The 127896-nt window shown below is 27.5% G+C and overlaps 9 protein-coding genes across 16 annotated transcripts in view; 6 read left to right on the top strand and 3 right to left on the bottom strand.

The window, feature by feature from the left end:
* Positions 1-6243, top strand: part of LOC111041532 (ras-related protein Rab-5C) — an 8703-nt gene extending 2460 nt beyond the window's left edge. For all 3 annotated transcript variants that reach the window (XM_022325815.1, XM_022325818.1, XM_022325816.1), the window contains exons 2-5: positions 4337-4512; positions 4618-4769; positions 4844-5060; positions 5125-6243. In XM_022325815.1, coding sequence (XP_022181507.1) covers positions 4350-4512; positions 4618-4769; positions 4844-5060; positions 5125-5228 — 636 coding nt within the window. In that variant the 5' untranslated portion in view covers positions 4337-4349 and the 3' untranslated portion in view covers positions 5229-6243. The remainder of the gene's footprint in view (positions 1-4336; positions 4513-4617; positions 4770-4843; positions 5061-5124) is intronic.
* Positions 6244-10309: 4066 nt separating this feature from the next.
* Positions 10310-22155, bottom strand: LOC111041536 (adapter molecule Crk). The gene is made up of 7 exons (XM_022325825.1): positions 21684-22155; positions 16755-16913; positions 16566-16688; positions 15555-15759; positions 15360-15488; positions 13325-13414; positions 10310-11721 (listed from the first exon to the last, which is right to left on the bottom strand). Exons 2-7 carry the CDS (start codon positions 16790-16792, stop codon positions 11503-11505), a joined length of 804 nt encoding a protein of 267 aa, XP_022181517.1. The 5' UTR covers positions 16793-16913; positions 21684-22155; the 3' UTR covers positions 10310-11502.
* Positions 17266-19400, bottom strand: LOC111041535. The gene has a single exon (XM_022325824.1). It carries the CDS (start codon positions 18999-19001, stop codon positions 17295-17297), a length of 1707 nt encoding a protein of 568 aa, XP_022181516.1. The 5' UTR covers positions 19002-19400; the 3' UTR covers positions 17266-17294.
* A 12582-nt stretch (positions 22156-34737) lies between the features above and the next one.
* LOC111041549 (DEP domain-containing protein 1A-like) lies at positions 34738-41890 on the bottom strand. Its single transcript, XM_022325847.1, has 9 exons — positions 41287-41890; positions 40959-41227; positions 39523-39744; positions 38706-38863; positions 37157-37957; positions 36795-36928; positions 35912-36097; positions 35238-35387; positions 34738-35072 (listed from the first exon to the last, which is right to left on the bottom strand). The coding sequence occupies exons 1-9, from the start codon at positions 41347-41349 to the stop codon at positions 34989-34991; spliced, it is 2067 nt and encodes a 688-aa protein (XP_022181539.1). The 5' UTR covers positions 41350-41890; the 3' UTR covers positions 34738-34988.
* Positions 41891-46521: 4631 nt separating this feature from the next.
* On the top strand, positions 46522-90470 carry LOC111041523 (acetyl-CoA carboxylase). 5 transcript variants are annotated; one of them, XM_022325803.1, is made up of 37 exons: positions 46522-46939; positions 63274-63553; positions 77499-77613; positions 77756-77885; positions 78067-78185; positions 78270-78450; positions 78980-79182; positions 79254-79463; positions 79524-79857; positions 80085-80247; positions 80315-80411; positions 80488-80645; positions 81008-81174; positions 81259-81470; positions 81570-81923; positions 81990-82129; positions 82212-82381; positions 82467-82705; positions 82873-83076; positions 83165-83283; positions 83354-83660; positions 83729-83883; positions 84657-84837; positions 84899-85135; positions 85203-85406; positions 86035-86236; positions 86309-86406; positions 86471-86740; positions 86844-86964; positions 87042-87250; positions 87312-87576; positions 87646-87833; positions 87897-88032; positions 88159-88336; positions 89183-89612; positions 89774-89929; positions 90025-90153. In XM_022325803.1, the coding sequence occupies exons 2-37, from the start codon at positions 63324-63326 to the stop codon at positions 90151-90153; spliced, it is 7011 nt and encodes a 2336-aa protein (XP_022181495.1). In that variant the 5' UTR covers positions 46522-46939; positions 63274-63323. The 5 variants fall into 5 exon arrangements, with proteins under 5 accessions (XP_022181495.1, XP_022181494.1, XP_022181497.1 ...); XM_022325802.1 differs by lacking the exon at positions 46522-46939 and adding an exon at positions 53335-53484; XM_022325805.1 differs by lacking the exon at positions 46522-46939 and adding an exon at positions 58473-58496.
* Positions 90471-102727: 12257 nt separating this feature from the next.
* LOC111041527 (leucine-rich repeat-containing protein 51-like) lies at positions 102728-103318 on the top strand. Its single transcript, XM_022325809.1, has one exon. The coding sequence runs from the start codon at positions 102728-102730 to the stop codon at positions 103316-103318; it is 591 nt and encodes a 196-aa protein (XP_022181501.1).
* Positions 103319-104501: 1183 nt separating this feature from the next.
* On the top strand, positions 104502-114017 carry LOC111041542. Its single transcript, XM_022325836.1, has 6 exons — positions 104502-104748; positions 110398-110503; positions 110601-110773; positions 111767-111885; positions 112050-112172; positions 113985-114017. The coding sequence occupies exons 3-4, from the start codon at positions 110611-110613 to the stop codon at positions 111865-111867; spliced, it is 264 nt and encodes an 87-aa protein (XP_022181528.1). The 5' UTR covers positions 104502-104748; positions 110398-110503; positions 110601-110610; the 3' UTR covers positions 111868-111885; positions 112050-112172; positions 113985-114017.
* A 2957-nt stretch (positions 114018-116974) lies between these two features.
* LOC111041551 (histone deacetylase 8-like) lies at positions 116975-120334 on the top strand. Of its 2 annotated transcripts, XM_022325850.1 has the most exons (10): positions 116975-117122; positions 117218-117321; positions 117673-117856; positions 118572-118713; positions 118807-118913; positions 119009-119201; positions 119275-119447; positions 119757-119857; positions 120041-120146; positions 120215-120334. In XM_022325850.1, exons 2-10 carry the CDS (start codon positions 117244-117246, stop codon positions 120259-120261), a joined length of 1131 nt encoding a protein of 376 aa, XP_022181542.1. In that variant the 5' UTR covers positions 116975-117122; positions 117218-117243; the 3' UTR covers positions 120262-120334. The 2 variants fall into 2 exon arrangements, with proteins under 2 accessions (XP_022181542.1, XP_022181541.1); XM_022325849.1 differs by having other exon boundaries at positions 116975-117321.
* Positions 120335-122611: 2277 nt separating this feature from the next.
* The window catches only part of LOC111041547 (receptor expression-enhancing protein 1-like), a 5302-nt gene continuing 17 nt past the window's right edge, over positions 122612-127896 (top strand). Inside the window, 7 exon segments of the mRNA XM_022325845.1 lie at positions 122612-123507; positions 123615-123687; positions 125958-126037; positions 126101-126221; positions 126294-126404; positions 127552-127791; positions 127793-127896. The exon segment at positions 127793-127896 is cut by the window's right edge and continues 17 nt beyond it. Of these exon segments, the coding sequence (XP_022181537.1) occupies positions 123476-123507; positions 123615-123687; positions 125958-126037; positions 126101-126221; positions 126294-126404; positions 127552-127791; positions 127793-127879 (744 nt within the window). The 5' untranslated portion in view covers positions 122612-123475 and the 3' untranslated portion in view covers positions 127880-127896.

The raw sequence follows: 127896 nt of genomic DNA, 5'->3' as shown, positions 1-127896 counted from the left end.
ATAACTACCACTACAGCTTGCATGGTTTTATCCTGCTGAAAACAGTTTTTGCTATGTCTGTACATAGCTACTTACATTTGTAAGATGGAGACAACATATGCAAGTGTAGCATCCTCTTAACTTATAAGTAAATGTATTATAAATTGTTGAATATAATTTAAGAATAGAAAATATTTTGACTTTGGTTCAAACAATATATATACATGTTTTGTGAAATAATATTAATTAATTATTTTGTATCTCAATTTCATTTTTAAAAATTATCCTTACATTAGATCTTATATCTAAGTCATAGAACCTTCATAACTTGTAACATATCTCACCTATAATTGTTTTTGGTTATTTATTAAATTAATTTTAAGTTCAATTCTAACCTCACCTATATTTTCTTTTACCTAAGATATTTAAAAGATCAAATATACTTAATAGGTATTTATTTAGTTAATTTATAGTATTATAGATAATATTTTATTAAATCACATTAACTGCTGATTTATTTGTATAGTTGATAAACAATTATTTGAAAAAAAAAACAATCATTTAGTAGTTAATATTATAATTAATTTAAATAATGTAGGATAATAACTACTTAATAATGTATAGTTGTTTATTGAAAATCATTATCTTTGCAAATTGATTATCATATCCAATTAATTTGGATAATTAATAAATGTTCAAATGTACTTAGATTAAATCAATTGTATTAAATTACTAATATTATGATTAAAAATCAATAATTTTTTAGTACCTAACTATTAACCACCAAAATATAAATTAGAAATAATGATTTTTAATAGAAATGTAATATCTTAATTTGAATGACATTTGGTTAAATTATAATTTAAGTTATAGTAACAGATTTTAGGTTCTTATCTGCTTTTTAAAAATAATGTAAATTGTATTGTGTTATGGGTTTTTTATTTTATTCAAATCCAAATAGAAGTTTGTGTTTATGCAGTATATAATTAATTTCCTGTACCTAAGTATGTTGTGATGTTTGTAGTTAATAATATTACTTATAAGTTATAAGTCTTAATAATAATTATATAATAGCCAAGAGAAACAAAAATACTTATCCTTGGTTATTTTTTTCTTATCAAAAAATAATTTTATTTTTAACATTCAAATAACATTTTAGGTATTATGAAAAAACTTGTACATTTTAGGAATTGTAATGCAAGACCTTCTATAGCTTGACACTAGAATAAATTTAAAAATTGTATATTTTCTTTATATTGTATTGTAGAAAATGCTGGCAAACAATACATATTGTTTTAATCATGTTAAACAATTTACCTAGTTCAATTACCTACTAATTACCTATTAATTGTTTATCTAGTTTATATACCTATATGTAGGTTTGTAGGAATTTTAAATAGCTCATTTTGTCATATGCTCTTAATATTATTAAACTATTAGACATATAGTCTATGCATAAACTAAATTATGCAATATATTTGTAAAATTGCAAAAATAAAAATTTTAAATATAAAACAATATATTTCAATATGTTAATGGCTAATGACCACAAATTATTTCATATAATTGTATTAGGTATTAACTTATAAGTCAATAGTGATGTAGCGTTGAACGTTGAGAAAAGGTTCTTAGTGTAAATACTTTAAAATTAATCTACAGGACTTCGCTTAATCTGAACAGCCGTTTATCACGCTAGTTCATGATGTAGTTTAAAATAAACATGAAAACGAGTTCAATTATACAACTATGTACTATTTTTTAGGTTTAATATTGTTAGATATATTTATTAGATAGACTTAAGTATTGTAAGTATAGTAAAATATCCAATACAATTTTTTTAAATTTATAATTTACGATTCTTGGTTATTTTGTTTAATCCGGACTTTCATTAATTCGGACTACCTAGAACCCCAATTAGTTTTGAAATAATTGTGTAAAGTAAATAATAATTCACTGGTTTTAGTGGTTAAATGTTTCAATTCTTTAGAAATTATATTTTTGTATTACAGTTAAATAGACTAAAATCATGGTTTCTCCCTTCAATTTTTCCGTCATGTGAACTTACAATTTTATACATTTTTTTTTGTATTGACCATATATTTTAAACTCCATAAAAAAATGTACCTTTTTGTAATTTTGACGCATTTAAAAAAAATATATGAACTTATAACACTTATGAAAAGAAATGTGACTATTTTTGATATTTCTGTAATAAAAGTCTTATGAGGAACTTTTTATTACATTCTGAAGCTTTTTAGTAAGAAATAAAATATTAACAACACGAATCAAAAAACAACTTAAATAGTACAAACAGAGCCAAATAAAATGTTTGAAATTTCATATCTTGTCAAGATAGTAATATAAATATTTGTTGAAATTTTCAAAGACTACATTTAGTTATTTCTTTATAAGTTACAAGATTTGGTACCTACTTAAAATTAAACAACATATATTTTGATGTTGAAATATTTTTGTTGCTCCAAATTATAAAAATCATTGCAAGCTTTGATTTGTTCAGAATCTATGAAGTCTCAAAATAAGTAAAATCTTAAGTAAAATCTAAAGTAAAATCTTTTAATCTTAACTTATACCTTATTATTTAGAAATATGTTTAAAATATGTGTCTTACAAATTCTCTCCTCATGTATATTTAACACTTTAATATATATTAAATCCTAAGCTTAGTTCATTATCATAAAAATAATTATTTTGTATAAACTATAAGTACAGTTTATTGGCAATATTTACAAATTACAATCTACATGTTATTGTGTCATAAATAGTATTTAAATCTTAAGTTTTTCTACTTAAATGATTGTTCAAAATGAAAAGTAATTGTTAGGTAATTGCTGAAATAACTGTTATATTATTATGTGTTTGGAAAACACTGAGAATATTACAGAATATTAATTATACTCATACCTACTCTTAAATAATTAACTAAAATTAGTATTCTTTTGTCTCAACACAAATCATATTGATATAATATTTAAGTCATTTATTTTATAAATTATTCTTACTTTCAAGTACATATTCTTCTTATTTAGTAACATTTAGTTGTACATCATAGTTTATTTATTGTGAGTTATGACTGATGTCTTGATGTCTGGCTTTCATATGTTACCTAATTTGTGATGGGATTTTTTTTTAAATTGTATGGTTTATTATACATTATTTGTATGTATACCTATTACACTTATTTGCTATAAACTATTCTTACTTAAATATTTATAAAATAAAAACAACAAAATTCAAAATTTAATGAAAATGTATTTATTGGTTATCCTTCTGCCACAAGTTGGTATACAATTTTTGGGTTTATTATCTTAACTCTGCTATTATAAATGATTATTGGGGTTATATAAATTACCAAAAAACAATAGATAAATGCTTAAAAAAAGCTCTTGAGCAAACAAACACACAAACTATACAACATAAACATGATTCCATTTTAACACCAACTTACTAGTATTATCTCTATAAATATTACTTATTTTACATAATTTTATTCATAATTGTCTATCACTGACTGTTATTACAATAATGCAAACGACAAGTTTTATCTGTCATATGGCGCTCATTATTTATAATTAATCTATAATCTAGCATAGTATTATAAAATATTGTATTGCAAATCTTCCAGCAATTATACAATATTTTGTGCTTTAAATTCAACATGCTTCTATGTAAATCCACAGTAATATATACAAATATTGTTCGAGTTGTTTGTTAGGTTGTTTAATTTAGTGATTAACGCTGCTGAGTTGTGGTATTATTGAAGTGTTGTTAATTGGTAACCTTTCATGATTTTATACGATAAAATAGAGATAATTCAAGAGTAGGGCAAGCTACAAAGCACAAGTCATACTTGTATTGCAATATAAAATTCAAAATCAATGTTGAATCATTTTGCAAGACTTAATTGAAATCACCAATTCTTCAGTTTTCCAATACTTTTTTCTTATTTGTATCATGCTTAGTTATATGACCTAGCTACCTCAAATACTAACTATGAGTAGTCTTAGCTCTCCATTACATTAATGCCTCTTGAAACTACCTAAGCACACCTTCTCTCAGAATAAAAGTAATTTATTGTAAAATAAATGCACATAATATGACTAGTTTGGAAAAATGAATTTCTTGCTCTGCTTCTCTGTTTAAATTATATATAATGTACGATTCGATTTTAATAACACTACATTTGGATATTACCTTGTATGTGGACCAGTGTTTTTACAATTATATAATTAAATACATGTGGTGTTATTAATATATATTTTTCATTTTTATTACTAGGTATAAAATAAAATCTAATTAATACTTAGTTATAATTTAAAATATATTTTTCTCTTTGCAGTAACAAATATATAATGGCCAACAGAGCTGTACCGCAGAGACCTAATGGCCAAACACCAGGAAAAATATGTCAGTTCAAGTTGGTTCTTTTAGGTGAATCATCAGTTGGAAAATCTAGTTTAGTGCTTAGATTTGTAAAAGGCCAGTTTCATGAATACCAAGAGAGTACCATTGGTGGTATGTATTTTTTAATTGCCTACTTCTATTTTAGACTCTTAATTTTATTATAAGAATAATAATTTAAATATTTAATGATTCTCATACTATGATTTATTTCTTTAGCTGCTTTCCTCACGCAAACAATTCATTTAAATGATGTAGCTGTAAAATTTGAAATTTGGGATACAGCTGGTCAAGAGCGTTACCATAGTTTAGCACCAATGTATTATAGGGGTGCTCAAGCAGCTATTGTAGTTTATGATATTACTAATCAAGTAATAATAGATTTATTCTTTTTATAACTTTAGATATTTTAATATATTAATGAACACAATTTTTCTTTACAAAGGATACCTTTGAAAGAGCTAAAAATTGGGTGAAGGAACTACAAAGACAAGCAACACCCGGTATTGTAATAGCCTTAGCTGGAAACAAGTTAGATTTAAATACAATGAGAAGTGTTCAGACTGATGAATCACAAACGTATGCCTATGAGAATGGACTGCTGTTTATGGAAACATCAGCAAAAACAAGTGCTAATGTGACCGAAATTTTTAAGGCAATTGGTTCGTAATTAAAAACAAAAATGTGTCAAAACCTTATTTTATTTTTACAATTAAATTTATTTAGCTGAAAAACTTCCTAAGAATGAAACAACTAATACAGCAGGACAGGGCCGACGTCTAGTTGAATCTGAAGGAGCTAATAAGAGCCTTAGCAGCTGTTGTAAGTGATACAATAAATCAAGTCAGTTTTCGTATGGATTATTGACATTTAATCATCTAATAAACTATATAGCTTTGTAAAATTATTAAGCCTCAGAATTATATTTATCAATTTGCATTTAATATATGTATCAATATATTATCTAATAATATATACAAAATGTTTTGTTTATTTCCATTATGCTTCTATAAACATAATGTGAGTGTATTGAGCCAACAAAATGTCAATATTGGCAGATGTTGGCCATGTTCATTAATAGTTAATACTTTTTTTCATTCATTCATCTTTTTTTATTAGCAATAAAATATTGTTTATATTTAAGGTTTTTTTTTTACTCAATCAAGTTTTACTATCAATTTTGAAATAAATAAAATATTGTACCATAGCAAGTCTAATAGATTTTGAATCTAATTAGTTATTCTAAACCTAAAAGTATACATTTCAATTAAATATTTTCCCAGTTACCTATTTATTGAAAATAAATTAGTTTAATGCAAAAACTATTGTACCTACAGCCTATCACAGTCATAGGCTACTGCCGAAGTGATAAGAAATTTAAACATTTTTTTTGTGATGTTTTTACCTGAACGGCGATTAGAATGGTGAAATCTATGCATTGTTAATACCGATTACATTGTTTGGTTACTTCTAAACATTTATGATAATTGTGATTAGTAAATTTTTGATGGAATCAGCCCTCAATAAAATTTTATTTATAGAATAATATAACTTGTATATTGTATTCTGTGTTACTAAAATTTAATCACATTTTATATTATATATTATTTTAACACCATTAAAATGTAAACTATTAAGTCTATATATATATACATACATATTTATGTACTAGCTATTTGTTTAATGGTATCTAAGAATTCTATTGTTATACATTTTATCCAAAAATATTAGAATTATATTGTAATCTACTATGTATATTTCTTAATTTTAGTTGCAGTTTAGTAACTAGGTTTGTGTAAATGGTGGAAGAATATAAAACAAATATTGTATTTGATCATTACAAAATCATATTTATTTCATTTCAGTTTATTATTATTATTATTATTATTACTTTTTTTTGAAGTGTTTTGTTGCTTTGATAAATTATTTTATTTTAATTATGATGGTATTTAGAAAAAATTTTTTGTATGAACAAAATTCCATTGAATATATGATTACAATATATAAATTTATATTAAAGTTAAAATGTATAAAAAATAATAATAATAATAATATGAATAACAGATACAATTGAAATGTATTGACCAATGAAATTAATGTATATTTTTTTAATAAAATGTTTACTACCCTTAACTACCCTATAAGTAGTTATATTTTATTTTATTTATTAAATGCACGAAATATTATTATTATTATTATTTTTATAATATATATTTATTATACAACTTAAATAATTAACAATCCATGTTATCATAATCACATTTATTTCTTTTTAATTAATTTGGTGTTTGCCAAATAAAACTGTAACAACTGTATCTATTTTAATAACTATGTTGATGTTCATCAGTAATAATAATTATATTATAAATAAACAGTAGTATATAATGCCACTAAAATGTACATATGATACAAAATTAATTAGTAATGCCAATGATCTATAATAATATAAAACATGAACATAGTAAAATAAATAAAGTTGAGCTACTAATAGGCAATAATTTTGCATGTGAGTTGTATACTATAGGTATAGTATAGTAGCGCATTAAGTCCAAAATTATATATATATTGTAATAGTAACTTAGCTTACAAACATCAAATATCTATGAAATGTTTATGATTTCTCATTTAGTATGGCATTATGTCATTTACCTTTCAGACAAATTAAATGTATTATTATTCATATGGTTTCTCACCATTTAGCATTAAAATTTTGATTGAATGTAAAAATTTATTTGACAAATTGTATTTATATATAATATAAACTTATGCGATACTAGTTATGGAACTATTATAGGGCCACATGGGTTTATATGAAAAATGGTTATGGTTGTTGACATATTTGGTAGATGAAATTAAACCTCAAATATTTAATTAAACATTTTCTCTATTCATGTACACAGTAACCGCACAATATATAGTAAAGTGCTTAGATTTTCAAAATTAAAGTATGAAATAGGAGAGAGTAGTTAATTTTTTTAAACTACTAATAATCACAAATGGATAATATCATTTATTTTTGTTTTTATTAAACCATAAACAATATAAATAAATACATGCGACAAAATTACAAAAATAATAATAATAATAATTATCATCATCAACATGTACCCCAATGTATTCTATTAAAATATTTTAATTTATTTATTTTGTATAAAACTAATTTAAAATTGTTAAAAATGTAAAATAAAAATATTAGCAAAAAATGTAATTTTAATTTGTTCTTTTAATACTCCTTGTGAAATCCCCACTAGTCATGACTCATTACTACCTGTCATTAGTAATAATAATAAAAGTTTTATTTATTTAAGAATATTCATGAAAAACAAATCTTTGTTATTCAGTTTTAGACTGTGCTTGAAACAAATATTTTCTACAAGTTTATGTTTACAGGGGGTAAATGAACATAAATTATATTTGGTAAAATATGTATAATCGGCAATAGGCATATCATTGAGTAGTAAACAAGATAAAACCAATTGTTTTCAGACTTACGTATGTACTTAATCTTTGTTTTCATTTATGAATGTATTGTAATATAGTGAATTGGTACATGTATCTAGATTCTAAGAACTATTACTAATTATGGGATATTTCTTATATTTTAAAACTATTTCAGGAACAATTCAAATAAAGGTTCCTACCTTCATTAGACATTGGCAGAGTCTTAAGATTAGTCAAATTATTGTTTTTTAAACATACTTACAAAAAAAAATATTTTGTTTGAAAATATAATTTGTTAACTATCCCATTGTTCATTCAGATGTAGGTACCTAAAAGTGTTATACGTAGAATGTAGATTGTAGATGTATATGTTACCGGCAATGTGGATAATCCAGTATTTTGCGAAATACCTAGGCATTATATAAAATGCCAAAAATCACTCGGAAATATACTTAATACGAGTTTTGCCTAGGTATATGTATAATACTCAATGTGGAGTAGGGATTATGACAAAAATAAACAAAATTGCAGGGTATCGCTTATTACCAACGACTTAACTTATAGTTTATTGTAAATGCACATATCGTGTCCGTGTGTGCACGATTTGATGCAATAAGGATTAAAATTCTGAAGTTCTGAAGCGGCTATATGCCAGAAGTCAGTTCACAGTATGTCAGAAAAAGCTACAAAGCTATTACAAATTTACATGGTTCCAACAGACACAGAAGTGGCGTTACGAACAGTTGACAGGAACTATTACTGGCCAATGATTTTTTAAATGTGTTTGTAGGACCAAGTGTCAAAATGAAAAGTGCATTTTCCCTAAAAATAATGTTTTGTGCAATTCAAAATGCTATTTTCTACAACATGTTGTAATAAGTAGCTAGTACTTTAAGTTAATGCATACATAATAGTATTTAATATAACAATAATATTAATAATATGGCAATACCTATGTGTAAAAACATAATAATAGATGTACATTAAATAATACATTTTGTAATGTGAGTAATAATATATAATAATTATAAGAATCTTAATATCATTATTATAATATGATAAATTGTTTTTTACTTTGCCTAAAAAAATTGGTATTTTACATAACGCCCAGGTATTTTATAAAATACCTAGGTTATACATAAAATAATATTGAAAATCATGTTTTATTTACATTGCCTAAAATACGTTGGCAATATACATAATGCCTAGGCATTTTTCAAAATACCTGAATTATCCATATTGCCAGTGACATATATACTACACACGAACGAGCAGTGGTGTTGTGAACATAAATAAACCATGATACTCAGCATATATTTCAGTACCTATCCACTCTATCCCTTAAATATAATAATACTCATAATAATTATTATGTGTCTGTAAATATTATAATTTTTGTTTTATGTTGTTGCTTACCACAATGAAGTATCCAACCCCCCCTCCCTCTAAACCAAAAAAAAAATGTCCACCATGGGATTTTAAAGTCAATAAGTATATTATCAAGGACAGGCTATAGAGACTATAACAGCACCTTATATTAAGTATGAGGTTTCAAGAGAGCTTTTTGAATTGTTCATAAAATCGGATGAAAACAAGTGCATTAAGTAAAATCCTCCCGAGAAAGGTGATTACGTGACAAGAAATATTTTGAGTGTAATAATCTGAATTTTGTGTCCTGAATGACAAAATAGAAATACCTTCCAATATAACTTGCTGCATATAATATTCTTAGTAAACCCTCACAATATATTTTCACTAGCGACTATAATTTTATTTTTTAACAAAAACTTAAGAATACAGGAGGAATGTAAGAATAATTGTCTCAATACTTTTGTATAAAAAAGTCTAGCCTGTTGGTTTTTTAAATTTTATTTCAATTGGCAAAACATAAAAAAAATGATAAATTATTATTCAATTTATAATAATTACAATCATAGACAAAAAAAAAAGATTTTTCAGTATTCTGTTGAAAGCTCTCAAACTAGACACTACACAACAGCTTTGATCATATTTTTTAATAACTCAAAACCAGATAAATTATTGTAAACCATATAAATGAATAATACAAAATATAATATACTGTAAATGTGAACTAGTGTAAGTTAAAGTATATGTAAAGAAAAAGCTAATGGCTATGGATGCCTAGGCTAAAAAATAAAAATAATTACAATTGCCAAACATACAAATTTTAATACAATAATTATTTATAGTTAAAATATTGGATGTTATTTTTTATAAAAATCGTTAGGAGTATATTTATAAATCTATGTCAGAAAGTAGATCAGATTAATAAGCTTTAATGCGGTATGCCATAACTACTTATAATTTTATTTTTGTTGGATTGTGTAATTGAATATCATCATATCAATGATAATGATTGGTATTAAAAATGAAACTTAACAATGCGGAAAGTGATTACCAAATTTGGTCAAGTAATTAAATGGTCATATTATTTGTTTTTATGTTGTTGTTTTTAAATTGTACCAAACATTGACAAGCTTATCCAACATGATCAGTACCTCAGGTATTTTAGTCGTTTGTTTAACATTTGTATCATTTAAGATATTATTTCCTATAACATTGGCTACTCTTACAAGAAAAGTTAAAAATAATATATAATAAATATCATACGTTTGGAAAAATATAGTTGGAGATAGAAATAATCGATAATTTCTCAAAATGATATTACCAAACAAACAACAATAATATTAATAAATATTTAGAATTTGAAACAAAGATTTACGCATTATTTTAAATTTGTGTCATTTACAATTATAACATGCATAAATATTAGATGTTAAAAAAATAAACTTTTTAACAAGTGAAAAAAAAATAAAGCCTTCATATTTACAGTTTATACTAAAATTAGTATGTCATGTTAGTGTTGTTGGTCAAATGTTATGTTATCATTTATGTCTTATGACCGATATATAATAGGTTTTTTTTTAAACTAATTAACATTTGAGATTTATGGCATAAAGACTAATGACTAATAAACAATAATTTATGAATTTTCAATTATTGGACCATTTGTATATAAATGTAAAAAAATTTTAATAATTAATATTGTTAATTAATTTGAATAAAAATAAAATATATTTTCAGTTTTCACTAGTAAATATTTTAATTTAATTAACTATTAATTATATTTATTTGTTGGTCTCAAGTTAAATATGAAGAGACATTTATTTGTTAGTCATTAATTGACTAATTTGTTTGATTAGTTGGTTGGTCATATAAACTAATAATCTATCTAATTATTGATCAGTTATTTTTCCTAACGACTAATAGTCAATATTATTGATTAATCAGTTGTACTGGTACTAATTATATATAAATATTTTCAATTTTAATAAACTTTTAATTTTGATATGTTTGGCTTGCTGATGCTTTATTGAACAATTTATGCAATACAGTATATTTTACATATTAAAAATACAGTTAAAAATCTCTTTACATTACAAAATTGTCGGGTACATGTCTATTTGTTTTCTTTTAATTAAGTAGATAAAACTCTATTTTAATGAATTAACATACAATGATTCATTATAATAAAATATATATCTATATTAGCCTATCTAGTTAGTTGCCATTTACAAAATATATTTAAAAAATAATTAAATAATAACTAGGACAACTGAGAAGCTATAGAAATTGTTAAAATTAACTGTCACTTATACAATCATTCATTTCAGAATCCACAAATTCCACATGAGTAAATGGAAAATGTCCAGTTTTACCATTAAGCTCTCCTTCCCACTGACCATTAATATTAGTTTTTGTCACTTTGATTATATCTCCAATTTCAAGTTTTAAAGCTGTCTTATCATAGGCGTTTGGTACACGGACTTGTTTAACTCTAGCTAGAGCTGGTAATTTTTTCTGTAAAGAAAAATAAACAATTAATAAATAAATACTTTACTTTTGTAATGCAAATTTATCAAAATAATTAACGTTAAAATATATTGATGATTTAAAAAAAAAAACTATTATTCATAAACAACTAAGACCTCATGCCCTTTTTAAATTAACAGGTTCACTGGTCCAATACAGAGTTTTTCTTTCTTCTAAGTTTGGGGCTAAAATATGCTTCAAAAGCTTGGTCATTATAATAATTAAGTGGTAAGTTTTTTGCACCTGATAAGTTAACTGGTTTATTTTTATTTAACCCTAGACATGTTATTTTTTTTCCACTAAGGCTTTTATTCAGACATACTCAGTTACTCCGATACTAAAATCAAGGGATGCTTCACAAGTCCCTTATTATAGGCTTATTTCGATTCTATCCCATATTACAAAATTAATTGAATCTATTGTAGTTAAAAAAATTCAACTAAGTGTCAACCGTGTGTTAATGTAGGAGCAACATGAATTCTGACCATGTTGTTCAACCACAAATCTAATGTAGTCTTTTGTAATTATATATTTGAAGCGTTTTACACTCATTCTCTAGTTAAAATGCATGATGTCACTTCATATATACTCCCCACTATTTCTGGTACCCCCCAAGCTTAAACAATGTTTGACTTCTAGTGTACATGGATGATGTAAAAATGTATTATTGTATCAATACCCTTAACTTAACTTAACCCTTAACTTTTTCTTTGAGATGAATAAACTGTTGTTCTCTAGGCTAAAAAGCTGGGATTGGATTTCAACGTTGCTAAATGCCATTTTATGACTTACACATCTTAAGTTCCTGGTTAAATTTAAATATGCAATGGAACAACTATCATCTTTTGATAAATTTATCACGGATCTAGGTTTGGTCCTTTGTCCCAGGCTTAGCCTTAATTAATATATTGAGAAAGTCTCTTTTAATATTAGGTTTTGTTAATGAGTTTAAATTAGTATCTCCCCTCAAGGTTACACTCTCACTTGTTAGACCAATTTTAGAATATGGCTCCATCGTTTGGGACCCTAATACTGCACATAACGCAATGCTTGAGCAAATACAAAATAAGTTTTTGAGATATGCTCAAAATTGTATGTCAACATAATTATTCACCGGCACTCATTCATCTCAACCGGGATATATTAGCAGATCATAGATGTTCTGCTAACCTTAAATCTCTAACAAAATTATAAAACTGGCAGATTGACTCACCAAAACACACTTTCTTTAATTCCTTTGCACTTTACTTTGCCATACAACTTTTACTCTACATATCTCTTCAACTAACTATGGTTACAAATTTTAAATGAATCTCTTTGTTGTTTTTTCTCTATTGCCAATTCAGACCCCTCTTTTTCTATCCCACATATTTAAGCAATTATTTATTTATGATATTCTTCTTTTTAACACTGTCTCATGTAAATGTGTATGGTTCTAAATATATTAATTGAAAAAGGGCACATGCCAGCATTGTATTGTTAAAATTAAAAAAGAGAAATAATAATAAATAAACATTACACATATGATTTCAAAATAAATTAAGAATAGAGTTAATAAACAATATTTTATTAAACAATACGATTAACTTACTTGAAGACTAGACCTCCTTAATGTTGATTCATTATTAGATCCAGGAATTTGATTACTGTCTTTGATTGGTAATGGTGGATTTCCATCATACTAACATAAAAACATCAATGTTTAACACAGATTTGAGATATATATTTTTTTACTTTTTTACATTATCAATACTTATACATTATTCATATTTATGTTTCATAAATATAATTTAATGCTTCAGTCAAATAATGTGTTCAATTATAATAAATTATCCTCTAACCTTTTAATATAATTTAACAATAGGCAGTTATCGATGGCAACCTTATATCGGGAAATTTCTATGCGCGCTCACTCTAGTTTTTGATCAAATTAGGCATTTATTCGAATTCTAATTGTTGGAATTTTGAAGTTTAGTTAAAGACAATATTATTGAAAACTTAGATTTTTCACAGCATTTATGCAGTATCCTGTGATAATATTGGTTTTTCAAATTAGAACCTTCGCCTTAATGCAAAATTGTGAATCAGGTGATTTTTTTGAAAATGTTGGAGTGTTGTATATAATGAAAAGTTTGTAAGTAATTCTACTTCAAAAGTAAGTATAAAAATCAATTAAATACTTTACAAGTAGAAAAGAGCTTGGTTGTTATAATTAGGTATGCAATTTAAAATATTGTTTTATAATTACTACTAAATCAAATATACTCAAATAAATTTTTTGTATTACAAAATTCTTATGGGCAAGTATTGCACTCAATCATTTTTGAAACAAATATAAATAATATCCTTTTAATAGACTATTATTCTTAGGTTTTTAAGTGAAATAACTCAGAAACTTTTTTTTCAAAATTAGATAACAATACGGCAACAATCAACATTTTCAGAAAAATTCTCTGATTCACAATTTGCATTAAAACAAGTATGGTTTCATTTTATGTAGGTATTTTCACAAGATACTACTTAAATGTTAGACAATCAAAATTTAAATTATGTAGAAATTAAATATAAAAAAGGGGCAAGTATATTTAAAAAACCACTTAGTCCATAAACAAAACAATATTCAATTTTCATGAGCATTAACGAAATCCATGTGTAGGCCACCTATGGCAACTTTTAGGTATTGAAAACTATAGGCTATAAATACTCTCAAAATATCAAGGAATGTGGTTTAAGATTTGTAGTCAATTAGTCTAGTAGTTTCTGAGATAACCAAGTGCTAATAAAAACAGAATCATCATTATATATTATTCCCAGTCGTTTAATAAAATATATTATATGCAGACCTTAAATAATAGTTTTGATTTTTCTTCTATTTATTTATTGTTACTGCCATGTGTAAGTGATAACCAAATACTACTTATTCATAATTCAAAACAATTGCTACGGAAACTATAGACAAAAACCATAGAGTGCTACTCGATATTTTTCCTATGCAAAAATCCTAAATGAATCATAAACATGTTTTTGTTTATTAAGTAACCATGATAAAAAATATCTTACAAAAAATCGGCCAGAAACAAAAAACATTTTTATGTTAAAACCATTTGACAACAAACATCTATTTTACAATGGCAACATTGCAAGAATTTACACTTACAGTTTTAGCTGAAAAGATATAGACTCAGGTAATCTTTGGAGGGGTAAAGAGACGGGCATATCAAGTACAAGACTCTTATAGTATAGTGTAATAAATAGATAGATAGATAAGAGCGCACATGAAAATATGCATATTCTGTATAGAATCTAATTATACCCACAATTATTTATCTTATTATAGTTTTTTAATTGATAAATCCAAGGTCTAAGAAATAGATTTGCAAATAACAGTCTCATGAAACAAACATTTAAATATTAAGCAAAGTTAAAATTTTGTTTTTTAGTTTAATGACCAATAGTTGCCTATATTGTCCAAACAGAATATCTATAATAGTAACAATTTTTTTTACTAATGGACTGTTGGTTTTTAAAATTTCAGATTGTAATTATATATCTTTTCAAGATATTAGTAATATATTATCTAGAAAACTATTATTTATTATAATATATCAAAATATTATATAGCTCACTTTTTGTACATATGGAACTGGAATAGAACCCATTTGACCCATTATATTCTTAGCTGTCCACCATTGTTCTTCGTCTTTTACAAGAATTGTCAAAATATCTCCTTTTCTAAATGGCAGATCATCTTGATCCTAAAGAAAATTTAAAAATGCATTTTAATATTGTATGTATTTTAAATAATTGAAATAAAATCTTACATTTCCAACGAAGTCATACTTGGCAACAACTTTTTCTATTGGTTTAACAGCAGGTTTCAAGAGAGGAGTAGTGTCAAGGTAGTGTAATTTATAAAATGCTAATAAACTTGGCAAATCAGCAAACATCTGATCACCAATTCGATATTTTGTTTCATTATTTTCTTGTATTTTATTGATAATATAGTGACTCACTTTGCTGTCTTCCCTGTAACATAAATATATTACTTATTAATTCAATAAAATCATTGTATAAACAAAGTTATGATCTTAATAAAATTAAAGTCCCAATAAATTATTTTATTTATATTGAGGACAACTGATCATCATTTCCATATACATTAAATAAATAAATAATTAATACTTCATTAATTTTATAATAATTTCATCAAAGAAAACTAAATTGTTTATAGTAATTAAATAGAATATGTATAAAATATTATAAAAGTTTATACAGCTTGATGACAACATTCATAAAGGAAAAAAATAATTGAAAAAACATTTCATTACTATTTTGGATCAGCTTAAGTTGCCTGATTGAGTAAATTCATTTTGTTTTATTAATTATATAGTTATATATGTTTATAATATTTACTGTATGTTTAGCAGCTTAGATATATGTAGCTATTATAATAAAATTCTTTTCATGTCTTAAAATAGGGATACAGGTCTTTAAGACTAGATTATTTTGAATATTTTTGTTTAAACAAATTGTAAATTATGTTGCATTAAACCAATTTTTGGAATTTTAATTTTAAGTAGCATAAAAATATAAAAAAAATAAAAATACTGAAAAATTATTGTTTTTAATATTAATAACAAGATAACGAGAAACATGATTTTCAAAATCTATGCTTCACAAGACCATGTAATTTTACTTTAGGTACTGTTTAAATTAAAAATATTATTCTGTAAAAATTGGTGATTTTTTATAAGCTATATAATTTTTTCAAGAATATTTTGAGCAGCATGGAATTGGCACTAGCTATCTTAAATAATTTATAAAGTACATACCTCACACATAACACATAGTCTCCTTGAATACTGAGACTGTCTCTAATTAAAAAAGTTCCACATTCTCGTTCACCCATTAATAGATCAGAAGCTTCAATACGTGACATTTGTCCAAAATACCAACTACAAAATAATCAATATAAATGTTTATAAAAAAATTTAAATGTTGGTACAACTTTCCAAATGTACCTGGCTTTGTTGTTTGGATCAAAACAATGTGCCGCCATATTAAAATTATTTTTCACTGATTACTACACAAATAAAGTTTGAAACAAAATAAAAGTAAAATCATAGTATTGTTTTTGATCAGCTTATATTTTATATTTGCATGGCTATTGAAATTCAAATCTGAAAAACAAACAAAATTATTTTAAAGAACATTATTTTTGGTAACAAGTGTATTATTATTTCTAATACTTATTATTAATAGGTATATTAATTGCTATGCCTTATTATTTTTCATTATTTATTTTTAAATTATTTATTTATGTACTATAAATATTAAATGCAATTATAGCAGACTTTCGGTAGTATTTTATTTTTATTTTTTTGTTATTATAAATTTTGTTGTCTTAAAAGCATTATTCGACATGAAAAAAAACACCAAAAACAAATTGATAATCTTTTTAAACCTGTCCAATCAAAACATTTATTCACAGTTTGTAATNTTAAATGAAAAAATTAAATAAATAATAATAATATAAATAAATGAAAAATATAATAATTTTATTAATATTCTGAATAATCTGAATTATCTGATGAATGTTGTGCGTCTTCGCAACATTTCTGGCAATACGTTACGGTATGTTCCTTACATATATAATTTTCACAGTTTTTACATTGCGTTTTTGTTTTTCTATTTTTTTTTCGATCACAGTAGTAACATCTTCCTTCACGAGCTGGTCCAGCGTTAGATTGTTCTATGTATTTTTCGCCCAAAATTGAAGCAATTTTTCGTTTTACATCTATTGGTAATGTCTTGATATTTGTACGTTGTTGTAAGTAGCCCATTGTAAGTTGCTTACCTAGTGTTTGTAAGAACTCACGTCTATTTATATTACAATTATTGTTCGCTTTGTATATAAGTTGGCTATTAATTCCTGCGATATTCAAAAGACTGTAAAAAATTGTAAGAGGCCAACGACGGCTTGTTCTAGCAACTGAATAGTTTCCTTTTAGCTCATCAACTACATCTACACCACCTTTTGTCATGTTATAAAATGTAATAATTTCAGGTTTATTATTGGAATCTATGGCATTATCATGGTGCATCGTAGACAGCAATAACACAATTTTATTTTTTTTTGGCACGTGTGAAACTAGTGTCATGTCTTTAGTAAATCCAAACATATTCGACTGTATAATTTTACCACGTGTATGACAAAAATTTGGAGGTATTTCCCTTTTGTTTTTTCTTATGGTCCCTACCATGGTTATTCTGTGTTTTTCCAGTAATTCAGTAGCTAGTGGTACTGAAGTAAACCAATTATCACATGTGACATTTCTCCCTGTTTTTGAAATTGGTTTTATGAGTCGCAATACAATTTCTTTCCCACTATTTACAACTTTATATGGTCCTTCTTCCTGCTGTCCACAATAAATTTCCATATTTAGGTTATAAAAAGTACGACTATCAACTAACGAGAATATTTTTATACCATATTTCGCTGGTTTATTTGCAATATATTGACGAAATCTACATTTTCCTCTGAACGACTCGAGCATTTCATCAACTGTTACATATTCACTAACTGTATAATATTTTTGACAACGATCAACAAATCCATCGAAAATGTTTCTTACAGGAGCTAATCTATCGGTTTTTATCCGAGTATTTCTAGAATTAACGTCATCAAATCTCAAACATTGTAATATAAACCGAAATCTTCTTATATTCATAGTCGCGTGAAAATAATCGACACCTAAGCCATCAGTCCTCCACAAATCACATAAATTTTGATGGGACGATCGTAAAGAACCAGATAAATATAGTAAACCTATTATTGCTTTCATCTCTATAATATCGGTATCTTTAGCATCTCTAACTCGTGCAAAATTTTCTCTTACTTTTTGAATTTTTACGTTTGTAAAATTGACTATTTCTGATATTACCTCATCAGGAAAAAATAACTGCCAAGAATCTATTATAGTTTTCGAATTTTTTGCAACACCTTTGACACCTGGTAAATGAGTTACCAAATTATGTGACCTAGTTCTACTATTTGAAGGCGGCATTTGTGCTTTCCACTTAGTCCCATCCTTTCCTAAATAATTCTGATCGCTAGATTCATTTTCATCAGACGATAATCCAGACTCCTCGGTACATGTATCATGTTCACTTTCCACGACAATATCAGAATCTAAGTCACTGTTACTAAAATCATCATCTGATAATATTTCCTCGTCTAAAGCATCAATTATAAATTGTTGATCCATATTACAATCAATAAAAAATTACAAATATTTTGAGTATGTAAAAAAATATGTAATACGCACTAGAAAACCACATGTATCGTGTGTCACGTCCAACTCATAAAAGAAAAATATAAACCATACGTCTGTGTATGAACTAAAACTGATACTTTTGATAAGATAAATAAAAGCCCGAAAATTATTTCTACCTTCATAATCAGTCTGGCAATGTTAGTCGTAATAATAACCTAACCGGCAATGTTAGTTGTAATAATAAAGATAATAACATCATTAGTCGCGATTTGGTCGAAATGACCGCAATTTATGATATCTCACTTTTATCTTAGTTTAATTTATGTATACGGAATTAAATGTACTTAGAATATTATTATATTATTTTTAATAACATTATTGAAAGGTATACTGAGTATCAATGGTTGAAATATAAAATATAAATGTTTTATTAAGCATGGAAAAAAAGTGCGGTCATTTTGACCATAGCGCGACTAACGCCGGGTTAAAAGCATTATTCGACATGAAAAAAAACACCAAAAACAAATTGATAATCTTTTTAAACCTGTCCAATCAAAACATTTATTCACAGTTTGTAATACATTGGTATGTATGCATTATTTATATGATTTAATAAAATAAATTTAAGTTTTTCAATAAGTAAAAATAAATTAATCCAGCGATTTTGTTAATCCTCTGGTCTGATATTTATCAAATTATCAAGTCTGCTGTGATATAATATGATATATATAACATTTCAAAGAAATATTCATATTCTTTGTCTTATTGACCAAAATAAATCGTAATTTGTTTTAAATATATTTAAAATACAAAACCAATTACATACATAACCTTGGGTATAACCTTTTATTATTGATTAAATAATGTATGCGATGCCCTATATTTTGATTAATATAATAAGTAGTTTGTCATTTCTTATTCAAAAACATAATCTATTGGTGATGCAGAATGATATCGTATAAGTATGTAGATTGTGTTAAATTGTTATGCATGGATGCTAGTTGGTATTTCAATATTAGATATTTGTCTATTTTTGTTATAGTATTATATCTCTATGTATTTTGTTTTAAAAGTAGATGTGTGAAAACTTTTTTTATAAGAGTAAAAAATCACCAATCAATTTATTTTGTACACAGTTATTGTTTATTATTTGATATCAATATGAACTGCATCATTAGTAACTATTAAGGTGAGAACACTTCTATAAAAATAGTCTACATTTAATATGTTTGTACGAAAAAAATCAATGTTCATTGTGAATATGTTTTATAACAATACAAAAAAACATGTATCCTTGAATATATCCAAACCTTTTTTGTAGCACCACTTTCTAAAATGTCTCAAAAAAAAAAATCCTTACCAATTACCTACTAATTCAAAAGAAATAAGTAATTCACACTGCTCACATTAACTTTTTTTTATACAGGAACACATTTGTTCACATTCAAGGAAAAAACAAACACTCATCCGGTTATATATTTTATAAATCTTTAGTTAAGACTTTGACAACCTTCCTATATATAATTTTCAAAAAAGTTTTTTTTATACGTACGTATTATTTAATTACATACATATACCTAATTAGATTAACAATAATAATAACATGAAATATATTAATCTAAATCCAATTAGTTTAATCACAGGGATACCAAATTTGTTACAATCCCCGTTAAAAACAAAACAGACAAATATGATGAAAAAAAATATTTAAAAAAATATTTGTTAGGTAAGTTATAGTTTGAAATTTGAATTGCCTTTTTTCCATAGTTATTAATCTGTATAACAATTAATAATCATAAAAAATTGGACTAGTATGGACCACTTTGCTATACAGTAGATTACGAGCATACATCACATTGAGTAAATCCCTGTAACGGATATATTAAATTTGAATAAAATGATAAAGCAGTACATACAAAAAACGATTCCGACCAGCCAAGCACAGATGGTATACCAATAATGACAAGAATATTTTATGGTATATTTATATTGCTATAAGGTCCTTGCTAATTTATTTAATTTACTATTAGTAATATAGCACCTAGGTTAAATAAATTGTTACCAATAACATTGTATGTATTATAATATAAATATTTAATTATTATACCTATCAGTAGTAAATTATGTAAATTATAATATATTATTGTTATTCAATACTGACTTACTGTTGAACGGTGAGAAATGGTTTGTGGTGTAAATCAACAATAGCTTATAATTAATCCAAATAGTTTGGAAATTTCAATGTATACAAAATATAATCATTTACATACGTAGCTAAGTAAAAGATTGAATTTCTTACAAATAATATTTTGGAATAATTAAAAATTTGCTCGTTACTTTTCATTTCAATATATTAACAAATACCTTGGGAAAATGTTTGAATAAAATAAACAAACTAATGTTGTTATTTTGGACGGGTTATAAAAACATTTTCTCCACTATTACCACTAATCACTATAAATTTAACTAGAAAAAATTGTCTTATTAAACAGACGATTAAGTACCTAGTAATGAAATAACAATATTTCAATTGATCGTCAACTGCATGTATAATTTGTATCCTTTGATAATAACCCATTCAAGTAATTTATTGGGTTACATTCATAGAGTAATAATATATTTTACATGTTACATTAGGACTATGATTTATTAGTATTACAATGTTAAGCTTACCGGCCAACGTGAATCTTCCTGGAACAATATGATACACAGTCATGCCATGGCAGATAACTCGGGCGTAGAACGGATTTTAGACAACGACAGACTATGGTTTGATAACTCTGATTTCGTCTAAGGTACGTAGTGAAGAAGAAAGAAATCAAAAACCTTGAGTACCCACCGAAAACGCACCTAACCCAACAGCGATCGACGCACACTATGTGCGAAGTAAACAACGCCGATTTAGTGTTCAAAATGACGATAGAGCGGCGGAAGTTCTGTTGTTAAAAATCGAATAGTTAGATATAACATAGATAGTTATGATGTATAATATGCACGTATTCTGTTTTTGAACACCGTCGTCGCTCGTTCAACACAGTTTTTAAATAAAATACAATAATACAGTCACGAAAACGAAACGCATAAACGCCGCATTAGTTGTAGCCTGTACGTACCTACGATTCCAAAGTCTGCTGTACTATCATCGCGCAATATAATAATAACAATCATCTGTCGGTGTTGTACGAGGTACACAAGGTCTACCTCCTCCTCTATCACCACCAGGTCATCACCCTGCTACTACTACACCATCGCCGACAATCGTTAAACTTAGTTTATCGCAAAGATAACAGCAGCACGAGTGTTATCGACGTCTTTTCATCGTCGTCCTCACTGACAAAACCGGGAAAACAAAATAATTAAAAATAATGGTGTTATGTAGGCACTTATTTGAGATGTAGGTATACGATTTTAGATTGTAAGCGGAGCGATTAATGTGTTAATTTTACAATGCTCGTTTTTTTGCGTCTGTCATCAAATTTTTGGACAGTAAAAATGCGTCGAATTCCTTCAACAGAACCTTTTCTGATAGGAAAATCTAGTTGCTACTTGGTACCGCTAGAAAAAAATCCAATTTTATTCAAAAGAGCCAGAAAAATCATAAAAATTGTTGTTTTTAAGAAAATCGATTTTTTTTTTTTTTGGGTCACTATAAAAAAAATTACCGCAGATACATGACATTTTTACTGAATGTTAATAATAAAATTTCCTATAGACCTATACGCTATACAATATACAATTTTCAAAATATTCTGAATCATGTTGAGATTTTTATAGGCAAATTAAATTTTCGATAATAATTTTAGATTCTGAGTGGAGCGATGGATGTATTGATTTTACAATGATGTGTGTTTTTATATTTATTTACTTATTTTTTGTTTTTGTATCTGTCATCACGGTTTCTTGAAGTAAAAGTGCTTCGATTTTCTTCAACAGCAACTTTTCTGGTAGGAAAGTGAATGAAGTTGGTGTATTTGGGATGTAAAAATTTTAAGTTCCCAATAGTTTTCAAAAATGTCAGGAAAAACAAACAAAAAATTAAGTAAAAAACTGAAAATTTTACTCAAAACCAGTTTTTGAAAATACCGATTTTGGCGTTTAGTGTAATAGTCTAACAATCAACAAAAATGACAGTAGATACATGAAATTTTCACTGAACATTTGTGTTAGCATTTTCTATACACCATACAATTTTCAAAATATTTTGACTTGTGTTGAACTATTTATAGCCGTATGCAATGTTCGACTATTATTTGTTTTTTTAAACTAATGTCAATTAAAAATTTTCGCTCGTTGCAAAAACTTGTAAATATAACACAAAGTTCTTCGTAAGTTGCTGTTAGTGCGAACTAAAAAAAAAGTTGATCGTAAATCCACAATAATTTTTTATGAGCGTTTAAACTTTTTACGAAAATTAGCAAATTATATTTAGTTAGAAATTCATAGAAATTTTTCTTTTTGCATACAAGATTTAAAATGTAATACAAGATTCATAATAAGTTTGTATACCATTATTAAAATTTTTTGTTATTTTTTACAGACATTTTAAGTTCAAATTTGGATAAAATTGCATAATAACACAAAGAATAACGTTTATCATTTTGATGTAATTCGGTTTCAAAACAGCCCATTTTTGCATAGGTATATTTAATATTTTTCCAGCATCACTGATTATTTAATAATCATATTAATTCAACTTACCGACTACCATATTAATAAAAAGTAGATAATAACAATATAAAATATCCTAAACTGATATACCGTCTCCGGTCAGAATCGTTTTTCGTATGCATTGATTTGACAACATTGAATTCAACTGTAATACCAATTACCATCCATTACAGCGACCTCTTAGACTCCTAATGTACAGCAGAGCGATATCCACGAACACCCTTTTTAAAAAATTAATGATGACAAAAAAATGTTCTCTCTATTAAAAACTTGGAAATATAAATTATAATAAGTACAAGGTTGTTGTTAGTGGAATGAAAATAATTTGAGCGTAAATTCACACATTTTTTGTGAGCGTCAGGAATTATATAATATAAAATTCAAAAATTTTCTTTTTATATCTAATGTTATTATTAGTCGTGGTAATTTCACCGTTCTGATATATTAATCGCCAGCGGCATATGCAACTATCGGGAAACAAAAAACGTTGTCTATGATAACTGACTTAATGGGTTAACTTTATCGGCATGTCACCGGACGGCGATCGATACAAATCATGCCAGGTGAGGTTATCGATAAACGGAGCATAAAAAAAATAATAAAAATCTGGATTAGCATTGTAACTTTTCTTTTTGTTTGTCGTATTAAACACGAAATTGACGCTGATATGAATTTAAAAAAATGTAATTAGGTACTATACAATTTGTGTTAATTCTTATTACGCCTTGATCTAACTACAATAGGTAACAATTTTGGGAATTTTAAAAATATATATTATATATATGTACTTATCTGTAGGTTTATTATTATATATTTTACTCGATATCACTTCGATATCGATCTGTAACAATAAAATGATGATTTATATTATTTTGCTATTAGTATTCAATAATCAAACACTTTTTCTTTCATATCCCGACATCCAGTTACATTGGCGTTGGACGATCTGAAAGTTAATGTCATAATATAGCTGTACCTATTGGATTATTGGATAAACCTTGAGTAGTTGGTACACCAATTCTAATTGTTGACTTAACCTTTGTCCACTTTTAAATATTTAGAAAAACCATTTTTGTCAATATAAATTCAAAACCCATTAGCCCAGGGGCATCATGGGGGGGGGGGCAAGAGTATGCATTTGCTCAACCCTAGATTTTAAAGTAGCCAAATGGGCCGGTGGCCCACGGTGGTCTAAGCGGGCCGGGTTTTCTATAATCAATATAATCTTAAATCTACTGACTGTGCAGCTAGAATATACTACATAATATAAAAATAGAAATTTGTGGTATATCCATAGACCTTATACTAATACAAATATATTAATTAATACGTTATTATTATTATTATTCTATTCTATGGAACTACATTCGTTAATAACGATTGTTGAATTTTTCATTTTGAATTTGATTTGACTTAGGTTAGGTTAGGTTAGTGTGTACTGTGTTTGACTAATAATTAATTTTTTAAGTAGGTACCTAGTGTCTTATAGAGCCCTGCCCGGGCCGTGCTTGGTGTCACCGAAATCGGGTTCGGGATGGCTTGGCCCTTCACTTCAGTATTAGTTGTTCGGGCAGGTCTTCCTTTATATTTTATAATATTAATTGATAAATGATTTCATTTAAATTTAATTTATCATTTGATTTCTATTGACAAAACAAATTACCGATAACCAGAAATTCGGAAATACGTATTTTACAGTAATCTATTTATAACTGTAGGAATACTATTCTTCTTCGAAGGTAGTCCGTATTCTATAATCTATACTCAGATATTACTTTACACAATTTAAGTACTAGATAATACTTGGTAGGTAATAATTATATTGTTATTTTTACAAGACTATCAAAAGGAAAAGTGAAGAATTTTTATTAGTAAAATTGTATTTTGGATTTGCTTGGACTTCAAAAGTTAGGCCCGTGCAGGCTCTAGTGTCTTAGTGAAACAGTTGTGGTACTTTAATGCACATTTCATTGGGAAACTATCATTAATATTATACAAATATTATTAATTATTTGGTTTTCAGAGTAAACTACATTGAAGATTATAATAATATGTTAATATGAGTTATGATTAGGTATTTATGTTTTAATAAGTAATATGTTAACAAAATCGGCTACAGTTTGTGTTATATAAATTATAAAGTATAAAAATAATATTTGAAATAAAAATTGGGCTAGGTAGCGAGAGGAGCGAGCTCCTTTTTTCATATATACTTAAAAGTGTTAAAGTTATAGGGCCAGTCATTATTGTGCCCTACCCTATCAAATATTGAAATGACGCCCCTGCATTAGCCTTCCTATAATTATACACAATTATGATAAAATAAGCTAAAAGAAAATAAGAATATTAGTTATTTCAGGTAATCTTTTTCATGTTAATCCATGAGCTGTATTACTCACTATTATATCTATTTCGTTTACAACCTAATCCTTGCATTACTCCTTTTCTTACGTACGTTATGTAGTTTAAGGTCATAAATACAAAGTGTTAACCAAAGAAAAGAGATTAAGCCGTATCTATTAAAAATAATCTTAAGATCGTGAAAAAAAGTGAAAACTAGCCGGCCAAAAGGTAGACAATACCCTATAGCAGCTGATAGAACGCTTTTGCTGATACAGCGCATATACTATATGACAGTCAATTAAAAAAATGTTTAAATCATTTGTAGCTTTTATAGAAGGTATCACTAAATATCTACAGATAAACCATAGAGTATAGACGATAGGTAGTTAAATATTGAATGGATGAACATAACAAAATATGTTATGTATAAATAATAAAATATCTTGATAATAATAATTATTAATTATTATTATTAATAAATTAATAACAAAACTGAATTAACTACAAAAAAAATACATAAAAAATGGGGTATTTATGAAAACCCTTTATCCGACTCGGCCTAAGTCCACCAATCTCGAAACCATTGTTTGAATTAGTACCCAGCAGCCTCAGCTGCCCAGAAAGCACTTTATACAATCTCAACGAGAGTCAGGATCTCCCCCAAATTTTGTAGAAGAATCTCAACGTGTTTTCTCCTCCCCTCAATTACGACTCCTCTCTCCAAAAGGTCTTCAAAGATATTTCCTCGCCGAATATCCAAAATATCTTAGACAGCAGGAGGGTGACAAAAGCGTTCTCAGAACTCTGCACGGAGTCCGTCACAGTTCTGGCAGTTAAAGAGCGAGCCCGACCTTTAGGGGCAATGCATGCACCATGGGGTGGCAGCTCTGCCCATGTGGTGTAGCTAATGTTGGAAACACTCATGGCCCGTTAGCACCTGAGTCATGTGATAGGTCTACGGGACCTTTGAAGACATCTCATTTTACCATCTTACAATGATCGGAAAGAGACGGTGAGTCCAAGAAGCCTTGGTGGAGAGAATTCACCCCCTATTTGATTGAGGTTTTCCTCTTTTCCTTCTTCATTTTGGGGACAAAGGATCGCCTGGTGGCCTCGATCCTGTCTTCCTCTGCAGCGATGAGGTAGACAAGTGGTTCTCCAGCTAGGAGAAAAGCGGCTTCATCGGATACCGGCCTGTAGGCCCTGATGGTCCTTAAGGTGACGACTCTTGGATACTTCTGGATATTCTTTCTGGCTTTCACCGAGGCGTTGACGGTGGATGACCATACCGGGGCATTTTTATTCACCTTTTTATTGACAGAGTCCACTGATGTTGGGTATCAGCCTCGCCAGGTCGATGCAAATGCCCTTCTGGTAACTGTCTGAAAGCGTTTCACGAAGGACCTCTGAGTGTCAAGGATGGCTCCTAGATATCTAATGTGATTGCCTTAGGGCTGTTGGAAGGCATTGCTGTCAGTCTTGTGATGTGCCAGCTAAAGCCCACGGCTGATAATCCACTTGTCTATGTTCTCGTGGACAGGGTTGAACAAATTCTCCCAGGGTTCCCCCGTTTTTACTACCTTGACTACAACCAGGTCGTCCAGAAATATAAATCAGATGCATCACAGGAGACATAATCATCTTAAGCAGATACGCGACGTTTCAAAGGGTTGGTCTTAGTACCGAGCCCTGAGAAACGGTTTACGTGGCGGGTTCACCTAGCATAACCCTTTGGTCCCCAACGAAAAGCTCTCTGTCAATGAAAACGAATGCAACAAAATTCGTTAATTTCAATAGTTCATTGGGGTAATATATATCTAGAAAATAAAGATTTAATAAAGCAACAAAAATCAATTATTTCAATGGAGGATCATTTCGTGTGCATGAGGCAGAGACCGGATTGATTTTTTTGCTTGAAGACATGAGAGGAGACATCGCGCCTGTCACTTGATGTTTGTCTGGGAAGCAGCATTTGAACAATTTTCATCCATTTCGGATTACACGTAAAGGTAATAAATAGATCTGGTTGAACATAATGAACATATGTCATTGCATCTTGCGCATATTCATGCATTCATTCTCGACATGTAAGCACATACCGTGTGTTTCCACGTTTTCATCAACAATCAGGGTTGCAACTTCATCTATTGTTGGAGCGTTAAATCTGGGTTCGTATGTTCCAGTTGGTTGTTTATCCACTCTGATCACGACTTTGTGGTCATCATTTGGCATGTGGTTTTGAACGGCCTGACCAATGCATGATTTTCATGAAGTAGTAGCCGGAGATCATAATGAATTACTCTTTAGTATCCAAAAATTACAGACCTCAACTATTTGAATTTCAAGATACTGCTATTGACTGGCTTCCCGCTTTAAGCCTTGGTAGAGATAATTACAGGTTAATGCTATAGACACTAACGTCACGCATTAAAGGTAATTACGGGGTAACAACAGCCGTATAGACCATGTACAGGTTATACACAATATATGAGGGATGCGACACGTTTAAAGATAATAAGCTACTATCGGTTAGATATTTTAACGGCGCATAATAATCTCGAATACCACATAACAGATATTCGACTATACACATTGCGTCGCCCAGGATGCGCACTCAGGAAAGTCGTATCGGGGAGTGGGCCGTTAGTATTTCCCGGAACGATAGCCGGCGGACACAGTATCCGTGGGAATGATACTCGTATCAAGAGGATTAGGAGAAGTCTAGGGTAGGTCAACATAAGAGACCCCCGAACAGCCCATATTCAGATGTGATTCGACCAGACGAGCCACAGGTCACAGCACCTTCACGCCAGTCAGTTTTTTGATTGTATTATTTTGGACTTAGAATAATTTTTAAACAGTTAATTATTTGGACTTAGAAAATATTCGATTCAAACTGATATTTTCTAAACACTCTGAATAATTCTTTGTGGCGAATATTGTAGCACAGATTATTCAATCCACAGTTAAAATTACATTTGTTTTTATTAAATAATAATAAACTATACTGCATTATACATCAGCGTTGCAAAATTAAATCAAAATACACCTCATCCTATTTGTCTCAACGATATCTGTAGTCGCCAGACCACTGCAATACATAAGTTGTTTCCTGTCACATTGGTGTCATACAAATCAATCGATACAGATTGCTATGAAAACGGAGCTGTAAATTATACAATAGGGTTTTTGAACTTATTGAATTAGCCAAACGTGCCACCACATTATCTACAACTGAAAGTAAGATCTCCAATATTTTACTGCGGAATTTGAATCCTCCAAAGATGTGCAATAGCACGCAATTAGGTGTTAAAAATTAATCAAAGGAAAATATGTAAGCCATAATTTTGAATTCCGAATTCTGAGGTGAAAATCTATTAAATAGATCTTATGTAAGTTTTAGAGTTGAATAATTTAGAATGAATTGATAAAGTACAAAACGTTTATACGTGAGAAAAGAGAGTACTTAGGAATTAGTTTTGTTAGCTGCGTAAAAGATTGCGTCGTTCGTGAATAAGGCTAATTTGACTCTTGGTACTATTGGCATGTCATTGACGTAAACAGAGAACGAGTTGGAGGAGAAACAGGAACCCCAGAGAACCCCAACTATTATGTGCTTGGATGTTGATTTAAAGTCGCCAATTTGTATGCAGAATAGTCGGTCTTTGAGGAAGGAATTAATAATGGAGACCATTTGATTTCACTTTGCATCACCAAAAGTTTGAATAAGAGGCCCTCGTGCCATACCTTATCAAAAACTTTTTCTGTGTCTAGCAGTCACAGCAGTTTTTGGTATTATGTTCAAGTTGTATATGATATTGTCAATGGATTTGACTAGGTGGATTGTTCTAATGCGTGGGGGTGAAACTCGAACTGTTTGGCTCTGATTTGTGTATTATGTATTATGTGTCTGGAGAGAAGAAGATTTTCAAAAAGTTTTTCTTATAATGTTGAGAAGGGATATACTATATAGGCCAATGGTTTGTTTGGATTTTTGGATCTTTTTTTCGGTTTTGGTATCATAATAATATCTTCGATTTTCTACCGGTTGGGTTAAGAATTCAAGTTCGGTACGTGCAACATAAATTCTGCACAGAATTATGCAAGTTTTTTCCTTCCGATAAGTTTCCGATAAATCGGTCGCCATCGGCTGTACAGTTTTGTGTGGTGTTTAAATCTTCTGATAAGTTATATAAGATTACATTTTGAGCTCTTGATTAGCTATCATCATCTAATTTGTTTAATATATTTAACTCACACATTTGAGAAGTCAAGGTAGTTTTTTGATTTGTATTAATTTATTTTCAAGTTTAGAAACTTTTGTTTTTGAACTGTTTGCCGCTAATAAGTTTTGCTCTGGACTCTCCAAGTTGCGGACATTATACATGAGCAAGCTTGTCCCTCCGTTTTCCGATGACAATTCGTCAGCCGGTGGTGCCAAGCCGCCAGCCGTCATGTCGGTATACATCTTTAGACTGTCTTTTCTCAACGGTTGATCCGAACCCAACGTCGCGTTCGATCACCTTTCCCATACGTGCAGCATTGAATACCTCTCGTTGCTGTGATCAACTGCCCGCCTTCAATCCAATACGTGGCAATTTATAATGATATTATGGAACGCAACTCCTCTTCAGTCACCGTCTGTGAGTGATGCCGCATAAGCTTCGTGTGCTCACGATCGAGTACATCTCGATGAATTAATATCGATGTATCTTAATAATCGGTGTTTTGGCAGCCGTTACCGAATACACTCATTCTGTCGTCACCAGGTCATACCTTACGTTTATTCTCAGCCTGTGCTCAGTGACCATCTCTATACTGTATATTAATATTCGTAGGGCGCCCACATATATTATCTAGAGTGTGGGCAAACGCCCAAAAGAGCTTAAAGGATTGTTAGCAGACTGTTGCTGACGATATATCACTTAAGTAATTTTCAGGAAAAGTGGCCCTCAATGGTGGCACGCCCGATGGATGTTTTAACGCAGTGGCTTTAATACTCGTTCCAAAAAACGTATTGCAAATTTAAATTAATATTTCGTAGAGCTACCGGTCAACGTTGAGCACCACTGTTTTTCTGAAATATCGTCACCAGTCGAGCCGCCATCGAGGGCCACTTTTCCTGGAAACTACTGTGGCGGCCGTCGCCATCTATCTTCGGCCGATCCATTTATCCCCCGACCACGAACGCTTGTCCATGTTCTGGATGGTAGCAAGGGCATAGTATCGGATAAAGCGGGAGTGAGTACCAGTATGTAGACCACCAAAATTAAAATGGTTGGTAAAAAAATGCCAAGTGTGCTTTAAAATTCCAGGTGCCGAATCCGAAGTAACGGCTATCTTTAATATGTGGTAGTAAAACCACTGGCAAGCTGAATGTCAGAAAAGTGAGTTATCTTTCAGATAAAAATGTCGTAGACAGCGTTTCAAGTATTGTAGAACAAGATAAGTTAACACAGCATTTGTCCGGTCACAGACGAAGATTTTTCCGAGGAGTTAATTCTTTATCCACGAGAAAAGTGTAAGAGGAGAGATTTAGGTACAGACTCAATGTTTGAGTTGCGACAACCCTTTTTGGATTTGTAGACCGGAGCGTTGGAGTCTCTTGGAGAATCACTTCACAATTGGTACAATAGAGGTTGCATAATCCATTATGTATTCATGTATCCATTATATCCAAATTATTTAAAGTGAAATTGAGTATTTAGGTCATATTATTTCAGCAGTAGGGTTAAGTAAATGTAAAAATAAAATTGAAGCCATTGTAGATATGCTAGAGTCTCGTAATATAACGCAAGTTGAATTATGAAAAATTATTCTAAATTTTTGCCGAACGTTTCGATACTCATGACTCATGAGACCTATTTAAAAATTATAATTTATTAACGAAAAAAAAAACAATTTTGCTGGATTCGGAACTGTCATATAGCATTCGATAAAATTATGGAATTAGTTATTTCAGATTAAGTTTTAAAACATTTTAACTCAAATTTCAAAATTATTCTGTCGACGGACTGGTCGATAGGGCCTGGAATTATATGCACTAAAAACGTATGAAATATGCATGCATTTATGCATTGATTTTCATTAAAATATGCACTTAAAATATGCAAAAATAGGTAAACCAAAATTCATGTTAATTACATTAATTTAGTGTAAAAATTAGTAAAATTCATTAAATAATTAATATGGCAAAAAAAATGTATTAAATGCCAAGTTGGAATAATTTAACTGTATTTTGTACAATGTATGTTGCATTTTGAACATTTATTCATCTGAATAAAAATTCATGAACAAATATCAATTCAAATAAATGTAGGATGTTTTTATAACATTTCTTAGTTACCATAAGAGTTACAGTTGATAACTAAAGACTTGGATAAATTTTCAAATAAAAATGCACGTCGGTTTTCAGAAAATATATTCTTGAATCAAGAAAAACTTTACATTCGCGGGATTTACGTAGAACATATTATCATTAATAACTTAATACTATTTTTTAATCGTAAATATGCATTAGGTATATTTTAGAAAAATGCTAAAATATGCAAAAAAATGGAACATTTAATTTTGCATACCAACACATAACCTTAAGATTCAAATTTGTAGCTTATCTAGGGTCTATGGATCTTCACAGGAAAAAATTTTTTGTATCCGTATATAATATTGCCTACATTTAGCCCCTTTTTTGCAGTCATCAAAATGTGATATTAACTATAATAATTATAATTAAAATAGTTAAATACATTAATAGTTAAAAAAAAAACACAATATCGTAATTTAAAATTTAAAAATACACAATTCATTGAGAATGCAGTATAAATGTACAATCTATTTACATGGAACATTATTTTAAATTTTCAATCTTTAGCTATAAAAATTATATTATATAATAAAATTTTAAATTTGATAAATATTTTCAAAATTCGAACTAATACCCAGATAGCAATTGTGTAATAATATTATTATTATTATAGTACACAAATATTGTTTAAAAAATAATTGAACTTTTATACCTAAAGATTGAAAATTTAAAATAATGTTCCACGTAAGTAGATTGTACATTTATACTGTATTCTCAATGAATTGTGTAATTTTAAATTTTAAATTATGATATTGTGTTTTTTAATAACTTATTAACTATTAATGTATTTAACTATTTTAATTATAATTAATATAATAAAATATAATATTATAATTTAAAATGAAAATGATGTTATCGGTTTATCAATGTTATCACATTTTGATGACTGCAAAAAAGGGGCTAAATGTAGGCAATATTATATACTGACACAAAAAATTTTTTCCTGGAAGATCGTTACTTTTTTGACTATTAAAACAAAACAGGGAAAGCATATAATTCCGGGCCCTGTTTATCGCATAAAATGCCGGATTGCAGTGAACGACGAACGACCAATTAATTTTATTTCAAGAACATTTGAGCCTGTGGAAAATAATTATTCCGTCACGGATAAAGAAGCTTTAGCAATCCACTGGTCACTTAATTATTTCAATATTTACAGCACAAAATGTTTAATATTAGAAATGATCATTAACCACTCATTGGGATTTTAAGCGAAAATAAAAATATACCGACTATGACCGGCAAGATTTTAGAGATTTCTTTGTGGGATTTCAGTACAAACTTCAGTGTATGAAAGTTAATCTTATATCTACTGATTTACTTTCAAGATTGTCAATCAAGGGAAAATATGAAGTTTCGGTTGACCGTAAACCCCTAATCACTTAAATTGTATTTATAGAATCCGAATATTCTACATCGTGGTCTATGCTTAGTAAAATATTAATTAGTAAACACCGAATTGCCAACAGAAACTATAAAATGATGACTATTGACCGTAGACAACAAATTACATTATGAAATATTATTATGTGTTTGGTTTTTGTCTTGGCGAATTATATAGCTCCATCAGCATTTTTAAAAATTAAAAATTAGCCTTATTTACATCAAATATTTTTTTTGTGTCTATGAGAGGTCTATAGCTTTGACCATGCCACCATGATAATACAACACATATTATACTAATAAATATTAAAATTTTGTCTGACAATAAATTTGTTAATAATAGTTATACAATAGACAATCTGACTAAATATATGGGGGTTCATTCTTTTTTTTATTTAATAATTTAAATTTATTGCTTATTTCAAAAAGATGTAATGCGGTATGCTTTTAAAATTATTTTTTGGGCTTTGAAATTTGAGCCCTACACTAATTTATAATTTTAAAATGAATTACTTTTAATAGTTATATCATAAAATAAACTTAGTAATTCATAAGTTTATATATATTTAAATTCAAATTTATGTTCATTACAGAGACCTACAAGACACTTTAATGTACAGCAGATTGATACTCACTTGCCCACTTTTTTTATTTGATTAGTTTATTATATCTAAAGTTGGAAAAGATATTGTTAATTTTAAAATGCATATTATTTTCAAAAATAATAGGTCACTGACTTAATTGAGAAGGGGTAAGTAATTGGGGTATAAAATTGACCGGTATTACTCTCCTTGAGATTTTTTTTGTTAACCTGTAAATTTAACCACTTGATTGAACAACATTTGGTTCTTGTTACACCACTGACCCTTATCTGTATAAATCAATGGCATGTTTCACTCCTACAAAAGATTTGGTGCCACCACTGTACATTACAATAACTAACTGGTGTATGGTTAAAAACTTCAAATATTCTGCAAACACATGAGCACCGCTTTAATATAAAACATAGAAAAAAGTACAAAAAGTAGATCCTACATAAGAACCAGCTCAATTAAAATAATGTTATAATTTCTTTTTGAATATAAGTAAGATCTATACTTAAAAAACTATTCACATAATAAAAAATAATTTTTAAACATTAAAAATAATAGTAATAATATAAGGTAATATATTTTAATTTCTCAATTAACTATTTGAATTCATAGATTTTTAGTTTTAAGTTAATTTAATACAGGATTCCGTTTTTTATGTTGTTCTAGGAGTGTAGATCTTCTTTCATAAACATCAGGGTACATCTTTTGGAACTAAAAAGGTAATAACAATAAATAAGTATTTTTGATTAACATTAAAATATAATAGTCTATTTCAAATGATAATTATAGGACAATATTTATAAAAAAAATATGATTTTCTTCGAGTTACATTATAGTTCAAACTTCAAATTGTTTAAGATTAATATCATAACTTACTAATTTTATACGTTTACTCTTTTCTTTATTAGACATTGATGTACTACTTATGATTTGATCCAACAATTCAATAAGGGCTTCTTTAGATTCAGTACTTCTTTGTTTTTCAAATTCTTTATCTGATATTCTAAGGCAATAGTGCATACTACCCTAAAATATAGAATATCATATATTTTAAATTTATAATATATTGTGTTATTATTATTATTGTGGCGACAAAGCTTAATTTAGTGAAATGTGTACATAGAAAATTTATAAAATGATGTTTTTTTTTGTTAGAAAAGTTGATAAAACATATATTTTTTTTAAGCATCAACTTGTTCCTAAAGGATGCATCATTATTATGCATATTTAATATTGTAAAAGTCAAATTTTATGATGCTTCACTTAGAAACACACTCTTGCAAAAAGATAAGACTCAAAAATAATGCAGCTGGTGCATTTTTCTCAGATTCAGTGGTTCTCAAATATGGAAAACTAAACCAACAGTGGTGGTACGCATAATGTACCACTAAGATAATTAAAAAAAAAAAACTTAAATGTTAAAAACATATACTAATCAACTTTCCACACATTTTAGAGCTGGTTTTGGAAACCTTGATGAACAATTTTAGAATCAAATATTGAATCACGTTTCTAGTGAAATATATTGTATATTTTTAACAAATACTAACCTTAAACAGTTGCTCATCATTACTAAAAGAATTGAACTTTTCTGATAAAATTGAATCAGTTTTAATAGGTAAAAATATTAATTTTTGACTGTGTATCAAAAATTTAACAACATCAGTAGCTAAACAATCATATTCAAATTGATTAACATTTTGTCTCAACACTGCACAACATAATTTATCTGTAATCTGAAAAAATCACAAATAAAAATAATGTTGTGAACATCAAAATATTGTATATTATTATTTGCGTATTTTCCAAATAATGGATTTATAATTTGTAAAAATAAAACATTAAAAAAAACAAATGAATCCCATATTTATTTTAACTAATACAATTTTGAAATTTTAAATGTGACTATTGCAATTTATAGGATAACGATTCATTTAGTTTATTATAAGTTTTCGGATTAATAAAAGTGATCAAATGTTGTTAAATGTCTAAATTATATTATTAAGAGATTTATGATATATCAGCATTAAATCAAACATTACATAAATTCAATAAAAACACTTATGTCCTAGTCATTTGCAAATTAGTATTTATAATAATAATACATAATATTTGTAATTGTAACAAACAACATTAAAACTTTTAATATTATCCATTAAAAACTAATTCTAAATCAGATTTTTAAATATCAAAATCCCATGCAAGGTTAAAATTATTATTTCCAGAATATCTGAAATTAGTATTCTCAAATCAAAATGGCAAGCTTTAATAATTGTGCCTCTGAATATACATTCATAGCCATATGAAACCTAATTTAAATATAGTGAAAATATTTAAATATATATGATATGAGCATTGTGAATAGTATACTAAAATTTCATAATCAATTTTGGTGTATAATATAGATAAATAAACATTAGTAAGATACAATACCTTAGTGTAAGTCGAAGATAGATGAGAAACAAACTTTAAAAATACTTGTAACTTTGCTCTATTCAATGGTGGAAGACATAGACTTAATAATTGATATAAAAGAATACCCAAATGTAACGATTTTTCATTTAAACCTAAAAATAATAAATTATGGTTTATTTATAACATCTTTCAAGGTAAATCAAATTTTGTATGTTATAAAAAGATATATAATTAACTAAAAATTGAATGAAACTTTTTCAAGTTCATTATGTTTTACAAGTTATAACTTCTAAGCAAGTGAATTTACATATAATATTAATCTCAAGCATAATACTTCAGGACTTTTATATTAATATGCAATTTCAATATTTTAATCATACCATTAAATGATTGGTGTTTAAGGATTTGAGTATGGTCCATTTGTGTTATATCGATTAGTTTATGTAGAGTAGAAATTGCCATATCTAAATCAAATCCATCGGCATCATCGTTGTTAATGTTTTCAGATTGAAAAAGTCCAAAATTAACATATCCAGAAGTAGATGGACAAACAAATTTATCATTTTCTAATGATTTATTTTTAAAACCATACTCGTCTGAATAGAAGCTCTCATTATGTTCATTTAAATTTTTTGGATTAATTGAATTATTAGATATGGTGCGACCAATTTTCCTTTTCCTTATTTTTTCCATATTTTTATGATAATATGATTGTGATTTTACAGATATTTCTGGTGAACTGATTGTTCGAGTTAATTTCGGCTTTGAATATTTATGTGAAATATTTAATGGTTTATGTTCCATTTTACTTTGTTCTATTTCACAAGATTCAAAAAATGATGAACTGCTACAACTACTGACAGAAGATCTGGAAAGTGATGATACTTGTTGTCCGGAAATATCAAAACACTTATTAACAATGCACGTTTTTGAGTGATCCGTAGAAAATTCAGTTTCCCAGCACATGTTTGATGATAATTGGGTTGAATTATTATTTTCTGTCTGTTTAACATTTTTATTACACATATGATCATATCTTTCAACTACAACCAAAATAGAAATAAATATTTCATAAAAAGATATTGGAATCAGTGGTTCCTCTGAGTTTAAAAAATAATCCTTGATTACAGAATAAACATCGGCTTTAAATCCAGGATAAGTACATTCATTCATTTCCATATCTAAACAATAAAAATAACAAATAAGTAAAAAATTACCAAATAATTATGATTTAATTCTACTTTTGATACAGATTATATTTTAAGTTTGTACCACAAATTCAAAATATACTTTTTTGTTACTAAAATGTTTAGAATACTTGTTTTTTAAAATGTATGCAATAAATACAATATATAGTTGAGTAATACCAAGCGTTCTAGAAGTCTAAAAACACTTTAAATAGTTTCTGTACATTTATAATATTGCAGTTTTACTCAGAATTATAAACAATTAATTTTCAATTAAAATTACTTTAACTTACTTACTAATAAATAATAATATAGCATCCAATTTTAATAGCTTAATAGCTTTTAATTTTAGGATTGTAAGTATTTGACTATAAATATAAAGGTACAATTTTGAAATCAGGTATAAAATAAACACCAAATAGTTACTTATTGTAGATTATAGTGCCGACTAGAATATATAAGGAAATAGAACAGATGGTCATAAAAAGTTAATAGCACATTATTAATTTAGCCTTTGTAAAGTGATACACATTGGTACATAATATTATCTTGTATGGAAAACATTCATCAAAAATTTTTTATTGGTTCCAGATTTGTTGGTATATTAGGTACATAATAACTATAGTATGTGAATTATAATTTTAATTCATATTGCAAATTTAAATTTGCAAAAGTTTTGATCGAATTAAAACAAAAACTAAAATGTACGTATAATTATTATATAATATAATATTATTGTTACCAGATGTTAAACTATCCATTGCAGACTTCACCCAATGAGGAAATAAACCATCAACATTATAATCTTGATTATAAATATTCATGATTATCCACTGTTTATTTAAATTTTCAGTATTTAGAAAATCATCCATATTAAAACTTTTCAGAATATTCCGCAAACTATAAATCAACAAAAACATATTCTCTATAGTTATTTTTTAGTTATAAAATAAATTTATGTAGAATTCTAATTATTCTTTCTTAAAACCTTAAGTATTTAGGTATTCAGTAGACCAGGGGTCAGCAATCAAATACTAAGAGGGTCTGGATAATTTGAAAAATTAATTTTAAGGTCTAGAACACCTTAAGACAAATGATGAAAAGAAAAAATCAGCATTAAAGCAATACAATTTTAGCGGTTTATTCGTATCATGTCATAGTCATGGCATTGCTGACCTCTGCAATACACTTTTCATTATATTTAGTATCTCATACAATAATTGTATTTTTATATATAGCCATTTACTTATATTATATGTATAATATTATATAATATATAGATATTTTATTTATATAAACAATTAAATAGTTAAACTTGATTTTAGAGTAGAAACCAGATTTTGTTTAAATAAAAAGTTAACATTTCAACTATAGGCATAGTTGTTTTGATGAATTTGTAATTTAAAGTATCAACCATCAATACAGTAACCAATTTTTAATACATTTATATATAAAAAAAAATGTATAGTATGATTGATTAAAAAATTAAGAACTGTATACCTATACTCCGACCCTACATTAACCTAAATGCATTGTAAGAATAATTGATAAATATTTACTTTTGTATAATGAAATTAGCAATTTTATGATTTTCATTTAAATATGTGTTCATTGCAACATTTTCCATCGAATAAGACTTCATTCTATGACTACTAATAACTTTTTCACTTCTTTTGGGTTGAGGAGACAACGATTGAGGTTTATTCATAAGGAATACATTTAATGATGACAATACAGATCCTTTACTGATTGTTTTATTCATATTCTTTGGTAATGCAAATCTGAAATGGTAAAATGTAATGTTATTAGGTTATGGTTAATAGAAACCACAAAATAAATATATAATTTGATTTAAGTTTTTAGAATTAGTACAGTCAGTGGCGCCGGATCCCCAAAATAAAGGTGTGACAACATTTCATCATAACACCCACCCACCTATAGGTATATTTAGGCGAGTGTTCAAGACCCCCCCCCCCCCCCGAAAAAAAAAATTGTTAGCCCCAAAAAATTCAGAGCACGTCAATCTAAAATGTAGTATAGGCCTTACAGGTTAAAAATTGCAACCTCCCAACTTCAAAACTCAAATTGCTTATAAAGTCATAACTGTTGAATTTAAATTAATTTTAAATTGTAATTAGGTTATATTTCACTTATATAATTAATAGTTATATATTATAATATATTATAATTTAATATTGTATATTATAATAGAAAAATAAAATTGCTAATGCACAACACGTCACCGAGACCGTCTTGCATAGTTGCATGACCATTTATTTATTTATTTATATTATAGCTTATTTGCTTATTGTATTACTAATAGAATACAGACATATTATACTAACTGTTTACAAGATATCTTAATTTGTGGCTATACTACTGTTAATTAATTTATTAGCTATAGTGCTATACCATTTTAATATATGCAATGACACAATGTTAATAAACTATTAAGTATTACTATTTTTGTATTGCATAGGTGACACCTAACAGTAGTATGGTACCACCTACCCACCCACGACCCACCCCTTAAAAAGGTGTGACTGGCGTCATACCTTTATACCGTGTTCAGCGCCACTGAGTACAGTTCATGTTATTTAAAATGTATAATAAAGCTAACTTTAAACTATTTTACATTAAAATGTAATTTAAAAAAAAAAAAATGGGTAACTTATAACGTATGCCTAATGAAAATGTCTAAGAAAAATATGAACGATAGAAAAATTCAAAAATTTAAGAACATCGTAAGTAATAACAGTTGTCACTTATCACAAATTATTTTCTTGTCCTGGGTTATATATTAAGTTATACTTAAGTTAAACAAGTATACAACTCAAAAAATCAATAACTTGATTTACATTTATCTCCCCGTAGATTCAAGTTATTGAAGTATGTAATAGTAATTTTAGTGTATTATCAAAAAATAAAAAAGCCAATCTTTATAAACTTGATTTTTGCTTAGCTTGAAGAACAGTTTAAAAACTAAAACACTTACTCATATAATTCTGACTTATCCTTAAATTTTGTTGAGGTTGTACTGACAGCTTTAAAAATGTCAGCTTCATAAAATTTATTCATTAAGGCTACTATTTGTTGACGTGTAACTCCTTTATTGAACAAATATTGTAATTTTCCAGAAGACGCTTCATTAAACATCCAATCAACTGCTTCAAATCCCGTGAAACAGTTGTCTCTAAACCAAAGTTGGTACCGATGTGATTTTAATGGCATACCACTTCTGAAATGGTCAACTAATGCTTGCCACTTAACAAAATAATTAAGTCATTAGGTTACAATAAACACGGTAGACAAGTTAAACTTACAGTTTCCGTTGCTCGGAATTGAGAATATGTTGGCAAGTTTGGAATATTTGAATAATTCGACATTTTAAAACGTAGCTATGAATCAAGGTACCTATTTCAATTATTTGATATCATTTAAGCTGCAAGCCTACACAATGTATAATATTATCCTTACTACAGAATAGCACCGTAAACGTCAATTAATCTTATCACAAATCAAATGAATTTAAAAAACATGCTCCGGACGTTTCGGTAGAGTAATTATGAAAACAACACATACAAATTTACAAAACCTACAAATATTTTATTTTTTAAAAAAAACGTTACACTTGTCGTACAATCGTATACCCGTTGTCTTGGTGTTGTTAACAATAACAGTGATAATGATAAGCGGGCGTACTGCGCATGCCCAAACAGCTGGTGGCGAATGTGAAGGTAGAACACTTGAACCACAGAATAAAACTAAATATTGAGCGTCTGGCTTAGTTCGTTGTTAGAAACAATACAAAATTCTACAACATTTGTTTTGGGTATTGAGACAGATAGCGCTCAAAGTACCTCACTAGCACTATGCCTTTGATTTTATATCTTGTACCACGACTACAAATTTATTTTAGTTTCATGTGATTTAGGTCCGAGTAAATTAAATTAATTACATTTAGATATTTATTATTTTACTATTTGACTCTATCCGGCTGCAATGACCATTAATTAATATAGGTATGATATTTCCATCATAAATATTCATTATGTAAACTATATTTTGAGAACCTACCAGTTGTAACAGAGTTTATTATCATTACCATATATTAATTTATATTAATGTGAGTATTGTGATTTGTGACAACTACTAACTAGATATATATATACATAACCTGCTGGCTACTTGTTACGTGCTATAACACGTACCGAATTATGTTAAAATAATTATAAACTTGCTCTACAAAGTTAATAAACATGCAGATCGTGTTTATTCGTATTTATAAAATGTACTCGTATAGACGTATATACGAGGCGGTCAACCGAGTGGCGAGCATTTATTGAGTAAATTGTCGGTCACAAACTCACAACCTATTAACAAGTAACAACGTACTCTCTTGAAATTTTTAACACTACAAATATTGTTATGTACACAATAATAGATAGCTGTGGCGTCATTTCAGTTATTAATAGAGGAGGGCAACGGTTTTGACCAGCCCAAATGAGTAACAAAAAAACTTTTGTTTCGCTCTCAAGAAAATATCTTGGTTCTTACATCTTATGAAATCACCATTACCACTTTACTTATTTTATAATTTAAATATTTTTTTCTCTCATTGTTACAACCTTTTTTCACTAGGTAACAACATCATTTGCAAATATAAGTAAGCAGATATTTTATAAAAATAATTGTATACCTAGGTGCGTATACCAATTAAAGCTCTGTAAACTATTTTGACTGTACGATAAATTTACAAATGTATATTATTTTAATTTATTTTATTTTTTTAAATTTTTATTGCTAACTTACTGATTCAAGTTTCATTTGTTTATTGAATACATCAAAAATTGTTTTCGATCCATGAGCGATTTGCAGTAATTATATTTTTTTTAGCTCGTCGTTTTTAGAAGCACTCAAGCACCACCCATTTCTTTTTTATAAAAATACACTTTGTCCATATTAAAATATTAATGTGAAAATAAGTTTAAAGATAAGTCAAGATAAATTTAATTTAAATATATTTAAAATAAGATACTCAACTAAATTTACAAAATATAGAATAGTTTACGATTTTTCAATACACGACTATCTCAAGTTAACTGAAGTCTGAGGTTAGGTGTTTTTAGAATTTGTACTAATTTTATATTTTAGAAATAAAACTATACGGGATTATGACATTAATTATTATTATTGTTGTGCATGCGACACTATTATGTTATTTTCCTTCACAAAACACACACACGCACAGAAACTTACATACATACATGCTCGTCCTTGCGTGTGTCTAAATATAAATATATACAAACTATCAATTTTTAATTAAAAATGTATCATTGTGACACGGTTAAATATTTTCTGAAAATATTATAAAAATAAGGATGTTTTTGTTCTAATAAACTATAATAATAATTAAACGCCAACAGCCCGTCACCTGCCCATCGGACTGCTTTTAAAATCAGACGGGAAAATGCCCACCTTGCCCCTCTCAAATGACGCCACTAGTGTATAGATTTGAGATTCCAAGCTCGACGAAAGCGGATGTATAAGTTTTCCAATGTTGTACCTATATTGTATTTGGTAAACGGATGTTCCGTCTTATGTCCCCGTAAAAAAACCAGTCCACGGAAATTTCATACCTGTCAATTATTAAGATAGGACATATTATGGTCCTCAGGAGTTATAAGACGTTATTTAACAGGGCTTACCTAGCTTACTTATATTATTTAAAAATTAAATTTGTCTGTTGAAAATTATATTGTATAGGTAATAATTATATTGTATTACTTACTATGAATTATAAATACTGACATTTTACGTTTTATATACAGAATTGAAATTTTAAATGAAATTAAAAATAGTAATTTAATTTTAGTGATTTAAAATGCCTAGCAACCAAACGTCTTATCTAATTGACGGGGACGATACTTCTGCGGTTCTTTGTGTTTGTATAAAAAATGTACTTGTATTTTGACATTATTATAGTAAAAAATTGAACTTTTGATTTCAAAAAAAAATGTTCAATTTATATAGGTAAGTCTAGAAAAACGTAATACAAGCGGTTCCTCGTAAATTTGTCTTACTGCAACTTGTATACATGTATACAAATTTTATAGACCATCAACGATTACCTATAGTTTTTAGTTATTTTGTAGTATAATTTAAGAATATAATACTTAAGGACTTGAAACTATTTTCACCACTACGTTTATTGTTATTTATCATACTCTGTACACACTATTTGAATTAAATGTAGTAGGTAATTGCAATAATTTACATCTCATGTATTTACATTTAAAACCCTAGTCCAAAGACCTAATATTAATATAGGTATAGTGGAAGGTAGCTAAACTAAGTTAGCATACAATTGTAGAATATCAATATATGTTGTATTAATAATATTATTATTATTATTAATTTAAAGAAAGAATTGTTGTTGTAGATCTAATTCTAATATAACATTATCCCAGTGAATACACACCAAGATCATGTTCTAGCTAGCGGTCAATTGTATTGCTGTTTTGACCTTATAATCTTATCAGATCTATAATAAAATACAAATTTTAAAAATCAACATTTCTAATTAATAACATTAGATAAAATAATTAATCATAACCTATTGAAATTTCACATTCGTACTACCTATATAAATAAGTCAGTAAAAATTAATAAATAACTTGCTATCCTTATATTTTTATACAGTGGATGACATAGTGGCGTAAACTAGCGGTGCGAAAGGTTAAACCCCCCGACATTAATTGAAAGCTTACCTATTATGGAATAGGGATGCGAAGAAGGCTTTACATTTTTACAACTCCATGAGACATGAGTGTAGGTATACATTATATGTGTTACATGCATAGATAATAAAGATATGGATAGGACATATTGGTCTTATCAGCGGTCTTCGAGGGGAACAATTGAGGCCAAATAAAGTATACCTATATTGAGTATCGACTATCAATATAAAGGAGCCTCAATTGCCTTCTCCTCCGGGAACGCGGCCTCAAATGTATTTAACATAGGCGTGGCCTATCCATATCTTTATTATCTATGGTTACATGAAATGAAAATAAAATACATATTACTATTTGAGTAGATACCTATGCTTGGACAAATTATTTTGCATTAGTATTCAGTAAGAAAAACAATCAAATATAATATTTGAAAATATAATATGTAGGTATGGGTGAGTATAAATCTTATGCTATGAATAAATTTTATCTACCTACTACGATGTATTACCGACGTATTATTATGTTTATCATTAGATGTAGACGTCGGTTGGCATACTAATTTTTACTAATTTAGATAGTTATGGCCAAGTACCAATTTCAATGGATAGATACCTACCTAAATAATACTAATAGATAATACAAAAAAATTAAACATTTGTTTCTCAGAAACTTAAAAATAAAATAAAACTAGGTGGGTTTATTATTAGAATCGCCGACCTATTTCAGTCACTATACCTATTTGTTATAAATTTAAAGTGTCAATACCATATTAAAATTATTTACAATAAAATTACTTATTCTTTTTCAAAAATAAAAGTGTCAGTATATTTATTAAAATTTAAATTCATTGCTTATTTCTAACATTACTATTATTTTGTAAGGTTATTATTTTTTTCATAAAATATATTATATTTATTAGTTGTCAAATAAAGTATTACGTATAAAATATAATAGGTAATTATTTGATTTTTAGCTAAAACATTTTTTTAGGCATGTCCACGAATTAAGATATACCATAATAGTTAATGGCTTAGTATATATCTTAATTCGTGGGCATGTCCCTGTAGTATGTACCAACAAGAGCCTATCTACAAATAAAATCTAGTGATGTCTGTAACGTAACCACCCGAGAGGAGCGATACATTAAAAAAAATCTTTGCATTACTTATAATATTGATTAGAACTCGAGCCACTTTCCCCCTCGAAAAATTAAAAATACTTAGTGATTGTGACTATGTAGAGAATGAAATAAGAAATAATTAAAATTAAAATATTATACACCCATGTGGGTATTGGCCATTAGGCATCAGCTCCTGCCTTCTATAGACTATAATCTTTATGAAATGCGCTGCATAGAACATCGAGCTTAATGCAATTATAATAAAAACAATTATTACATTTAGCACTATAAAAATTCGTCCAATTCGATTTTGCGGCGTAGTTTGCTCTATTATCATGGCACATTACACACTTGAAGCAGTAATACGACTCTCGGCGTTAATAATAATAAAACGTAATCGTCGCAACTCGGAGTCGCAGTTGTCGAAAGACGTCATGATTCCACGTAATTTTGCCCGTTTTTGTGGGCCATTTATCGTGTCGATGTCCTTGCACAGCGGTTGCGCGCGCATTCCACCAGCCATCTTCGCCATAGCCGAGTTCAGGATCGTCCGGTGACGACGAATTCCAGCCGCCGCCGCCGCCGACAAGCGACCGTTGGACCCGGCCAACCACCACCGTTCGGCGGGCAGCTGACGCTCCTCGCGTGTTATCATACTCATTAGGTATCACAATTCACAATTGCTGCGTTGTAGCGGAGAGCCGCCGCCGCCGCCACTGATTGATTAGAGGTTATGAACTTTTCGTGTGTAGAGAATATTATTATTCGACTTTTGTAGTATTATTATTACTGTTTTTTAAACACATTATTATATTATATCGATATTATTTTTGTTGTTTAAATGTTTGACCATTCACATCTCCCGTAGGAATGTTGTCTAGTTCATATTATGGTTTTTAAAACTTTTTTTTAATTATGATTAAATCGTTGATTTCATTCCGTACGTTCGGTTAAGAAGGCGCTTATTCTCACATCATCATCGTCCGTTCATCAAATGTAGTTTGTTATCATCGCAGTAAACGACATGTAAAACGTTGATTTTCCGTTTTAGCAGAACCCGCAATTATTGTAAACCGTCCTAAGTTTACACGAGTCAAGAGTAAGAGCACGATTGCACAGGTTGGTACCTATATAATATAGTTTCGATTTTCATTATAATTTACGCAATTTCACAGTGAATTTCGCTTCGTGTATTTACTTGGTCGGGATTTTGAGTTCATGTTGAATCATTAGCAATTTACGCTATGTCAACGCACTTATGTTTAGCTTCAATTTGACACTGTCAAAGATTATAAATTAAATGTTTGAGCATAATCATGTTGGAACTGAAATAAAATATGCTGTATCTAGATTTTACATTTAACAAATATGTCAGTATTTTGAATATTATACTCTTAAATAAATAGTTTAGTATCTGCATTTTAACATAATATTTTTGTTGTACTCTCCTATCTGCCAATCCAATAATTTAATAATGTGTGTTTTTGATATACCAAATGATCAATATTTTATAAATTAAAAATGTAATGAATAACTTTTATTTTATAGAGTATGTTGATAGTTTGCTGGATTATAACGCTTTAATACTGAATGATATAGTCAATGAATATCAACAGTATTCTAATATAATGAAATATGTAGAATTCTCTGATATTGGTAGATATTTACGAGTTAGAACCCAAAAACAATATTCAAGCATAAATCTATAGAGTAGGTACCTACTCATCTAAATAAAACAATGTTTGACATGCATTACTTAATGTCTTTGTAAGTACAATACCTAATAAATACTTAATACAATAATTTGGAATTAATATGATCAGTGTTAAACTTGTAGCTATATGTGTACTATCTTGTTCCATTATTTAAAATCTAGTTTTTTCTTTCAGTTTATGTATATGTAATATGTATATTAAAAAAAGTGGGCAAGTAGGTGCCGCTTTGCTCTACTGTAAGTGTTGAGTGGGTCATTACTCATTATAATGGAGTAGTACAAAAATATTTTAAACTATTAAAATATTATAATCAACTTTAACTTTATAATTTTATAATTTATGGCATTCATAGTATTAAATCCAAACAAATTGATCGACTTATAGGTACACTCTTCTACTAGAAAAAGTGACTTAGGTCACAAAAAAATCCACACATCATAGTAAAATAAATAAGTTCATTGCTATTCTCAGAATCTCTCACGAGTATATTATATATGTATGGGCCCCCACACGATCATGTTCGGTGACCATTATGTTTTTGAAGAATAAATAAAAATAAATATACCATATATCATGGTATTTTGAAACTATAATATTGAAGATCTTCCATAACTTCACATAGGTGACTAATAAATTAAAGTATTCAATAGTATTGTATCAATAGTTGATAATACCTTGTTCTTATAAGAGTATTAATAATGTATATTATGCATATATTTAGTTTAAAACTTATGAAGTAAATAATTTTTTGATTGACTTTAAATTATATTATATTTTTTATACAAGAAAATATTAGTGTAATAGTAATACGCCATGATGAAATTATTTTTCGTAGATTTATATCCGGAATTATAGGAATATTCATCCATCTGTTTTAAAAGTTTGTTTTTTTTTTTTTATTGTAATTATCAATGGTAAAAAAATATTTAACTATTATTTTTTTAGTGTATTTATAATATTGTATAATCACGGCTTATAGTTTTTACTATAGGTACATATAGCTAAAGTCGATAGCTATAACTTATGTTTAGCAAAATAAAAATATTCATATTTTAAATGGGTATTATATCATAATCTAACCTTAAAATTAAGAAATTATGTGTTCCTTTGTTTCTATTTCTATTAGATATCTAGCCTAACATAATCTATTTTAAATGTTAAGTTTTTTTCTCTTCTATAATAAATTAAAATCTGAATACTGACAAAAATGTGTATGTATTGGACATTAGTATTTTACTATAATTATTATTGAAACGTAATACCTACCTAGCAAATTTACAAATATTTAACATAAAGCGAATGTTACGTGTCTTCCGTCAATAATATTTATTGTTCAATTTGTTATACACTTTAATCAAGATTTTAATAAAAAAAATCAGAAAAAATAATCTAAAATAAATTAAAAGTAAAGAAGTAAATAAAATAATTCAGAGGACCCTACACTGGAGATTGTTGTCTCCATTTTAGAAGTGCGTAACACACTCAGCAGCTTGTATTTAGCATCGCTAGTTTAAAAATTTGAGTAAATCGACCTATTATGAAACTTAATGGTAAGAAAATTATCCGTGTGTTTATGAGAGCTTTTTACAATAGTTCAATAATTTAGCAACTTTTGTGTGTATTTTATAGCATAAGTTAAAAATGCTTATAACTCACTTAAAAACCGAATCATCATAAAAAAGCCCCCCTACAAACGCAGATAATTTTCTAACCAATAAGTTTCAAATAGGTCGATTCACCCTAATTTATAAGCTATTGAAGTTAAACAACAAGCTAAGCATGATCTACTTAGCATAAATTTGCTATGTTACTCACTTGTAAGACGGAGGTAACTAAAGTCTGTGTAGTGTCCTCTTAATAAAGTCTAATAGCCTTCTGATTATTTTATATTTCAACTACACATTTGTCTATCACAGATTCATCCATTTAATACTTTGGATGTTATTAACTTAAATAAGTTATCTAATCTATAATATTTTGACATTACTCCACCAGCCACCAGTCATAAATAAAAAGAAAGCATTGAACTCCTTTTGATTCTAATGACTCTAATGGTAATTTCTTAATTTCTTTAAATCATCTTTTACTCGGTCCATCCACTGTTGTAGTGGTCTTCCCACTGATTGTTTTTTATTTGGCTTGTCAATCCACCCTCTGGGTGCTATATGTAACCATCCCCCCACCTATCACTCTCACCTTTATGACTTCAGATAATCTTGTAAATTTTGTGCATTATATGGTCTGCTCAATCTTATTTTAGTTTATTTTAAGGCCCATATTTTTATTTGTCACTATGAGCTTTCTTATATGTTTCTATTCTATAAATTTATCATGTAAAGTAGACAATCTGGGCATTGTAAACAATGCCGAATTATTTTGGGAAATGTAAAATTGATCATTTAAAAGTGCTAATTTTATATTTCTCATATTGTCCTGAAATAATATTCATGTCTTAACCCTAATCATATATGCAAGTTCCTTGTGTATGTGTATTATATTATATACATTTCTATTTGATACAAAACTATTTAGTTATGAAAACTTAATTTAATTTAATGGCATAATATATATTTTAGGGTGTGTACACTAGTGACTTCTACCATATAACCAAATGTTTTGAGTGACTTCCTTGGTTTTTAAAATTTAAGTACTAACTACTAATACAAAAAAAACATGATTAATGGTGTTTGACATTTTTTAGAATTGTTTTATTTAATTTTCCCAATGAAACCTATTAAACCATTATGATTTAGACCATTGGTGATCTAATTAATGTACCTATGTTAACAAAATGGGTTTTATTTAAAAAGACTGCAATACTAATTGAAATGTTTGAAAAAATCTGTGGCATTACTTCTTATATTATAATAATTAGATACTTTTGTTGCATTGAATTATCTGGTATTTGTTTAATCACAAGTCAAACTCTTAATAACATATTAATCTATGGAATAATGTTATACTTATAAAAATATTTATTTTATTTGAAATTAGTTCAAACTGATTAAACTATACTGTTTATTTTTATAATTAGTTGTTTTTAGAACTGACTTATTAAAAATAAACTTTTTTATTCAATGTCAATTAAAGTTAGTATTGTAGGTTGTAATTTGACATCGTTCAATTTTAATCGGAAATGTTATTATAGGATAATTAAGACGTACAATTATTTCTCTAAAAATATAATGTTCCCTTGTTGTGAGTATGCAGCTTTTCCCACATTTGTTATGTTTGTTTGTCATGTGTATCATGAATCATGATAAATTGAACATCAGTCTTGTTAGATTTATTAATTCTAGAAAATATTTACATACATTTTAATCATTGAATAATTTATCCCTCGTAGTTTTCATTAATTTTTTAGTTTTATAATAGTTTATTCGTTTAAATTAATTATTTAACTACTTGCAGATTTTATGTGCAATATTGTAAATTATAACACTTTTCACCCATTTCAAAATTAAAATATAACCAAAAAATGAGCTTAAACTGTATGAAAAAATTGTATTACAAGGTATTAATGCTGAAAAAAATAATTTAATATTCACAATACATAAGAATGCATATTTTTAACAGTCAATAATTATGAGGTTTTAGTTATTACTTATTATATATCATATTTTATAGTAATTGTTGTTTATTTTCTTATCAAATAATCAATGAAGTATGAAATACCTATCATTAATAAATATTATTTATAATAATACTTATTCCATACCATCGTGCTAAATGTTTATTTAATTGTTATAGAACACAGATATTAGTTTTGATGCTTAAAAAACTTTTATTTTATTTTGAGATTTAACTGAATTATCATTTAAATTATATCAATTTGCAGTGTTGTTATAAAGTAAAATTAATATGGTTGGCATTCATATACAATTCATACAGTTAAATATCCACAAATTGTGTTCTTATTTAATTATCATTACTGTCACGGTTATAAAACAAAATTGAAATTCATGTTTCATGTGTCAAATATTAGGTAGGTAAGTAGGTGACTTTTTATGTTTTGATTACAAAATAGAGAAGTTACCTACATGTACTTAAAAACTGTATAATCTACTTAATTGTTTAAATTGTAATACATGAAATTATAAATTAATTTTGATGATTAAGTATGCGAAGGATGTAATACAGCTATTTGTACCTTAAACCTATTCCCATCATTTTATGGTACATTTAAATTGAGTTAAAAGTTTATGACAGCTAGTTATATTATATGAAATAATATTATTAAGGTTATTGTGTATTCTATGCAATTTGTTTCTTGACAAAAAATGTGTTTAACCAATAATGTGTCTAATAAAATAAATAAATTACTAACAACAATTTAGATATGTAATAATAAAATAGCATCAAAAATATAGGCTGGCAGACAGTCTGCACAGAATTTTATTTGAATTTTGTATTTATTGATTTATCATTAAATTCAAAATTCAAATTATTTAACATATCTGTGATGGAATGCCTGTCCAAATTTTAAGTTGTTTGTTTTTGTAAATGTTCTGAAATACCTACACAATAATACAATATTAATTTCTATTTTATAAATGACTTGCATTAATAGTACTTAAAAATTATATTCCTATTAATATGGTTTTAACATTGCAATTTTCAAATACATATAATTTTAAAAATTACGAATTAATTGATATAAAACCAACTATAAATTATTTAAAACTGGTGTAAGTTATGTCTGCATAATGAAGTCTTATAAAAGTTATCCTATTTTCATAAATTTTGATTTTTGATATAAATACTATTATACTTTTATACCCATTTAAAAAAAAAATGTGTGGTTTTTTTATAAGCCATACAATAATAACAAAATTGAAAGTTTTTTTATATCAGTCTTCTGGCAAACTAATTTTTTTTCCTGAATATTTATAATATTTTTTATGAAACATTATATTTTCACCTATGATACCCGAAAATAAATTTTAAATTACAAAGTCATCTTAACACTTCCTGATAATTCTTGTCGTCAACTGAAAAAGAGATTGTGTAGAGGTCTTTTACAATAATCAATCAGACTCTTCCTCTCTCCGAGAAAAAAAAATTACAAAGTCAATATTATTTTGTAATAATCATTTAGGCTTATAATTTACTAATAGCTTGAAATATTGAGACTCAATATTCTAACACAAGTTTTCTAACATATTTATTACTATATTCAATAAATTATTTTAAGAACCTTTAATCATTAATTATTTTTACGAATATCGTAATAATTAAAAATAATTTTATATTATACACTATGGTGAACCAAGTCTTCTCAAAATCGTTTCTTTTTGAAATTGAATATTTAACCAAGTTGAATGATAATATATCTATCCTGGCCGAAATTTAGAAAAATGAGACGAGTTATAAAAACACTCGGTTACTGTATCATGTTCCAATTTTTTTACGGGTTTGCTTGGTTTAAAATGTGAATAGGAATATCCAACTACATGTTTTATAATAGTAACTTACTCACAATATTCAATATCATATGACTTTTGTGAAAATGCCTACCATAATTATCTTAGGCATAATATATTTTATGTAACAGGTATTTTTTAAATTAATGTATATTACAAAAACAATGATTCGTATTATATCATTTAATTTATATTTAAAAATAGATATAAAATAATTAATATTATTGGTTAGTAAACGCAACCAAAGGTTTTTATTTTAAGGTCATAAAAAACGAAAAACTTAATCCATTTGCTGTTCATAACTGATAAATCGGGTGACTTTGATTCCCTTCTTTACGACCTCTACGAGTTTCATGATAAAGCTAATGATTTATCATTTATTATTCTTCTGACCTTTCATGTATAGAAACATAAGTTTGCTCCGTAGCTCGAAGGTATTTCTTCCGTTTTTTTTTTGTTATAAGTGATGCTAGTTTAGAAATAAAATAGTTAGTATATCGACAAGATTTTTCTTCCATTAAAATGGGTAAGGCACAAATTTACTATATTATTTGAAATTATATTTTATTAATTTAATCTAATTTAATTTAAACTTTTTCGAAAGTATTTTATAATTTTTAAGTTGTATGATCTATGAATATCTTTATTTTTTGTTTTAATTAAAAAATCTTTGAAAATTATATTAATTCGTAGTACAAAATACAAATATTATAATGTTATAAACTTTTATAATTTTATAATTTATGGTGTTTATAGTATCAAACACAAACAAATTTATCGACTTCTATAGTTTTATTATAGTCCTATATTTAAATAAACAAAATTGTAGATTATAATAATCTGTATTTTTTTGAGTATCAATTATAATCATTAATAAAATATAATTAATAAATACATTTAAGTATTTATTCCAAAGAAATACTTATTATTTGTGTAAATAGAAATTTTAAAAAACGCGATTTCATTGGTAAAAATTACGTATTCGCTATCATTAATGCTTTTGATTATAAATTCATTTTTCTGAAGAATGGTATATAATATAAATATATGTAACATTTTTCAGAAAAACCATAATTTAAAAAGACTCAGTTACAATTTATTATAAATAATTATTATTCAATTACAATTACCTACCTATCTACGTCTTACACACTTGGAAGTATTATTTTTGACCAAAATGTATTTTTATCGTTCTTCTTTACTTTGTATATTGTACACTGTTCTAAATTGAACTATGTTGTTTTGTTTAAACAATAATTGTATGTGTAATAATTTCTTGAAAAAAATTGTGGTTGTTGCATTGTAATGTACACTTAATAATTCATTTAAACTTTTAATTAATATGAATTAAGCAAATTGCATTATTACACGTAAATAATTTATAATAGACGTAAAACCATAAATTTTATTATTAAAATCCATTAACTAAAATGACAAATTAATCCTTGTAAGGTGTACCTAGTGATAAATTTTAAACTTTGCTCTTACTACAAGTAAACTTGATACACTGTTGATATTTTTGGAGATAAAGATTATATTAAATCAATGTCTAAAATTACGGAAATAGTATTGAAAGTATATAATATACTTAAATAAAGCAATGCGTATTTGGGTATGACCAATGTTAAATACGTACATATTTTTTTATTCATTCAAAACCATAATGTTACTTGGAGATATGTAATTATTTTAATAACTAAATAAATTGATGTGATTTGAAATAAAAACTCAATTTTCATATTGATGAAGACGTTGTATAAACCATTTAAATGTTTTTAGATTAAAAAGAAAAAAAAATTTTAGAAAATGTTAAAAAATGAAAAGCAAGTAACCTCTCTGTTTTACAGTAGGCGACAATCGTGTACCTATCGTCATTGAGTAAATCACTGTAGTCTGTAATCCTTAAAATGTATACGTGTTAAATTTGAATTCAATGATAAATTGCATACAAAAAATGATTCGGAGTAATAATTGTCTGTAAAGTTTATTTCTTGATATATTTTGTTTGATATTGCTTTTAAGATTATCTATTTTACGATTATACGGTATGGGTTGGTATCATTTTTGATGACAACATTGCATTTATTATATTTTTAATATTTAATCATTATAATAGTATTTATTCGTATAATTTATTATTGTTTTTAACTTTTGAGTCAATACCCGTCTTACCGTAGAGCGGTGTAAATAGACAATAGCTTAAAATAAGTCTAAATACTTCGAAAATGTCATTGGGTACCTATAATAATGTACGTAAAAGTTTCTAGTCCCGCAAATAATATTTTTACAACAAAATAAATTAAATTAAATTAAAATTGTTCTCCTTTTAAGTATTTAATTTGGTACAAATTTAAACTTCCAATGTCTATAAAAATAATTGTGCTTATGTATATTTAAGATTTTTGGTTCTAGAATAAAATACCTACGAGGGAGGAACCATATATTAAATTTCCGATCTTTTTGACCGTGCAAAACATTTTAATCGAATTTAAAAATAATAAAGGAAATATCAAATTTTAATACAAACATTTGGACATTTGGTGAAAATAATCTACGGTTGTTTAGTTTTTAATAAAAACAAAGTAAGGAAATTGAGTTTATATAAAAGTTCAATTTTTCCATCAACTTTTCCCCCCTAATTATTTTTAAAAAGTATTAGGCACTTCTTATGTTTGACCCCCTAATGTACGAATTCCAATTAGATTCGCTGTCCTACCAGAAAAGAAGTTGAAAATCTAAGTATTTTTACTGCTCCGAACGACGGTATAATTACTAATGACGTTCAAAATTTTTTTTTTTTAAAAACACTCATTATTGTAAAATCAATACTTTGTAGTTCCGCTCAGAATTTAAAATATAAAGAACTCAAACTGTCTATATTTATATGATTGTGTAAATCTGAGTGTAAATCTCAAAAATATGATATATACGATATAATATCACCCATTGTTTATTGAAATATTGCTGTGATTTTTTTGTATTATTTTGGTGTGATTTCTACATAAAAAGATTAATATTGTACCAAAATGTATTATATAGTACCTATTCAATACATTTAGGTAGTATAGTTTTACTTAAATTTCTTTTTTATGAATATTTTAAATTTGAGAAAAGATATAATATTATAGTTAAAAGGTATAAGAATCAGGCTTTTAAGTTACCTTTTATTTAAAAAAAAAGATAAAATAATTGTTTGATGAATTTAGAATTTATAAAATATAATATAAAGGAGAAGAAACAGATTACAATAATGCGAACATACTGTTGTAGATTAGAAATGGTTATGTAGTTCAGTTTTTTCTAGTTTACGTCTTTAGTCGTTCTTTCAGCCTATCCGTATTTATTTATTCGAGTAGAAAAAGTGCTCCTTTACAGTTGTATACGTATATAATTTATACTATACTGTGTTGTGTAATTTTTAAAATTGCATATAAAATTGTTAAAAACCAAAAAAATACCCAATTTTAATTTTACAACATTTGCCGTGATGAAACTCGTGTGTTGAATCCAGTTAAATCCAATTTATTGATTTTGGCTATCATAGCCTGTATAAATAGGTATTTATTTTTCTTTTTAGTTGTATTTAAATAGATTTGATATTTTTTTCCAAATTAGAATTGTATTGTAATTAATATTGACATTCTTGTGAGTTTATGTATTAATCTTTCTTCTTAATGAGTAATGTTGACTAATGACCCATGTAATTATCTGCTATGTATAATGTACTTTCCTACGGAAATCGTAAATTTATTGAAATCATCAATTATTACTAAATATATTTGTTGAGGATTTAATATCTACATAGTTATTATACATATTAAAAATTTATTCAAATGTAGGTATTAATACATTTAAAGAACATTTCAATAAAAAATGTCTTAGTTATAATACTTAATAATTGAGTAAAAATGTATGTTATTATAACTAGTGCTTATTATGCTATACCTACCTGTTATATACATATCACGTTTTTAAGTAGTAGGTTATAGTTTATCATAATTTAAAAAAAAAAAATTATATATAATATATATACACTCTACTGTAACATATAACATTTATTTCTTACCTTAAATTTGCGCAATAATTGTAGTTAATCAATAGTTTATCTATACGCCGTATTGTTGATTGAATACATGACGTAGAATGTTTTGATATTAGTAATTGTATTCGAACATAATATTCGAAGATAATAATATTAAGTGTTTACTTAAAAAAACTTAATTTACATAATTTCAAGTCATAAAGAATAACATTTTTTTAATATATATATATATATATATATATATTTACTATTTTGTATTATTACTTACAGTTATTAGGTTTTTACTCTTTTGATGACATACATTTTTAATTTTATATTCTGGAGATGAATATTTTTTGTATTAATTGTATATAAAAATCGAATTTTGGGAAAATAGTTGATTAGCACATTAAGTTTAGGTTAGGTTTATTAGTAGACTAACATTTTGGAAAGTAGTAACTCTATGCTACTACAGACACTGTGCAACTTGAAAGATATGATGTGTTCGAAATTGGCGATGCAAATTATTGAACAGAAAATATATTATCGGTATCTACCTACATAATATTGATAAAAAATAAAAATATATTTCACTTATTTGTGTAGTTTTATACTAAAATACACAAATCATAAAACTAAGACTTCAATTTTGTAGAAAACATATTATGCATACAATTATTGAGTTTTTGCACAACACTTTAAGGGGTAGTACATTTAAAATGTTTTATTTTTTAACTCGTCATTGTATAGCATGGGTTTTTGGCTTGGTCTGCTATAAATCTAGAGAATATTGAAAAATATACAATTCTTACAGCTTCTGTGGTATATTTTACCTACAACTAATTAATAACTCGTTTAGATTTCGGTTTTTATACATCAAAATACTCCACATTTTTTCTGAATATGAAATTAAGATGTGCGTTTTCATACAAAAAAGTAAAAACTAATGATATTGATAATAATAGAAGAATAAAATATTTTGTTAAATATTATTTTTGTATCAAATTTGGTAAAAAAAAATGATTTTAAAAATGTTATTGGTTTTCAAATTTATGAATTCTTAAATATGCATAATTTTACATTTTGATTACAAATAAAATTTTTTTTGTCATTTTTATTACAGTTCGTTAACATTTTGGAAACAATTTTTAATGCCATTTCTCAAATTTCGTAAAACTGTTAGTATATAATTATAAGGCTTTTTTTGTGTCTTAAGTCACACCGCCCATTAGCTAACTTATATTTTTGTATCTATTGCGAGTAAAAAATAACTAAAAGGACATTTTCAGACACTACAAAATGTTTAAAATATTCAATTACATATGACATTAGTGGTAGCGGCTCCTTGGTTCAGTTATATAGTGGCATAATAATTGTACGTAAGTGCAAAAGGTCAAATAAACGTTTATTGTGTCTACCAACTTAAACCTACTAGAGTTTAGTTTTACATGTGTTTCTTATAACTAAAGAGCTCTCCAATGAATTCGTAGTACCGTACATTTAACATTGAGCTATAGGTAACGTATGCGCTTATAAAATTGTATTATTATTGAAGTGTGAAATGTGTTATGCATGTAAGTTACTTTGTATTTATAAACTATCATATTATAACAAATCAATTAAAACTGTAACACATTTATATTAAACAAATTATCTAGGAAATTAAAAGATTATAGTTTTTATTTATAAATTTATAAAAATTTGTGTTTTCTACTTAAAATTTTAACTGTTGAAAAATACTAAGTAAAAGATAATAACAATATTTGACTTTCATCCTAACGTTATTTAAAATAGTGTTTATCTAGCGTGATTATGTGTACTCCACAAATTCGTCTTCTTGGATTCTAGCTCTTATATTAAACATATTATATTATTATGCTTGCTGTGGATGTTTGAAGAAAGCATTTATGATGCTCGAAATTTTAATTACAGGATGTATCATATTATACATCGGTTTATCGGTTGTAATTATTATAATTTGTAGTTCTTACTGAACATTATTAGTTACATCCATAAGCATAATAGGTTTGATATTTTCTCTATATTTATTATCTCGCTGTCTATTCTTATACATTATCTTGATCGTTTATAGTCAATTTTAGTTTTGATTCCTATCCTTATTATAAAATATATTATGTACATCTTTTTATAATATTACCATTTGTTAACAAGTGTGAAATAATATTTCGTAGAAGCATTATCAATCATTCATTAATCATTTATTTATAATTTATTCATTGGGTTCCACTATGGTACTACGTTACTGAATTCTCAAGTTCGTAACATTATTATAATACTATTGGTATTTGATAATTATTTTATAAAAGTGTTTACTTAGTATATCGGTTTTATTGTACCTAATATATTATTTACTATGACGTGTTTGTATTTGCATACAAGGTTTATATTTTGCACCCGAATTATTTATTCACGTCTCAGGTGGCTGAACGTATTTGGCCATTTGCAGGGTGTTTAAACTTCAGAATACAAATTGTAATCAAATATCCGTGTTATGGGTTAATACTACCATACGGGTGTTAATAAGACGTCGCACCCGCATGTGTTCTCCCTGTCCTACAAACCACATACTTCTAATAAAGCAAATTTGCGATCAGCGGGATCAACTTTGTGTGGTTAAAATGTTAAATTGATTAATGATCAACTTAAAAAAGTAGAACATAATCTGTGTTTGTACATGGTTTTTCGTTACGCTACCTACTTTAATTTTTAAGCAAATATTACTGTTTAAAAATGCTCATAACAGATTTAAAAATTAGAATATCAATAAAAACCTAAATTAAAAAATTTGATAAGTTGTACGTTACAATTTGTAAGATGGAAACAACACATGCGGATGACACTCTAAAACGAACAAAGTAATATAGGAAACATTTAGTTTCCAAATGTCAAATATTAAGTAGGTACCAATTATTTATTTTAGAAGATTTTAAGATATTAATTCTACTCATAAAGTATTTCTATATGATTATTGAAACCGTTCGTTTCACTTGAAAGTTAATATACATTCTCTGTTTGTAAATAATTATTACTTAATCTAACTACAAAATTAAATTAACAGTGAAAAAAGTATATATTATGTACCTACAAGTCTTAAACAGTTTGGTGATAATGTTAAAAGCTAAAATGTTTATACCAACCTATAGAAATGGAATTTAAATATTAATATATTAAGAATGCACTATAATTGTAGTATGAAAAAAAGTTCAAAAAGGTTTAAAACAAACCAATTTATATTTAAATGAACGGAATCACAATAATTCATTTTAATACGATTATATTTACTTTGATACCTAGAGGCATAATATGATGTTTAAAGTTGTCTAAATTTGGTGTTTTTAAGCCAATTAATAAACAGACCTTAATTTTAAGGCCTGTTTTACTATTTTCCGATATCATAGGTATCAAAAGCTTGCATTAACTAGTTTAATAAACTGGAAATCCTTTAGTTTAAAGTTAACAACCTCGAGTAGAACGAGTTGAACCTCTTCGCAGTGGACACCTACCAAGGTTATAAATTGTACAGCAGGTTTTTTCCCTTGATAAGAATTAACTTGAAATTGTATGGTTAAACTAAATCGAGTCCTAGTAGTAGACTACTAAATGCAATAAGAGATCTAACATCTTCATGTCTCAGTAGCTTACTTAAATTCACTATATATTCATATGTTTAATAATAATAACAATCGAGTAAACAAATTGTTTTTTTTTGACCATTGGACTTTTTGTTTTGTATTGTGCTTACCCATGTGAAAACTGCCGAACGCTCTCGGCTGTACATCAGTGTGCCAAGGGTGAATATATTTGATTAAATCATTTGCTTAATTTTCAAAATCGAAATCTTTTATTAATGTAACAAAATATTCACAAACATAAACTTGGTTCAACGAATTAAAAATGTTTTATTTATTTTTCTTAATTGCTCGGGAGTATTTATTAAAAATATATTATACTTTGAAAGTGTTATATATGGGTAAAAATGTACCAGAAGAACCCGTATTAAAAACTTCAGGTTAGTTTAGAATTAAAGTATATCAAATTCAATTGAAATATTATCGAAATAAACTTCCCTCCAATATGACATAATGTTTACTTTGTCATAAAGTGATAAATTGTCTTTTTATTCAATATGAATTGAATTATTAGTACTAATAACTTATTTAAAAGTAGCAGTAAACGTGATGCAGCGATTGGGTTTGAAATATAATATGGAGTGTTAGGCCATTACTTGATTTGATCGCTTCAGTAATAATAATATTATGTACCTATTTGTTATTATTTTTATATTTGTATTTAATAAATTGTTATATTTTGAATTTGAGAAATCATTAAGTGAGTCCCAATTAACAATAATAAAGTATAGTATTAACAACGGGGTTACTAGCTGATCAAATATGTTATATAATTAAATAGTACTATGGTATTATATTGTGCATTATATAACATATTGTATAATATGTTATTTTTAACTCTTAAGATATTATATCGAAATATAAGCTTCCATATCCGTCGGTATGAAGGAACATTTTTGAAATTAAATTAATTTAGTGTAGTCAGTGCGATACGGATTAATATTTGCTACAATTTTAAGTCTAAAAAATCCAAAAAGAGCATCGTCGGTTAAAATTGTCTCCGTGATTATAAAGCTTTTTAAAAATAAGTTTTAGTCAATTTTAAAATTTATTTCTATTTTTAATGCAATTACCTAAATGTAAATTTATAAGTTATAATATTTATAAATTATTTATAAAATTAAAATTAAAAACTCTAAATTGCTAAAAAATTATTTTTTTTTTTTTAAATACTTGGAAAAAATTATTTGAAGTATCTGGGATTTTTATAGAAAGTTGTATAATAATGCTAATCAATTTCTTCTACTCTGGAAATGAAACAGGGTTTTACCTAATCTTCCAATTATTTAATTTTCATATTAATTTATTAAACTCGAAGTTTTCGGTCATAAAAACTTCTTATATAGAAAAAGTGTTAACAAAATTGCAAACTTAAACCAAGTACACGTAATTGAAAAAATAATTACTTGCTTAAGTAAAAATAAAAATATATAATTTGTTTAGCGATATTACATTTCTTTATTATTCAAAAATTGTTATTCTTAAATCTTTATCAGTTAGTTAAGTCTAATTAAATTAGTAAGAAAATTATTATTATACGCTATACTTAAAATTGTAGTCATTTATAGAGATGTTAAAGTTTGGTATTATGTAATTATTTATTACATACGCTGTACTACTAATACAAAATAAAACACAACTTAACACCTATTCAAATTGGCTTTCATTGTTTTGTTTATAATAAAAATATCATCCTAAGTAATAGGGAACATTTAGCTATTTGGTTTTTATAAAATAAGATAATTAAGATATAATTAGTTATCAATTTCCATCTATGGAGTATGTATTTTTAACTATTGAATACGTGCAAAGCGTGTACAATAAAATGTTTATAATATTACGTAATATTATTCTTGTAACTAATTTTTAATTATATTAGTAAGTACTACATCAATATACCATGATTGCAATTTTTAAATACATTTTTTTTACACCTGTAAAGTTGCATGACATTGACATAACTTTCTTTTCACGCACATCCGTGATTAACTATTAAGTTGTTTGATTTAATTTTCTCCTTCCTAGATACTAATTAATTTCATAGTATTTTTTGACCATGACATGATTATTAGTTTAAAAAACCAACACGCTGAAGGGGCTATTTAAACCTGAGAATGAGTAATGTCATACCACCTCATATTTTATTATCTAGATTATAGAATTCCCAATAGTTAAACGGAAATAAAATATTTTAAATAATATCAGTGAATTATACAAGATATACAGTGTTATTTAGCTTATAAAATAGTGGTTTAAATTCTGGCTAAATAATATGTATTTTAAATGAAATACGCTGTTATAAGAATACTTAAAACATAAAAATATTAAACAAATTGTTTTAAGTTGCTTGAAAAAATAATTGAATGAAAACATAATTTATATTGTGTTACTTGTATATAATTTTATATAATAATTTTATTTGTAGGACGTAGTAATATTTAAGCAATAATTATAAATGCATATATAATTTATGAACAATATATTTATTTATTTAATTTTGTTTGATCAGAATAGTTAGATACGATACTATTTACTCTGTATAAGGAGACTGCCATTTTTTAAGAACATGAATTAAAAAACTACTACTATTACCCTCTGTCCTCTGATGGTTGAAAATGATAATTCAATTATTTTTTTTTTACAGAGAGCACAGATTGCAATAATCCCGAAGAAGCTGTTATAATTGATGATAAAATGAGTTCCGAAACTAGTGGCGGTGTGAATTTTATTGTCGGTGACGAGGATGGCGTTGATCAAGCGCCTGCCGAACTCGTTAATGGAGAGTTAATGAAAGCTTTAGAAGCAGAGAAACACGAAAATACTGATTCTTTCCCTTTAGGTAAAGAAACACGTATGGGTGTAACATCAAATAGCAGCTCTTATAACAACATGTTTGGCTTAACGGAAAAGAGGAAAAGATTAAGGTATCTAGATTATTTACTTTCATTATAATATTATGTTCTTAATACTTAGTTATTGGCGTACATTTTAATAACGTGACTTATGTTCGTCATTTAAATTTCAAATAATGCCACTTTAATAATTTTAACACTGACTTGCTTAATTTATGCGCAAATTGTATCTTAAAACGTATTCTTAAAATAAAAATACAATATTTTTTATTCCTTATTATGGATGTGAATAGCATTTTTAAGAATTTTGGCCATTAAAATTGTATATTCCCACAACAATACTAAACACTTTAATAACTGGAGAGCTAAATAATTTGTTTTCATAATAATACACTCTCTAAAAAAGCATTCAATACGGATTTGATTAACAAGTGTAATGTCGAATAGGTTATTTATTTATTTTCTAATATTATCTATAGTAGCCTGAATCTGGTATACTATTGTAGGATGCAAACCCTCTATTAAATTAATGCATTTAATTATTTAACTAAATTATTTATTGGTTTGAATTGACTTTGAACCTTGAGTAATATTGAACTTATTTTATTGATGAATTTTAATACTTATAGCAAATTTAAATGAATCAAATGTACATAATATACACATTATATTCCGTCATTGTTTTAAACATTTAGATTATAGTTCTTATAACTTCTGTTCAAGTTGTACATTTTTAGTTGAGGGCAAGGGAAGTATCGTTTTTATAATGTGGGATATATTTTTTTACATATTAGTGGTTGTTACGTGAGATGTGATTAGAAAATCAACTGTAAATTATACTTCAATTAATATACGACATAATTTAATTAAAATTAGATGTTTTAAAATAATAAATATTGTCTTTATACCTTTGCTTTAGCATATTTTTATTGGCTACAATAGTTACAACTATGTGAGGTAATTTGATTTTAACCAATATTTTAGTTACGTATTACAATATAAAGGTATTTTTTAAGTGGACGTTTGGTTTCGTTTTATTTTAAGATTTATATATAATTTACTGCGTGTGTTATTTTTTAATTTCCCAAGTGTCACTTCAGTGAAGAATTTATATACATAGACAACAGTCAACATTGATATTTTAGGCTTCTTATATTATTGACTCATTTTAAAATTAAAATTTTTACTTAATTAACATGTTTTGTATTAATTTTAGAATTTAATTTGATAAAAATGTATTTCAATTAATATAAGTTAACAAGTTTACTTAAATCCAGTACCATAGTCAACATGTGGAAAACGTTGGGGTTTTTTTTTAATAAAACATTTAAAATTATTAATAGGTTGAACTAATTTATTAAATATTCGTATTTATCAAGGGCAAAATCATTATGAATGTACTAAAAATTAAAAATATTATTGATTACTTCCTTTAATAGAATTAACGTTTTCGTAATTCGTCCTGTATTATGAAATCTATTATTTATTTTTTTTTTTTGGAACATACCTAATGCGATTTAAAAACGCAAAAATAGTTCAAATGTAATTATTTATACTGACTAATATTTTTCACCTTAATTGAGGTTAAAGTCTACTGAATGAACTGAAAACATTAATTTATGAGATTATTAGACACTGTGTCGTTTTTGTCGTTTCTTCTCCTTTATAAGTTCTTAATAAGAGTATATGCGTAACTAGCAACAGTGACAGAACACAATACATTATTTGATCGTAAAGTGTTATGTAAGCAAAATAAATGTTATTATTACTTGAAAAACGACTGTATACATTGCCTGCATTGGCTGCATTGTCTTCTTAAAAATAAAACGTTCTGAGCTCAAATCTCTAATAGTCTAATTGGTATTATTCATGTTCCATGTCGAATGCGTGTAAATAATATATTAAAATATGTGTTATTACTTGTTGTAACCGTAAAACTTGTGGTAAACGAGTGAGTCAGGCGAGTTATTGCCCAGGTAAGTTACTACCAGAGACAATTATTACATCATAATAATTTCTGATCTGATACCAGAATAGATTAACACACTTTTTTATTGTATTTTCTTTAAACCATAACACAATATTAGACAAATCGAAACAATTTTATACTTCTAAAATATAAAATAAAAATTATTCAACAGTAGTTTTAAACAAAAGCGAATTGATCGTTTCCTTATACAAGCGGCAAGGACTTCCAACGTTTTTAGAATTTTTATTAACCAACGTGCTAGATATTAGAGACATTCCCAAATAAAAGTCCAGATTCAACGATTACGTTCTACTGCAGGTCTATCTTTGTCCCCAAAAATTTAAGACGCCAAACGTGTTTTTCCCGTCATACAACTTCTCAAATTTTCGTTCAACACAAACATTTTGTGTTGTTAGCTTCAGTTAACCTATTATCAAACTTGATTTTAATTTTAAAGTGAGCTTATTATATTACAATTTTAACATGCTCATAAATTACTTCAAAATCAAAATATCAATAAATGATATTTGATGCGTTGTAAGACCTAGACATTACACATCAAAATATTAAAATATAAAAATATATAGAATAACGAATATTATTGGGAATAAATGTCGAAAGCTGTTTTTTACAAACTCGATTTATAGAATATTAATTTTTGCTATACAACTTAAAATATAAAATATAAAAAATTATTAATATTTTAAGCTATTACAATATATGTATATTATTTAGACGTGTCAGAAATCTAAGTACATTAATTAGAATATTTATATTGTCTTACGTTATCTTATGATGCTATAAATCCCAATAAATTATATTACATAATATATTATACGTTTTAACGGTATTTTTACGTATGATAGATTACCTGTAGCAAAGAGTTTGGTTTGTTTTTGTAGTTTAATTTCGATACTTCAATACTTCTTTTCCGTATATGCAATCTCGACATATCCCGTCGTCGAAATCGACGGCAGCTTCGATGTGCGGCTGTAAAACGGACCGTGTCTCGTGGGGAAGGGTGGTTGCCGCTGGTTAAGTAAGGTGCTGTGGATTCGAAATTTACATATTATTCACCGTTTCCCTATCGTATCTCGCAGATAACACCCGTCGAGTCGAGTAGGTATGTAAATGATAATATATTATTACAATATTATGACTTCCGACAGTGTGCCATAAATCATCAATACTGCGCTGCAATATCGTGTATCTAGTGGCTGGTTGCATACAATATTTATTCATTATTTTTACGATATCGACTATATATAACTAAATATTATCGCGGTTTTACACCTCAGTCTTCTTCTCCGCGTTCAACTGTTTAACGCGCGCGTGAATGAATGTCCGACGTCCGTCTGTCATTCGACTTTGCGTTTACTCTATTACTTGTGTGTCGCAGTTGTGTTAATCTACTGTTTGTGAATTGTGAATACCCGTGGGAACGCTACCGTAATACACAATACAGGTACTCAGGTCGTCGTAGGCAAATAATTAATATAGTTAATTACTTTTATACCAATCACATCGGGAAACCTTAAAACAATTATTAATTAATGTGCTCTCACTCTACACAACAATTGTGTATGGGTGTATTTCGTATCCAACACATTATCCGACCCTCTGCTCATTTATCATAATTCATATTATAATTTCCTAGGTTTCTCACGTGCCGTTACCCGTGTATTTTTCCATAATAATAATAATATTTAGTTATAAGTTATAACGTTATACAATCAACACTGCGAACAAGACCTACAGACACGCGTGTACGACACATTTACGCCACCGGTGGTCGTTGTCTTTGCCGACCTTGACGGGCGCGTGCAGCCGCACTCTGTTCGCACGACTACCGCGACGGGATCCCCTCGTACCGTTCTATAGTTGCAATCATATTCATATTATATACCTCTACCTATCCACGTAACGACCGCTGCGACGGTCAATCATTATCATTACGATCGTCGTAACGCCATTATTAACAACGCCTAATGACGTTAAATATATTATTATATACATTAAAAAAATAATAATAATATATTCCATGACGCACTTGTTTATAAATAATAATATTGCGTCCCATAACGCCTAATAATTATTGTTGCGTGGTGGCGGGTGGCGATATTATGTTGTGATATTCGTGTCTCAACACTCCGACCGTGTTGTTGGTAAGAAGTTGATGTGTACTCGCTCGCCGAAGAAATCGAAATAACAAAAATAATAAATATTTTATGTTTGACTCTCGTGCTGCCCATAACATGTCATTCCAATAATATTAAAATAAATCGCAACCGTCCTCAGACGCGTTCGACTACCTACGCAACCACTACTACCGCCGCCGCTGCCATCACCACCTTCACCACCACCACCACCACCATCACCACACAACGCCGACCGACGGTCGCTTAGAAGCGGGTCCTCTGCCGCCGACTACAATCGTCGACGCCGCGGTCACGATATTACCATCGACGCGCGACGACGAATTTGTCCGCGCCCGCGTATCTGAAGTCCACGCGAAAACACCCGTTTTGCCGCGAACTCGTAACGTGCCCGTGCGAAACCGCCGCCGATCGCGTGCGACACAGGCCTAACGATGCTCCAACAGCGCAGGAACTCCAGTCGGTTCGTCTTGTCCGAGCTGCGGACGTTCGGCAGCGGCGGCGGCGTTGCTGCCGCCGCATCTGCCTCTGCGGCCGGCGACGAAGCAGAACCTGCGGAAGTCGATGACGACCCGTCGTCGGCGACCGCCGTCGATTCGGACGACGCGGACGACAGCTTTTGCATACAGTTGGAACCGATGGCGGCACCGTCTCCGCGGCCGAGATTGGCGCTGGCCGACCTGTCGTCGCTGCAGCACCTGCACGATGACGGGCTGCCGCCGTCCAACCACGAAATCGCCCAATGGAAATCGATTAAAAACCTCAAGTCCGGCATCACGTAAGTGTCCTGCAATACTGCTGCAGTATAGCCCGTATAACGCCGCCGTCTATTATAACAACTGCGTCCGCCGTTTAACTTAATCGTATATACATTATAATATTGTGTATGGATTGCAGTAGTGCACTGTATTTCGTTTAATCGGAAAGTCTTCCCATATGTGTACAATAATTGATATTATTATATTGTAGCTTAGCCCACGCATATCGTCATAACTGTTCACCAAGTGAGCTTTTGTTGTTTATTTATCATTTTAACGCTTTTGCATATTATTGTTTAAAATGTTGACAATGATTTTCAAGGAAAAAACAAAGGCGTTCGTGTACAAAATTAAAAGAATTTTAGACTTTAGTCACCTCTGGTGACCGCACACCCAATAAGTTTATTTTTACCCGAACTTGTTTATATACACATTATTACCAGTATGACTTTCCGCGATTCAACGACATCCACTGCAGTACGTCAGTACCTACTTACATATACCTATTATAATAATAATAATATATTACCAAATGTATATTATATTTCGATTAACGTGCACCTTCCTACGTATTTGTTATACATATATTATACTTGCATACCGCACTAGTGTTAGAAATAATAGTCGGTTTCAGGTCTATACCACTCGCCTTTACGCACCATAACTACCTATATACATCTATATGTAATATATATTTATATTGTCATTGGCTATTATTAACATATGTGGTGTGAGAGATGACTGTGATCAAAATATTTCCATTTTTATTACTTTTTTTCATCGTACATTTACACTCCTAATAAGATACATTATTGAATTAGGCAGTGATGTTCAAATCTATTATGTATTTTTTTTTTTGAAATTTACATATTAACATAATTGTTCAAATTTTTATTTCGATCCGTCACATATCATTTTATTGCACTATTTAAAAACTGTACATTCTTTTATCGTCTGCATTCCAATTCGATCACTGGTTTTGGGTGTGTTTTGACCAGCCGATTTGGTCTTTTCGTTATTATGACTGCCGCACAAAAACCTCATATTCTGCAACCTATACAATACAACTATTCGGTCAAAATTGAGGAAAAGTGCACAGACAGTAACAGGGTGATCAGTTTTATATGGCCACATTACCTATAATAATATTCTAAGTGAATTTTTGTGTTTTTGAAAAAAAATGTGTTATAATACAATTTAAATTGTTTTATCCTAGACATTTTTAAAAATTGGAATCATCAATGGTATATGCATAATTTTTTATACGGGGAAGGCAGATTAGAAAAGTTGTTAAACCTAGATATCTTCACATAGTGAATAACAAAACATATTCTATTTTCAATACATTTTATTTTAAAACTACAATTATAATTTATAGGAATATATTTGATAGGTCTCACCCCACATCTCCCTTTTATACCCCTGATAACCATAATATAAACTTAATAATTATGCTTGTAAATAAAAAAAATATTGTAATTTAATATTCTATATTATTATACATCAACATTTTTAGAAAAGTATTATGCTTCTAATTGTGAAATTAAAAATATAAGTTTTCATTCAAAATGTATGTAAAATATAATTTTTTGTAAAGAATATATTGTTACCAACAATTTATACACTTTTAAAAAACAATTTTTCAAAAAAATCACTAATTGACTAATAATTAGTTTGGCCATGCAATATGGATCACCGCTGACGGTCGCGATATTTTTTCGAGAAGATGTTTCTGTGTCGCTGTTATAATAATAATAATAATATTTGCCGTGTAGGACGAGTTTCAATGCCCAAAATGTACATAATACATGACAGTCGACAGGTCTTATTACGACGCCACAAGCCTGTTTTTACTTTGTTGTTATTCCGTCTTTTAAAACTTGCCTAGTTGCCTACATAATATTGTGCGTGCGACTTTCCTACAACTGCATTCTGTTTATAATGCTCAAACGAACTCCAATAATCTATAAATATTATACTCATAAACACCGCTGCAGTCGTTATGATGGCCTACGTGCAATAATTGAGCTCTTCTATGATATAATATAATATACTTGATTTGTTTATGCTATTTCGGTGCTTGAATAAAAATCGTCAAGTTTTTACGCTCTTTTTGAACCGCTGTGAAACGTCAATTTGTCTTCCATATTATGCTGTTTATGTACCCATGATTATTATGTACTCCGTTGTTAAACAATAACGTGTTGACTTTTTGCGTTAAAACCGTATTCGATCGTTGGTTTAGCACGTTTTTAGCGCATCAAGTTGTTAGTGTAAACATAGACACACAACTACTGAACTACCCTCCACATAGCATGGCATAATATGACCTATAATATAATATTATATATTATGGTTTTGCTTATGTTTATCATAATACAAAACACAAACACAAAATTAAAATGTTTACCTTATAAAACCTTGCGGATACGTACAAATTTTGACATATATTTCTCATTTTAAAAACTAATCGGAATAATTGTGGTTAACGTAGGTGAGTGAGTGAGGTAAACCGGTTCTCGTTTAGCCATGAGTTTCGGATAACCAGACATTTTTCTATCATTTCAAAAAAATAAATTATTATTCATTACTTCATTAGTGTTAGTGTTTGTGCACGGTCGGTTGCGATAGCGTTGAGCAATACTCGCATTATGTACAATTATCATCGTCTAGGCAGAGATGAAGAAAATATAATTAAAAAAAAATATAAACATAATATTAGGAATTCAAGGGAAATAACAACTGCTAATAATGTTAGGTTGTTGGGAATAAATAGAATACATTAATAAGGCCGTGTGGATGTGTGGTTTCGTTTGGCGTAGGCGTAATAAAATAGCAGTTTTTAAGTGATAAGATACAACAACGTCGTAACATTTAAACGATATTTTTGTTTGAAATGTAAATCAATTACATTAACAATTCAATCGGATGCCTGGGCTGATAATTAATAAAAAAATATTCATAAATGATATAAAAATATTATTATTGCAGTATTATAGGTACTTATATCCAAAAGTATGATGTTTCATAGTAACGGCAAGGTTTTTGAGTTATAACTAACCAATACATTCTGATTTCTTTATTTCTGAGTTTTGTTTTGTTTGCACTAGCTTGCACGAATTGGTTCAAGGGAATTTCGTAGAATTTCATCTTTCTTTTCGTCTGTCAACTATTCATTTTTGGTTTATAATTGATGGGATCTAAGTGATTCAACTATTGAATGAAAAATAAAAGTTAACAGTTTTGTTTATTCTAAATTACGAAATAAATAATCATTTATTCATTTATTTATTAATATTACTCTATTTTTGTTTGAAATTGGTTGGAAATTTGATTTGGTGAAAATTTAAAGCTTTTTAAAAAAAGCTTGATTTGAAGTGTTTAGAGAATGATTTATGCTCAATATTTAGGAAATTCGCAATTATTTATTCATGTCTTTGCTATTTAAAAAAATTCTTCGAGTGTTAATTATGGTTGTTCATAAAATAAATTATTTTCGAACATTATAAATTGTACTCCAAATTAGATGGATTTATTTTTATACCTGAAATTGTTTTCTATGTATCAATTAATATATATATATATATATTATCAACGCTAATATTTAACTGTTGTTTAATAATGCCTATCAACTTAACTGTTCAAAAATAAATTCATATTGTTCATAATTGATTATTTTATTAAAATATTGTATCTAAAATAATTAATGTTACGATTTATTAAAATTTTATAATACCTTAATCTTTACTAAATCGGTATTGTAATTTACCTTAATATATGTCATGTTTGTATGTTACTATAATATTTTGTTCACATTACATTAATGTGTCTAAACACTTTCTTTAACTTAAAAAAACGCTGTACCCACATGCATTGTCTCTGTCTTACAAATGTATAACATAGCAAATGGGGTTCATTCTAAATAATTCATTTGTTTTAGAGTGAATGGACCAATTATCAAATTTATAAGTAAGAATATTATCTAGTCAATGACGTGTATTTTTTTTATACATTTTAAAATGATCATAACTCGCTTTAAAATTAAAATATAAAAAAACCTTTTTCATTGATTAGATAATGTTTTTACTTCTAAGTTTAGTAATAAATTAATTCACTCTAAAACCAAACATAATATAGTTAAAAGAATTGTTCAGATTGAACTATTTACTATATTATTATGCATTTGTAAGACATACAACGCACGTGGGTATGGCATTATCTTAAAATTGTGTGAACAAATTAACATTCTGATTGATCCCTGTAGTGAATATATGAATTTGTCCACACATTTGTTTGTTTCTATGATTTCATTATGTTACCCTATCAGTAGTCATGACCCATTTTTCTAAAGAAATATTAAAAGTTATTTATCTGTAGTAATATTTTATTTTAATCTCGCCAGACATAATTTAGGTGATTCAGTACTTACTTAATTTCGATAGGTATTTTGCTATTTTTCATTTTTATATTTGTTATACTTTACTGGTATTTATTTTATTTTTTTAATAGGGAAATCGGTTGATAACTATAATAAAAAATAAATATATATTATTGGTATCTAGGTTCAACGTAGTTGTTAATACATTTGCAATAGTTATATTTATTTGATCTGTTTCTGTATCTTTCAATCAAGGACACCGGGTAAAATATTTAGATGATGTTTCAAGATTAAGAATAATTTATTTTTCTGATGTAGGTGAACTTTACTTTTTCCTAATTGTAGGTACATTAAAGTTCTTTTTTGTTTCTATTTTGTTTTATAGTTGTATAAAATACTTGTTGGTTCTTTGATCCTATTTCAAAGTTAAATTGGTCAATTAGTTAATTATTTAAGTGAGGCTCTATTGGCGATACACAGCTTTGAATATTATTATAAATATTATATGTTTTATACTTTCAATTGTATATAAACATTTTAAACATTTTTAGGTCGTATATGGGATATAAAATGGTTGAAAACTGCTGATTTAAGAAGTTAAAAAAATTATTTCACTTTAACTAATTTTTATTTATCATTAATATTTTACGTAGAAACAAAACTGTTACACTAGTTATCTTCACTATTCAATTTAACCAAATTTCTCCATGTATACTATACTCTGTTCCAAAATAGAAGAGACGGTTTCTGTGCCCTTCAGACGGCTTTTATTTCAGTACCGGCAATGGTTTTTGACTCAGCTCTGATATTTATACATGCTGGGCGAGTATTAGGGGGGATGCTCGCCACCGGACAAAAACTAGTGGCTGCCCCATGTTTTCTCTTTTGGAACAGAGTATATTAATATCATTAGTTTTTTCGTTACTATCTGTTTCATTATTTGTGATGTTGTTATACTGGGGAAATATTCATAATATTTCAATTACTAGAATCATAAATGATTTAATTTCAAACGCCATCTTTAAGGGCTCCCATTTGAATTACTCTCAGATTCAGAAGTCATCCCAACATCCCTTTTAAGTTGATTTTATAAATAAACTTACTGAATATAACTAGGGTCTTGTTATTGTTTTGTCTATGCAAATAACTTTGTTTTTATCTGATTAAAACTATTTCTGTATGAATGATTTAATATTTATACATTCATATTTCGATGTGTTAATATTCGTTTTATTTTTGTGTGTACATTAACATAGAGGAAATGGAATTTTTCATGTTTATGATACCTAAATTTGTGTATGTAGCTGAGTTAGTTATATATGGATAAATTATTTATTTTCATTACCTATAATTATGAAAAAGACTATAGTCTTTGTATTTAGTACTTTGTATACAACATTATAGATAATGAATTAATAATTCATATTAAAAATGTACCTATGGGTTTAAAAATACTTTTCTCATTCAAATAAATACAAAATGTAATCTATAATTTTGTAGAAAATTACAGCCTTGAAATCTTTAAATTACACTTGAAAAAAACTGTTAGGAAATTTGACAAGAAAATCCTTGTCAGTATTGAATAATTTTGCATTGTTATGTTATTTAATGTTAAGTCTTCCAATTCTATTTCCATCACAATGTAGGTACCTAACCTAGTTTCTACATAAGGTACATCATTGGTAGGTTATCTTTAGTTCAAAGTTTTTTACCATAATTTTGAGTATTGGACTTACTAACATTGTGTGGTGATCTCCCAGTTAAATGTTATTGTCACAGCTGTTCGTTAAGGTTAATCTTGACATAAATTAATATTAGATAAATATGATAAAGTTAAAGTAGGTTAGTGCATTAATCACCATTCTTCATTTCAACTATCTCTGTCCACAGGTCCAATAGCTATTGTTCTTTTAAAGAATTTCTGCACTAAGCACAAAGCCAATATATAAAAAATAAATACTTTTGGTTTGTTATTTTTTGTCATTACAATGTAATATGATTATAGCTGTAAAATATGCAACATCATACCATTTATTTCTTATATGGTGGACCACAATTTTTGATAGACTGCATATGACAGAACTGCCTAATTTGTTATCCTCTTAAAGTTTTAAAAGTAGGTACATTTTATATCATGTTGAATTTCTTGATAACTGTCCTTAAATTTATAGTTATCTCTTATGAGTTACTTCAAAAATTGTAATAAAGTTAGGTACAAGTTACAACTATCAATTTTTTTATATCGTTAAAAATATTGCTAATACCAAAAAATGTAGCAATAAATCTTTATCCTTAGCAAGTCCGTGAAATAATGAATTGACCACTTGCATAAAAGTATATAAGACAATAAAGTTATCGATTTTAAGATCAATTAATGTTAAAAAATTATCCACCCAAACAATAATAATAAAAAAATAATTATTAAGAGTATAGATGATAATTTATTTTTATAACTTGTTAAATAATTGTTTATTAACTGTAATTAAGTGTAAAATGTAAGGGTGTTGTTGACCTTCTCGCTGAATCTTTTTTTATAAATTATAATAAAATGCTTGCGCAAAAAGTAGATATAATATTATAATTATACATTTTTGATTAATGCAAACATAAAGTCAATAAAGTAAAATGTTTAGTTATAGTAACATAACAATATACACATTGTATAAATACAATTATATAAATGTTAAATTTTAGTGAATCAATGAAATTTACTCAACATTTAAGCATTTGGGGTGTCAAATACCACAGTTAGAAAATATCTTAAAAAAAGTTAATTTTAAGTGGTATGGATTATAGCGTAAGTTCTCATACAGACAGAATATTTAATGAATTGACAGACTTGAATTGTCTACTAGCTAAGCACCTGGCTAGATTCTGATTTCTATAAATCATATTAGTTTGTTGTTTTAATGCAAAGGTTAAGGAGGATGCTACAATCTCATGTGCTGTATCCTTCTTTCAAACTTACAGCATATCAAATTGTATATTCACAATAGTCCGTTTACCTGGTTATTTTTAAGATTATAGTGAATTGACACATTTTTCAATTTCAAGGTTTGATTATTATGTAGGGCAATTCAGATGCTTTTATTGATATTTTAATTGGGAATTATTCTAGATATTTTAAAAATTTGAAAAATATTATAACAAAATTAAAATATCAATAAAAACCTAGATAATATTCTTACATTTTTATTTTATAATAGGTCAATTCACTCTAATTTTAAAAATCATAGAGTTTAATGGATTATTGTGAACTTATAGTTATAGCTATGTTGTAGATTTGAAAGAAGGAGACAACACATGCAGTTGTGACGTCTTCTTAAAATATATTTATTTTTAATTCGATATCCTTAATTTTCAACTAATATTTTAAATTTTAGGTATGTGAAAACAAAGAAAAAAATAATTATGTGTCTCTTAAAAATATGAGCAGTTATACCTGTCACACTTTATATATGTATATTGTGTTTTGTTTTCTCCTTCGATTTTTTTTGATACCTATTTGATATTACATTATTATTATGTACACATTAACGTTTTACCAAGCTCTTGGCTGTAATTTGTAGATAATAGTTATACACCAACCGTGTAACCTTAGGAAGATATTCAATAAGGTATGTCTTATGCAACTATATATATACATAAAATATTTTTTGTAACAGATAAATTATTTTTACTCTTCGGAATGGTTAAGCAATACTTAAACAAAACAGCTCTCCCCTAAAAGGATAAATTACAATTGTTCACTGACCACACCTCTATTATCTGTTGAACATTTTTAATACATTTTACATTGGTCACATAATAATTGCACATATAGATTTCTATAATTGCTTCACTGTTTATTAATATTTTACAAATGTATCATCAGATTTACTTATAAGTCATAACTATAAACAAAACGTGCTCAGAAAATATTGTGCTAAACTGTAACTTTTATTTTATGTGTATAACAATATATCTTGACTATATACTCATTTGCTGGATTTCCACTTTATTAACTCTTAAATGTGCTGGTAGTTGGCACATTTGTTTTAAATTATTATATCAAATAATCTCAATAATCTATGAAAAAAATGTGAACTGTGATTATTTTATTTTGAAGCTTCGAAAAAAAATATATCTTTACTTTCAATCATATGTTAGATACAACATCTTACAAAGAAGTTTTACGAATTTAATGCTACATAAAAATTACTTTCCATATTTAGTAAAAGTTTGAAAAAAGGATGTTACTTTTAACTACTAACTTATTAAGCTTAATATCAGTATGATACTGTGTTCCTAAAATTGTGTGTACCTAGTTCTAACTAAAACTTCCTCAAAATTGTTATACTTGACGTTTTTTGTTATTTGACGACACAGTTAAACTATTTCTGTGATAGGAACTATATAAGATTTATACATTTTAATAATATCTCATGATATTACAACAATAACAAAATTTCCTTATAAATTATGATATCAGAGAATGTATAATATGTATTATACATACCTTGTATTCTTGTTCAACACCAACTACTTGGTGGTAGATACTTAATTAACATATTATTGCAAACAATAAATAATTTCTGAAATGCTATTCACACATTAATATATAAATATTTTATTGTATTAAAATATAATATATTTTACAATTGCTGCTTTACTGATTCTATAAAATAAATGTCTAATACAATCTAATCCAATGTATCTAATTTTTATATTAACACTATTAATATTTTTCTCAAAATATGTTATAAAACAATTATAGGCCTAGTATGTCACAAGGCAATGTGATCCATCAACGACTCACTGAAAAGGACTTCAATGTTAGCACTCCTGAAGAATTTGTGAAACGTTTTAAAGGAACACGAGTTATAAACAAGGTGAGATCATGAATTTTTAAGTAATTTTGATAATACATAAAAAATGCGTAGTTAATATTCTAAAAATTAAAACTCAAATGTTACTCTATTTTATTTAGTAGCTGTATAGTAATAGATAGTTAATTTAATTTTGTTGTTATAGGTTTTGATCGCTAACAATGGTATTGCTGCAGTCAAATGTATGAGATCTGTTCGTCGATGGTCTTATGAAATGTTTAGAAATGAAAGAGCTGTACGATTTGTAGTTATGGTTACACCAGAAGATCTTAAAGGTATTATTTATCATGATTAATGAACTCAGTTTTATGAAGATTAATGTGCAAATTAATTAATAATTATTCCTTTATACGTAAAGAAAATATTACTATTTAATTTATTCTGTATGGTTGATTTATTTATGTTTGATATTGTGTTCGATAAAATAGTATCATATATATATTATTATTATTTTAGCTAATGCTGAGTATATTAAAATGGCTGATCACTATGTACCAGTACCTGGAGGTACAAATAACAACAATTACGCTAATGTAGAGCTCATTGTCAATATAGCAATACGTTCTCAAGTTCAGGTAAAATTGTATTTACAAAATTATAGTCAAGTATGAAATAAATTAAATTTATATTGATGTGTAATTTTTATGTATTTATAATAGGCTGTATGGGCTGGTTGGGGACATGCTTCTGAGAATCCAGAACTACCCAAACTATTGGACAAAAATAAAATTGCTTTTATTGGACCGCCTGAAAAGGCTATGTTTGCTCTTGGTGATAAAATTGCTTCGAGTATTGTTGCACAAACTGCTGAAATTCCTACATTGCCCTGGTCTGGTTCAGGTAAAATTAATGGGCACATACTAGTATAGATTCTCACATTCATATATATAATTTTATGTTTTGTTGTGTGGAATTCTTAATATTGTTGCAGAACAAAAAGTATGAATTTCTATAAAAGGATATATTATTACACATGTTCCTTCATTTCTAGTGACCCACTTTTTACGAAAATTTCAAAATTTTATAATATTACATAAATATAACAGTTTGTTCATGTCCATATTAAATTTTTATAAATAATCCTTTAATTCATTATTTCAAACAACTTACATGGATGGCAATTGACTTTGTGACGAGTCACAATATGTTTACAAACATTGTTTTTTAAAAATTAAGTTATTTATATTTTTACTATATTTTTTAAAACAAAATCTACATCTAACGATTTCTTGATTTAAGAAATATGTGTATTTAAGATTATTAAAATAAATTATTCTCATTTTGCATCACACAAAGATCTATATAAATTTAAGATTACTAAAATAACTTACATACATATTTGTTTTTAAAATTGTTATCCTTTAAATAGGTGTGGTTGGACATTATTCTGGTAAAAAAATTGAAATTGGACCAGATTTGTATAAAAAAGGCTGTGTTGCATCAATTGAAGAAGGCTTAGTATCAGCTGAAAAGGTTGGATATCCAATTATGATTAAAGCTAGTGAAGGCGGTGGTGGTAAAGGTATAAGGAAAGTAGAAAATACTGAAGAATTCCCAAATGCATATAAACAGGTATTTTAAAGTTATACACTCAAAAATTGAAATGATTTAATACTTTTGAATTTTCACTTATTAATTTGTAGGTTCAAGCTGAAGTTCCTGGATCACCAATATTTATAATGAAATTGGCTAAATGCGCTAGGCATTTAGAAGTACAACTTTTAGCTGATCAATACGGTAATGCTATATCATTGTTTGGGCGTGATTGTTCAATTCAAAGAAGACATCAAAAAATTATTGAAGAGGCTCCTGCAGTGATTGCCGAACCTAGCGTTTTTGAAGAAATGGAGAGAGTAATGGATTTATTTTACTAATTCATAACCTTATAATGTTTTTAAAATATTTTATTTTAGGCCGCAGTTCGCATTGCTAAAATGGTTGGTTATGTTAGTGCTGGTACAGTTGAGTATCTATATGATACAGATGGAAATTATTACTTTTTGGAGTTAAATCCTAGACTGCAAGTGGAACATCCTTGTACAGAAATGGTATCTGATGTGAATTTACCAGCTGCACAACTGCAAATTTCAATGGGATTAGCTCTCAACTGTATAAAAGACATCAGATTACTTTATAGTGAATCTGCTTGGGGAGATAGTTATATCGATTTTGATGCACCAAGACACAAACCTCATCCATGGGGTCATGTTATTGCTGCTCGAATCACTAGTGAAAATCCTGACGAAGGTACAAAAAACCATAATATATGCTTTTATTATTTTTGAAATACTAAGGTTTTTATTTATATTAAGTCTTTAGTGATTATTGAAAATTCATTCATATACCATTTTATAATCATCATAATATCAACTTATTAATTAAGTTGAATTGATCATTGTTATAGATGTTATGTGTATGATGATAATGTAATTGTATTTTATACAATTTTATGTGTAATTACATTTTTATTTTAGGTTTTAAGCCTAGTTCTGGAACTGTTCAAGAATTAAATTTCCGTTCTTCAAAAAATGTATGGGGATACTTCAGTGTAGCTGCATCTGGAGGATTACACGAATTTGCTGATTCTCAGTTTGGGCATTGTTTCTCATGGGGAGAAAACCGAGAACAAGCTAGAGAGTAAGATTGAAAAAATTAAAATGTATGTATATGTGTATGTATATGTATTTATTTTGTTCTAAATTAGAAATTTAGTTATTGCACTTAAAGAATTATCGATTCGAGGAGATTTCAGAACTACAGTTGAATATTTAATCACACTTCTTGAAACTGAATCATTCCAGGTACACAATTCTTTACTATTTTACATAAATGCATATAATTTTATTTTACAATTTATTTTATGTGTGTATTTTTCAGTCAAATACGATTGATACAGCTTGGTTGGATTTATTGATATCAGAGCGTGTACAATCCGAAAAGCCAGACATATTTCTTGGAGTCATTTGTGGAGGACTTCATATTGCCGATCGTAAGATATCCGAATCATTCCAAAACTTTCAAACATCTTTAGAACGGTAATGTGTGATTCAATATTTACTTAAGAATAGTGACAGTTTATAATCTGATGCAATTTTATGTTCAAAAATTACTCACCTTGTACAATTAAAAGCTTAAAATTAAATTCTGAACATAATTGTTTTATTTACTTCATTAAAAATTAGAATTTTTTATCCGCATAATATATTGAAGGAAAATGTATATAAACCAGTCTATGTACATTCTCCTTTAAATTTAATGAATTTTTTTTATTAACTTGAAACATTTAGATAGTTTTTGCCCTCAAAAATGTATTTTTAAATTTACATTAATATAAATAGCGTTTATATTTTTTAATTGCTAAATACAATACTATTTATCTATTGTATATCTTTTTTAGTGGTCAGGTATTGAGTGCCAATACACTGGATCACCATGTATCTGTTGAACTAATAAATGGTGGATATAAATACAAAGTTCAAGTTACCAAATCCGGACTCAATTCATATTTCCTCATTATGAATGGCTCATTTAAGGAAATTGAAGTCCATCGTCTATCTGATGGTGGTATGTTAATCATTATTATTTTAGTAGTTATTTTTATTTGTTATTATTCAATAAAATGTCTATACATTTCTTAATCAAATTCAGGAATTTTATTATCTTTGGATGGATCGAGTTTTACGACTTATATGCGAGAAGAGGTAGATCGGTATAGAATTGTAATTGGTAATCAGACATGTGTTTTCGATAAAGAAAATGATCCGTCCTTATTTCGCTCACCGTCTGCTGGTAAATTGATCAGTTTTCTTATAGAGGACGGGGGCCAAGTTAAAAAAGGTCAACCATATGCTGAAATAGAGGTAAATATTTATCTTGTGCTTATTAAAATATTATTTATATGATAGTTTAAATAATAATGAACAGCAGTAATCAATTTATATTTTATTATTTTTAATCAGGTAATGAAAATGGTAATGACATTAACAGCAACAGAAAACGGACGTGTGTATTATAGCAAACGACCTGGTGCCGTTCTTGATGCTGGCTCATTAATTGCAACACTTGAATTAGATGACCCTTCTTTAGTTACAAAAGCTATTGAATATAAAGGACAGTTCCTTGAACTCGATGGAACTTCACATATTTATGGAGAAAGTCTTAATAATATACATACATGCTACAGAGGTATGCTAGATAATATTCTGGCTGGGTATTGCTTACCAGAACCATATCATCTTGTACGTTTGAGAGAAGTCATTGAAAAGTTCATGAACTCTCTACGTGACCCAAGTTTGCCTTTACTAGAGTTACAGGTATAGAAGTTTTGTTTTTAAACTTGAACAATTGATTATAAACTAATTTTTATGCTCATATATTAGGAAGTGATATCTTCAATATCTGGCAGAATACCAAAAGCTGTTGATAAAAAAATTAAATCATTAATGAAGTTGTATGAAAGGAACATCACATCTGTACTTGCACAATTTCCTAGCCAACAAATAGCTGCAATTATTGATGGGTAAATTTCTATTGAACAAACTACCTATTATAGTTGATATTAATTATTTATTTTAATGTTCATGTTTCATTTCAACCTAAAGCCATGCTGCAACTTTACAAAAAAGAACAGATCGCGACAGCTTTTTCCAAACAACACAAGGCATTGTTCAACTAGTGCAGAGATATAGGAATGGAATTCGTGGTCGAATGAAGTCCGCCGTTCATGAGTTGCTTAAACAATATTATGAGGTGGAAAGTCAATTCCAACATGGTAAGAGAATGTATACATATTATCCTATGTTAAAAATGAATAAAATATTATATATTTAATAAATTGTAATTCAACAATTTCGCAGGAAGTTATGATAAATGTGCTACTGCATTGAGAGATAGATATAAAGATGATATGGCTGCTGTAACTTCAACAATATTCTCACACACACAAGTAGCAAAGAAGAATATGTTAGTTACAATGTTAATTGATCACTTATGGTCCAACGAACCTGGTTTAACAGATGAGTTGGCTGCTACATTAAACGAGTTGACCTCACTTAATCGCAGTGAACATTCAAGAGTTGCGCTTCGGGCCCGACAAGTTAGAATTTTTGTTATTTTTATGAATATTTATAGTTGTTAATCATTTTTTTTGCTTTTTATGAACTGATTGTTAGTTTTGATCCAAAATAAAATCATTATCTTCCTAATCCTAGGCTTTCAATAAAAATCAATCATTTAACATTTGTTATGCAACCTGTTTTATAGGTACTCATTGCTGCACACCAACCAGCATATGAATTAAGACATAATCAAATGGAATCAATATTTTTATCTGCAGTTGATATGTATGGACATGATTTTCATCCAGAAAACTTACAAAAACTTATTCAATCGGAAACTTCTATATTTGATATCCTTCATGACTTCTTTTATCATTCAAACCGTGCAGTCTGCAATGCTGCATTAGAGGTAATATAAGTTACTGAAATAACTATTACATATACTTGACAATATTCAGCTACCTAATAATAATAATTTTAACTTGATGTTTGATTAGGTTTATGTAAGACGAGTTTACATATCATATGATCTTACATGTTTGCAACATTTAGAATTGTCTGGAGAAATACCATTGGTACATTTCCAATTTCTTTTACCTTCTTCTCATCCAAACCGGTAAGCTTATAACAGCATTTTACTAAAACCATTCTAATAATAATTTAATATCTGTTCTTATTGTGTATAGTCAACAAAATAAGATCAACTCTGGAGCAAATGGTTCTGAAAATCTTGAGTCACCAACGAAAACTCCATTGCCATATATCCCAACTTATCAAAGAACTGGTTGTATGGCAGCATTTGAATCATTCACTCAATTTGAACAATATTTTGATGAAATCCTGGATATTATGGAAGATCTATCTTCTCCTGTATATGTTTCCCCAAGAATTATTGATGCTCTCGAAAGTGGAAGTGAATCTAGATTAAGCTCATCTCTCAATGTGAGCTTGTCGCTTGGTGACCAACGACCCCCAGACCAAGAAAATGTTGAAGTAATTTTATTTGTAATTACATATTAAGCAAAACACAATTTTCTTAAAAAATGTTTTCTTCATTTCAGATTGAACCGTGTCATATATTATGTATTGCTATGAAAGACACTGGAAATATGGAAGATGATAAACTTGGTAAGATGTATGAAGAATTTTGTCAACAACGTAGAGAAGAGTTGAAAAAAAGATCAATCCGGAGAATCACTTTCTTGGCTTTGAATAAGTAATTTAATTTATAATTTAACCATCAGATTATTTTTTTAAGTATATGCCTTACACCATTTATTTGTATTTTATGACACACGACATTTGTTTATAAAATTGTTTGTATGAGGACCGAATTAAAGATATTACTTTGATCTACATAGTAAACAGTAAATTTAATAAATAATATAATAACTGTGAAAATTGTATATAACACCCAACCATCGTTCGATATTGTTTAAATATTAATATTTTACTTAAAATAATGATAATTTGAACAGTTATTTTAATAAGTTATAAATTTGTTTTTATACCATTTCAACCATTTAAATAGTCTACTTCAATTGTATTACTAGAATGTGTATTTATAACTGATTTTTTCTTAAATTATAACAAAAAAGTAAAATTCAATTCTTCAATTTAAAATTAAATCAAATTAATATATTTAAATAAAACTATGCAATAATAATAAAATTATAAATTAGAACTATGCAATTGGAGCAATTCTTTTATGTAGTTATTTCTTAGTCTGAGATTATCTATTAAACGCCTTCTCCTTAGATCAAAAGTAATATTTATTAGAACTCAACTAACAATATATAATAATATTATTTGTGGTGCATAATTTTTTCGAACAATGGTATTAAAAAAAACTTTGTAAATATTAGGCAAGATCCTGAAATCATTCATTATTTGAACATTTAAGATTTTAATAATTGATAGTACACAAATTAATATAAATAAATTACTTACTTCATGTTTATTAAATGATGCATTTATATTGATTTGTAGAAGGCAATTCCCTAAATTATTCACCTACAGAAATTATGAAGATTTTGCTGAAGATAGAATTTATCGGCACTTGGAGCCAGGTATGGCTTTCCAATTGGAATTGAACAGAATGAGAACTTATGAATTAGAAGCCTTGCCTACATCAAACAGAAAAATGTATTTGTATTTAGGAAAAGCTAAAGTTAGTTGAACTTAATTAAATTGTTTTATTTTTAGCATTCTAATGTTTTTTTTTTTTATAGGTTCCAAGAGGTCAAGTTGTAACTGATTATCGTTTCTTTATACGTTCCATTATAAGACATCAAGATTTAATAACAAAAGAAGCATCATTTGAGTACCTTCAAAATGAAGGAGAACGTGTTTTGTTAGAAGCTATGGATGAATTAGAGGTTGCATTTAGCCACCCACATGCACGTAGAACTGACTGTAACCATATATTCTTGAATTTCGTCCCCACTGTGATAATGGATCCTGCAAAAGTAAAGCTAATAATAAATGAGATATTTATTGTTTAACGCATCAAAAAATATATTCTTTTATGCATAGATCAAAGAAAGTGTGACTAATATGGTAATGCGGTATGGTCCACGCCTTTGGAAATTGCGGGTTCTTCAAGCTGAGCTTAGAATGACCATACGGCCTTCACCCACTAGTAAAACCTCAAATGTTAGATTAAGCCTTGCAAATGGCAGTGGTTATCACTTGGATATTTGCCTTTACAAAGAAATTACTGACTCTAAGTTAGGAATGGTAAGTGCATTAATAACTTTTAATGACTTTTACTTTGTAAAGCTAAAGAAATCAGCTCTAAACCAAAGACAGCCTTAGAGTATATGAGTCCATTAACCAAATAAGTCAATTAGGTGAAATACCAAAGAGTTAAATATATATATATATATACATATGCATTATGATAAAGAACTTAAATTTGACTATTATTGAATGATTATGCATTTCAAATATTTCAAATTTAACTGCCGTTCTAAAAGAAAAAACTTGATAAATGATAACAGAAAAATTAAAATATCTAATTTTTTCAAATATATTGTTTTGTAAATAATTACTTTAAACAAAGTAAACAAAACCTTTTTAAATCCTAAATACGTTTTAAACATACATTGACTCCATTAACCAGTGTGTGAATCCAATAGACAACTATTTTATATATGTGTAATTATGCATGTAAATCGGGATTAGCCTGTTTGAATCCTTTAGGTAAATGAGTTAATTGTTGTGTGTCCAATCAATGACGACTTTTATATAAAATAAATAACTTTATCCTAACTTTGTGATTAAAATATTTTTCTTTAAATAGTGAATGCACATTAAATAAAGAACAATTATAAACAAATATTTAATAGTTCTTACTAATTTACAGATTAAATTTGAATCATATGAATCAAAACAAGGACCATTACATGGACTACCAGTTTCTACTCCATATGTAACCAAAGACTTTCTTCAACAAAAAAGATTCCAAGCTCAAAGTGCTGGAACAACTTATGTTTATGATATTCCAGACATGTTTAGACAAATGATAGAAACTTTATGGCAGGAATACATTTTGGAACATCCGAATGGTAGTTAAATAGTTGTCCAAATACAATTTGCGCGACAGCATTTTTTTTGGTAATTTTAAAATTTTTTTCTAGATGGAGTTTTAAAAAGCAGTTTAGTGTTTGATTATGTTGAACTTGTTGTTGAAGACAATCATTTAATTGAACAAAAACGTTTCTCTGGTGAAAATACTGTATGTATTAATAGATTATTCAACTTTTGTGTAAAATGTATTACATTGGGTTTTTATTTCATAGGCTGGTATGGTTGCTTGGAGATTTACAATGCATACTCCAGAGTATCCTAGCGGCCGAGATATAATTGTGATTGCTAATGATCTAACAGTAAATATTGGTTCATTTGGTCCACAAGAAGACATTGTTTTCGATTTAGCTTCTAAGGAAGCTCGAAGAAAAAAAATTCCACGCATATATATATCAGCTAATAGTGGAGCTCGTATTGGTCTTGCAGAAGAAATAAAAAGTTTGTTCAATGTAGCCTGGGAAGACCCATCTGATCCAGAAAAAGTAAATAACATTTATTTCCCAATTATTCTCATATATCTCTTATATATATGTAATTTAAAATACTTTGATTATTATTTTTATTAATTTACTGTTTACATCTTAGGGATTCAAATATTTATACTTAACACCTGACGACTATGGAAAATTAGCTGGTCAAAATTCTGTGGAAGCAGAATTGATTGAAGATGAAGGTGAACCGCGATATAAACTAACTGACATTATTGGTAACAACAACATATTTTTATTTATTACTATATCTACATACAAAAATTTCAATATACTTATTAATGATTGAAAATAGGAAAAGATTTTGGTTATGGCGTTGAAAATTTAAAATTCGCTGGGATGATAGCTGGTGAAACTTCTCGTGCGTATCAAGATATTGTTACAATTTCAATGGTAACTTGTCGTGCCATCGGTATTGGGGCTTACCTAGTACGACTTGGTCAACGAGTTATTCAAATTGAGAATTCTCACATTATTCTCACAGGATATAGTGCTTTGAATAAGGTTTGTTTTTTCAAAATAATTATTTAGATTTAGAAAAATATCATTTGAATTTTTTTTTTAGCTTCTTGGTCGTGAAGTGTATGCATCTAACAATCAGTTAGGTGGTATTCAAATTATGTACAACAATGGCGTATCACACAAGACTGAGGCTAGAGACTTAGATGGTGTGTACAGAATACTGAAGTGGCTTTCTTACATTCCAAAAACTAAAGAATCTCCATTGCCTGTGATTAAAAGCGTGGATTCTGTAGAAAGAGATATAGACTATGTCCCTACTAAAGTCCCATATGATCCTCGTTGGATGATTGCTGGGAAAGAAGATACAAGTTAGTCCTATAAATATAATTAGTATATCGAGAATTTACTTATTTGAAAATACGTTATTATTTATTCAGATGGCCATTGGGAGTCTGGATTCTTTGATAAAGGATCATGGGATGAAATAATGCAACCCTGGGCACAGACTGTTGTTTGTGGAAGAGCTAGACTGGGAGGAATCCCAGTTGGTGTGATTGCTGTTGAAACAAGAACAGTAGAAGTCACTTTACCGGCAGACCCTGCTAATTTGGATTCTGAATCTAAGGTAATCATTGTAATATTTATTTTATGTTTTATGATGTATAAATATTTGTATTAATTTCACTAGACTGTGTCTCAAGCTGGACAAGTATGGTTCCCAGACTCTGCATATAAAACATCTCAAGCCATTAAAGATTTTGCCCATGAAGACTTACCACTTTTCATTTTTGCTAACTGGAGAGGTTTTTCTGGTGGAATGAAAGGTATTTAATAGATAATTATAAAATAATACTGTTATTCAATTCAAATTATTTTAATTTATGCTGTGAATTAATTTAGACTTCTATTTGTTAACTTAATTTTATTCATACATTTTTCTCTATTTTCAGACATGTATGAACAAATAATGAAATTTGGTGCATACATTGTTGATGAACTAAGACAATACAACCAGCCAATTATCACTTATATTCCACCATTTGGTGAGTTGCGAGGAGGTGCATGGGCTGTTGTAGATACTACTATTAATCCAAGACATATTGAGATGTATGCAGATCCAGATAGTCGGTAATACATCCAAATTCAATAATATATCTTGTATATGTAAAGTTTTGAAAAAGAAAAACCTGAACAAAATTTTATGATACACAAATCCCTGTTTCATATCAACTATTATTTTATATTGACTATATTAATTTAGTTATGTTTTATATTAATTATTTATTATCTTATAATGATTAAACCTTCAACTGTAAATGATTCAATTAAGAAAATGTTTGCTGATCCATCAGTACAGAAATAAATTAGTTAAATTGATATTGCCAGTATAGATGACACTACTTACTCACACTAAGCGCATTTTCGTGTATATTATAATGTGGTTCATTCCATATTAATTACATACATGTTCTTATAAAATATGAATTAATTACCTATTACTAAACAAAAAATGTTTTAAAGTATAATTGATTAATTTCTTTGCTCACAAATATCTGTTACTTATTAATGTTGTTTACTTGTCTATTTTCTTGATCCACGTTTATCTTATTAAGTTGACTTTATCACATACCTTACTGTATTTACTATTATAAATTATATCAATAACTAAATGGATTTCCTGTTTATTTTAATTTAATCAAATAAATTGTATAACTATTAATTATTGTGTTTATACTGTGAGTGTAAATACAAATTATGAAGTCTTTGTATTACATTAATTATATTTATTCTATAAAAAGCGATTTTAAAACAACATAACTTTATAATAATCAATTATTTTATACACATGTACTTACAGTAAAAGTGCTTGTAAAGATTATAATTAAATACCTATTCTCTATTTACATTCATTATTTTGTTATGTAAGTTGTATTTTCCAAACTTCAAATCAGAATGTTAAATGTTTGTTCACAGGGGAGGTGTTTTGGAACCTGAAGGAATTGTTGAAATTAAATTCCGTGAAAAAGACATCTTGAAATCTATTAACAGAATTGATACAAATATTTTGAGTCTCAAAGCAAATGCTAGCCCCACTCCTGAAGAAGCGGTCGAAATAGAAAAGAATGTTGCAGAAAGAATATCTGTGTTGAAACCTATTTACCATCAAGTAGCAATTCACTTTGCTGACTTACATGACACACCTAAATGCATGCTTAGTAAAGGTGTTATTAAAGATATTGTACAATGGAAGAAATCTCGTAATACTTTATATTGGCGACTAAAACGACGTTTATTACAAAACCAAATCCAAAAAGTAATTACAAAATCCAATGATACCATTCAAGACGATGTTGCCTATGAAATGCTGAGAAGGTGGTTTGTTGAAGACAAAGGCACCACTGCCGTAAGTGTTATTTTGTTATACTTTTTATTTTTTAGTGAGAAATCAAAATATTATCTGAATAATTTTAAACACAAAAATACAATTAATATGTCTAATAATAGGCCTATTAGAAATATTGTTTATTCTGTTTGATTATGTATTATATTTATGTTTTTTTATAGTCTTATCTGTGGGATAATAACCAAGCCGTAGTGCAATGGCTGACAAGTCAATTAGATGAATCGGATGGCACGATTGTAGCTGATTCATTGATTGGTAACAACATTAAAAGTGTTAGGAAAGATGCAGTTATAAATCAAGTCAAATCTACAATAAATGTAAGCATGGTTTTAATAAACTTAAACAACTATTTGATTTAAAAACTTTGAAGTATGTTTTTGTAACTGTAACATGTGAAATTTTTTGTTGGCAGGACACACCTGAAGTTACATCAGACGTTATCATGGGTATGTTCCAAAGCCTTTCGGAAATGCAACGTCTCGACTTGATTCATAATTTAACCCAGGCAACAAGCATTGGAAATGTGAAATTAAATAGTTGATTACCTTTTACTATAAGCAGTTATTGTTGTTTATCATAAAACAAAAATATAAATAAATGTACGCTTATACTCACATACACATAAATATGTATACAATACTGCATTATACTATACATAATGAATGTGTATGTGTGTATGTGTATGTGTGTGTGTATGAATGTGTGTGTTTGTGTTACTTTAAAATAAATATTTTAGTTATTTCTGTACTGTACAATTGATGAAAAACAAATTTAATACTGTTAATTGTCAGATTTCATACAATTGCTTATAATTTTAATTTTATTATGAACAAATAATTACTGTCAATGGTTATATTATATAGTGTGTAGTTTATATCTACAATATATTGTATAGTGTTTACCAATCTTTTTTTCCTTATATGAAATTTCATGGACCGTTTTTATTAATCTCAAAAAAATGTTTTAGAGCTAAAGAAAATTATACAATATTTATTATAATATGGGTTTATGATATTATAAATTATTATTACACACAACTATTACGGAAGAGTAATGTAAATATTTATTGTTTAATGTTGAACCATTTATAGGAAATTTTTTTTGAATAAAATATTCATGTGCTATTTATAGATTTAAAATAATTATACTTGGAGTGAATTCTATAAAAAAAAATAATTACCATATTTCAATGAAAAATATACTCGTTTTTATATGCTTATGTTTGTTTAATATTTGAATAAAATCTATCCTAGAAGTTTCATTATAGGTACAGGACTTTTCCTGGTACGTACTATTTATTTTGTATTATTTCCTAACATACCTACGCTTTTTATTAATAGGAAATGTAAATAAATTATTGCTCTCAAATGTTGTTTAACTTGTTTAAGCTACCATTATATTATTTATAAGGATACATTTTACATTATTGTTTTATAACTATATGGATCTAATATCAATTCTTAAGAAAACCTATGAAAATTACATAAATAATATGCGTGTGTCTAATTTAAATCAGAAATAAGAATAAATAATTAATATTAAAAAGTGGGTTAGAGGGTAACTCTGTTATATATTAGGTGACAACAGACTCAAGAATCTTTTTTTTCTAAAAACGATTCTGAATGAAGAATGTCTATCAGTTTATTGTATAATATTATTGGGATTAAAGTAATTGGTTTCACTATTAGACATTAGTACCACAGTTATTAAATTAACTAGTCAGTGAAATTCATTTTTGCCAAAAAATTACTTTTAAATTTTCTTCATGCAATAATCAATACATTATAATAATGTACACTAAAAGTCTCAATTAACCACTAATTATCTATTTTTTAGATTTTTTGGTTATAGGATGAACCATTTATGAGAATCCTTGGTTTAAGTTCTTGGCTATAAAAATTTAAAACTGTCATATTTTTACCACAGTATAATTTTAATAAATATTGTCATGTAAAGAAAATATAAAATAAACATTTGATGAAAATACCAAGTACTTACAGTTATTATTTTTTAAATAAAAATAAAATAAGAAAATCGTTGTTTGAGAATTGGTTTATTTACATCATGAACATCTAATATATTTTACGAGCGTCTTCAAACACTCTTAAAAAATTAATTTGACTTTTCGACTTTTCCGGGTGAACTTGTTTTTTGTTAAATGTAGGAAAACTTAATTAGAGTCTTGAATATAAGAAATCTTCAAATCTTAAATACATAAAGAACAATTTTTATGAATTTCTAACTTAAAATAATTTGAAAATGTACATGATTTTTATGAATTTTATCAAAATTCTAAATTAAAACATGTCAAATTCTCAAAAAAGTCCAACGAGAGCTGTAAAATGTTGTTTTTTATCAATTGAAAAAGAAATTATCTAAAAATATTCAGTTATAAACGAGTTATTCATATACCCGTGAAGTCACTTTTGTCCGCCGAAACGGAAAACAAAATATTTCGTTTTTTTTTAGTTACGGATTTACTTACACTAATAACCATTTGCACTTCTACATATCACGACTATAGATAATAATATTATCTTTAGCCGTGCTACATACTCACAAGAAACGATATGTGAATTAGGTTGCCAATAATGTGCTCCTTAATAAATAGCCGACCCGAGGGCCACAAGTTGACCGATAGTCGATTCACTATAACTTATAAACTAACATCCTTAACTTGAACTGCAGAGAGTTTATTTATTACCTGCACACTAACCTAAGACGGTGATAACAAATGTATGTGTAGTCCTCGGATGCGTTCTCTTAAAGACAGTTGTATTTTGAATATTACTTAATACTTAAAATAACATCAAGAAACCATTTTTAAAAATTGAACATCAGAATTTAGAATAACATTAGTAGTAGGTATTTCAGTAGGATGGACTACAAGTTAGAAATCCTTGGACTATTTATAATTACTTTACTTAATTCCCCAGCAATATCTAAGTATTTTTTAGTCAAGATTATTAGAAATAATATTTTTAATTTGTTCATAATGTTTATAACCATTCATGCACTCATGCTCTATGCGTCTATGGCAGTATGGCTATCGCTATGCATTACCTATTATAAATGACTCACAGAACTCAATAGCTAACATAATTTATTTGTACTTATACATATTATATTATGATATACGTAAATAATTCTTAAAAGTTTACATTCATCTTGGTAAATCCGCAATTGTACATAGATCGCCAGGGTATTATATCAAAATGTGCGGGCAGTATATTGCCCAAAATTGCTAGGCTTTTTAAAAAAATTATTATGAGAAAATGTTTGGATTTTCGCACATTGCCCGTAATGAAGTTCATATTGTCATTAATTATGATTTATGAATCACGATAATTTATTCAAACAATGATAAGTAGCGCTTCAGATAGGCATTTAAAGTACCTGAAGATGAACAATGAATGTGCAGCGGCGTGGTTATTACTAATTAGTTATTATTGCTTATTACATTATTTATATTTCAGTAATTTACATATGCGGCCGTATAGTGCAATAATATAGGGTTAAGACATACAATACGATCCCATTAGAAAATTATTGTAGTTATGGCTATGTTGAGTCAATTTATCACAATACAACTATAGTAGGTAATAATACTGTATTGATCTGTATTGTTTTAATTTTATAAAGAAACAGCTATTGGCGTTTTATTGGCGTTTTATTCATATCCATATTTACCTACATGTCCTCTAACTTTGCACTGTAATGCTCAAAATATGATGCACGTAATATTTTAATATATATAAGCCATTTACCTATTAAAACTTGTTAAATTGTGCAGTGGTGGCTGTAATAAGTCACGCAATGGAATGATGGACCTTGAGTAAAGGGGCCCGGTTATTTTACAGGCCCGCTGGCTCATTGAAATTAATTTGTAATTTTTGAAATTTTAGTAGAAATACTTATTTTGTATTAAATAATATTGTATTGCCAAACATTTAGTACAAATGCCTGGAATTGTATTAATTGGGGGCCCTTAAAAAATGCATCAAAAATGAAATTCTATTCACATTTTCTAGGATTCGTCATTTATAGTTTCTTTTACTTTGATAGTAAGTTGCAATGCCATATTATGTCTACTCAGTGTCGTAGTCAGGGGGTTTGGGGGTTTAAGTATAAACTAAACTAAACAAATTGGTTTAGTTAATACTTAACCTCCCCCCCCAATTTCATAATCATGGCTACGCCACTGTGTTTACAATATTACTAAAATCCTATCACTATGTTTAAATACCTTTCTAGTCATACACTCATACTGATGTGTTTTTTTTATATTGGAAGAGTCAAATGACAACAAGTAATACCTATATATATTCATCTATAATCTAATACGCTATTACCTATATTGTTTTTTTATTATTAATCAATTAACTTACTTGCTGGGCGTGCCACTCACAACAATGTCACGGTAATAATATAAACACCATGGAGGGCAAGGGCGACGCCTTATACCAATAAAAAACCATATAGCCCGCATAATATAACATAATGAATCATATTATATATATATATATATGTGTATTTATCTTATACATAATATAAGGCTTATTTTTGTGTTGTGTTATATTATGTGTAAGCCGTAAGGCCCCATCCAAACCCATAATCATGATACCTACCTCCGCTTTTAAATTCTGAGCGGAGCGATGAATGTATTGATTTGACAATGATGTATGTATTTTATTTGTTTTTTATTTTTGTGTCAGTCATCACGTTTGGGGCAGTAAAAGTGCTCGATTTTCGTCAACATCAACTTTTCTGGTAGGAAAGTAAATCTAGTTGGTGTATTCGGGAGGTCAAAATTTAAAATATGAAAGTAATATAATTATTTATAATTTATGATGCAGAATAGATTAATGTTTATATACACCCCATAATTAACTGGTTACACGTTTAAATAGATAACAAAATTTTCAATCAAATATTTAAGTACGTATATAGGCACACATTTTTGCAGTGTGCAGCTGCACACCTCATACCTACGCCTATGTAGATATTGATTTATATATTAATTTGTTTATGTATTTCATAATAATTTATTATTATTGCATAGTTTTATTATATATTATCGTCGTGTATTTCGTGTATGGTATCATAGTATAGAATACTACCTATATTAGTATTATACTTATTACTTACTAGTTACTCCAAAAACATGTCTACCGTGAAAAAAGGCATATCGTTATACTTAACAAAACTAACAACTTCCTATCGGCTTTCAGTTTGTTTAGAATGTAAATAACGAGATTAACAAGTCGCTCATTATCTGCAATCTACATGACCTCGTGCATAATAGCTGTTGTATTTTTTTTTCTTAGATATTTTTGGCTCTGATGGTCATAATATAGTAGTAATAGTTAAACTCAATAATGTAGGAAAAAATTTATATATGACCAATGTCTAATATGATTCATTTTTTCTTGGAAATCAAGATAAATATACGTATGGCGTACCTAAATATACTTATATACCTAACTCGATTTTAATAGCTATGATTTGTAATGTTACGTAAATGCACGGTTCTCCTTAAGTTATATCACAGAAACTTAAAAATTTATAAAAAAGCACATTTTTTTATAGGTTGGTACTTGGTAGTAAATTATAGTTCATATTTCGATAAAATTAGATTTTAAACAAAAAATAACAATTTCAGTTATAATGACGTAATTTAACAACGAAGGATAAACTAATCACTATTAAATAATTTGAACACCAGATTTCAGGTTTCTAGAGATTGTATATCTGGTAGAAAAGTGAATCTATTTGGTACTTCAGGGGGTCAAGTGTAAAAAATTCTCCACAGTTTTCAAAAGTGGCAGGAAAACAAACAAAAAAAAAATTAAGGAAAAACGGAAATTTTCACTAAAAGCCGGTTTTTGACAACATCGATTTTGGTTTTTGATGTAACTTAAAAAAAAATACAGTAAATACTTGAAATTTTGCACTGAATATTTATATCCTCATTTTCTGCACACCATGAAATTTTCAAAATATTTTGACTCGTGTTGATAGGCATTTAAAATTTTCGATTATTATCATAGTTTTTTTAAAACTAATTTCGATAAAAAAATGTTTGCTTCGTCAAAAAAGTTGAAAATTTAATACAAGTTTCCTCGTAAGTTGTNTTTTGCCTAATGATTTAACACTTCTTAATGATGCAGTTTGTTATGATAAAATTACTTACTGTAATACTGTGTATAATGCAGAACATATTTTAACATGTTATGTAGATAATAATTTGTTAGTTTATAAGTTTAAAAAAATTATATGTTTCAATGAAAAAGTGTTATTTTTTTGTGAATGTTTAAATATATTATCATTTAAAAAACATATAGTCAGTTATATTATTTCTAGAACTGTTACTTCAAATTATGTACTTAAAAATATTAATGAATTTATAGGACCTCCTGTACACTTATATAATTTACCAACCAATGAAACTGTTATTCGGCTTAAACATTTATATTAAATGTATTTGTATTGTATTCTTTTTTATATTAAATGTATTTGTATTGTATTCTTTTTTATATTTTATGTATTTGTATTGTAATTGTTTTTCTGTTAAAAAATGATTTACAATAAGTGTGATTGTTGTACTTAAGTAATTACACATATATGAAATATAATGTAATAACTAATAAAGTTTGTTCAAACAATGAAAAAAAAAGAATTGTTTTTATTAAATAATTAGGTATTAGTATTGAATTACGTACACCAATGATTAAATCCAAAGTAAAGTTGCTTTAAAATAATGCAATTTATCATTATTTTAATACATGCAATTCATTAATTTAAACATATTTACAAGTAAATTCACAGCCAAAGCATTTTTGAAACAACGAGAAAAAGTATTGCTTTTATTAAATAATTTCATTGACTTTAGGTTTATCAATGAATAAACTCAAAGTAAAAGTTCTTTAAAATTATGAAATTTAGCATGGTTTCAATAATTGCAATTCATACAATTTAAGCATGTGCAGAAATAAATTCAAAGTCAATCAATCATTGAAACCAAGAAAAAAGTGTAATTTTAATGAATAGAATGTCATTGAATTTAGTATGTAAATTAGTAAGTTCAATTTATTAATATAATTAAATTGAGTATAAAGTTATCTAGAACAATGAAATTTGGAATTAAATTAATTAAGCACCAAATACTTCAGTTTAATGAAAATTATATTCATGTTTTTATGAACAAATATAATTGGCTCGAAATCATACCCGATTTCCATTAAATTAGTATACGTTTTTCATAGATATTATTACACATTTTTCTGAGTGATATGTTTATTTTATAAATTCATATACCTACTTGATAAAATGTTAAATATATTTTGATTTGCTTTAAGTTGTTTACGGACATTTTCAATTTTCAATGTTTTTAGATTTTTTTACAAATGTCAATTAAATTGTATTTGTTATGTCGAAAAGCTTGACAATTTAATACACGACTGTTGATATATTGTTACATTATCAGTTCAAAAATATTAAATATACGTAGGCACAGTTTTGTTTTTTAAGCATTTAAAGTTTTTAATTTTGACAACATTTATCAAATTGAAAATCATTTTGTAGTTAAATATTTATAGAATATTCAATTTTTATAGGTCAGGATCAAATATTTAAAACAAAGTTGTATACAAGTATATTCTAGTTCTGTAAACAAAAAAACCTAAAATTTGTTAAGCACAATTTTTTTAATAATTTTTTTATTTTACAATGTAGACGAATAATTACATATTAAATAATCAAGAATAATGATATTTAAGTTATTTTCTTATAATTTAACAATATAATTCGTGGGTACTTGAAAATTTAAAAGTATATATATTATTATACACACAATGACTTTTCAAATGATATTTCAGTTAAAAATTCATAAAAGTTTATCTTTTCATCACTAACATAAAAAATTTTAATAGAAGATACCCCTCGAATTGAACCTTTGTTGGTAAATTTGCACAGTTTGAAAACGAATTGAAGCTCAAGCTCTAATAAAAACACCCAAGTGGTTCTTGAATGTTACTTTATCAATCGCTAAACATTAATAGTGTGAGCATTGTCAATGGTTGTACGGCATCTGGAAAAGGACATGAACTGGCATTTATTAGTATTGAAGTGTAAGACAAAAGAGATTTAATACGTTAGGTCATGATTGCAGCTAGTAGTATAATACTATTATATGAATAATATTATTATTATATAATAAATAGCGATATGTTTTAAAAACAATTAGATAATAATCTAATTTATAATTTCCTTATTAATACAAATCATGACAAAAAGGCTAATGTCAGATTGCAGTTTTATGGGGTCGCCTAGGTAAATTTTCAATAACTCATTAATATTATAAATAGAATATAAAATGTACATCCCTCCCTAAAGACAAAAATCTATCAACGCCACAGCCTATAACAATAATCATAACTTGCAAGATATATACAACTGAGTTATATCCATGCAACTATGCATATAAATATATAATATTGTATTTATAATGTTAATAATATGCCTATAGTTATGACCTATAAGTTATGAGTCATGTTTTATAGTTGGTATATAAAAGTATAATAGTTCATACTTTTGGAAATTCTGGTTGACTATTGGGTAATATACATTATAATACAGACATTTTAAATATTTTAAAAACTTGTCACCATTTTTATTAGTCGTTATATTTTTACTTTACGGCCACGATCTCTATGAATTATGATTCACAACGATATTAAATGTGTAATAAACTCACAATATTATTTGAACTTAAATACGATACCTATCACCATTGAAGTAATGAAGTATTGCACATTTCACATTTGTGCCTATACAAACACCTAATAAATAAATAATGACATTTTTTACGTCCTTAAGTTATTTTTCTTTACACCAGTCGTTGAATTATTTATATCGGGTTCGTCGTTTGCTACTTTTATCGATATACATTATACACTAATTCAGTTAGCATTTTATAAATATTAGATATTATTATGCATGTATTATGTAACGTATCGTTTTTAAAGTTTCCAAGCATTTATAATATAAGTATTGCCTCTCCTATAGGCTATAGTCCTATACTTATCGTCTATTATACATTCATATCTGCAGAGTATAACTGGATAAGACTTTAATATATTAAATTTATAATTTATTACTTTTTAAAATATTATATGGACAGTAGTTTAGTGTTCCAACCGACGGTTAGTCGACCTGGGCAACTGCTTCCACTCCCCCTTCATAACATTAACATGCGAAGGTACATCATTTTGAGCTTGTATTTTGTTCAGAAATTATCATGAGTTTGTGGAAATAAACTATTGATATTTATATGCTATTTCCTAATACCAAAACAATATATAACGGATATAATGTATATTTGATATAGACAGACATAAAGACCAAAAGAGTCTCTAAAAAGATTCTAAAAAAAATATAAATAGTTCATGTACTTATATATTTTTATCATTATATATTCATTGTCAAATAGGTAAATTAAATATCAAATAAAGGTTTACTATATGCACTAAAATATGGAATAACTCAGGGATAAAATATTTCAATATTGCATTCTTAAGAGGACGCCACACCCGCATGTGTTGTTTCCGTCTTACTAAAGAACAACATAGCAAAAACTGTTTTGCGCGGGACAACCTTTACTTTCTGTGTTTGTAGTAGTGGCTCCAAAATTTCTGAACATATCGAGTAGAAAATTATCTATGCAACAGTGTGCCTATATTGTAGATAACATAAATACAATAAAAGTTATTTGCTTCTAAACATTTTGTTTTTTTGTTTTTTTCATTTGCTTATAAAAAATGATTGGAAAGTGTAATTAAAAAAAAAGCACGCTGTTGCACAGATTAAAGTTCTTATTTACGTGTTGTGAAAATTTGGTAATTCTACAACAAATATGGTGCGAGAAAAGTTGTCCCGCGCTAAACAGTTTTTGCTATGTTGTACATTTGTAAGACGGAGACAGCACATGCGGGTGTGGCGTCCTCTTAATGAATAATACCAGAAATTTCATTATTTTAATATAATGTTCGCATGTCTGTTTGCTTCTTTAAATTATTTATTTATCGTCCATTGAATACATTTTTGCACTCAGTTTTCATCTAAAAATATTTAATCAACGTATGAAGTTGGAATATAGTTAGGTACTTTTAAATAATAATAATATTGCACATTTGCACCCCTAGCAGGGCCGGATTAAGGTTTTTGCCGCCCATAGGCTGAAATAAATTTACCGCTTAATTTACATAGGTATTGATATTTTACTAATATCTCTACGTAGTTTTTGGGTCACACCAAAAAAAAAAATTGCCGCCCTAGGCTGTAGCCTACACAGCCTAAGCGGTAATACGGCCCTGACCCCTAGGTATATATTATTACCTATATACCATTATAAATTATAATAGTACATCTGTAATGTATACATTATTGAATATTATACTATTTATACGTCATATAAGTAGTGCCAAACTCATAACGCGATCGCTTCACTTCTTAAATTATTTATATGATGGCTGGAAGGTTGTGGTTGGTGGATTGATGGGTGGATGGTAGGATAGCAATTTTAGATTTCGATTCACAAAAAAATTTGTATTTGAACCACTGCGTCATGTAGGTATTAGCCAGTATCTACTAGGTATAGGTACCCATAAATGTGATATAAAATAGTTACCAATACCTTATAACTAAATGCCAAGTAATGGTTTTAGAAAACTATCATATACAAGGAAGTCCCGGATGAACACTGAACAGTGTCCGGCGGAATCGATGTGTAGATATTATTATAAACAGTAGCCGGCGTAGCCGATACAAAATTGGTGGAATCGATATACGCCCCTATTAGAAATACTACCTATGTTTCATAGGTATATGAAAAAAAAGCTGGTGAGTGGATGTCGCTCTGTTGCGAAGTAGGTACAAGTGGGTCACTGTAATGGATGGTGTTAAATTTTAATTCAATGATATAAAATCATTGTTTACAAAAAACGATTCTGAGCGAAGACGCTCTGTCAGCCTATAATGATATTACCTACTTAGTAATTATTTTAGTATATTTTATATGATGTTATTGTGATTAAAGTAGGTAATTTATTTTACTATTAAGCATAAATACTGAGGTACCTAGGTTAAATTAATTTTTGTCAAAAATTTACATTTAAAAAGCCATTGTGTGTATAAAAAATAAAATAATTTAGATAGGTACCCAGGAATAATATTTTTAAATTACAATAAAATAACTTAAATCATTATTCTTGATTATATAATAATATGTAACTTCGTCAAAATTTGAACATGAAATAACTAACAAAAAAAATATTTTATTAACTATACATTTTTTAGATTATTTGTTTATAGAACTAACTACTTGAATGCAACTTTGTTTTTAATATTTGATTCTTAGCTATACAAATTGAACATTTTATAATATTTAACTACAAAATAATTTGTGCATTTTCAATTTGATAAATGTTGTCTGAATTAGAACTTTAAATGCTTAAAAACCCAAATTAAATTGTATTTATAATATTTTTAAACTGTTAGTATAACAATATATCAGGAGTCTTGTATTACATTTTCAATCTTTTTGACAAAACAAATTACAATTAAATTGACATTTGTAAGAAAAAAAAAGAAAAAAATTAAAAATTTCCGTTAACAGCCCAACACAAGTCAAAATATACTTATAAAAGTAAATAAATAGTAAATAAGCATATGGTGTAAATTTCAAGTATATGCAGTTATTCGTTTTTGAATTACAACAAAATAAGAAAATCGCTGTATGAGAAATCGAGTGAATATCTAATGTTGTAAAAATATTTCAACTTCAAAGTTCAAACGCTCATAAAAATTTAATTTGACTTTCCGCTGGAAGTATTTTTTTGATAAAGGTATTCAAACTATTAAGTATCTTATCTAATCTAAGTTATAAAAATGAAGTTTTTTATGAATTTCCAGGTCAAAATAATTTGCAACATTTTTGTGATTTTTACAAATTTTGTCAAAATTCAAAATTCAAACGCTCATAAAAAATTATTGTGGATTTACGCACAACTTTTTTTTAAATTTCTACCAACCACAACTTACTAAGAATCTTGTATTACATTTTCAACTTTTTTGACACAGCGAAATTAGTTTTTCAAAAACTAATATTAGCCGAACATTTCATATGTCTATCAACACGAGTCAAAATATTTTCAAAATTGTATGGTGTGTAGAAAATGAGGATAATATATTCAGTGAAAATTTCATGTATCAACGGTATTTTTTTTTTAGAGGTATATCAAAAACCAAAATCCATATTGTTAAAAATCGGTATTGCATAAAAAATCCTCTTTTTCCTTAATTTTTTGTTTGTTTTTCTGCTGCCTTGAAAAATGTAGGGAATTTTTGGCTTTTTACTCCCTAAAGTACCAACTAGATTCATTTCCCTACCATATAAGACGCTGTTGAAGATAATCGAAGCCTCAAAAGTAATTTTACCAACAAGCGATGAGAAATACAATAAAAAACACTCATCATTGTAAAATCAATGAATGCATCGGCCATCGCTCCGTTCAGAATCTAAAATATGTAGACAATCTAAATATAAGACTAATTTAATGATTTCGTACATTTGCTCATAATAAATAAATTCTTACAATTTTCAGTATCAACATATAATATAATATACGTTATACATTTATACGATAAACCTTTATAATTTATACTGTTTATTAAAAATGTGAAATGGGTTTTGTATTGTTGCCTGTTGGTATGTTTATGCCTAATGCCTTTTTTATGATCGACGGACTTCACCAGTGTGTTGAAAATTCATCTAATAATTTGAACTATAAAAAAATGTCTGAGTTCTCTCACTCGTATAATAACATGTGTCCTATAGTATTATCTAAAGTAGATATACACTTTAATTTTGAATTTGAAAATGAGGGTGAACATGCTTGGTGAATCATCCTGTTTATTATGGATTCTAAAATTGTTTGTTTATTACAATGTCATACCATACTATATAGGTTGAGCCGTTGATATGAGAACTATTATCAATAACATTTTACAACAAAAAATAAAATCACGAGTGAAACAACAAATTACTACTAATAATCATGAAGTCGACGAAAGTGCCATTTTCGTACAAACAGGCCAAACCACTGGACCTGTCGTTCGAAAACCTGAAATCGCTGGAGCCTACCTCGCTGCGCGTGTTCTCCACGGGCTTCGTCAGTTCGTACCGGATGTTGGGCGTGCCGGCCCAGCGCAATGGCCGATACAAGACGGCTTCGTTGTTACTGAGCCACAACCGGTTGACCGGCGACCTAAAAGACATCCAGCTACTGGTAGACAAGCTGTTCCAGCAACCGAATGCACTTTGCTGGCTAGACCTGTCCCACAACCAGTTGACCGACGTATCAGACGTGCTGCTCGGGTTCCCAAATCTGAGTACGTTGTACTTGCACCACAACCGATTGGCCACCCTGTGCGCCGTGGCCAGGATCGACCGGCTGCCACGACTCAGGTCTTTGACGCTGCAGAACAACCCGGTGGCCGAGCACTACGGTTACCGGACTGCGGTCTTGTCCATGTTGAAGCGGATCACCCGACTCGACTTTGTCAGCGTGACGGACAGTGAGAGGCGCCTGTTGCCACCCATAGCTTTAGAAAGTTTCATCAAGAATTATTTAATGCGCCAGAAATGATAGACTGTTGAAAACGATCGCGTGTTAACGGGTCGGCCATGGACAATTAAAAGCTCGGAGCCGTTTAGTGAAGACGATACCTACAATAATAATAATATTATTATCATGGAGCTGTGGAGAGACGCGCAATGTTACAGGTCGCGGCCATATATTATTATAATATACACTAACGAGATAACATAATATAACACTATATTACAGTCCTGCTTTGTAAAATCGTGTTGTAACGAGAATAATTAAAAATTCATATCGTGACTGTCAATAATAAATTAATTAACATGTACGTACCATATCCTTTAAAAATAACTATAAATAACGATAATAACAACGAGTCATTTTTTTTTGTGGTATCGTCGACATTTTCGGGACTGCTTGCGAATTAAAATGGTTATTAATTTGATACCGATCATGAAATATGTTAGAATCACAATTTATCGACCCCATTTGCATATTAGTTATTACTTATCACTTATTACAGTATATTACTCGTATGTCCCCCGGTCTGGTACAAAAAAAAATCCCATTGGTATAATATTATTATTGTTAACAATTTTTATTACTTCTTCTATTTAGAACACTTTTGTAATCAACATGCTTAGCTCAACTTTAAGTACTTAACTATACAGAGCCCGTTTTTAATGCAAAACGCATTATTTTTGGGAAGTCCCCGAAAATGCTTTTCAAGTACAAAATCCGTTTTATAACATCAAAGAATTGAAAACTCAAACTTTTATCTTGCATTTTCATCAGTTTTGGTGTTTTTTACAATTTGTAAATAACAAACAATTAATATCGTGTCTAATAAATTTTAATTTTAAAAACATTTATCACCTGTTTATTATGGTGATTGGTGAGCAACCAATAGTCAAAAATGGAGTTTTAAAAGTTTAGGTTGTGGTGTTATAGTGATATTTTTTCAATAATCGTGGGTCGAATGTATCCCAGTCCGCCCCTGTGGTCTGTAGGTAAGTGCGAATGGATAAAATAATTCGCGGATCATCTCGGCGGTGTCCACGACGCCATCTAGCGGTCGGACGTATTCCGATTGATTATTATATATTATACTCTTCGGCCGTGTGCCGCGTCGCCGCTTTATTCACTACAAATGCGTTCTACATGCAAGCAGGCGCTCGGAGTCGACCGCCCGCTTGTCACGAGTGCCGCGCTGTGTAGTCAGCACTCGGGTGGGCAGCAGTCGTAGACGGCAAGTCCGTACATGGTGTCGTCGGGCAGGCGCTTGAGGCGAACGGTAGCGAGACAACAGCAATAATAGTAATAATATTTACCGCAGATCGATAAAAGTTTTCGTGTTTTCATTTTATTGTTGCTTGTCGTCAGAAACATTGCACCGCAATCCGTACTTGTAACCGCACAGGTAGTTACAATACCTGCACCGTGCATTCGGTGTACGATATTAATAGTATACAGAAGTGAGTTGAATAATTTTTTATAATATAAATATATAATATATAGGTAGGTACTTTTTTTATTGTGTATACAGGTGCGTAATTATTGTTATTAATTGTACACGGATGAAGTGTCTTTATAAATACGCTCCTGTTTCCCGCCTAATTATAAATTATAATATGTATGATGAGTATAATATTATAATTTGTAGTGTCAAGTATGGTTTTATAATTTGGTGCCCCTATTATTTTATGATTATGATATAATTTATACAATCACACGTATCTACCTACATACTGTGTATAATGTGATGAACACAATCAAAAGATCATAAATTACGTTGTCACTTGTCAACTAGACTAATTTTTTGATACTTAAAATTAACTATATGCCATACCATTATTAAAATTTACAATAAAGTTTAAAATTAATAAAAAAAACACTGGTTATGTTACTTTATCGCTCTACAATGAGAAAAATTATTGCATACATATCATATGTAATAGAAAAATTCATAACAGAACATTGCGTATTTATAGGTTTGTAGCTTATATGTATAATTTAGTGCATTTGATATACGTATTTTATAATAATATGCTTCATGATTTATGAATATAGTATAATATTATCTTACTATTAATTTGATGACTTTTAAATAAGCATACTTAACTAATAAGTACGTAATTTTTTTTCGTAGCTAAACAATAAACACCCTATCTCTTTAAACATTTTAAAATCTCTATGATATGATTAAGAACTATTTTTCTTATTTTTAATAATGTATATTTTGAAAATTGGTAATATATATACTTTTAGAAAGTAGTTATTTTGGTTTAGAAAGTATAAATACCTAGTAGGTGCCTATGTAAAATTATCAGTGCATGACACGATGAAGTCTTAGTAATTGATACGAAAATCTTGGTGAAGGGCACATATTGTATTATTATTTTTGTTTGTATATTTAACATTCTAAAATAAATGTTGACGTTGAATCTTTGTTTGTAACAATTTTTAGTTTTTGCTTACTTTTTGAAATTTCATAGTACCTAATATTTTACCTAAAAATGAAACTATGTATAGTAAGAGGTAATGGTTTATTTTATTTTTATTTATAAAAAGTTGAGTGTTGATAAAACTTAATTTAAATTAAATATAAGATTAGGTATCTTATAATATATATATCTTGTAATATTTAATTGAACTTTTTGATGGGTACCTACAATTAAAAACCAGTAATGCCATCCAAGTATTTATTGCGAGGTACTATTAAATAATAATTGACTCGTCATTTATTTCCAATGATTGGCTTTAAGTACTTAATACTGTAATAGGTATACATTTTTAAACTTTAACACAAAACAATAAGTAAAGTTTTCAAAAACTGCAAAACTTTTGGACTTGGTTTTGCGATGTAATATTAAAACATCCTAGAACGCAAAAAAAAAATGTCCAGGGTAATGTTCTGAATATTATTTCAAAAAAGTGTTCTAAGTGTTAAATTACGTTTACCGGTATTCTGTAAGTAGCAGGCTAGTTTTTCATATTATTGCAGTCAAACTGTTTGCAGGCCATTTTAAAATCATTACCCGGTCAGAATATGATCAATATACCTAGTTATAATATATCAGTTCTACATTAATATTATAGAAAGTACACTCTGAAAAAAAAAACAATAATATAACAAAAAATACGGACTTAATATCAAATCGCCGGTGGTATTATATTATTTTGACAGGAAAAATAAGGTGTTTACTGCAAAAAATATGTGTTAATACATTTTATATAGGAGACAAATTACGTGAATCTACAGTGGTAATATTATTTTAGACCCAATGTTGTATTACTAGATCATCGGAGTAAATCGTATACATAGTTAAATCATCATAATTATATATAATTTATAAATTTGAATAGAAAAAACTAAAAAGAGAGATAGCCAGATAGGAGAACCTTGACAATGTAAAAGCAATTAGGAAATATTGGTAATATTTGAATAGTTTATTTATTAACACTTTCAGTACATTGAATACCTTAAGTTAGTAGATAGTAGTTACCTGTACAGTTACATTTTTAATTCTAGTTAAATTTTTATTTGTGTCGTCCACAGATGGGCCTGATTATTGCTCGGTTTTTTTGATTGATTTATTCACACTTACCTAATTAATAATATCTTTAATTTGAGATATTTTACAATTGATAGGTACTTTGCTTATGTTTTTTAAATTATGGCTCTTTGTATACTTATCGTACTTTTTAAAATGTTGGGTGTATTTTTTAAGGTATGTATAAGTACTTCTAATTCTCTATTTATAATAGTTATTCACAGACCTAAGACATTTTCTATTATAATAATTTAAGACATTTGGACAAGTTGTTTTCGTTTAAAGATTAAAGGCAATAGATGTATTATGTATAATGTATACACATAATACATACAGGTACCTATATTGAAACCAGCAGATTAGTTGACCTGTAATGGTAAGTCACTCACTATAGTTCAGTCCTTCAGTGTTCATGTTGTATTAGTAATGAAGTAGGTACCTATAGAGAATAGAAAATAATTTAGCTGGGTAACGTGTGTAAACTGACCATTTTTAGTTTAGAAGGTTAAGTTCAGACATTTAGTGAACTAAGTCCATTAAATTTGATTTATCCAATTTAGTGACGCCTCCCAACCAATGTACCATCTAGAACTAAAATTGTCAGTTAAGCGGGAATGAACGCAGTTTTTTAGTCCAGTGTGACTACCGTTGCTCACGATGTTCTCTAATTTACGAATGCCCGGACACTTTAAGCCACTGCGGTTACTACACAAATATTTAAATTACGTGCTATCATAATGTCCATAAAACACTGTATAGTTCACAGGAATACATTTGAGGAGAATAAAAAAAATTACCAATTGCCAATCACGACTCTTAGATTTAAAAATTATTATTAAACATTAAAATTGCAATAATGGTTTTTTTCTTTTTTTCTTTAATATAAATAAGAACGAATAAGTACGTATATTACGAGTATATAAAGATGTTATACCTAATGCAAAGAGGTTATTTATATATTTTTTAAATGAATATTGATTATATAAAAAGAAATTCAAAAGATAGTTGAAGATATAGTTATAAATTATAATAATATTAAAGTAATTGTTTTATGTGTATAATAGACAGTGTTGTACAAAGATAACCAAACAATTATCTAGACAAGATAACAGATAATCCCTTGGAAAATTATGTAGATAAGATAATAAATAAGCTCAAAATATTTGTCTAGATCAAAAACAGATCATTAGAAAAAGTTTCATAATTTAAAGCTTGCATTAATTATAAAATGGAAATTTTGTTATAAATACAATTATATAAAGTATTAGATCATGTCATAATGATTTATTTTCTTTAAAATTATCTTTATTTATTTTACTAATTTGTAATACATAAAAAAGTACAATCTCCTTTTGCTTTTTGCTTAGTATCAATTATAATTTTTAAACATAAACAATGTATAATAAAAACTATTTCATTTATTTAAGATATTGTGATTTTAATCAGTTTATACTACCTTATATTAAAATTCAAAATGGTAAGGTTATACAATCTAGATGTCTAATTATAATTTATAGTATTGTACTGAATAAAACATCTGCACAAACATTATTACCAGTTACCACCAGCAACATTTAAATATTTTTATTTAATTTAGAGCAATAACACTCATTAACTTAAATTAACCTTCTTAAGAAGCTTTTCAAAGTTGCCAGTGTATCGTATATTCGTATCACTATATTTGTTTTTTACCTACAATATTATAATACGATAATAAGTATTCCTTAATCAATAGAATATATTTATAAAAATAATATTTACCAGCTATACAACAACATCTTTGAAATACCTAGGTAAGAAATATAGTTAAAAGTTTGTAACTTATAACACGGTAATTGTATGATTTTAATTTTAACAAAAATTACCTATAATTTTATAAATCTATTATATTCTCGTGATGAACAATGAACTACAATAATAATCTTGAGCGTACAAACACCCAAGTTATACAGCGTGTGTGACAGAAACAACAAATTTATTATACATAACTATAAATTAAATGCGGCGCGGCCGTAGAATGAGTTGTAGTTGTGTGACCAATGGCTACACGGGCAACGCTCGTTACATACTATGAGACACTCAACCTGAAGGTATTAACAAATAGAACTGGAAAGTTAAATCGAATAAAAAAAAGCAATAACAAAATTAAAAATAAAATTCTCATAAATAAATAATTATTTATCTCAACCATTTTATTTAAATAGATAAGATAATAATATAATTACAATTATTTTTATTTTTATCTAAATAGTGTACAACACTGGTTATTGAGCTGTAGACGAAACCACACTCACATTACTTCCCTTAGTACTCAGAGTGTTTGTTAGGTATGCTAGCCTTTAGATATTACAGGTGCCTATAAAGGGAATGAAAATTCCAAAAATATTATCACAGTAATGTCTAAAAACCATAAAAAAGTAATTTATAAAATATTATTGATGTTACATAAACATCACATTCCAATTTTATTAAAAATCTGTAAAATATAAAGATAAGGTGTAAATAATATATATTATATGAGATGAAAATGCACACCCTTCGACCCTTGCGCACTCAAAAATTACACCCCTGATAAAACTCTTGATTGGTCTAGATAGCCGCCCTATTTTTTTCTCCGGGTAGTAAACTCATTAAAAAAAATCTATTCTGTTTTGATATGTGCATAAGGGGAAAAATTTGTATACAAAGGGAGTAAATGTCAAAATATGGCTGGTGACTGCGTAAGGGGATCTCGTCGTACTTATAATTGGGATCTGTGTATATACTAGCCGTAGAACAACCGTTCTTTTGTTCGAAGCCTTATTATACTAAAAGGGCTTCAGAATAACAATTTATGAAAACTCAATTTGTGCCTGCAGATGGATTGTTTCCCAGACCATCCATGAGTTATGGCCGACGTATAGATATATTGAAGCATATTATTATATAATTTATATACAAACCAAGAAGTTACCGGCATTGTTTTAAACATTTATTCCAAATTGTAATTTAGGTATGGAGTACAATATTTTATAAAATCAATGATATACTAAATAATTTAACAGTTTTACTTTTGGAAACCAATATTCAGTTATTTGTATGATGACATATTTTTTTAGTGAGAAGTTGTCGTATATAGAGGTAGGAAGGTGGATGTATTATTTTTACCCTGGGACCATTTCCATAGTTACCTACTTAAAAAATTTAATTAAAATCATACTTACAATGTACTTATGCTAAGTTTATCTGAATTACAAAGTTTTAACTGCAGATAACATAAGCATATTATTTGTATTTCTATCACATATTATTGTTTAATAAAATTAAGTACCGACATACCTATTTCAAAAAATATGATTGATAACACCGAGTATACTCCTACCTCTATAATTCATTTATCTACCTACAAAAGTATTAGTAGGAACTTATCTAAAAGTAAAGTTTGGTGTATATAATTATTAAGCATCGGTACCGGTATGCATTATAATTTTTAATGTGACTAAAGAAAATTATGTACCTATGTACCTAATTAAAAAATTTATCAAGTTAATACAAAATTAATAATAAATACCAATACTATTATTTTTACAGGAAAAATTATCAGCTATTATAGTACTGTACCATGAATAAGAAGATATTTTAGAAGTTCCTACAAGTTATGTTTTTTATTTAATCTCCATCTGTATTTTTATAAAATGTAAGTACCAACATCCTGAATATTTGATATTTTTACTCAAGTATAAAAATATATTAATATAACATTATTATATGTTTTTCACCTTAATGTTTTTCAGCATAATTAAGATGCAAGAACCTCCAACTGATTGGCTTATGATCATTGCAATATGTTTCATAACTAGTTGCGTATTAATTGGTGTACTGTGTGTTGTTTGTTGCTTTTGGTCAAAATGCTTATTATTCAATTGTTGCCGACCAAACTATAACAACACATTTATTATATCTTATGGTAAATATTATATACATATAGATATAGTAAGTTCGTGAAAATTCAAACCTTGATAGCTTGAACATCTTTAAAACTTTAATTTTTTGCTTGCCCCTAGATGTGTTTTTTATAAGTCAAATTTATTTTTATTTATTTCGAGATTCGAGTTACCGAGACTCAGCTGTACTTTCGAAAAAAAAATGATATTCTCAATTAAAATGTATTAATTTAAGAATTACTAGGTATTGATAGTAGGCTAATGATAATATTGATGGGGGTAAATGCGGCACACTTTTTAAATGATCCCCTTTTTTCGTATTCATTAAAATAAAATATCATAGAATATGTAAATATAAAATGTTTAATATCATACTGCAAATATTTTATAGCATTAGAAATATGTCAAAATTGCGCTAAAAATATGATAAAATTGCAATATAAAATCATGCAGCATCATATAAAATATATAATTGTTAATTACTTATTCAAATAACATGATAGACAATTATAAATAGTATTAAAAAGACATGTTATAAAAAAAATACTACAAAATTTAAATGCATTATTTTTCTGAATTTAAATGAATATAAATAAACATTTCTAAAAATTAAATAGGAAGACTGTAATTAGTATGGTTCGTGTACATATTTGAGCAGATTTGATTTGCCTGATATCAATAAAAAGTTGCATTAAGTTTTTTTTAGTTTGTATTTATATTCTTTAATATAGCATGAAACGTCATTGATATTATTATCTTCATTTAGTTTATGTAAATTTATTATTTAATTATTCTAATTGTTTAAGTAATATCGGTGAACCTAGTTGGGGTAACTAAAATTTGTTATTCTGCCTAAGAAGAATACTTCGGTATTATTTTAATGTTTGGGTTCGTCCTAATAAAACAAAAATTTTCCTGTTCAGCCATCGCAAGCAAATAATTATTTTTATCTACCGATTCGAAACTTTTGTTTATGCATTAATTTATTACCTTAATATTTGAATAACTGTTTCCAGACAAACCAGAAGAAGCATTGAACTTACCACCAGAAGACACAAATAACAGTACTTGTTACTCACCCGTACGAATGAAAAAAATAAAAACATATGATTATTAAATTTTAAAGATTTTTAAGGTAAATATAACAGTTTTGATGCCGATATTCAAAATGATATAATGTATTATTACTTTAAGTTTACACCTACTTGTGTTTATTGTTTAATAATTAATATCCCAATTTATTGTATAGTATAATTATAACATATTTAATCAAATTTGTTTTTAAATGTACATTTGCAGTAAGATATATGCTTGTGTTGCTTACATGTGCGACTACAAAAAAAAAATTGTCAAAATGCAACGAATGTTCCTGATCTCAGTATTACATAGTACACATACAAATAAATAATAATAATAAGACACGTGAGTTATGTTTTGATTTAAATATAAAATAGGAATTTCATATTAGGTTAGATAACCTACATTTGTAACCCAAACTTGAGACATTAAAATTTTAAATGTCTCTACTTATAGTTTATAATGTACCAAGTTGACTATACTAAGTATACTAAGACTAATACATCGTCTTTAGGTTTTTATCAAACCTAATAGATTGGACATTGGGCATTTGCAGGATGTGTTAGCTGTGAGTACTTAATGCACCTGCTCTATCGTCCGACTATCCGAGCTGAGGGGTATTGTCCATTTGTGCCAAAAAAAAATTAACTCGTTATGGGTCCAGCCAATTCGCTCCAAATTTATCTGCTTACATAAACATTTTATAATAACTACTTGGTTTAATTCACATATTTTAAAGATTCAACACATTCGTTCAAATTCGAATTTAAACAAATCAAAAAAAAAACAAGGGTATTCAATTTCACTTGAAAATAGTTTTTTTTTCAAATTAATGTCATATTGGTATACTATATTTTTTAAGTAACTATCAATAATACACATTTTTTTAAAATTGTACTCAATTGTAGACTATAATAATAGTTATTAATTAACTAGTTACACATTTTTTTACAAATTATAATCAACTAATCAACTAATATATTTTTTTCCCAATGTCGGGTGAGAAGGCTAATATATTTATTATATAGGTACAACGAAATATTTTCTGACCCCGGAACCGGACATAGCCCCATCCCATTGGAATTATTGAATTGCGTTCCTTTACTAATACGGACACGGACAAGTTTAGGTAGTCCAGTGAGCTTAAATACCTCTTAATAACGGACAGTTATACCGAGAAACAAAAACCTACTCGAATTGTTCATATATATTAGGTATACATTTTTATAGTGTACATGCAATTTTTATATTTCTGATAAAAACATTTGTCTTTATGATTTAATGAATACGATCAGGTACCTATTATGTGGCTATGTACAATCAATAAACCTAAGTGAATGATAGATAGTGACGAAAAGACACATTACATGAATTTCCAACTTGACGTGTACCGTATCTACTCCGGTATCTACCGTTAGAATCATATACTTAATAATAACCTTACCTACCTAATAAATCTTAAATAAAATGTTTTTTAAAGTCAGTAAAACTTAAATTTTTATTTTTATACATTTTTCCCATTAGCGGACACCTTTCAATAGCGGACGATTTGTATGGTCCTATGAGTGTAAGCTATTTAGAGGTTTTTCTGTAATATTTTTTGTTTAAAATTATTTTTGGTTATAGAATAGATAGTACCTATTGTGTTCTTAATTATTTTACAGTTTTGTGTTTTTATTTATTACTAATTTTCAGTATTGCACTTGACTAATGAGCTTACAATAGTATTTCTATAAAAAAAATTATAGTAAACTATTTAAATTAAAAATTGAAAAAAATAAGTATAGATATATTGTAATTAATTAAGACACTATATAATCATAAATCGTAATGGACTACAGATATAATTATTACATTTATATATAGTTGTCAATTGGTTAACTATGTACTTGGTTATTTCTTAAAATCTCTACATTTACATCGCTGTCCTTAATAATATTTATCAAAATTTGTGTCACGTGGAAAACACTCGCTACCCGAATTTTTTTATGAATAATAACGTCATAAAGTAACAGGTGATGAGTATTCTAGTCCTACAAAAACTAGAAAAAAAAATAAGTGCCCCCCCCCCTCAGAAAATTGTTCTGGCTACGGCACTGGTTAGAATAGTTAGTGAATGTATAATACCAACTATTCATGGTTTGATTTTTTTTTCAGGATTCAGAAACCGACTACAATATTTCATTTATTCAAAAACAAACAATATTAAAACAATCGATTAATGTATTGATCAACTGACTACTATGAAGATCTCAATAATAAATAAAATTGTTATTTCTTAGGTAGGTATTGGTGTATGTTGTATTATACTAGGTACCTACAACCTACCTACGTATCAATTATATTAAATATTTAAATAATAATTAGCCAATATTATATAGGTTTTCGATGGAAGATCAAATGTGTGGATGAGGGGTTTCGATCCTTCCATGACCCTTTTTTCAATATTTATGATCTTATAACGATTAATTATATTATTAATGATCCAATAGTGCTTATTAATCTCTTCTCTTCAATCTTGAAAAAATCCATTTGATCTATATTACGTAATGCATACTAAAAAGCCTGAAGGTTAAAAGGTAGAAATTATTAGAAAAAGTTAAAGAGTAATATTTTTAATCATATAGGTAATATTATATTTTTAATAATATTATTTAATTACCCGTACCTATTGGCTATGAATTATAATAAAAACAGAATCCGTCTTAATACCTATATACTAACTTTTACATTTATTTGTGGTCAATTATTAAATTAGTATTTATCTAGTTTTGTCTATTTATTAACATTTATTAGTTAGTGCCAGGTTTTCTTTAATTACACAAATTACAAATTAAATTTACTTTATTTTTAAATAGCTATGTATCTTAGAGCAGACTCCATTTATGATATTAAATTATATTTACATATTTACTTAATAAAAAAATTAATTTATATTACTACCTAAGAAAGTATCTTGTGTTTGCCAACTACTGTTTTATGAAATAATGCTATTTTTAAAAACTATATTAAATTTATATCATTTATTTTACATGCGCCTGCGCCTACCTAAATAATAATGTATATTCTGAATAATTGGCGTACATAATCAAATAATATGTATAATATTTCAGGAATTTTCCCAAAGGGTACCTACGCATTTATATTTAATTATTTCTATATGTTATTGTGCTGTATTTTATACTCTTAATGATTTTGCTTCTGTTCAAAAAAAATTTTATATCTTAAAATTAAACTGTTTATGTTGGATGTTTTACAATAAATGCGTGATATACCAAGGTTGTTGTTTATTATTTATTATAATATGTTAAGACCAGTTGGACCATGCGCAGTACTACGTAAAATTATGAAAATTCATTGAGGGATTATTTTCTACGTCCTGTAGTTGTTTTTAGGTGTTATATTAGCAAAAATGTGATTGTTTGATGCGTATCCATTAGTCGCTACGGTTGACCTTATAATTATATATATATACTTTATAACCTATCCTTGGTAATCAATTCTTAATCATGTTAAAGGGACCATTAGCTCACTATTGACTCGCTGTATATATATAGAGTAATTATTGTTCATGCAACCCTGAATTAAAGTTATTATTATTGGCATAAATACAAATTTTAAATTATAAAATTGCCTTACCCGTGCATATTAATTGCAGTAACTGAAATAACGAAATTACACTATTTTCACACAGACTACTACTTATTCACAGATGCGAGATGGCTATATGTGATAAGAGACATAGAAGTCTGACAGCATAGAACTTTGTGATTTAAATTGTTACACCTACTTGAATCTCAGAAATACATTTATCTACAGTAATATACAGATACAGTAGGACTGTCTTAAAAATAATTTTAGTCAGTAGGTATAACTTGATGCTTGATTTATGGACTTGGGGAAATCTAGGTACCACTACAACATTGGTAGAATTGTATTATTAAAAATATGTATAAATTTGAAATCGATGATAAATCATTTCGTTACAAAACGACCTGATAATAAGTGGATCTTGGTTAACCGGAAAACATGAAATATGAATCTCAATTTCCGAAGGGAAGTGCCATAAATTACGCGTGTTCATAATACCTACTCACATGTCTGTATCAAATTTCCAATCCATATAAGTCAACATAATATAAAAAATACGCTGTAGCATATCCAACACAATTTTGAAAAGCTCGAATTTAGAAATTAAAATATAATGAATTTAGGGCAGGGGACTTGTAGCTCCAAAAAATCACCAAATATGCACTAAAATGTACAAAATATGCATTAAAAACTAAGATATCATACATATCTGTAATCTGTACATAAATAGAATTAATAACCGAAAAATTAATCTAATCGACAAAGTGTTTTTAGGAAAAACATGCGTGTGGGAACAGCCAACAACCATATTAATATGACCAAAATTTAAAATAATTTAAAATTCAAAATTATTTTGATGGAATATTAAATATTTAAATTAGATAAAAACTGTAAAAATATTTATAACATAAAAAATTAGATAAAAACTGTAAAAATATTTATAACATAAAAAATTATTGAAAATATGCATCTTTAAGTATAGAATCGAAGGAATATGCACTAATAAAAAAAAAACTCGAAATATGCATTTATATGCAAAATAAAATGTCAAAACAGCTTTGTTTCAGCATGAAACGTATTTGTTTCTTACTCTGCTATTTTTGTGATCGTGCAAAACAAATATGCAAATGCTACAAGTCCTTTGCCCTAAATTAATGATAAACTCAGAATTGACGGTCCTCGACAAAACGTACAAAACACGTCTAAACAATTGTGCCCCAAAAATGTACGGTTATCATTCATCATTTTTCATCTTAATAAAGTATATATTTGTAATTAAATATTAATAATGATGGTATTTAGGGTTTAAAAAAATATTTGTTCAATAACTTGCATGACGTGTTTGTGAGTAATATTGTAGTCTGGGGATTTCTTTTCCTAGGTCCCCTCGGGGATTTTTTTTCCCGTGGATTTTTATTCCTCAATTTTTTGTTACTCTATAGTTTGTCAATATTGTTATCACAATTATCGTGATAAGAGAAATGTCGTTAAGGAGTTCCGTTCCCTATAGATATTAGATATTAGGTATGCGCTGCCCATTTTGTATAATACATTATACTTATTAATATTATTATATTATATTTTTTATTCATTTTTAATACCACTAATATTACATTTTTGTTGCATATCAGTAGTTTCGTCTCACAAGTCACAACAATATCATCTCGAATGTACTCATGTTCTTTTTAATGTTCCCGGTTTATAGTATGTTCGGATTTCAACAATCCAAAAGTTGCTCTTTTACTATTAACCGATAAATCATGTAGATTAAAAAATGTATTATATATATTTATTTACAGTTTTTAGTACTTAAACATTATTAGACATGGATCATAGTGTGTGTTACATTTCTGACCCACAATTAATCCAAGAATGCTGTAAAATTCCAAATATTTCAAAAAGAGTAAGACCTGACAATTAAAAATATAAATAACCATCACTATTTTAATTATAATTGCATAGAATTTATGGGTGTTTATGTCAAATTAATAATTATGTAAAAAATACAATAAGCACAATTTAGCATGTTTGTAGAAACGTAAAAACTTGGAAGTTTTGGATCACTTAAACGATTTCTTAATTTTAGTCTTAATACTAAATTTAAGTAATTTTTAATTATTAAAGTTAATAATAATTGACATCAATATACCATCTATAATCAACATTTCATTTTCCATAATTATGTTATCTATTCATTCAAATTAATTATTTTCATCTAATAAATGTTACAAATTATATATATTTCAATTTTCAGGCTCATTTAGTTGATAGTCTCATTAAGGCATATCATCTACCTGATCACATGGATGTATTTAAAGTGAATCCTTCATCATATGAAGATCTTATAGGATTCCATTCTAGTGCATATGTTGATTTCCTAAAGAAATTAAATGATAACAACAGTTCTATCTTGGACACTGAAGAGGAATATGGAATTGGTTATTAATATTCTTGAATTACAGTGGGTTCCGCTTAATGTGATCACTTTGGTGCAGGTCATTTTGATTCTATTAACCAGTTGATTCTATTAAACATTTGCAACATTTTTTTCATGATTCATTCTTTTTATACAATTACATATTTATTTATAATTACATATTTAATGTAACATACATAATAAATGACACAAGTACACGACGCACAAAGATAATTGAATAACATAATAATGTACAACAATAAACTGTCATACTAATAAGTTCAAAAATAAAATGTATTTTATAAATTAATCAGTTTGAAATACCATAAAAACCTTAAGATTGTCCATAAAAGTGATTCAATTATCCGGTACTTAGTGATTCTAATAAAAGTTCAATTTAACATTAGTAACATACCATTTGGTTTGGGGATTTTCATTTTTGATTCTAATAAATGGTTGAATATATAAACCAGTGATCACATTAAGCGGAACTCACTGTATATTGAAAAAATAATAAAAATATTTAATATTTAAAGTTTTGTATAGAACACTTGATATGTGGTATTCTGATTATGTATTATATTTTAATTGTTTGATACTAAACTTTTCTTAAATGAAACCATAAACAATATGCCACTCCATAAAATGTTCAAATTAAAATCTAATCGTATGCATTGTTAATAAATTATAGATTATTAAATTTAAATTATATTACTAAAATATACATTTTTTTTCAGGTTATGATTGTCCAGTTGTAAAAGATATATGGCAATTTATTACATATATCTCAGGTGCTTCATTAACTGCTGCAAAAGCATTAACAACTATGCAATACAGATATTCTATCAACTGGTGTGGGGGTTGGCATCATGCACTAAGGTTTAGCATTAAACTATTAATCATTATTTAAAATATACCTACTCGTATCACTTTTTTTAATGCAATTGAATTAATGCTTTTTATTTTTATTAGAGATTCAGCTCAAGGTTTTTGTTATATAAATGATATAGTTCTTGCCATAGAAATGTTAAGAAAAACTTTTGGGAAGGTGTTATACATTGATATTGATGTTCATCATGGTAATAATTTTTGTATTCAAATTTATTTTCATGAATATTTCTTCTTTTGTTTAACAACCAATTTCCGTGTTGATAAAGATTTCTTATTTATTTAGGCAATGGTGTTGAGTATGCATATATGGCTACAGACAAAGTCCTTACCCTTTCATTTCATCAATATGAACCAGGCTTTTATCCTACAAGTGGATCATTGGATGATATCGGAATAGATAAAGGAAAATATTTTACTGTGAATGTTCCATTTAAAGAAGGAATAAACGATGATAAATACATAACAATGTTTCAAAAGTAATAATGAACAATTTTTGAATTCATAATATGTTCTGATTAAAAAAAAATTATTTTTATTTGTTTTATGTAGAATAAGTAATATGGTGAATAGTTCCTATGATCCAAAATGTATTGTTGTCCAATGTGGGGCAGATAGTTTAGTTGGAGACCCACTTGGTGGATTTAACTTGACACCAAAAGCATTAGCGGAATGTGTGAAAAATGTAATGAAATGGGAAAAACCTACATTATTTCTCGGTGGAGGTAATAAATGATTTAAAAATTTAACTTTATATTTACATGAGTGTTAAAAATATAATTAAGTTATTCAATTATTCTAGTTTCAATTAAAACTTTTTTTCAGTATGCTCTTGTTTTTACTGAATATTAGGTGAAGCATTAGGTTAGGTAATAGTTTATTATTTGACTTTAAATTTCAAGAAATAATTGACTTTTGGTGTAAAATATTTCAGAAATGCCGATTGTTACCATTTAAAGTATTTATAGTATAGGTACTTTGTTTGTTAAGGAATATTATTTGGTTTTGTATTAAAATGTAAAACTTTGTATTAGGCGGATATAATGAAGCAAATGTTGCACGTTGTTGGACATATTTAACCGCAGTTATTACTGGACAAGAGGATGTATTATCTAGTGATATACCAGATAATGAGGTAAATATAAAAAAATATATTAACTTAAATGGTTGATTGAAAAATCAAAAATTTGTTTAGTCAGTTTTTACTTTTTACCAATGTTTACAAGCTTTTACTTTTTACTAGTACCATAATATGATTTATTATAAAAATAGCTTGTTTTAAAAATTTTATTTTACTTAAAAACATTATCTGTTTCAGTTTTTTTCAGCTTATGGTCCAGACTTTACTTTTAATATCAATCCAGGAAATCGAAAAGATTTTAATTCATTTAATAATTTGAATAACATTTTCAGTGTTATTGCAAGTAATACATTTTTGTATTAATTTTGATTTGACAATTTTAAATAATCATTTATTTTCTTTATTTTTAAGATAACATGAAAATAGTAAAAGAATTGGTACGCAAGCAGGAAAAATAATTCATCATTAAAACTGTGTACTTCTTAAAAAGATTTTTTAATAATACTTAAAAAATAAAGTTGTTATAATATATATATGAACTTATTACTTCATGAACAATTTTTTAAAAACTTATTTTGATTTTAAATTTGGATCTAAGATTTGAAAAAAATTAGTCACTCATATTATATTCTACATATGCAGCACCTGGCCCTAATTGTGGTGGTGGGAAACTGCCCCCTCATGATCCCACCCAAATGTAGCCTATAATACACTATATTTTATAAATATTTCTTGTCTAATGATTTTTTTTTAAAAATTTTTCCGTAATTTCAAATAATACATTTATTATTTTCATGATGTACCTATTTATCAGTGTTGGCCACCATTTTCCTCTGGGGCTGCTATTATTTTTTTCAAATACCTACTTTGCCTTGGGTAATGGGTTAGAGCATATATCCTTGTTGAGTATATCGTATATGTCATCGTAATGTAGGTGTGTGTTAGATTTGAATTCAATGATAAATCATTGCATACAAAAAAAGATTTTGAGCAAACACTGAGTGTCATCCTAACACACATGTATATATAATCAATTTTAATAATTAAAAACCTCTGAATATTAGATATCGTAAAAAATTTAAAATCAAATGCTCTTAAAAAAGTTAATGATTCTGTCCGGAGAACTTTTTTTTTAGTTCAAGGTAGAAAAACTAGTTGGATATCTTTTATTAAATTTTTTATGTTAGCTACTAGGTAAATCAAACATATATATTAATTTGCAAATTTTCACAATTTGGATGAATTTTGTCAATATTTTAATTTAAATGCATATAAAAATAATCATGAGTATGTATCTTAAATATTTTTTAACTGCAACTAACTTAACTTATGAGGACACTTTCATTCAATTTTCAAGCTTTTTACAATGTGAAAAAGTTTTTATAGACAATAATTAAAAAAAAAATTCTCACGGCTGTAAAAAGCTCAAAAGAAGTTATGCATGGAAAACATTATTATAAATGTCTTGTGAAAGTTTCAAGTTTCTGAGGGTTATTAGTTTTAGAGTTACATCATTTTTTTTTATCTAAAAGAACATTTTTTACAAATTGCATTGAACTTCAATTTTTATTGTATTTCAATGGTTTTATAATTTATTAAAAAAAAACCTATTTGTCATTTTTTAAAGACATATTATAGTGTTTACTGTTTAATATATAATTATTATAATATATTACTATAGTTTGTGATTACAATATTGAAGAATAGGGTTGGCTTAGGACAAGATCACTATTTGCATAGTGTATTTTTGAAGACAAAATTATTTTGGCAACCTTTATCGCCTTAATCCATAGGTAGTCAGTTGTACAATGTCTTTATGATACTATACTAGGTATATAGTATATATTAGATAATACAGACATTTGACATGTATACTGATCTAGGCGGCACATAGAATTAAATTATATATATGAGTTCACAATATATTAAACAAGTCATAATATCTCACTTACATTGATACGTACCTAACCTGTCATTAATATTTACAAGCTTACAACTCAATTGGTCGTAGCACATAGCCTTAAATCATATTATGGTAATAAGTAATAATTACCTAACAGTGGCGTATATACGAATTATTTTCACTATGGGCCGATTTATCAATTATCACTATTCAAGCATCATAGTCATAATTATACATTTTTAAGGGAGCAGCTGTTATATAATTAAGAATTATGACGTATTATACAGTTCAAATAAAAATTGCGCAATTCAATTTTATAATTATTATGTAAAATTAATTTTTTGTTTCTTTTTTTAAAAATATTGACAATGTCGTTTGTATATTTTAATGTTATCTTACTATGAATTTAACATCAAAGTCAATAAGTCATTAAAGCAAGTCTCGTCAATATATCTAACATTTCCTTGTAGATTACTCAAAAATGATTTTAATCAACCGGCTAACTTAATCATGGTGAAAAACTGTTAACAGTGTAAATATACATGCAATGCTTTAATTGAACCTGCAATTTCACTATGGGCTCTGGCCTAGGGGGCCTCCCCCCTATATACGCCACTGTTACCTAATATGGGATACTAATTAGGTACATTTACTATCTGAGAAGAATTTCCAATTAGGATTAAAATAATTGGAATTCTAGAGCATACACATATTAATTTTTAATAATTAATAGGTCTATGTTTCAGAGTTATGGACTAGCTAAATTGGAAGTCATAAAAAGAACAGTATAATTTAAAAAAAATACTCAGTAATTACTTACTTGAATTTTTAGAAAATACAGAACAAATTATTAATGAAAGGAATTATATTCAGTTATTTCAGTTAGTTTGCAATGTTAGTTTGCCATGGTAAAGTTTGTAAAACATCTTAAGTCAGCTGTGTATACTATACTCTAATGTTGATATTATTTAGAATGTAGAAAAGAGCACAGTTGTCAGTCGTTTTTATTATTCTATTATATGGAATTTTTATTTATTTTGTTTAAAAGTTTCAAATTACAATACACAATTATAATTTATCTTAAAAACGTATAAGTAAGCAGCGATTTCCAAAAACGTAGAGAACTATCAGCAATCGAGTTTGAAAACAATTTTAGCTTCGTATGCAGAATGTTCAGTTGAGTGTAGACGGCAGATTCTGACGGTTCTGTTAACTGATTCTCAATGTTCCTTACATTATTTTCGGTTCATACTTCTTATCTTACTATCATACGTATCATATGATATTATTAAACGATAAGAAAGTATTGCTATCAAATGAGAAAACACCAAAACCATTACAGGCCTTACTCTGAGTTTAAGGACTATGACCAAAACAATAGCAGTGATAGTTAATGATAGCCAATAGGAATATTATATTTTTTTTCTTCGATACGAATTAGTTATTATGCGAGTAGACTGTGTTTGTTCATGGTTCATTATGTTTTGAAATCCATTGCCTTATAAAGTAATAGAAACGTATAGAATGAAGGAATTATTATTATGCAGTATGTACATAAAATGTTGCAGTTGAATTTCTTGATTGTTAACAATTAATAATGATAAATTTAACTGTTTAAAAGTAAAAATGAATTTGAACAACTCGTTGTTAGGTAGGTCCATTATAAGCAGAAAATAAACAACATTCTCTGCCGAAACAGGCAACAAAAATTTGGCAAATAGTTAGGTAACCCATGTTCTTACTAAATTATTCATACAGTTTTGTACAATATGATTCCAGGAGCTGTGTGCAAAGCATTAACGTGAGTTGATTTTTTAATAATTGGTTATTTGTTATTATTAATATAATTTGTTTTCTTATGTATAAATATATATATATATAATTTAAACATTTAATTGTTATTTATAGACTTTTATTTGGTGTAATGTATCCAGCATATGCATCATACAAGACAGTGAAAAACAAAAACGTGAAAAATTATGTAAGACAATGTTTAATTTACACTTAACTTATGAGCAGGACTTCACTTATTTTGAGAATCTACTATTTCTGTTATATTTGTTATTTAAATATATTTAAAAAAACAAACCTATTAAAAAAATATATAATTAACTAATGGCTTAAATATGTTTTCAAATATTTACAGAATAATTACCCAGGCATGTTCATTGTTCATCTCTATTTTTTCATTCTATTAATAAATTATTTTATTCAAATTCTGATTTAAAAAATTTCTACCCACTGATGAGTATACCATGTTTTTAAGTTTAAACTTTATTATTATAACTGTGTACACAGGGAGGGGGCAGCTTGCATTTCTGCAAGTTTAACTTTTTTCAAAGGTAAGGCAATCTTATATCTTGAATCATGACTGATTTTAACCAGAAAATGCAAGTTAAGTAGATGATTTTTTTTGAAAGTTTTTATATAATATATTAATCAAAATTCAAATGAGAAGTTTCTATGTTATTTAACTTAATATAGTTATGATAACAGTCTATTCATAAAAGGTTTAAAATATATGGTGAGTATTTTCTGGATTCATTTTATATAGAACTATTATTCCAAGTACTCAGAAACAACTCATTCAAATTTATATTTAGACACATCAAAATTAAAAAAAAAATCATCTGATTAACAGTTAGAAATAAAAGAGTATGGTTCTTTCTGAAAAATGTTTGTGTATTGTCATAACTACACAGCCAACCCTTTTTAGTATCACCAATGAATGATTCTTGTAGAACACTTATGATTACTGACTATATTTTGTGATCACAAGTTTCTGAATTTTTGTGTTTTTACTAACACTCTGCAGTTTAATTTGAGTATGATATCCTGGTATCACATTCTTCATTAAATCAGTTAGGTAACATACAATTCAGTATTTATTTGGTATATTTAAATTCAGACTGATGCTACGAAATACCTTATAATATCCAGTCATTCTCATAAAATTTCACAAAATAATTATGATTTGCTTCAAAAAATCACAAACTAAATGTATGTTGCTAATGAAATAGATTTGAGTATTTTGTAAAATTAAAAACCTATTATTTTAATATTTTATAAAACCATTTATTATCATAATGGTTTATATTTTAAGTTACTTTTAAAAATATAAATATAATTTGAAGTATTTAATAATTTATTATTGACCATTAGAAAACAGGGTAATCATTAAAAAAGACCAAGGTAAAAAGAACAAAGGAAAAAAAGAACAATTTTTAAAAATTTAAAACAGTGTCCCACTAATCAATATTCTTTAAAAAAAAATTTTAATATAATACATAGGTTAGGTTATGATATATTTTTGGTATTATTTATTATTATTATTATTATTATTTATTATAAAAAAAATACGAAACATAAATTTTTGATTTAGAACGTTCATCGAACTCGGAGACACCTCGAGCATAAATCTCGACTGGATTTGTACAGGATGTCTTAGCCATTAATTTCATTTTTGATACTGCTTTCATAACATTTACTTCGGATTGGTTCACAGGATGATTGTGTTCTGTTGTCACGGTAGGATCAGTTTTCAAAATACTAGTCTTTAGTATTCCAGCACAATTTGTCGTATTTTTGGTCGAACATTTCCATATAAAATAGTTTTTACCTTTGTGCTTTGTGATATAAGTATATCCTTCAAAAGCTACTTTTTCACCTCCTTTATTAGATTGAAAAATTTCCATTTCAAATGTATTTAAAAAATTTAATGAAAACACTTGAACACTTCAATGACTGTCAATAGACTAAAATATGTTCACTCAAATTATAGCTCTAAAGTATGAAAAGTCTACATGGGAAATTTCCAGTAATAAAATGTTGTTTTATATTTTACCACTAGTTATATTTTATGATAAAGTATGAAAAGGTCACCTATAGTCAACTATAAGGGCACTAAGATTACTTAGGGCATTTCCAGTAATAAAAATGAATCTTACTCTATATTATTATACTAAGCTTTATTGTATTTATGTTTCGTATTTTTTTTATAATAAATAATACTAAAAATATAGCATAAGTGTCTATGCATTATATTAAAATTTTTTTTTAAAAAAATATTGATTAGTGGGACACTGTTTAAAATTTCTAAAAATTGTTCTTTTTTTCCGTGTTCTTTTTTCCCGTGTTCTTTTTTTCCTAGATTCAGAAAACAGTTATATTATATATTATATCATATATTTTTATAGAATTTTATTTTAGAATTTTTTAAAATAATAAAAAAATACATATTTTTGCTTTTAGGTTAAGTGGATGATGTATTGGATAGTTTTTGCAGCATTCATTTGCATCGAAAGCTTAACTGATATATTCCTTGAATTTTGGTAATGTATTTTTATTAACACTTGTTGAATTACAACTAAAATGTTTACCTCTTGTGATTAAAGGTTCCCGTTTTATTATGATATTAAATTGCTCGTACTGTTATGGATTTCTTGTCCATTTACAAAAGGTTCAACAATTTTATACAAACAACTAGTACATCCAACTTTGTTGAAAAAAGAAACGGTAAAAATAATGATTTACTTTTAAAAATGTAAAACCTTTTATCAATTATGTATTATTATTTATTGTTAACAGGATATTGATGAATTTTTGGTCAATGTTAAATCACGTACCTATAATGCTTTAGCTTCAACCGCCAAACAAACATTTCAAATGACAGCTGCAATTGTTGCCCAACATACAGTAGTAAATATTCAATGTAGATTATTAAAAATAAGAAATATCGGGAAGACAAATTAACAACACGCGATCTGTTGGAAACAATTTGTACCTTCTGATTTAGGATTGCTTGTCTTATTTTTTCTAATAATGTTAGTACAATTTCTACTAATATTATCAGATATACTTCACTTGAAGCAAAACATATATAAAATGTCAGGGAAATACCTACAAGCTAATAATAGTATGCCGACTCCATGTAATTGGGAAATCTAACCAGCACTCCTGGTGTTAATATGTCTTCCCAATATGACCCAAAAAATCAGATATTATGACATAACATTTGTGGACTTTAAATTGTAAAATAATTATGTATGTATCATTATCTGTAACATAATCATTTATGGATATTGCCTAGATCAGCGTTTAACTGTGTTCCATGATACTGGAGATCACTTCAGAGTCCTGCGTGCTTAATTCAAAATGTTCAATAAAATAACTTTAAAAAATTGAACTTAAGATTAATAGAAGATAGTGGGGAAAAAATGTTTTTATATTCAATAAGAATGTGTATGGTTTATACTTCTGTAGTGTATCTACTTATAGTTTTAATACAATAAATAGAAATAATATTTGAACGTCGTTGATAAAATTACTAATTTAATACTATTTAATCTAATACTATTTTTATTTTTATTTTAAATTATTTTTTGAATTAAATACAGTGTACACATTATTATAATAATTTTTATTGCAAATAATCCTTACATAAAATGACGCATTAAAACTATTGAAAGGAAGTAGGGGTTATAATTATTGTCGAGGCGTAATAATTTATTGATGAAAGCTGAACAAAAAAAGCTAAAAATCTAAAAAAAATAGGCTTTCCACGATACAACTATACAAGTGGGCATAAAAAAGGTTTCACAGATAAAAAAGTTAAAAAAAACGCTGGTTTAGATAAACAAAATTTTAATAAATAAAATTTAATTTCTTTTAAGTTCACTCAAAGTTCACACTTTTTTTATTTTTTAAATTTTAGTTGTTAATGAAAACAAATATAGTCATTGGTTTTAAAAAGGGTTATACAAATAATCTAATGTGCTAGGATAAAATTATAAATACTTGCATTTAGAATCAATGATACCAGTTATATTTACTTTTTATCCAATAGGTTGGGCGTATGCCAATGATTCTTCAACAAGCGATTACATTGGATGATGAATATTTACCCCAAAATCCAGCAGCTGTCATAAGAAAAGTGAAAAAAAAGAAACCTACAACCATTATTATAGAAGATTATGTATCAGATTCTTCTTCTGACTCATTGCCAATAGAATCTACTGTTGTTATTGAAGATGTGCCCATTCAGAGACCTAAACGTAGTAAAGTGCAATATCAACAAAAATCTAGTAACATTAATAAATAAGAGACAGTCATTTAAAATGACTATTATACTATGTTCCATTACAAAAATATTTTGTCATTACAATAAATCTTAATCATGTAACAAAAATAT

Source organism: Myzus persicae, unplaced genomic scaffold (genome assembly GCF_001856785.1).
Source record: "Myzus persicae strain clone G006 unplaced genomic scaffold, MPER_G0061.0, whole genome shotgun sequence".
NCBI classification, from domain to species: Eukaryota; Metazoa; Arthropoda; class Insecta; order Hemiptera; family Aphididae; genus Myzus; species Myzus persicae.
Note: the sequence above shows the minus strand (reverse complement) of the source record. Positions and strands in the feature narration are given on the sequence as shown.

What these genes read in the sequence shown, in the direction of transcription:
- LOC111041536 (XM_022325825.1), bottom strand. Translation starts at nt 16,792, where the DNA reads ATGGCGGCACATTGTTTTGATCCAAACAACAAAGCCAG. An exon ending in CAGTTCCATATGTACAAAAA is followed by an intron (nt 13,415 to 15,359) that starts GTGAGCTATATA and finishes TTTTTATGTTAG; the next exon opens with TATGATGGAAATCCACCATT. An exon ending in TAAGGAGGTCTAGTCTTCAA is followed by an intron (nt 11,722 to 13,324) that starts GTAAGTTAATCG and finishes TTTTCTTTACAG; the next exon opens with AAAAAATTACCAGCTCTAGC.
- LOC111041535 (XM_022325824.1), bottom strand. Translation starts at nt 19,001, where the DNA reads ATGGATCAACAATTTATAATTGATGCTTTAGACGAGGAAATATTATCA.
- LOC111041549 (XM_022325847.1), bottom strand. Translation starts at nt 41,349, where the DNA reads ATGTCGAATTATTCAAATATTCCAAACTTGCCAACATATTCTCAATTC. An exon ending in TAAACACCAATCATTTAATG is followed by an intron (nt 36,929 to 37,156) that starts GTATGATTAAAA and finishes TATTATTTTTAG; the next exon opens with GTTTAAATGAAAAATCGTTA. An exon ending in TATCTTCGACTTACACTAAG is followed by an intron (nt 36,098 to 36,794) that starts GTATTGTATCTT and finishes TGATTTTTTCAG; the next exon opens with ATTACAGATAAATTATGTTG.
- LOC111041523 (XM_022325801.1), top strand. Translation starts at nt 68,041, where the DNA reads ATGCTCCAACAGCGCAGGAACTCCAGTCGGTTCGTCTTGTCCGAGCTG. An exon ending in TTTTTGAAGAAATGGAGAGA is followed by an intron (nt 79,464 to 79,523) that starts GTAATGGATTTA and finishes ATTTTATTTTAG; the next exon opens with GCCGCAGTTCGCATTGCTAA. An exon ending in CCATCGTCTATCTGATGGTG is followed by an intron (nt 81,175 to 81,258) that starts GTATGTTAATCA and finishes AATCAAATTCAG; the next exon opens with GAATTTTATTATCTTTGGAT.
- LOC111041527 (XM_022325809.1), top strand. Translation starts at nt 102,728, where the DNA reads ATGAAGTCGACGAAAGTGCCATTTTCGTACAAACAGGCCAAACCACTG.
- LOC111041542 (XM_022325836.1), top strand. Translation starts at nt 110,611, where the DNA reads ATGCAAGAACCTCCAACTGATTGGCTTATGATCATTGCAATATGTTTC. An exon ending in CACATTTATTATATCTTATG is followed by an intron (nt 110,774 to 111,766) that starts GTAAATATTATA and finishes AACTGTTTCCAG; the next exon opens with ACAAACCAGAAGAAGCATTG.
- LOC111041551 (XM_022325850.1), top strand. Translation starts at nt 117,244, where the DNA reads ATGGATCATAGTGTGTGTTACATTTCTGACCCACAATTAATCCAAGAA. An exon ending in GGTTGGCATCATGCACTAAG is followed by an intron (nt 118,714 to 118,806) that starts GTTTAGCATTAA and finishes TATTTTTATTAG; the next exon opens with AGATTCAGCTCAAGGTTTTT. An exon ending in TGATATTGATGTTCATCATG is followed by an intron (nt 118,914 to 119,008) that starts GTAATAATTTTT and finishes TTATTTATTTAG; the next exon opens with GCAATGGTGTTGAGTATGCA.